At 43.3% G+C, this 117,787-nt stretch overlaps 4 protein-coding genes and 1 non-coding gene across 21 annotated transcripts; 3 read left to right on the forward strand and 2 right to left on the reverse strand.

The window, feature by feature from the left end:
* Positions 1 to 38,504: 38,504 nt before the first annotated feature.
* Positions 38,505 to 42,582, forward strand: LOC106608964 (E3 ubiquitin-protein ligase TRIM39). 2 transcript variants are annotated; one of them, XM_014207234.3, is made up of 8 exons: positions 38,505 to 38,594; positions 39,190 to 39,767; positions 39,924 to 40,019; positions 40,243 to 40,476; positions 40,668 to 40,815; positions 40,911 to 40,937; positions 41,208 to 41,395; positions 41,806 to 42,582. In XM_014207234.3, the coding sequence occupies exons 2-8, from the start codon at positions 39,192 to 39,194 to the stop codon at positions 42,202 to 42,204; spliced, it is 1,668 nt and encodes a 555-aa protein (XP_014062709.3). In that variant the 5' UTR covers positions 38,505 to 38,594; positions 39,190 to 39,191; the 3' UTR covers positions 42,205 to 42,582. The 2 variants fall into 2 exon arrangements, with proteins under 2 accessions (XP_014062709.3, XP_014062708.3); XM_014207233.3 differs by lacking the exon at positions 38,505 to 38,594 and having other exon boundaries at positions 38,619 to 39,767.
* A 208-nt stretch (positions 42,583 to 42,790) lies between these two features.
* On the forward strand, positions 42,791 to 57,354 carry rpgrip1 (RPGR interacting protein 1). Of its 3 annotated transcripts, XM_014207231.3 has the most exons (28): positions 42,791 to 45,445; positions 45,744 to 45,977; positions 46,210 to 46,263; positions 46,644 to 46,761; positions 46,892 to 47,103; positions 47,609 to 47,711; positions 48,213 to 48,359; positions 48,571 to 48,676; positions 48,802 to 48,825; positions 48,921 to 49,067; positions 49,176 to 49,249; positions 49,385 to 49,605; positions 49,910 to 50,016; positions 50,167 to 50,217; positions 50,335 to 50,514; positions 50,785 to 50,902; positions 51,814 to 52,326; positions 52,588 to 52,859; positions 53,116 to 53,467; positions 54,265 to 54,461; positions 54,567 to 54,626; positions 54,751 to 55,092; positions 55,591 to 55,660; positions 55,782 to 55,879; positions 56,013 to 56,202; positions 56,302 to 56,386; positions 56,681 to 56,814; positions 56,948 to 57,354. In XM_014207231.3, exons 2-28 carry the CDS (start codon positions 45,890 to 45,892, stop codon positions 57,196 to 57,198), a joined length of 4,314 nt encoding a protein of 1,437 aa, XP_014062706.3. In that variant the 5' UTR covers positions 42,791 to 45,445; positions 45,744 to 45,889; the 3' UTR covers positions 57,199 to 57,354. The 3 variants fall into 3 exon arrangements, with proteins under 3 accessions (XP_014062706.3, XP_045577786.2, XP_082833670.1); XM_045721830.2 differs by having other exon boundaries at positions 42,791 to 45,977; XM_082977544.1 differs by having other exon boundaries at positions 42,791 to 45,977; positions 48,216 to 48,359.
* A 416-nt stretch (positions 57,355 to 57,770) lies between these two features.
* Positions 57,771 to 74,989, forward strand: fam113 (family with sequence similarity 113). 6 transcript variants are annotated; one of them, XM_014207225.3, is made up of 13 exons: positions 57,771 to 58,370; positions 58,779 to 58,860; positions 59,219 to 59,298; positions 59,871 to 59,951; positions 60,113 to 60,264; positions 71,253 to 71,403; positions 71,628 to 71,874; positions 72,117 to 72,185; positions 72,665 to 72,763; positions 73,123 to 73,200; positions 73,441 to 73,580; positions 73,908 to 74,112; positions 74,402 to 74,989. In XM_014207225.3, the coding sequence occupies exons 1-13, from the start codon at positions 58,368 to 58,370 to the stop codon at positions 74,539 to 74,541; spliced, it is 1,527 nt and encodes a 508-aa protein (XP_014062700.1). In that variant the 5' UTR covers positions 57,771 to 58,367; the 3' UTR covers positions 74,542 to 74,989. The 6 variants fall into 6 exon arrangements, with proteins under 6 accessions (XP_014062700.1, XP_045577797.1, XP_045577793.2 ...); XM_045721841.2 differs by lacking the exon at positions 57,771 to 58,370 and having other exon boundaries at positions 58,377 to 58,860; positions 59,783 to 59,951; XM_045721837.2 differs by lacking the exon at positions 57,771 to 58,370 and having other exon boundaries at positions 58,377 to 58,860.
* Positions 64,636 to 64,711, reverse strand: trnaa-ugc (transfer RNA alanine (anticodon UGC)). The gene has a single exon. It is a non-coding gene; the product is annotated as a tRNA-Ala (tRNA).
* Positions 74,990 to 75,062: 73 nt separating the features above from the next.
* LOC106608960 (dynactin subunit 1) lies at positions 75,063 to 108,667 on the reverse strand. 9 transcript variants are annotated; one of them, XM_014207219.3, is made up of 32 exons: positions 108,461 to 108,667; positions 104,100 to 104,354; positions 102,172 to 102,256; positions 101,815 to 101,846; positions 101,616 to 101,633; positions 100,916 to 100,939; positions 100,428 to 100,481; positions 99,561 to 99,731; positions 99,203 to 99,226; positions 98,599 to 98,796; positions 98,165 to 98,369; positions 93,689 to 93,767; positions 93,392 to 93,551; positions 90,293 to 90,397; positions 89,738 to 89,929; positions 89,381 to 89,497; positions 89,025 to 89,177; positions 88,665 to 88,831; positions 87,309 to 87,477; positions 86,897 to 86,965; positions 86,580 to 86,701; positions 86,410 to 86,500; positions 86,052 to 86,213; positions 85,243 to 85,374; positions 84,913 to 85,038; positions 84,586 to 84,728; positions 84,040 to 84,206; positions 77,245 to 77,375; positions 76,726 to 76,924; positions 76,478 to 76,551; positions 76,272 to 76,361; positions 75,063 to 76,185 (listed from the first exon to the last, which is right to left on the reverse strand). In XM_014207219.3, exons 2-32 carry the CDS (start codon positions 104,325 to 104,327, stop codon positions 76,048 to 76,050), a joined length of 3,825 nt encoding a protein of 1,274 aa, XP_014062694.3. In that variant the 5' UTR covers positions 104,328 to 104,354; positions 108,461 to 108,667; the 3' UTR covers positions 75,063 to 76,047. The 9 variants fall into 9 exon arrangements, with proteins under 9 accessions (XP_014062694.3, XP_082833671.1, XP_014062695.3 ...); XM_082977545.1 differs by having other exon boundaries at positions 76,711 to 76,924; XM_014207220.3 differs by lacking the exon at positions 100,428 to 100,481 and having other exon boundaries at positions 76,711 to 76,924.
* Between the last annotated feature and the right edge of the window lie 9,120 nt (positions 108,668 to 117,787).

The following is a 117,787-nucleotide window of genomic DNA, read 5'->3' on the forward strand; positions in this document are numbered from 1 at the left end:
AGGTGGGGTTTCAGGTGTCTCCGGAAGGTGGTGATTGACTCCGCTGTCCTGGCGTCGTGAGGGAGCTTGTTCCACCATTGGGGTGCCAGAGCAGCGAACAGTTTTGACTGGGCTGAGCGGGAACTGTGCTTCCTCAGAGGTAGGGAGGCGAGCAGGCCAGAGGTGGATGAACGCAGTGCCCTTGTTTGGGTGTAGGGCCTGATCAGAGCCTGAAGGTACGGAGGTGCCGTTCCCCTCACAGCTCCGTAGGCAAGCACCATGGTCTTGTAGTGGATGCGAGCTTCGACTGGAAGCCAGTGGAGAGAGCGGAGGAGCGGGGTGACGTGAGAGAACTTGGGAAGGTTGAACACCAGACGGGCTGCGGCATTCTGGATGAGTTGTAGGGGTTTAATGGCACAGGCAGGGAGCCCAGCCAACAACGAGTTGCAGTAATCCAGACGGGAGATGACAAGTGCCTGGATTAGGACCTGCGCCGCTTCCTGTGTGAGGCAGGGTCGTACTCTGCGAATGTTGTAGAGCATGAACCTACAGGATCGGGTCACCGCCATGATGTTAGTGGAGAACGACAGGGTGTTGTCCAGGGTCACGCCGAGGCTCTTAGCACTCTGGGAGGAGGACACAAGGGAGTTGTCAACCGTGATGGCGAGATCATGGAACGGGCAGTCCTTCCCCGGGAGGAAGAGCAGCTCCGTCTTGCCGAGGTTCAGCTTGAGGTGGTGATCCGTCATCCACACTGATATGTCTGCCAGACATGCAGAGATGCGATTCGCCACCTGGTTGTCAGAAGGGGGAAAGGAGAAGATTAATTGTGTGTCATCTGCATAGCAATGATATGAGAGACCATGTGAGGATATGATAGAGCCAAGTGACTTGGTGTATAGCGAGAATAGGAGAGGGCCTAGAACAGAGCCCTGAGGGACACCAGTGGTGAGAGCACGTGGTGCGGAGACAGATTCTCGCCACGCCACCTGGTAGGAGCGACCTGTCAGGTAGGACGCAATCCAGGCGTGGGCCGCGCCGGAGATGCCCAGCTCGGAGAGGGTGGAGAGGAGGATCTGATGGTTCACAGTATCAAAGGCAGCAGATAGGTCTAGAAGGATGAGAGCAGAGGAGAGAGAGTTAGCTTTAGCAGTGCGGAGAGCCTCCGTGACACAGAGAAGAGCAGTCTCAGTTGAATGCCCAGTCTTGAAACCTGACTGATTAGGATCAAGAAGGTCATTCTGAGAGAGATAGCAAGAGAGCTGGCCAAGGACGGCACGTTCAAGAGTTTTGGAGAGAAAGGAAAGAAGGGATACTGGTCTGTAGTTGTTGACATCGGAGGGATCGAGTGTAGGTTTTTTCAGAAGGGGTGCAACTCTCGCTCTCTTGAAGACGGAAGGGACGTAGCCAGCGGTCAAGGATGAGTTGATGAGCGAGGTGAGGTAGGGGAGAAGGTCTCCGGAAATGGTCTGGAGAAGAGAGGAGGGGATAGGGTCAAGTGGGCAGGTTGTTGGGCGGCCGGCCGTCGCAAGACGCGAGATTTCATCTAGAGAGAGAGGGGAGAAAGAGGTCAAAGCACAGGGTAGGGCAGTGTGAGCAGGACCAGCGGTGTCGTTTGACTTAGCAAACGAGGATCGGATGTCGTCAACCTTCTTTTCAAAATGGTTGACGAAGTCATCCGCAGAGAGGGAGGAGGGGGGGGGGGAGGGGGAGGAGGATTCAGGAGGGAGGAGAAGGTAGCAAAGAGCTTCCTAGGGTTAGAGGCAGATGCTTGGAGTTTAGAGTGGTAAAAAGTGGCTTTAGCAGCAGAGACAGAAGAGGAAAATGTAGAGAGGAGGGAGTGAAAGGATGCCAGGTCCGCAGGGAGGCGAGTTTTCCTCCATTTCCGCTCGGCTGCCCGGAGCCCTGTATGTTACAGTCTCAGGTTCCAATTACAATATTTATATATGCTTCTATTCTAATAGTTTACTATAGGGTTCTCAAAGTTTTTGTGTCCGGGGACACCTTTCGTGTTGGCAAATTCGTCAGGGATCTCTTCATAATCAGAACACCACTCGAGTGCGATAAAAATAGCCTACAAGGAGTTTTACCATGACGTCTTCAGTACATGTCTGTATGAACCAAGTCTCTGGCCCGGAGAAAGAACATTTATAAGGCCCGCCTCTTGTCATCGGAGAGAACATTTCGCAGTTGTCAAGCTAATTTCCTGCAATTCAAGGGGAAGACATATTTTTTGTTACGGCAGCTTATTACATTATATTGTATTGTATTACACACTTTACACTTATTTAATGGATCCCTTGGCTTAAAGTCGTTTAATCTGTTGTTAGTAATATTGATTTAAAAAAAAATGAAATGCACTTTCTTTGTTATATATTTTTTGATCTAGCTGCGGACCCCCAGCAATAACTCAGCGGACCCCACTTTGAGCACCCCTGGGCTAGTAGACCCTACAACTCTAACGGCCCACAGAAAAAGAGATACCTATTGTATTTTGAAGGGCAGGTTCAACTTGTGGACTGGAGAATATGTCTTAGAAACAGCATGTTTACTCAACAAAGAAAAACGTGATTTGCTTGACATAGTGATAGTGATTTAGCCCTAACCCTAACCTTAACCCTTATTCTAAACCTTACCCTAACGTAACCTTAGCAAGCAGTTGCTTATCAACATATAGTTTGTTGATAGTATGACCATCTGTAGAGCATCTACAGATGAAAAATCAGGACTATCCAAATAAAGTGTGACCTGCATTTCCCTCACTAATGGTTAGGATTGAGGAAGGGGAAGCTGATTCTAGATCTGTGTCTAGGGGTAACTTCAAGGAGCCTAACACACATGCCCACATACAGGTGAGTGAGTAAAGGGGAAGGAGGCCATGTCACCTATATGTCTAATGTTTGCATCTTTCCATTTCATCCCAAATGGCACCCTATTCCATATGTAGTGCATTACTTATGACTAGGGCTCTGGTCAAAGGTAGTGCACCATGTAGGGAGCTAGGGTGCCATTTGGGATGAAATGGAAAGATGCAAACATTAGACATATAGGTGACATGGCCAGGTCAGATAGAGAAAAGACCCAACTGCAAAGGAGGAGGGACAGATACAGAAAGAGGGAGAGAGAGAGTGCGGCAGTATTTCTCTGGGGTTGTCTTTACATCATACACAGAATTGCATTACTCCACAGGGCTGTGTACCCTCTCCTCCTGCCTCACTCATGAGTACAACTATGTTAACGACCCTAAGAACTGGACTGAGGCACAGAGATACTGCAAAGAGAAGTACACTGACCCGGCCACCACAGAAAAGACATGAACCGGGTGATCAACACTGATAATGGATCAGTCTAGATACGCTGGAGAAGGGAGACACCATGGTGTGGCAGTGGTCTCTGGCAGACCAACATTACTATGTGGACGGATTAACCAGTATTTTCCATTAGCGCCGGTTGTAGGCCATGTAATTTAATTCTAATTAGCGCCATGTAATTTAATTCCGCATTTAGACGAGGTACGCAAAAACTGTCACACCAGTCGTTACAGAGGGCCAAGAAAGCAAGAAAAATGGTGGCGGCACAAGCAAGCTAGCACGACGGTATGCGTTGCTATGGTAATTTCAGTAAACAAACAGTACAAATCAACATCCGGTAGATAACAACGCTACAGCAAAGTATTTGAACTCAACAGCATTTACGGTCGTTCTCTCATTGAAAACAATGACATCCGGTTTGCTGTCTACCGTCTACCTGGTTCCATCTAAACACAGCATAAGTGGTAAAGAGTCGAAATCATTTAGCCTAATTATTGTTTTCTGGCACATTCATTTATTTTCTTTTGCGTATTTCACATAGTCAGCCAAGCGGAGTCTAGACGTATATAAGCTATTGACTGTGCTTTGATTGACAACTGAACAGCAAGTGTTTATTAATTGATAAAAGATGTCGAACTGACTGAATAAAGTCGATCTCCTATATCCCTTTGCCATGCAACGTGGTTATATGTCCATGGTATCACATCCCAAAAAGTAAAACAAATTATTTCCTAGGTTTCCTTTATTAGGATGTCGGGGCTTGCTAGACAGTGGCGCTAAAGTGAGTGACTCTTCTCTTGTCAGTCAATGTAGCCTACCGAATGAGAGCCGATCATTTAGCTCCTTAATTTGCATAGGCCACTGATAGTAGGCCCAGGCATTTTGGAGATTATCTGCAGATAAATTATGAAAACATTTGATGAAGATGGTGAATCATCACTGCAGGAACAATCGAGAGAGCCTCATTCTGGTCCAAATTATGTAAATCAGGGCCGTCACGAAATCCAGGCTTTGAAACAGAATTCAACAATATTCAAAAATGTATTGACCTTAGTAGAGAATTAACTAAATGTAACTATACCCACAAATCTACATTTCTCAGATTTTTCCCAGGCTGCAAAAGTGGTCTCCTGGTGTGATTTAAGAACTGTTGTGGACTTATTATTGTTATGTTTCTATTATAAAGTGTGATTTTGAGAGGGAAAACCTGAAACATTTTTAAAACAAAATATAGAAAAGAAGAAAACGGAATCAGGCAATCTGCTTTTTTTAATCATCTACCAATCAGTGCCCTTCTTTGCAAGGCATTTAAAAATCTCCATGGTCTTTGTGGTTAAATCTGTGTTTGAAATTCACTGCTCGACTGAGGGACCTTACAGATAATTGTATGTGTGGGGTTCAGAGGTGAGGTAGTTATTCAAAAATCATGTTAATATTGCACACAGAGTCCATGCAACTTATTACGTGACTTGCTAAGAACATTTTTACTCCTGAACTTATTTATTTAGGCTTGCCATAACAAACGGGTTGAATACTTATTGACTCAAGACATTTCAGCTTTTAATTTTTTGTTATCTGTATAATTTTCTAAAAACAGAATTCCACTTTTGGTGTATTGTGTTTAGGCCAGATACAAAATATCTCAATTGAATCCATTTTAAATTCAGGCTGTAACACAACAAAATGTGGAAAAAGTCAAGGTGTATGAATACTTTCTGAAGGCACTATATTTCTCTGAGAGTGAGGTGGATATATAGCATTTAGCAAAAAACATTATTATTTGTCTGTAATAGATTTTCACCAAATACATGTCTGTTAATATCTAATCATGCCATGATTAGATAGTAAAAAAAAATCCAATCTCTTCTATAATTTCTTTAAACAATAAAAGCTAATTTACCAACATTTCTGAAAATGGACATATAGCGTTTTGAAATGAAACTCTTCATATGTATGATCCATATAAATCATGTTTGAATATAATTATAAACGTGTTCGTAAAGCAGTAATTTGAGTTAAACCTTGTAACTCTGGGCAGTGAAATAATTTCCACTTCTTCTGTGTGATGATGTCATGGCCCCTGGCGGTGTGACTGTGAAGGTTTGGGCCTGATGCACCTTGACCTCTCACCTGCTGCATCCTCAGTCTCAGCTGGGAGGGACAGTGGAAACACTAAGCTTTTCCGGTCTGTCATTCAAAACCACATGTTGGCAGCCTAATGCCTAGGCTTTAGCTCAGTGGTTCTCAATCCTCTCCTTGGGGACCCTCAAGCATTTAAACATTTCTGAACTACCTTATAAAGGGCTTGATGATTAGTTGAAAAGTTGATTCAGGTGTGCTAGCTCTGGATAATATAAAAATCATGGAATGGCTGGGGGTCCCCGAGGAGAGGTTTGAGAATCATAGATTTAGCTCATAGGGCAAACAGTTGTCTGGCGAACACAAGGGACCCAGGTTCAATCCCAGTTGGTCACCTTGGTCACATTTATCACTGGCCATTGGTATTTGCTAGGCTAATGAAGGGAGTGCCTATTACCATGGTGAGCGAGGCTAGGGAAATGACTGATCATTAGGAGTCGCTAATGGATGACTTGGAGTTTCACCTGTGGAAGTGGAAAGATACTGCAAGGCTACACCACCATATTTTACAATACGTATGGGGTTATTTTCTGCTTATGGGCATTTTCACAGTAAAGGAATTATGCTTTGAATCTGATTTTTCACTTTAAAATGTATGCCAAACAAAAACCATTGATTTTAACTGCTTTGAACAATTTACACATTTATTGGGAGAACTGTGGATATGCAAAGTTTGTTAAGAGAATTAGGGTAAAATCTCCTTTTCTTTATTCGACCACGTTTTCCAAAAACTCCAACTTGAGATTCAAAGATGTTTGAAGAAAGAATGGGGTGTCAGTTATGACATGACATCTTGAGTTTGAAAATATTTGTTTTGGTTATTGAACAACAGTAGGTGAAGTGGATTTACATCCGGTAACCAAATTACATCATGGGTCCCTGATCTGTACTATACAGAAATGCATAATTATGTTTATGAATATCATTCTCTTCATGGTGATGTACATTTACATTTGAGTCATTAGCAGAGGGCCAAGAGTCCGGAGATGGCAGAGTGGAGTGGTTGGGTTGTAGGGTTTGAGCATAGTCTGAAGGAACGGAGGGGCAGTTCCTCTTGCTGCTCCATAGGCAAGCACCATGGTCTTGTAGTGGATGCGAGCTTTGACTGGAAGCCAGTGGAGTGTGCAGAGGAGTGGGGTGACATGGGAGAACTTGGGAAGGTTGAAAACCAGGTAGGCTGCAGCATTTTAGATAAATTGTAGGGGTTTGATGGCACAAGCAGGGAGCCCAGTCAACAGTGAGTTGCAGTAGTCCAGACGGGACTACTCCTGGATTTGGACCTACACCACTTCCTGTGTGAGGTAGGGTTGTACTCTACAGACGTTGTAGAGCATGAGCCTGCAGGAGCGAGTCAATGCTTTGATGTTTGCAGAGAACAGGGTGTTGTCCAGGGTCACACCAAGGATCTTTGCACTCTGGGAGGGTGTCACTGGCATTGTCAACCATGATGGTGAGGTCTTTGAGCGGACAGGCCTTCCTCGGGAGGAAGAGCAGCTCCGTCTTGTCGAGATTGAGCTTGAGGTGGTGGGCCGACACCCAAGCTGAGATATCTGCCATGCACGCAGAGATGCGTGTTGCCACCTGTGTGTCAGAAGGGGGGAAGGAGAAAAGTAGTTGAGTGTCATCCGCATAGCAATGACAGGAGAGACCATATGAGGATATAACGGAGCTGAGTGACTTGGTGTATAGAGATAAGAGAGCCTAGAACCAAGCCTTGAAGGACACCAGCGAGTACATGGTGCAGACAGATCCTCTCCACGTCACCTGGTAGGAGCGGCCTGCCAGGTAGGATGCAATTCAAGAGTGTGCAGAGCCTGAGACGCCCAGGCTTGAGAGGGTGAAGAGGAGGATCTGATGGTTCAAGGTGTCGAAGATAGATCTAGGAGGATGAGAACAGAGGGGAGACGAGTCAGATTTGGCAGTGAGGAGAGCCTATGTGACTCAGAAAAGAACAGTCTCTGTTGAGTGACCCATCTTGAAGCCTGTCTTGTTCAGGTCAAGAAGATCATTCTGGAGAGATAATGAGAGAGTTGATCAGAGACAGCACGCACAAGTGTATTGTGTACAGCCTTCCCTGTAGCTCAGTTGGTAGAGCATGGTGTTTGCGATGCGTTTGCAACGCCAGGGTTGTGGGTTCGATTCCCACGGGGGGCCAGCACAGGGAAAAAAATGTATGAAATGTATGCATTCACTACTGTAAGTCGCTCTGGATAAGAGCGTCTGCTAAAATGACTAAAATGTATTGGAAAGAAAAGAAAGGGATACAGGTCTATAGTTTGAAGTGTTGGTTTCTTGAAGAGGGGAGCAACTCGGGCCATTTTGAAGTCAGAGGGGACACAGCCAGTGGTCAGGAATGAGTTGATGAGGAAATTGAGAAATGGGAAAAGGTCTCCAGAGATGGTCTGGACAAGGGAGGAGGGGATGGGGTCGAGCGGGTAGGTTGTCGGGCGGCCTGACCTCACTAGTCACAGGATTTCATCTGGCGAGAGAGGAGAGAAAGAGGTCAAGGCGTAGTGTAGTTCTGTGTAAGTGGAACCAGTAGACTCAATCGGCTGAGTGAATGAGGAGTGGATGTCGTCAACCTTCTTTTCAAAGTGGTTGACAAAGTCATCTGCAGAGAGGGAAGAGGGAGGGGGTGGAGGATTAAGGAGGGAGGAGAAGGTGGAAAAGAGTTTCCTAGGGTTAGAGGCAGAAGCTTGACATTTAGAAAGTGACTTTGCAGTGGATACAGAGGAAGAGAAGGAAGAGAGGGGGCCGTGAAAGGACAATAGGTCTTCCAGAAGTTTAGTTTTCCACCATTTTCGCTCAGCTGCCCGCAGCCCAGTTTTGTAAGCTCGTAATGAGTCACTCAGCCACGGAGCAGGAGCGGAAGGCCAAGCCAGTCGGGAGGAAAGGGGACAGTACGAGTCATAGGATGCGGAAAGGGGAGAGTAGGGTCGAAGAGGCAGAATCAGGACACAGGAGGGAGAAGGATTTAGCAGAAGTGAGAAATTATAGGATAGAAGAGGAGAGAGAAGTGGAAGAGAGAGCAAAGATTGTGACACCGCATGACCATCTTGGTAGGGGCTGAGTGGCTAGGGTTGGAGGAAAGGGAGACAGAAAAGGAAACAAAGTAGTGGAGGGGGGTTGCAGTGAGATTAGTAGGCGAACAGCCTCGAGTAAAGATGCGTTCAAGTGTATTACCTGCCTTGTGAGTTAGAGGGGATTGGGAAAGGGTGAGGTCAAACGAGGCAAGGAGGGGAAAGAGAGATTTGGAAAGAAATTAATCAAAGTCTGACGTCGGGAGGTTGAAGTCGCCAAGTACGAAGAGCGGTGAGACATCGTCAGGAAATGAGCTTATCAAGGTGTCAAATTCCCCAAGGGCACCTGGTGGGCAATAGATGACAGGAATGTTAAGCTTGAGAGGATAAGTGACAGTGACAACATGGAATTCTAGTTAGCAGATGGACAGGTGAGAGAGGGAGAAAAGAGAAAATCTCCAGTTAGGAGAAATTAGTAGCCCTGTGGCACCACCACGATGACAAGATGCTCTTGGACTATGAGAGAAAACGTAGCCAGATGGAGAGAGCAGTTGGAGTAGCAGTGTTCTCTGGGGTCATCCAAGTCTCCGTCAGGGCCAAAAAGTCAAGGGACTGAAGGGCAGCATAGGCTGAGATGAACTCTGCATTCTTGACTGCAGATCGGCAGTTCCAAACGCTGCCAAAGACCTGGAATTCCACATGGGTTGTGGGTTCAGGGTACACAAAATTAGGAGGGTTGCAGCCAAGGGGTGGGGAGCGTCTGTAAAGCCTACAGGGAGAGTAAAACTAGGTAACTAGGTAACTAGGTAAAATACTCAAGTGAGAGTGTGGTGTGGAGACTCCCTCTCTTTTCTTCCTCAAAGAACTCGGCAGAACAACTCGGCAGAACCATCTTTGTTTTCGGCAACGAGATCACGACTGACATGACCACCACTAACAGCTGCCGCTGAGAGGCCAGGGGAGACTGAAGTACTAACACTAATTGTTAATTGCCTAGCAGAGGTGAAGAGAACACCTCCCTGTACTAATTGCCAAAACAAGTCACAAATTGCCCTGTCCCTTGATCCTGGTTGATGAGTCGACAATCATCTGCAAGTTATGAGCAGTCAGCAGTTCACACACCAAGTGGCTAATGGGAAGACAGGCAGCATTTAAAGTAGATGGCCCTAGCTAGCAAAAAGACAGTACTAGACAACAGATAAAGACTTGGAGATATCAGGAGTCTTCAAGCAAAAGATTACTTTTTATTTATCTAGGCAAGTCAGTTTAGAACAAATTATTATTTATAATGACAGCCTAGGAACAGTGGGTTAACTGCCTTGTTTGAGGGAGGAATGACAGATTTTTACCTTGGGGATTTGATCTAGCAACCTTTCGGTTACCAGCCCAACACTCTAACCACTAGGCTACCTGCCGCGCGGCAGATATATCCTGATGTATCCTGAATAGGTAAACAAGGTAAAAATATGCACTATAGTGCTTTTGCATATTTGGGTATTATTCTAAACAATGGCTATTATAATAAGGAGCTCTGCCTAGGGCTGTTACCATGACCGTATTACTGCCACACCGGCGGTCACGAGTCATGACGGCAGTCAAATTAGGCTTCTCCAAGCTCATTAGTAGCCTACCAAACTTGCTAACTGCCTTGTACTCAACACTCTATTGTCCCTCTAATCACTCTGACATCAATGAAAATCTAATCAAAAATCCAATCAAACACTTGTTGTCCAACTTTTTTATAGGCTATGCAATTACATGAGAAAACAGTGATGGCCCATATTAAAAAGAGGAGGATTCCACCAGCTTTCTATAGGCTAGGCCTACTATATTTATTTCTAAACTTTCCTAATATGTGAACGATCGGTTCGATTCGGTCTCATGTAGCAAAATTTTTTATTGTGTTTTTTGGATACATTGAATAAAAGTAGAGACTCAGAGCTAGAAAATGGTATATCATACACTACGCTTGAGGAACAATGGGAAAGTAATTATGTTTTGAAAGTTGATTAACTTGTAACCTCACTTTTGAGAAAATGGCCCTTGAATGTTTTGATACCTATTGGAGAGCTGTTCTTTGTCTACACCCATTCAGCATAGTTAACACCCTCTTAAGCTTTAGCCCCACCCATCTCTTTAAGGATTCACATGTGAGGCTATGTACTAAACAACCAAAGATTTCAAGACTAAAGGCTGGTTTATACTACGGGTGTATTCGTAAATGTAATCTGGAGTGCCAGAGTGGGCTCTGAGTGTTAGAGTGTTGTCAGATTGTCCGTTCGTAAATTCAGAGAGTTTCGCTCTCGGAGCTTTCAGAGCGTACACTGGATGCTCTGGACGAGGAGTAGTGGTTGATCCGAGTGTTCTGACCTAAAAACAACAGTAAAGCACCCAAGCTAACTGGCTAACGTTGGCTAGCTTGCTAGCTACTTCCAGACACAAATGAGAGAACAGCTCACTGACCATTGAATTTGCCCTTGCAGAGCTGGTTGGGCTGTTTTTATGTTATCCAGAGCGTTGGTGACTGCAACTGTGCTGCTGGCAACAATTTCATTGCACTTTTTTGCCAACGTTTACTGACACCGGCCATATTCAACTGGTGTTGACCGTTCATAAATTAATCAACTATTCTGTGATCTGGCACACTCAGATGAGAGTGCTCTGAAATCGGAGTAGATAGCCAGACCGAACATTCTATTGAAATAGGTACTTGCATAGTGGAGTCTTTTGTTTAGACATGTAGCTAGCCAGCTAGCTAAACAATTAACCATAATCCCAGCTCATAATGTTTCTACCCTGCATGAATCTGCAGGTAGCTAACCAACCAGGTTCAATGTTAGCTAGCTAACATTAGGGCATAACTAGCAATGCAAACAGATCATACACGTAACGTTAACTAGCTAGCCAGCCAGCTAACGATAGCTAGCTAGCTAACAGTACTCTTTAACTTGAAATGAAAATGAATTTCTGACAAAATTAGAAACATGTAATATCTGAAAATGTAGCTAGCTAGACTCTCTTACCTGTATACATGGATGGACGCTTCTCCCTCTCTGTCACGGATGCCGTGGTTTCACTTAGTTTGAAGATGTAATCCGGAGACAGGTCTTTTATACAACAGCCTTTTGTCTGTTCTCTTTTTGACTCCGTCTGCATAATTGCAATCAAAATAATTTTCTCCATCTCCTTAGCTATCATACACTAATTCCACTGATTTCAAAACTCTGTCCTCCAGAAAGTAGAGAGCAACACTTTTGCAGTTCTACTACGTGATATCTTTCAAAAAAGCTGCGTTAGAAAGGATTACCTACACGTACTGAACCGACTCATGTTATAGACAGAAGCATGCTACATGGCAGACCAATCCAAACTCATCTCTCAGCATGTCCAGCCCACTCATTATCTCAGCTAATCATGGCTAGCAGGAAGGTTGCTGACTTTTTCCGTGGCTAAAGCAAGTAGGCTCCTAATTTAACATTTTTATTCGTATTTACAGATGGCATACAAGTTTGTTATTAAAGCACATGAAAGTTCAAATGTTTCAGAAGGCATTTCTACCATATTGATAAAAAAAAGGTAACATTCAAATGGCGGTCCTGTGAAGTAGTGACGCGCGACATACGCCTAGTTTTCTGAAATGAGTCACATATTAAGCACATTGCTTTTCTTAACAACAGGAGAATAGCCTACCTGGGCTCCCGAGTGGAGCAGCGGTCTTAGGCACTCCATCTCAGTGCTGGAGGCGTCACTACAGACCCTGGTTTGATTCCAGGCTGTATCACAACCGGCCATGATTGGGAGTCCCATAGGGCGGTGCTCAATCGTCATCCGGGTTAGGGTTTGGCCGGGGTTCTTAACTGACTTGCCTAGTTAAATAAAAAAATGGTATACCTGGCTGGCATGAAAATGAACCACGGGAAAACCATCCTCCATTTGATATACATTTTTTTCTGCTGCCCCTGTTTCGAGACAGGTGCATGATAATGGTGCATTCTAAATCAAAACAAATTTCAAACATATATTATTTAGTATATGTAAAGACAAGATTAAATCAAGAATAGTGTGATGGGTGACAATACTAGCCTATCACTCGTGAATTATATATTATCACTTGTGGATGATGCCCAGTTTAAGGCAAGAAACAGTGCATGGTTTTTATTACGTTGTTTTCAAATCCTAGTCTCTGTTGCCAAATTATTGAGCTATTTCCTCACATTATAAGCGGAGCTATGCGCACATGGCAGTAGGCTATAAGCGCAAAACTTCCATTAGCAGGAAAACACCATTCTCAAAAGTGACCACAAATGTGATAATGCATGGAATGCTTTTATTATAAAGGTGCATTTTTATGGTGAAAATGATCTTCCCCAAACTTGAAACTCACACATACAGCCCAAAGGCGTATATGTTTTGATAAAGTTTGTATCACAACTAAAGTCGCTAAATAACTTCTTAAAATTAAGCATACATACGCATTGTGGCGTACATACGCATCGTGTGAGTTTCAAGTTTGGGGAAGATCATTTTCACCATAAAAATGCACCTTTATAATAAAAGCATTACATGCATAATCGCATTTGCAGTCACTTTTAAAAATAGTGTTTTCCGCTAATGGAACATTCGTGCTTATAGTCTACTGCCGTGTGCACATTGCTGCACTTATAATGTGAAGAAATCGCCTAATAGTTTATCAACATTTTAAGCTAAACGTTGTCATCTGTTGCGTCAAGCTCATTGCTTAAAACAGTTTTTTTTTATGCTAGTGGTTGTATTAATTTGGGATCTATCGCATCCCACAACTGTCCTAGACTATGTTTGGAATATTTCTTTTTGGCACAGAATAGAATAGGTCAACTTTGTACTATGGGGGATATTAGATTGTCATAGGCTAGACCTTTTGCTGTTTGTTAGGTCTACTCATTTTGTTGGCTGACGAAAAGTAAGTGTGTACAGTTCTTCCAATATCTTCAATATGAGCGAAGTTGAGTCCCCGATGTGTCTGTCTTCACTTGTAGCCTGTGAGAATGACCCGATTACGTGGCGGAGAGCCATGTGAGTGAGAGGTGCTTCGGCATTCAGCTGGGAGAAGTGAATTATAATTACTATATTCAGCCCAAGGGCACAATGGCCAGTGACTGCAAAAGGCCTGGATTTTTGGGGGGGCATTGCAGCCACACAAAGGGGATGCAGCTGGGAAATTCGAGGCATTATCAAGTGCTCGTCAAATTGGGAATGAGAGACTGATGAAGTGTGTGCAGCCTGCGCTAAAAAAACAAAGCAGAGCTGATGCCTTTCTTGCAACTTTTTTCAAATCATCATTGGAGTCGCATTATGCCGCCTTAGAATGTATAAAAAAATCTAAACATATAGCCCAACATTTGTATCACAACTAAAGTTACATAAACAACTCTAAATTAAGCATATAGGAGTACCTATATCTTTGTTAACTGCTCAACACAGAATAGTGCGCACTTGTCACGACTTCCGCCGAAGTCGGCTCCTTTCCTTGTTCGGGCGGCGGTCGACGTCACCGGCTTTCTAGCCATCGCCGCTCCACCTTTTCATTGTTCCATTTGTTTTGTCTTGTTCCCTGCACACCTGGTTTACATTCCCTAATCACACTGCATGTATTTATTCCTCTGTTCCCCCCCCATGTCTTTGTGTGAAATTGTTTTGTTACGTGTTTAGCGTGATGCGCCAGACTGGTTTTTCCCCCCGGGTATCGTATTTTGTATGTATTTGTCATACATTTGTATATTTGTGAGTGTTTTCGCGCTTATTTACTTTTACCTGTGGCTGGAGGATTTTGGACGCAGTTGTCTTTTGTGCTTCTGCCAAATAAAGTGCGCCTGATCACAACTCACTGCTCTCCTGCACCTGACTTCGTACCAGTAGCGCACAACCTTGACAGCACTCCCTCAAATCGTTTGGAGAAAATATCCTTTCTACTTTATTCAGCTATGTTAAATTGTATTCTTAATACTATAAAATAATATAAAATAATGCCACGAATTCTAAGCAAATCTTGTCTGCTAAATGAACAAGTGTAGCCCACAGCCATATGGCATAAAAAGATCAGGCCCTAACATTAGGACAACTCAGAGTATGCTATTCATTCTGTTCTTCTGAAATAGACTACATTTTCTTCATATCATGTTTCTTTAGACCTGTCTAAAATAAATAATGGATTTATTGTGATGGTGTAGGCTATATTACATGGATTTATTATACTTTTTAAAATGTAGATGTTCCAAAGGTCTGCATAAGTGGCTTGTAGGCTATGCGTGGAAGACAGGAGATGCTAAATGTGTTTATATTAATTAATGGTCAATTACCATGAGACTGGCAGTTATTTGCTTGACAATCACCAGCTGACAAAATTTCACGACCGCCACAGCCTTAGCTCCACCCCCAAACAAGACTACATTACGTTGGTCCGCCCAGACCAAATCTGAAACAATTATAGATGTCGGTGTTTCACAAGTTTGGACATCACAGTACAGCACAGTAGAGTACAGTACAGCACAGTAGAGTACAGTACAGCACAGTAGAGTTCAGTACAGTACAGTAGAGTACAGTACAATACAGTACATTATACTGTACTCTACTCTAGTGTGCTCTACTGCATGTACTGAACTCTACTGTACAGCAATCTACTGTACAATACTGTACTCTATTTGTCTCTACTGTACTCCATTGTGCTGTCCAAACTTGTAAAACATAGACATCTATGATTGGTTCAGATTTGGTCCGGACTGACCAAATCTCAACTACTTTTCAACGTCCATAGACGTCCGGTGTCGGTCGGTGCTCAGGCGTGAGGATGCTTGTTACAGTAAATGGAACGGTGGTAGGTGTCATGGTACAGTAGGTGTCAGTTAGAGCCGGGAGAGAATACATTAACTGGAAAGAGAGAAGATAGAGAGCGGCAGAGAGAGAGGGAGGTTGAAAGTGAGGGGTTGTCCAGACTGTTTTCAAAGTCTTGCATTGACCACCAGACAACAGAAAGATTAAAAAAAAAAAAAAACTGTTATGAACTGAACATAACACGATGGCAGTGGAAGGGAGGACAGTAACAGGTGACTGTGGTTTGTCACTACTATGATTTCCCATTGTAACCATTTCAATTGCCTTATTTCCGTTATACTGTATATGGTAACAAAATTACAAGTTTTAATCACTCAATAATTCATAATGTAAGGTTCTGAACAAATAGAGTAAAAACTCAAACGAATGAGTAGGAAAAAGATCCAACCAAGTTTATTCACCCCACTGGGTTATACAGCTGCAAAGACAACATACAAGTCACACAAGCACTTCTTTATACCTTCCAACTAGGTGGAGTCATCTCTCATGTCTAAGATAGACACTCCTTTTCTGTTGTTAGGCAGGAACACAATAGGTTCCTCTTACTGGTATTTTCATTGCCCTTCCTAAGTTTAGGACCCTCATGGGCGTGGAAATGTGTGTGTTAGATAGGACTGTAATCAGATGGTCTTTGAGGTGGGCCCCTGTGGCTCCCCTCCCAGCAGTCTTCTCTCTTCAACTGTTGACCTTATCTGGAGTTGAGTTCCACATCCCTCATGGTCCTGGTTCCGCACAAACTGGCCTGCCTTATCAGGAACTGAAACTAGACTGTGGCGCTTTGCATTCCTCCATAGGAACATTCATTTTCAACAGCAACATATTTGAACAGAATATGACCTTTCTGCACTTCCCCTTTTCTCACTCAGTAACCTTCCATATCACTCAGTAACTTTCCACACGCAAAGTTCTTATTTACCCTTCCTTGACCCTCAACATATACATTCCTTATACTTGTGAAGTAATTAATCATTTCTGGTATGGTAACATGAATAAGTATATTTCAAGCTAGAATCCAACAGTCCCTCCTTTTTGAATAGTAACTCCATACTTTTCAACATTATACAAACTTGAAATTACTTATAAATGAACAGAAAAGAAAACATGAATAATATTCTCACAATGAATTTGTAGGTTCACACCTCCGAGACTTCTGACTATGTAATCTGCTTCCATGGCATAAGGCCCTGGTCTCAACTTCTCATCACACTAAGCACACTCATACTCCCCCCTATCTGCAATTACTCCTCCTATTGTAGAACTGATAATGACATTTCAGCTGGAGCTTATGACTTTCTCATCCCTCTTCGGGCTCCTAAGAGAGTGATAGCAAAAGACTTGAAAAGAAAAAGAAAAACACAAAATATGACAAGTATTAGTAATGCGTTAACCTATGCATAGGTTTGATAATATGATGATTCTCCCTCTCCCTTACTGACTATATACCTTAGGGATACTATTCTACTGGGGTCCACAAAAATAAAGGCTCTATATACCTCCTCATGCTTATACCGACGTCCCCCTCAAGCTGCAGGTTTACAAGAGGTGTTCCCACGCGATGTCATCCTCACTTCGCCATCTATTCCCAGACAAGCCCTCCCCCCTCCTGAGTCTAGGATGTACAATGAATCTCTGTGGCTAGACAGGTGGTGTTTTCGTCCCATCCCGAGTCCAGAACCTTTGGTAATACTCCACACATCTACCAGTCTTCTTATCAGTAGGGAATACACATTCTTGCACCGTGTCCCAGTCCATTGTTAATTATCCAGACTTAACCACAAAGAGATATTTGGGAATAAGCAACCCATTCAAACTAAAGTGAATATCATGATACAAAACATAGAGAGAATGCAATAACATAAAACAGTGAAGCTATAAGAGTGTTATAGGGCTATAGTTCACTATCTATAGTATTTGCTCTATCATATGACTCCTATCTCACCCTTACGGAAACATTCTGTCTCAGAGACAGGCCCCCTTTGTACTTTGCCTCTGGCCACAAATACATTTGCACATAGAACGTTCCATTTAACCCATAACACATTAATCACTACTGCTAGGCCACTTACAGTGCCTTGCAAAAGTATTCAACACCATTGGCTTTTTTCCTATTTTGTTGAATAACAACCTGTAATATAAATAGATTTTTATTTGGATTTCATGTAATGGACATACACAAAATAGTCCAAATTGGTAAAGTGAAATGAAAAAAATAACTAGTTAAATTTTGTATTTTTTTTAAGAAACGGAAAAGTGGTGTGTGCATATGTATTCACCCCTTTTGCTATGAAGCCCCTAAAAAAGATCATCCTGCAGCAAAGCATCCCCACAAGATGATGCTGCCAACCTCGTGCTTCACGGTTGGGATGGTGTTATTCGGCTTGCAAGCCTCCCCCCTTTTCCTCCAAAGATAACGATGGTTATTATGGCCAAACAGTTCTATTTTTGTTTCATGAGACCAGAGGACATTTCTCCAAAAAGTACGATCTTTGTCCCCATGTGCAGTTGCAAACCGTAGCCTGGCTTTTTTATGTCGGTTTTTGAGCGGTCGCTTCTTCCTTGCTGAGCGGCCTTTCAGGTTGTCGATATAGGACTCGTTTTACTGTGGATATAGATACTTTTGTACCTGTTTCCTCCAGCATCTTCACAAGGTCCTTTGCTGTTGTTCTGGGATTGATTTGCACTTTTTGCACCAAAGTACGTTCATCTCCAGAAGACAGAATGCGTGTCCTTCTTGAGTGGTATGACGGCTTCGTGGTCCCATGGTGTTTATACTTACGTACTACTGTTTGTACAGATGAACGTGGTACCTTCAGGAGTTTGGAAATTGATCCCAAGGATGAACCAGACTTGTGGAGGTCTACAATTTTTTTCTGAAGTCTAGGCTGATTTCTTTTGATTTTCCCATGATGTCAAGCAAAGAGGCATTGAAGGTAGGCCTTGAAATACATCCACAGGTACTCCTCCAATTGACTCAAATGATGTCAATTAGCATATCAGAAGCTTCTAAAGCCATGACATCATTTTCTGGAATTTTCCAACTGTTTAAAGGCACAGTCAACTTAGTGTATTGTATGTAAACTTCTGACCCACTGGAATTGTGATGCAGTGAATTATAAGTGAAATATGTCTGTAAACAATTGTTGGAAAAATTACTTGTGTCATGCACAAAGTAGATTTCCTAACTGACTTGCCAAAACTATAGTTTGTTAATTAACCTGAAATTTGTGGAGTGGTTGAAAAAATTAGTTTTAATGACTCCAACATAAGTGTATGTAAACTTCCGACTTCAACTGTATACAGCTGTTCTGAAAGGGCCCAGAGTCTGCACACCACTAAGCAAGGGGCACCACCAAGCAAGCGGTACCATGAAGACCAAGGAGCTCTCCAAACAGGTCAGGGACAAAGTTGTGGAGAAGTACAGATCAAGGTTGGGTTATAAAAAAATATCAGAAACTTTGAACATCCCATGGAGCACCATTAAATCGATTATTAAAAAATGGAAAGAATATGGCACCACAACAAACCTGCCAAGAGAGGGTCGCCCACCAAAACTCACGGACCAGGCAAGAGAGGCAACAAAGAGACCAAAGGTAACCCTGAAGGAGCTGCAAAGCTCTACAGCGGATATTGGATCAGTCCATAAGACCACATTAAGCCGTACACTCCACAAAGCTGGGCTTTACGGAAGAGTGGCCAGAAAAAAAGCCATTGCTTAAAGAAAAATATACTGCTCAAAAAAATAAATGGAACACTTAAACAACACATCCTAGATCTGAATGAAAGAAATAATCTTATTAAATACTTTTTTCTTTACATAGTTGAATGTGCTGACAACAAAATCACACAAAAATAATCAATGGAAATCCAATTTATCAACCCATGGAGGTATGGATTTGGAGTCACACTCAAAATGAAAGTGGAAAACCACACTACAGGCTGATCCAACTTTGATGTAATGTCCTTAAAACAAGTCAAAATGAGGCTCAGTAGTGTGTGTGGCCTCCACGTGCCTGTATGACCTCCCTACAATGCCTGGGCATGCTCCTGATGAGGTGGCGGATGGTCTCCTGAGGGATCTCCTCCCAGACCTGGACTAAAGCATCCGCCAACTCCTGGACAGTCTGTGGTGCAACGTGGCGTTGGTGGATAGAGCGAGACATGATGTCCCAGATGTGCTCAATTGGATTCAGGTCTGGGGAACGGGCGGGCCAGTCCATAGCATCAATGCCTTCCTCTTGCAGGAACTGCTGACACACTCCAGCCACATGAGGTCTAGCATTGTCTTGCATTAGGAGGAACCCAGGGCCAACCGCACCAGCATATGGTCTCACAAGGGGTCTGAGGATCTCATCTCGGTACCTAATGGCAGTCAGGCTACCTCTGGCGAGCACATGGAGGGCTGTGCGGCCCCCCAAAGAAATGCCACCCCACACCATGACTGACCCACCGCCAAACCGGTCATGCTGGAGGATGTTGCAGGCAGCAGAACGTTCTCCACGGCGTCTCCAGACTGTCAAGTCTGTCACGTGCTCAGTGTGAACCTGCTTTCATCTGTGAAGAGCACAGGGCGCCAGTGGCGAATTTGCCAATCTTGGTGTTCTCTGGCAAATGCCAAACGTCCTGCACGGTGTTGGGCTGTAAGCACAAACCCCACCTGTGGACGTCGGGCCCTCATACCACCCTCATGGAGTCTGTTTCTGACCGTTTGAGCAGACACATGCACATTTGTGGCCTGCTGGAGGTCATTTTGCAGGGCTCTGGCAGTGCTTCTCCTGCTTCTCCTTGCACAAAGGCGGAGGTAGTGGTCCTGCTGCTGGGTTGTTGCCCTCCTACGGCCTCCTCCACGTCTCCTGATGTACTGGCCTGTCTCCTGGTAGCGCCTCCATGCTCTGGACACTACGCTGACAGACAAAGCAAACCTTCTTGCCACAGCTCGCATTGATGTGCCATCCTGGATGAGCTGCACTACCTGAGCCACGTGTGTGTGGGTTGTAGACTCCGTCTCATGCTACCACTAGAGTGAAAGCATCGCCAGCATTCAAAAGTGACCAAAACATCAGCCAGGAAGCATAGGAACTGAGAAGTGGTCTGTGGTCCCCACCTGCAGAACCACTCCTTTATTGGGGGTGTCTTGCTAATTGCCTATAATTTCCACCTGTTGTCTATTCCATTTGCACAACAGCATGTGAAATTTATTGTCAATCAGTGTTGCTTCCTAAGTGGACAGTTTGATTTCACAGAAGTGTGATTGACTTGGAGTTACATTGTGTTGTTTAATAAGTGTTCCCTTTATTTTTTTGAGCAGTGTATAAGCAAACACGTTTGGTGTTCGCCAAAAGGCATGTGGGAGACTCCCCAAACATATGGAAGAAGGTACTCTGGTCAGATGAGACTAAAATTGAGCTTTTTGGCCATCAAGGAAAACGCTATATCTGGCGCAAACCCAACACCTCTCATCACCCCGAGAATACCATCCTCACAGTGAAGCATGGTGGGGACAGCATCATGCTGTGGGGATATTTTTAATCAGCAGGGACTGGGAAATTGGTCAGAATTGAAGAAATGATGGATGGCGCTAAATACAGGGAAATTCTTGTGGGAAACCTGTTTCAGTCTTCCAGAGATTTGAGACTGGGATGGAGGTTCACCTTCCGGCAGGACAATGACCCTAAGCATACAACTTGAAGGAGCTGGAGCAATTTTGCCTTGAAGAATGGGCAAAAATCCCAGTGGCTAGATGTGCCAAGCTTATAGAGACATACCCCAAGAGACTTGCAGCTGTAATTGCTGCAAAAGGTGGCTCTACAAAGTATTGAGTTTGAGGGGTGAATAGTTATGCACGCTCCAGTTTTCAGTTTTTTGTCTTATTTCTTGTTTGTTTCACAATAAAAAATATTTTGCATCTTCAAAGTGGTAGTCATGTTGTGTAAATCAAATGAAACAAAATCCATATTAATTCCAGGTTGTAAGGTAACCAAATAGGAAAAATGCCAAGGGGGTGAATACTTTCGCACGCCACTGTATATAGTTATAGACATACTAAAATGTGCTCAAGTCAATTAGTCAGTTTCCAACAGTCCCTCATCTGGAACAGTGATCACTCACATGTTCCACGCCACCTAGAATACATATTGACTTGAACAGGGAAGCGAGAGAATACATGTTTAATAATTTCACACCTCCCTTGATGAGACTGAGATTGGGGCAAGGACCGTCCAGCCGATCTGTTATGTGCCAATGGGATGCTAGATTTTCACTGGGCTCCATAAAAATGTGTTCCCTGTTGGATATGCCCCTCACTTTTACCCAGTCACCCCCATCGGCTTCAGATCATCAGGGACAGCTGACTCACATCCTCTACTTCCTTTTCATCCTCTGGTATCAATGCAAGACGCAGACTACAAGCCCTGTAAGTAATTCATTTGACTATGTCGTCCAAAAATACAGTATTTTAATGCGCTTTAACAATAGGATTCTGATGGCATGGTAAGACAATACCCCTACTATCAATGTCCCAATTATGGTTAGCCCAAGCTACAATCTAGTGGATTTTATGACAACCTCCCTCTCGGATGACACAAAAAGATAAGGTTTCCTGGGACAAACCCTCTCTAAACTCAATGGATTCTTACAAATATTGAATTAGTTTCAGAAACCACTTGCAGGATCAGCAGTGCAACCTCCCCTCACTTTGTGCTCTCCTCACAGTTTAGGTGCAGCTCTCTCTCTCCTTCTCACCTTTCAGAATCATAGTTAGAACTATTGATAAATTATCCAACCCAAATTTAGAATGACAGTTCCTAGTGCTTCACGTTAAATCACTCAAATTTAAGAACCTCAACTTAGCACACACCGATATTGGCAGAATGTACATTTACAGACAGAAGAAATAAATATACAGTATGTACTACTAACGTTGACATACAGTATATTCATCTTATATTTCCAGCATAAATTTTTCTCAGCACGGCCCCCGTTTGTCCCTGTCTTACAATGTCGCGAGTGGCATGCTAATGACAGATCAGTATTTCTGTAACGGTTGTCCAAAGGAGTAGACCAAGGTGCAGCGTGGTAAGTGTTCATCTTGATATTTATTTTTACTCAGAACACTTAAACAAAATAATAAACAATGGTAAACGACCGTCATGTCTTGCAGGCTTTACTGATCGGTACAAAAATAAGATCCCACAACTCAAGGAGGGAAAAAGGGCTGCCTAAGTATGGTTCCCAATCAGAGACAACGATAGGCAGCTGCCTCTGATTGGAAACCATACCTGGCCAAAACATAGAAATATAAAACATAGAATGCCCACCCCACACCCTGACCTAACAAAATAGAGAAATAAACTGTCTCTCTCAGGTCAGAGCGTGACAGTACCCCCCCCCCCCCCCCCAAAGGTGCGGACTCCCGGCCGCAAACCTGAACCTATAGGGGAGGGTCCGTGTGGGCATCTATTCTTGTCAGCGGCTCTGGTTCGGGGCGTAGCCCCCCCACTCCGCCCGCTGATCCTCCCGCTTCTGTGTTGCCGGAGGAACCAGACCGTGGATCATCGCCAGAGGCTCTGCACTGCCGACCATCGCCGAAGACTCCGGGTTGCAGACCGTCGCAGAAGACTCCGGGCTGAGAGGCGTCGCCGGAGGCCCCGGGCTGAGAGGCGTCGCCGGAGGCCCCGGGCTGAGGGGCGTCGCCGGAGGCCCCGGGCTGAGGGGCGTCGCCGGAGGCCCCAGGCTGAAGGGCGTCGCTGGAGGCTCTGGGCTGAGGGGCGTCGCTGGAGGCTTCGTGCCATGGATCATCCCTACAGGCTCCGGGCCATGGATCATCACTGGAGGCTTCATGCCATGGATTATTGCTGGAGGCTTCAGACCGTTGATCATTACTGGAGGCTTCCTACTGGGAGCTGGAACCGGTCTCACCAGACTGGGGAGACGCACAGGAGATTGGGTGCGCAGAACAGGCACAAGGCACACTGGGCCGTGGAGGCGCACCGGAGGTCTGGAGCTCAGGGCTGGCACACCCCGTCCTGGCTGGATGGTCACTGTAGCCCGGCACGGGCGGAGCGCTGGCACAGGGCGAACTGGGCCATGCTGGGGAATGAGGGCTGCCGTGCGTAGAGCAGGTGCAGGATAAACTGGGCCGAGGAGACGCACTGGCGGCCAGATGCGTTGAGCCGGCACACTTCTTCCTGGGTGCCGGTCAACTCTCGCCTGGTAACGCTGCGGAGCCCGTACCGACCGCACCGGACTGTGAGTGTGGATGGGCGAGATAATGAGCGTCACCCCGTAATGCATTTCTCGCCCCTCTGCATGCCCGCTCCGCAGTGCCCTCTCCACCAGTACCATTTCCCGGAATCTCATGTCGAACTCAGCGCTTGACTCCTTTCTTGGCTCCGGTTTGCTTCACGGCTCTCTCCTGTACGCCCGGGAAGTTAGGTCAGGGCTCCCCCTGACCTAGCCAAACTACCTGTATGCCCCCCCCAAAAAAAATTTGGGGCTGCCTCTCAGCCTCCTCTTGCCGTTCCAGCCGTTCCTCCCAGTAACGCCGTTCCGCCTTCGCTGCCTCTATCTCCTCCGGCGGGCGGCGATACTCTCCCGGCCTTGTCCACGGTCCTGCCCCATCCAGGATTTCCTCCCAGGTCGATGACTCGACGTACCTCCTCCCACGCTGCTTGGTCTTCTTATGGTGGGTGGTTCTGTCACAGGCGTCGAAAGGATTAGACCAAGGGGCAGCGTGTATAGTGCTCATTCTTGATTTATTTGATGAGAACACTTTAAACAAAATAACCAACGACCAACAGTTCCGTCAGGTAAAACAACTAAACGGAAAATAACCACCCACAAAACCCAAAGGAAAACAGGCTGCCTAAGTATGGCTTCCAATCAGAGACAACGAAAGACACCTGCCTCTGATTGGAAACCGTACTCGAACAAACATGGAAAACGAAACATAGAAATAGAAAACTAGAACAAATTCCCCTAGAACCAAAAAATCCCCAAAACACACAAAACAACCCCCCTGCCACACCCTGACCATACTACTGTGGCAAATGACCCTTTTACTGGTCAGGACGTGACACTGTGCTATTATGATGCAACTTTTAAACAAGGACCCAATGTAGTATTTGAAATAAAGGTTTTAGTATATCTACCATACTGTAATGTGTGTTTATTCTTAGATAAGTTTTACTATAGGAACACTGTTTTTCTACTGTATGGGGGAGGGGAATAAAATAGAACACTGTTGTCATAGCATATTCTACCCCCATTGGACACTTGAAAACCATTTACTGTGTTATGCTTGGGATGCGTCCCAAATGGCACCCTAGTCCCGGCCTATATAGTGCATTACTTATACAAAAGTAGTGCACTATATAGGGAATAGGGTGACATTTGGGATGCATCTGTACCGGTCTTTATATGTACCATAGAAGAACCAAGAAATGAAAAGCGACACCACGGCTGTCTTTTTGGGCTTTTATGTAGATCTGCAATAATATTATGAAAAGACAGGACAGGAATACATCAGTCTCCAATGCACCATAAGACAAGTTGTTCTTTCTCTCAGTGTTTTCTCTGACTCCCACAATTACATTCATACATATAGCCATAATATATACAATATTTAATACAAGGACTATATAATAGTAATTATTTGACAATTGAACCATATCTGAAATAATATTATGAAAAGACAGGACAGGAGTACATCAGTCTCCAATGCACCATCTGACAAGTTGTTCTACAGAGGAGCATGAAGAAAGGTAAAACACATATCCTGTCTCACATCTCTAATACATTACTAGGTGCTTTCAGTGTTGACTGTATTAAAATACAACAACTCATGTACAAAAACACCGTAATACAAACAAGCTACAACGTGAAATCGCATTTCTAGGCCTTTGTAATCGACCTGGCCGGGGTATGATAGGAATGATAGAACAGGAGCAATGAGTAGTACCAGGTTGTTTGTAGGTGATGTAAGCACCCAGATGAAATAAAAAACATTTTATGAAATAAAAAACGAAGATGTTAATATCATCCAGCTACTGTAGCTGCATACGTAATATCAACAGGCAGTACTAGTAGTGCAACAATTGAAAATAGAAACCAAAAGTAAAGTTCCTGGCGATCATAGCGGTCTGACTCCCCCCTTCTGTCTGAACTTGGAATATTCCCTTTCGCGGGCTTTGGCCACTGATCCTTAACCTGGATATTCTGTTCTGCGTTGTGTACTATTCTAATAATTTCAAATTTGATGGAATAACCATTTTAACTCTCCTACACATTCTTGGTCCCAACAACTACAAGGAAACATTTGGTAAGAAACAGAAAGGGGAAGCCCTAAGTGAGGGGAAGCCCCAAAGGTTTTCTGAGATACTATCCAGGATGTCATTCTATCATTCCATTATGTAATGTTTTTATGACTGTGGCTCAGAGAATGACATGCAAAAACCTTAGTCTTGAACTCACAGTACAGGTTTTTCTCTATATGGTTGTTTAGCATACACTTTTATTCAAAGTGACTTACAATTTTCACCTACTGTATTGGAATGGTTCCTACTTATAAGTAGGTAGGAATGAAACCCACTTCATTGCTGTTGAAAAGACCAACTGAGCCATTATCAAAACACTGACATTTGTGATCATGATCATGAAACTAAGACACACACTACACCTACAGTACTGAAGACGACCAACAAGGAGTGTACTGCATTTACATGGAAAGGAGTCTCGAGTCAGCTCCAGAATTCATGCTCCCTTAATGTACAGCATGTGTCACATTACGACCTGTGACTGTAAATGGAAAAAACAGTAACACTTCACATTACAGTGCCCTTTTTGCTATGTAGATTTTCTCCAAGTGTTACCATAATTGGCTTACTGGCATGGTGAAACATGGCACTCATAAACATGTGACAGAATGTCTGTGGTCTGTCTGATGATAATGTTGTAATGTCGTTCCTTCATCCTTGTGGAAATACGTAGTTACTGTAGCTGCCAGAGACTAAGACTGTGTCCCAAATGTCACTCTATTCCCTATGGGTCCTGGTCAAAATTAGTGCAATAATAAAGTAGGCTTCCATTTGAGGCACAACCTGACAGAGAAAAAAAATATTTAGAAAAGAGACAGATTTTGATGAGGAGCTCGCAGAACCCTGAACACTGAGGAAATGCAAATAACCATTGCCATATATGGATCTGTGCCATTCACTTTGAACTGGACATGCTTAGGTTACAGTATGAGCGGTCGGAATGCGGTTGTTTTGAGATCAAAGCAAAGGCTCCAAGTAGCCACATGTGCACATTTGTTCATATTCTTTGCTAGTAAGTGAGTTATTAGCCCAGTTATAGCTAATTTCTAGTCAACAGTGGTTGCTTTCAACAAGAGCACAAAATGTGTGCATTTCTAGCCATCTTTGAAAAGCATTCAGGTAGAGAGCGTTTTTTTGTCTTAAAGGGGCAGTGTTGTATTTTGAGACATCTTGAAAAAGCTAAGTAGCCACTAGGCAGAGCTTAGCGTAATTTGTCTGATTGTCTGTAATAATGGTATGTGAATAATAATGCATTTTATTTTGTAAAAAGTGATTTCTTGCATCAAACACAACATTTTCAGTCACCTCCTTGTCTGAAAGACAGGTGGATAAACAGGTTAATGTCAAGCCCTGCATGTTTTTTTTCCAAAAGTCTCATGGAATGTTGGCCTCCATTGAACACCACACATTGGCTGCTACTGTAGGCTGAACGATAGAACAGCTATTTCCAAGTTAAAAGGTTATGGGATGCATTTTTCTCCACATTTTTGATGGTAGGTCACTCTGGTAGGCCTACATTATGATCAAATAGCCACAGTAACTTACTTTGCCACTGTTAAAACTAACTTTGAGCAGGTACAGCCTCAGTGTTCACAGTAAACGTGCACCGGAAGTTGCACATCATTTTTAGTTGGGGCTCAGCAGACCTGAAATCAGTGCTGAAAATTCTTTGAGGGAACATTGGTAGGGGTGCTTTCCTGGCCACAGAGTAAACCTAATCAATTGAGATTCGCCATTAGGCCTAGTAATAGACGTAATTTAACAGTAACAATGTATTACTGCCACGTTGTATAATGATAGGAGACAAGCGCAGGAATACGTTATAGGGTTTTTTATTTTATCCACCCAAACAAAGAGTGTGGTGTTACCCTGTAAATAATACACAGGACGAAACCCATAAAACAAGTGCACAATAACACGTAGCATGGATGCCGATACAACAGCACAGGTGCTCACAAGACCAACGTACATGGTAACAATAACCGACAAGGACAATGGGGAACACACATATACACATACTAATCAGGGGGAATGGGAACCAGGTGTGTGTAATGAGACAAGACAGTCCGGGGTTGCTGGTAATGAATCCAGTTCAGTGACGCCTAGAAGGCCGGTGACATAGACCTCTGGAGCTGGTGAACGGAATGAGCAGCAGTACAGGGGGATCCTTGACAATTACCTGATTGTTAAACAAATCACTTAAAAAAGATGACTACCTGTGCATGTTTGTCCACTCCAAAATAATTCCAGCATCCAAACAGTGCACTGCATGTACACTCGCGCCATTTGATGAATGGAAATAGACATCTGTTTACAAAACAACAAGAAGTGTGTGTCACGTCCTGACCATAGAGAGCTCGTATTTTCTATGGTAGAGTAGGTCAGGGCGTGACTGGGGGATTTTGTCTAGTTTATTTCTATGTTTGTGTTCTAGGTTCTTTTTTCTATGTTGGGTTTTTGTCTAGTTTACATTTTCTATGTTGTGTTCTAGGTTCTTTTTTCTAGGTTGGGGTTTTCATATGATTCCAGCTGGGGATCATATTTAAGTTGTTGTTTTTCCCACTGGTGTTTGTGGGAGATTATTTTGAGTTTATGCATGTAGCACCTCTTCGTCACGGTTTGTTGTTTTTTTGTTTATAGTTTATTGTCTGTCCTGTGTAGTTTCACATAGTAATAAAGATGTGGAACGATACGCACGCTGCGCCTTGGTCTCTTTCATATGACAGTGTGCCTTATGACATTCAGCGATTGCCATTGATTAGGCCTACATTAATAGATGCGTCTTGCTGGCAAATTGACTTTTGTTGTAGCCTGAAAAGTTGGGACACCTGAAATGGGGCTGAAACTGTCCAAGGAAAAATGGGATGGTCACCCTAACACACGGCCAGTTTACTAGACTAGACTACAATGTGTATTGCCATGAACATCAAATAGGCCTACCGGTAACAGTGACGTGGTGGTAAAGAAATACGTGGGTAAACTCTGATTGCCGGTCACGGTGAAAAAAGTACGCTCCCTATACTTTCAATGCATTTTGTTCGGAAAGAAGTGGGTAAACTGCGTTTACTTGCATTTAGTGGAGGGCCTGAGTAACAGGCAGTTTACTTTGAGCACGTCATTCCGAACAATAACCAGTATGCCAAAGAAGTTATTAAAGCAGCAGAGAGACAGGCTGAAGGGCTCGTCAATGAGCTGGAGCGGGAAATCACTTGGCGACAGAGAAATATATGTGTGTGTGTGTGTGTGTGTGTGTGTGTGTGTGTGTGTGTGTGTGTGTGTGTGTGTGTGTGTGTGTGTGTGTGTGTGTGTGTGTGTGTGTGTGTGTGTGTGTGTAGACAGGTTTTTGGACATCACGTCACAAGGAAGTCGAGTGCTTAATTAGTAGACAGGTACATATTGTTATTCCATGGTGTGGGACTGCCAAGTTATGATTCACACTCAGTGGAATATCACATCCTTGAAACAGTTCAATTCAATTCTTGTCTAGCTAAAGTGAAATCAACCCAGTTAAGCCATGGTTTATTTTTTACCTTTCACTAAATATGTCACAGGACTAACAAATCATTGTCTTCAGTAAGGTAGGGTTTAAGACATTATTTTGAAGATACTGTAGATAATGAATCATAAATAATTTGGCACCAAACAACTCACCTGAAGATAATTCAGGCTAAGATAATTCCAGGTGTTTTCCCCTACCTTTACCATGGGATCACTTACAAATGTCCTTGTTTTTTAAAGAAAAGCTACATTTTTTGTCCATTAAAATAACATCAAATTGATCAGAAATACAGTGTAGACATTGTTAATGTTGTAAATGACTATTGTAGCTGGAAATGGCTGATTTTTTATGGAATATCTACATAGGCGTACTTCTAAGCAGAGTTGCAAAGAAAAAGCCATAACTCAGACTTGCTAATAAAAAGAAAAGATTAAGATGGGCAAAAGAACACAGACACTGGACAGAGGAACTCTGCCTTGAAGGCCAGCATCCCGGAGTCGCCTCTTCACTGTTGATGTTGAGACTGGTGTTTTGCGGGTACTCTTTAATGAAGCTGCCAGTTGAGGACTTGTGAGGCAAACTAAAATGGTTCACCCACACAGACAGCATGGTGAAGAAGGCGCAACAGCGCCCCTTCAACCTCAGGAGGCTGAAGAAATTTGTCTTGTCACCGAAAACACTCACAAACCTTTACAGATGCACAATCAAGAGCATCCTGTCGGGCTGTATCAAGGCCTGGTACGCCAACTGTTCCACCCACAACCGTAAGGCTCTCCAGAGGGTGGTGCGGTCTGCACAACGCATCACCGGGGACAAACAACCTGCCCTCCAGGACACCTATATCACCCGATGTCACAGGAAGGCCAAAAAGATCATCAAGGACAACAACTACCCAAGCCACTGCCTGTTCACCCCGCTATCATCCAGAAGGCGAGGTCAGTACAGGTGCATCAAAGCTGGGACTGAGAGACTGAAAACAGCTTCTATCTCAAGGCTATCAGACTGGTAAACAGCCATCACTAACATTGAGTGGCTACTGCCAACATACAGACTCAAATCTCTAGCCACTTTAATAATTAATAATTGGATGTAAGAAATCTATCACTAGTCACTTTAAACAATGCCACTTTATATAATGTTTATATATCCTACATTACTCATCTCATATGTATATACTGTACTCTATACCATCTACCTGATCTTGCCTATGCCGCACGGCCATCGCTCATCCATATATTTATATGTACATATTCTTATTCTACCCTTTACACTTGTGTGTATAAGGTAGTTGTTGTGAAATTGTTAGATTACTTGTTAAATATTACTGCACTGTCGGAACTAGAAGCACAAGCATTTCACTACACTCGCATTAACATCTGCTAACCATGTGTATATGACCAATAAAATTTGATTTGATTTGTTGTTGTTGTGTTGCTACCATGCTGTGTTGTCTTAGGTCTCTCTTTATGTAGTGTTGTGTTGTCTCTCTTGTTGTGATGTGTGTTTTGTCCTATATTTATATTGTATTTATTTTATTTTTTTAATCCCAGGCCCCCATCCCCGCAGGAGGCATTTTGCCTTTTGGTAGGCCGTCATTGTAAATAAGAATTTGTTCTTAACTGACTTGCCTAGTTAAATAAAGGCTAAATAAAACATTTATAAAAAATGTAGTCCTGTTCCTCGAAAGCGACAGGTTTACCCTTTAGCTCAGTGCGGATGTTGCCTGTAATCCTTGGCTTCTGGTTGGGGTATGTACGTACAGTCACTGTGGGGACGACGTCATCGATGCACTTATTGATGAAGCCAGTGACTGATGTGATGTACTCCTTAATGCCATCGGAAGAATCCTGGAATATATTCCAGTCTGTGCTAGCAAAACAGTCCTGTAGCTTAGCATCTGCTTCATCTGACCACTTTTTTATTGACCGAGTCACTGGTGCTTCCTGCTTTCATTTTTGCTTGTAAGCAGGAATCAGGAGGATATAATTATGGTCAGATTTGCCAAATGGAGTGTGAGGGAGAGATTTGTACGCGTCTCTGTGTGTGGAGTAAAGGTGGTCTAGAGTTTTTTTCCTTCTGGTTGCACTTTCAACTTGCTGGTAGAAATGAGGTAAAACGGATTTAAGTTTCCCTGCATTAAAGTCCCGGGCCACTAGGAGCACCGCCTCTGGATGAGCATTTTCCTGTTTGCTTATGGCGGTATACAGCTCATTTAGTGCGGTCTTAGTGCCAGCATCGGTCAGTGGTGGTATGTAGACAGCTACAAAAATACAGATGAAAACTCTCTAGGTAGATAGTGTGGTCTATAGCATATCATGAGATACTCTACCTCAGGCGAGCAAAACCTTGAGACTTCCTTAGATATCGTGCACCAGCAGTTGTTTACAAATATACATAGACCATCACCCCTTGTCTTACCAGAGGCTGCTGTTCTTTCTTGCCAATACAGTGTGTAACCCGCCAGCTGTATGTTATTCATGTCGTTGTTCAGCCACGACTCGGTAAAACATAAGATATTACAGTTTTTAATGTCCTGTTGGTAGGATATACTTGCTTTTAGTTTGTCCAATTTATTATCCAGCGATTGTACGTTGGCCAATAGGACCGATAGCAAATGCAGATTAGCTACTCGTCGGCAGATCCTCACAAGGCACCCGATCTCCTTCCGCGATACCTCTTCGGTCTTTTTCTCCTGCAAATGACGGGGATGTATGCCTGTTCGGGTGTCTGGAGTAAATCCCTCTCGTCCGACTTATTAAAGAAAAATTATTCATCCAATTCAAGGTGAGTAATCGCTTTTCTGATGTCCAGAAGCTCTTTTCAGTCATACGAAACGGTAGCAGCAACATTATGTACAAAAAGGGTTACAAACAATGCAACAAAACAAACAAAATAGCACGGTTGGTTAAGAGCCAATAAAATGCCAGCCATCCTTTCCAGTACCATTACACCCAAGGCTACGTAGCTGAAATGCTTGCTAGCCTGACTTCCTCACATGGGCAACAATGAACCAGCTAAGTTAGTTAAGCTAGCTAACGTTAGTTAATGTAAGCCTACTAATCTACATCTAGGCTACACTTCGAACTTCAATCATCTCAGGCCAGTGGCACAACATATTAATTCATGGTTATATCAGAATTGACGTCACAATCATTGGCCTGGTCAGAGAATTAAGTCAAAACCACAAGTCCAAATCCCCATGTCCATCCATGGCTTAGGAAAGGGCCAATTTAGCAAGCTAGCTACTGCAGGACATCAACACAAGCCGACCAGAAAAAGACAAGTTTTTCTGAAAATGACGTTTTGCAAAGGAAGTGATTTGGTTGGTCTGATGGCAAATCTAAACTGGCCTCCCTTGGGGGACGTTTTGCTGCACCGGGACATTCCACAGTTGCGCTCAGTTCAATGCTGATTGGGACATTTTTTAATAATTGTTTTATCAAGGGAGGCCAAATGCTTGCTGGCATCAATCAATCAAATGCTACGTCGGCAACACGTTATACTCTTTTGGTCCAGACAGCATCAGATACATGGGCTACACATACTAAGACAGAGGGGCACTGTTTCCCTCTCATGATTTATCCAGTGAGATTCAGCCACTTGTGAATTCACAGACATTTATGAAAACACAGAGAGAGACGAAAGATACATTATTTTATCATTTTTATTTATTAATCAAATATTTGGGGAAGCCTGGCTTCCCTTGGCATCCATGAATACACACTACTTGTTGAAAGGTCAATTCATCTCCCAGTGTCTGGTGGAAAGCAGGATTTTGCCTGTGCTTAGCTCCATTCTGTTTATTTTTATCCTGTAAATCTCCCCAGTCCATAATGATTACATGCATACACATAACATGATACAGCCACCCCTATGCTTGAAAATATGGAGAGGGGTACTCAGTAATGTGTTGTATTGGATTTGTACCAAACATAAACCTTTGTAGGCTATTCAGGACATTTATTGCAGTTCTATTTTACTGCCTTGTTGCAAACAGAATGCATGTTTTTTTATACTTTTATTCTGTACAAGCTTCCTTCTTTTCATTCCGTAAATTAGGTTAGTATTGTGGAGTAACTACAATATTGTTGATCCATCCTCAGTTTGTTAAAACAGTCACAGACATTAAATTCTGTAACTCTATTAAAGACACCATTGGCCTCACGGTGAAATCCCTGAGCGGTTTCCTTCCACTCCAGCAACTGAGTTAGGAAGGACGCCTGTATCTTTGTAGTGACTGGGTGTATTGATATACCATCCAAAGTGTAATTCATAACTTCACCGTGCTCAAAGGGATATTCAATGTCTGGTTGTTTTTTTTAACCAATCTACCATTAGGTGGCATTTTTTGCAAGGCGCTGGAAAACCTCCCTTGTCTTTGTGGTTGAATCTGTGTTTGAAATTCACTGCTAGACTGAGGGACCTTAATAATAACTGATAATTGTATGTGTGGGTTACAGAGATGAGGTAGTCAAAAATCATGTTAAACACTATTATTGACATGATTTTAATTTCAGGCTGTAACACAACAACATTTGGAAAAAGTCAGAAGTTTTAAAATGTTTATTAATAGTATTGCTGTTTCCAATTAAAGCATTTGTATCCTTATCTTCAAACTAACGGGTTTGGCGTGTAAGTAAGCCGTCACGTCGGCATGAAGGATCGGGAGACATGCGCAGGAATGCGTAACAGGGTTTTTTATTAAGCCCACATTACGGTGTGCCGTGTAAAGTCACCGGGACTAAGAACCAACAAACACGTAACAAAAACACAGGGTTGAAACCCAAACAAAATAGCGAGGAGTACCTCGAATAAATAACACATGCGCACAATGACTAACACATGGGACGAGACCCGTAATCATCTGCACAATCCACAATGGCACGAAAGCCAAAACACACAGCACAGGTACTCACACATACCAACGGACATAGTAACAATAATCGACAGCCCAATGGTGACACAAAGGGCACATTTATACAAATACAATCAGTGGGAATGGGGACCAGGTGTGCGCAATGACAGTTCCGGAGGGATCCGTGACATAAGCATTTCACTGTAAGGTCTACACGTTGTATTTGGCGCATGTGACAAATAAAATATGATTTGATTTATTCATTTTGTGAGGGCTGCAGGGTGTTTACCGGGTTTATTTGCCAAAATGTTTCATATTTTATTTGTGTTTAACCGTAAGTTGTTGGATCTGAAAAAAAGTAAAATATCATATTCCTGTTTAAGTTCAGAAATGTTGTATTCTTTACCTTGTAAAGATTTTTCAAAGATTGAGATTTATTTTTATTTTTGGTGAATTTAAATTTCTAACTCAGATTTCACTTTTGCAGAGTATGATATTATCGTTCCCTAATGTAGGCCTTGAAAGCATCCCAAATTATGTCATGGGTCATCTTTTCTCTGTCTTCTATGTCCACATTTCTAATGGTAAAGGTTTACATTTTTTCCTTTACGTATTTAATACATTTCAAGGTCTTGAAGATGCTCTCTGTTCATTCTTCATATTCTGTCACTAAGTGTATTTTCTGTTGGTGTAATTAAGCATGATACAGGAGAATGATCTGATATCACCATGCCATGGATTTTTTTACCTAATAAATTGTTGAGTGCATGTTTGGAAATATAAATGCAGTCAATTCTTGAATAACTTTTCTTACCTTGAGAAAAATAGGAGTAAACTTTTGTAGTTGGGAATAGTAATCTTCAGGTGTCCTGTAGAATATATGTAGAGATGTCACATCCTGACCAGTAAAGGGGTTATTTGTTATTATAGTTTGGTCAGGACGTGGCAGGGGGTATTTGTTTTATATGGTTTTGAGTGTGTGTTTATGTAGAGGGGCGTTTGATTTATGTATTCCGGGGTTTTTGGTTTTGTTCTATGTTTGTATATTTCTATGTCTATTCTAGGGTGTTTAGATCTTTGTTTAGGTATTGGGATTGGGGCCTTCAATTGGAGGCAGCTGTTTATCGTTGCCTCTGATTGAAGGTCCTATAGTTAGGAGTATGTTTGTTTTGGGAATTGTGGGAGGTTGTTCTTAGCACTGCTGTATTTAGCCTGCAAGACTGTTAGTTAGGGCCGTTCTTGGTTTGTTTATTTAAGTGTTCACTAATAAAGTTAAGATGAGCACTCGACCTGCTGCGCCTTGGTCCATTCACTACGACGACCGTGACAAGAGATTACATTTTTATCTCTCTTTGGCAGTTCCTTGAATTTGCCCTTTTTAGTGCTGTGTCTGTCTATCTTGCCGAATGTGTGATTTAGGTTACCTGCTAAGATAATAGTTCATGTCTGGATTTGATCTAATATAGCTTGAATTCTATCTAAAAACCTAAGATTTGCCCCTGGGGAGATATACAATGAATCAATGTGTATTTACCACCATGTAAGGTACAGTTCAAAATGAGAAAACGGCCTTCTTGGATCATGTGCTGGGATATAAGGGAAAAGGGTGTATTCTTGTTTATTAGGTACACCTCTGCTCTTACTACAGTAGGTAGCATAGGCCTTTCCAATCCAGCTCCTCTTTCAATATTAAATGTTCAAGAACCTTATGCTTTTTCTTGCCTGTGTAGATTCCATGTAATACATTGGATTTTGTTGGCCAGTACTTGTATAGAATCAAAGTTAACCTTGTCTGTTCCATCTATCATTGAAGAACCAGATTAAACATTTTAGCAGACATGGCTACCTGGGCGGCAGGTAGCCTAGCTGTTAAGAGCTTTGGGCCAGTAACCGAAAGGTTGCTGGTTTGAATCCACGAGCCAGATAGGTGCAATGTCTGATGTGCTCTTGAACAAAACACTTAACCATAGTTGCTCTGGATAAGAGTGTCTGCTAAATGAATCATATGAGGGTGGTGGACATTCCATGGATATGGGAGAGTCATAGTTAGTGTATACATTATGTGTAGGTTGAACAAACATTTCAGAACACACAAAAAACATAAAGCAAAGTACTTCTTTGTACATTGAGGCGCTGTGCCTTTTTAGGGCTTTTAAGCTCCAACTCCTCTCCTAATGTACAAAAAGTCTGTGGAATATGTCCTTATAAGTACATTGGAGAAAGTCTGCCACTTAAGTGCTGTGGTTAGTTTGTAAGTGGCTAGTAGGGCAGTCTTTCATAAGTATTCAGACCCTTTACTCAGTACTTTGTTGAAGAACCTTTGGCAGCAATTACAGCCTTGAGTCTTCTTGGGTATAACATGACAAGCTTGGCACACCTGTATTTAGGGAGCTTCTCCCATTCTTCTCTGCAGATCCTCTCAAGCTCTGTCACGTCTGATGGGGAACGTCGCTGCACAGCTATTTTCAGGTCTCTCCAGAGATGTTCGATTGGGTTCAAGTCCGGGCTCTGGCTGGGCCACTCAAGGACATTCAGAGACTTGTCCCGAAGCCACTCCTGTGTTGTCTTGGCTATGTGCTTAGGGTTGTTGTCCTGTTGGAAGGTGAACCTTCGTCCCAGTCTGAGGTCCTGTGCACTCTGGAGCAGGTTTTCATCAAGGATCTCTCTGTACTTTGCGCCATTCATCTTTCCCTCGATCCATACTAGTCTCCTTGTCCCTGACGCTGAAACACATCCCCACAGCATACTGCCACCACCATGCTTCACCGAAGGGATAGTGCCAGGTTTCCTCCAGATGTGATGCTTGGCATTTAGGCCTAAGAGTTCAATATTGGTTTCATCAGACCAGATAATCTTGATTCTCATGGTCTGAGAGTCCTTTACGTGCCTTTTGTAAAACTCCATGCGGGCTGGCATGTTCCTTTTACTGAGGAGTGGTTTCCGTCTGACCACTCTACCATAAAGGCCTGATTGATGGAGTGCTGCAGATATAGTTGTCCTTCTGGAAGGTTCTCCACAGAGGAACTCTAGAGCTCTGTCAGAGTGATCACCGGGTTCTTGGTCACCTCCCTGACCAAGGCCCCTCTCCACTCTCTGCCTCGACACAATCCTGTCTCGGAGCTCTACGGACAATTCCTTCGACCTCATGGCTTGGTTTTTGCTCTGACATGCACTGTCAACTGTGGGACCTTATATAGATAGGTGCGTGCCTTTCCAAGTCATGTCCAATCAATTGAATTTACCACAGGTGGACTCCAATCAAGTTGTAGAAACATCTCAAGGATGATCAATTGTAACAGGATGCACCTGAGCACAATTTCGAGTCTCATAGCAAAGGGTCTGAATACTTATGTAAATAACGTATCTGTTTTTTTTATTTTTAATACATTTGCAAACAATTCTAAAAACATGTTCTCGCATTGTCATTATGGGGTATTGTGTGTAGATTTATGATATTTTTATTTGATTTAATCCATTTTAGAATAAGGCTGTAACGTAACAAAATGTGGAAAAAGTCAAGGGGTCTGAATACCCTCCGAATGCACTGTAATCTCAACTGCAATCTAGGTCATTTGGGTTGTGCTATTAGATGTAACACATTAAGTTATTTTATAAATACAAAATATCATGATATTGTATTCCCATTTGAGCTGTTAAATGATTGAAAGTGCAGTGATAACACATTTAGATGACAACTAAACCAAAAAATCTGATATTGTTTTGCTATATAATTTGGTTGTGCTTTTAGATGGTTGAAAGCATAGGTGATAATACATTGGGAATTCAACAAACGTTTTGAGTGTGTGAATAAAGGTTGACATCTCACTGATCAACATCTCAACCAAATATTACTCAGATTTCCACATTGAAATGACATGGTGTTCCCAGTGAGATATTTTGCTAGTTGATTGTGTTTTTGTTATGGATAGGAATGGGATATACAGTATTTGTGTGTTTATTATGGATATGAATGGAATATATTTGTTTTGACATATTGATATTTGATTTTGAGAAATCATGGAAATGTATTTTTTTGTCCTTCTGAATACCTGCCTGTTTTTTGTCCTTCTGAATACCTGTCTGTTTTTTGTCCTTCTGAATACCTGCCTGTTTTTTGTCCTTCTGAATACCTGTCTGTTTCTTGTCCTTCTGAATACCTGTCTGTTTTTTGTCCTTCTGAATACCTGCCTGTTTTTTGTACTTCTGAATACCTGTCTGTTTTTTGTCCTTCTGAATACCTGTCTGTTTTTTGTCCTTCTGAATACCTGTCTGTTTCTTGTCCTTCTGAATACCTGTCTGTTTCTTGTCCTTCAGAATAAAAGGAAAGGGAACACCAATACCTTCCTGTTTGACAGTTACTTTTTACATTGGAGTAGCACCAGGAAGAAATCTTTACTATTGTTTGTGTTTCTTCAAGTATTGTGATGCAATGTTATAATGTGTGTCAATGTAGCTCAGTGGTGAAATGGAGTGGAAAGAGTTAATACATCAGGAAGTTCCCATACATACAGTATCCCACTGTATAAAGGGGAGGGACTTGAGCAATTGATTGGAACACAGCAGAACCTAGATAACTCTACTCTGCCACCTGAGGTCAAACCCTTGCCTGCCAAGGTAAGTGACAACTTTTATGAGGATAAGTATAGTTTCAAGGAAGAAGTTATGACTTCACACCGAGAGAGAAACTCTTCAATACAGTTATTTCCTGTTGACTCTAACCTAAAACGCTGGGTTGGCTGTCACAGTACACTGGTTTACTGCTCTGAGTATGGGCCATGATGACTCTTTGTACTTTGACCGCTGATGTTTTTCACAGACAGCTGATAAGGCACTAGGGCTGTATTCACTAAGAATCAAACAGGTCGAAACGGGGAGGGACTAACCTGAACTTTTCCAATAAGAAACGCTAGATTTCATAGAAAAATGTTCTGCTATGGTGTGCACTAATGAATACACCCCAGGGCTGAGTTTTAAGGTCATGGTTTGTCGTAAAAGCAACCGCATGCAGGGAGCTACAGTATAAGTTTGAGTTAACTGTTTGATTTACTTTCTCTGAAGCATAGTGCTTTACATAGGATTATAATACTTTTGAGATCTTTTTTTATGGTCAAATTAGGGAGTATTTGATTCCATTTACAGCTGAAATACATTTGAAAGACTGCTTTATTTTGGGCTGCCTTTCTGAAACGGTGTTCGATCCTATCTGAAGACATGGCTTCTTCCGGCGATATATTATCTGAAGAGCAGTTCCAGTGCTCCATCTGTCTGGATGTCTTCACTGAGCCAGTCTCCATCCCATGTGGCCACAGTTTCTGCATAGCCTGTATAAAGAGACACTGGGATAGCAGTGATGTCTGCCATTGTCCCAAATGTAAGAGGGTGTTTGCAGGATGCCCTGATCTCCTCGAGAACTCATTCGCTAAAGACATTTCAGAAAAGATCAGGGCGAACAGACGGAACGGAATCAAGCAATCTGATGGCAAATCTGGAGGCGTGCACTGTGATGTCTGCGTGGGGAGAAAGCTCAAGGCCCTGAAGTCCTGCCTGCTGTGCCTGACTTCTTACTGCGAGACTCACCTGGAGCCTCATCAGAGAGTGGCAACTCTGAAGAGACACAAGCTGGTGGACCCTGTGGAAAACCTGGAGGACAGGATGTGTAAGAAGCACGAGAGACTCCTGGAGCTGTTCTGTAGGAGTGACCAGAGATATGTGTGCGTGCTCTGCACGGAGACGGACCACAGGGCTCATGACATCGTTCCAGCAGAGAGAGAGAGTATGGCCAAGAAGGTAATGCTCTGATTATTCTTTCATTTTGACAAAATCTCAAATTTATTTTTAGCCAAGACAAATTCCTACGTTCCTGATTTTCATTCGGAATCTGATTCCAATTCTGGTTCCATTTCTGGTTCCAATTCTGGTTCTTCTTCTGATTCTGATTGATAGGTTCAGATGAAGAAGACTGAAGCAGAGGTGCAGCAGATGATCCAGGCGAGATTGAAGAAGTTGGATGAAATCAAACACTCAGTCAAACTTAGCAGAGTGAGTCCTTATGATCAGCATCTTGTTATCTACTGTCGCTGATTCATTTCCATTGGCACAACAGAATGTGACTGTTTTCTACAGTATTTCCTTGTTGTCATCAGACAAGTTCCAAGAAAGAAATAGAGGGCAATGTGCATGACGTCAATGTTATTTTCCATGTGGGGTACCATAGGGTACAACTCTCGGCCTAACTGTTTTCAAATGTATGTCATTTGGTCAGATAAATTCAAAGAAAGAGATAGAGGATGGAGTGCAGGTCTTCACCGCTCTGGTGCGCTCCATCGAGAGAAGCCAGGCTGAGCTCATCGAGTTGATCGAGGAGAAGCAGAAAACAGCAGAGAGGCGAGCTGAAGGGCTCGTCAAAGAGCTGGAGCAGGAAATCACTGAGCTACAGAGGAGAAGCACTGAGCTGGAGCAGCTCTCACTCACTGAGGACCACCTCCACCTCCTAAAGGTCAGTGTCCCTCCACCAATATTGTCACAATAGGCAAATTCTAACTTCCACTTAAGTTTCATTTTCACCTACTCCCTCATTTCCAACAATTAATAACTAAATGAAAATCCGACTTAAGTGGAAGTTAGGATTACCTCACCGTCAACATCAGAGGATGTCGTCTGAAGTGTTTCTCCTGTTTCCCATGGTAGATTTTTCCATCCCTGTGCACCCCTCCACCCACCAAGGACTGGTCTGAGATCAGTGTTCACTCTGACCTGTGTTTGGGGAATGTGAGGAGAGCTGTATCTCTTCTGGAGGAGGTAGTGGAGACAGCAAAGAACAAACTGTCAATTAAAGGTCGTTGTCATCTTCTGTCTTCTCACTACAGTTATAAAATCCATTGTAAGACATCAATTTTTATGTTGTGTTTTCTGTGGTTCCTTACCTTGCAGAGCTAGAAAAAATACAGCTGTGTGCAGGTAAAGTTTTCTTTGGTGTTGATTCAAATCATTTGAATGAATCCTTTTTCTCTTCATTGTTCAGCTGTTGCTTCTATGATGGTGACTCCCTAGAAGAATGGCCATGCAGCACAAATATAACAGAATCATTTGAACGTTGACACATGTAAATGTTCAATGTGTTTAATGTTAAATGCCTTTTGTTACCTTTTGACCCTGTAAATTAGAGCACCAAAGAAAACAATGGACAATAACATTTTATTTTCTTATCTATTTTACGTCTCCTCAAAGTTGACGTATCCCTGGACCCGAGCACTGCCAACCCCTGGCTGGTCGTGTCTGAGGATGGTAAGCAGGTCTGGGACGGGGACGGGGACATGGAGCCGAGCCTCCTTAACGGTCCTCAACGATTCGACACGGCACCCTGTGTCCTTGCCAAGGACGGCTTTGCCACTGGGAGGCACTACTGGGAGGTCGAGGTGGGTTTGTACTGAAATTAAAAGGAAAAAACACGTTATATACGTAGGTTTAATTGATGTAGGTTTATCAGACTAAAACATTGGTTAAAATACATGAAATCTGTGTAGCATCATGATCACCAAAGGGCTGGAGATCCTTTTATTTTTCAGTGTACAGTTTTTCTCCATGCCCCTGGTAATACTGTAGGTATAGGTAAGCCTATAGACACCTTACCTTTAAGTATTGGTAAAGCTACTGGACTATAGGGGTGTGAGTTATACTTTTTTCAATTGGTTAAGGTCAGAGACAAGACCACCATGCCCCTGGTAATACTGTAGGTATAGGTAAGCCTATAGGCACCTTACCTTTAAGTATTGGTAAAGCTACTGGACTATAGGGATGTGAGTTATACTTTTTTCAATTGGTTAAGGTCGGAGACAAGACGGCTTGGGACCTGGGTGTGGCCAAGGAGTCCATCAACAGGAAGGGCATGGTCACACTGAGCCCTGAGGACGGCTATTGGACGATATGTTTGAGGAGAGGAAGTGAGTACAGAGCATGTGAGGGACAGTCGGTGTTGCTCCACTTCAGAGAGAAACCATGGAAGGTTGGGGTGTTTGTGGATTACGAGGAGGGGAAGGTGTCGTTTTATAATGTAACGGACAGGTCTCATATTTATTCGTTCACGGGCTACCAGTTCACTGAGAGGGTGTTACCTTTGCTCAACCCAGATATGCGTGACAGCGGGAACAACATATCACCACTCATTATATGTCCTGTTGGTGTTTTCACCAGAGGCGGTAGTTTGGATGATGACATAACAATATGAAATGTACTTTGCCATGGACAATACATTTCATTTTGAAAGTGTCCTAAAGAGGAAAACAGAAAACAAAATGGACTTAAATTGCCATGGACTTAAATTGATAAATGGGTTATAGAAAGATTCAGTAAGATTCACTCCATTTAATTTGGTTGAATTAAATTAAATTATGAATGCTCCTTTAAATGCAGATATGTTGTGTTTTATTTATTTATATTTTATGTAATTGTCTGAGAAGAAGACAGAAGTTAATGCAACTATCCAAACCAATCTTTATTAGCTCATGTCATCAAAATTGTTAAAAGGTTTTAAAAAAATTTTTTTTTATGAATGCAACAGTTGTACAACAGATGAAGATATTAAAAACTTTTCAAATCCATCATATACTGACTGAATAAAACATTGTTCTGGCACAGTGTTGTGAAAAATAAATCTATATGTGCCTCATTTTCATACAGTATATACACTAGATGTATTTTCATACATGAATAAACTAATATAAAGGGGCGGAACAGGGCTACAACCACCAAAAAATGTATCTGTCTCGGTCTACCTGAGCTGTCTAAACTGCCTCATTAATACTGTTGTCACATTTTATTACATAGTTCAACAAGTGTGTCAAAAGAAGGATGATGTAGTAACCAAAAAAGTGTTAAACAAATCAAAATTGGTAAAAGACCAAGTCCATATTACGGCGAGAGCAGCTCAAATAAGCAAAGAGAAACGACAGTCCATAATTTCTTCAAGACATGAAGGTCAGTCAATCCGGAAATTTTCAAGAACTTTGAAAGTTTCTTCAACTGCATTTTCAAAAACCATCAAGCGCTATGATAAAACTGGCTCTCGTGTGGACCGACACAGGAAAGGATGACCCAAAGTTACCTCTGCTGCAGAGGATAAGTTCATTAGAGTTACCAGCCTCAGAAATTGCATCCCAAATAAATGCTTCACAGAGTTCAAGTAACAGACACATTACAACATCAACTGTTCAGAGGAGACTGCGTGAATCAGGCCTTCATAGTCAAATTGCTGCAAAGAAACCACTACTAAAGGACACAAATAATAAGAAGAGACTTGCTTGGGCCAAGAAACACGAGCAATGGACATTAGACCGGTGGAAATCTGTCCTTTGGTCTGATGAGTCCAAATTTGAGATTTTTGGTTCCAACCGCTGTGTCTTTGTGAAAGGATGTTCTCCTTATGTGTGGTACACTACCGTGAAGAATGGAGGAGGATGTGTGATGGTGTGGGAGTGCTTTGCTGGTGACACTGTCAGTGATTTATTTAAAATTCAAGGCACACTTAACCAGCATGGCTACCACAGCATTTTGCAGGGAAACGCCATCCCATCTGGTTTGCGCTTAGTGGGACTATCATTTGTTTTTCAACAGGACAATGACCCAACACACCTCCAGGCTGTGTAAGGGCTATTTGACCAAGAAGGTGGAGTAGTGCATCAGAAGACCTGGCCTCCACAATCACCCGACCTCAAACCAATTGAGATGGTTTGGAATGAGTTGGACCGCAGAGTGAAGGAAAAGCAGCCAACAAGTGCTCAGCTTATGTGGGAACTCCTTCAAGACTGTTGGAAAAGCATTCCAGGTGAAGCTGGTTGAGAGAATGCCAAGCTTGTGCAAAGCTGTCATCAAGGCAAATGGTGGCTACTTTGAAGAATCTCAAATATTGTCACGACTTCCACCGAGGTCGGTTCCTCTCCTTGTTCGGGCGGCGTTCGGCGGTCAAGGTCACCGGTCTTCTAGCCATCGCCGCTCCACCTTTCATTTTTCTATTTGTTTTGTCTTGTTTTCCCGCACACCTGGTTCACATTCCCTCATCAGACTGAATGTATATTACCCTCTGTTCCCCCCATGTCTGTGTGTGGAATTGTTTGTTGTTACGTGTATGTGCACGTCAGACTGGTTTGCGCCAGGTTATGTCAACCCGTATTTGTTTAGTTTTCTTAGTGCCGTGTGTTTGTTCACCGTAATAAAGGGCTCCGTTTGCTACCCAATTCTGCTCTCCTGCGCCTGACTTCCCTGCAGCCAGTTACGCACTCGCTACAAATACTGTACATATAACGTGATTTGACATCATTTTAACTGTGGCCAAGGGCCTTCTAATGTAACTCTATGGCAGCTCCCAAAGAGCTAGAATTTTCAATATCTAGCCTTAGACTTTGCATTGACGTAGTGTCCCCAGTGACAGAACACTGAGCCAATCACGGTGCTACTCTCCGTATTTTATGCTGGCTTGCCCCACCACCACAGAAAGCACTGAGCTAGGCTGAAACACCTGCATTTTGGAGCTGCCTTACTCAACAAAACAAAAAAGAGACCATGTTTTGTATGCGGCTTTATTAACTCAATGAAATATATTTTTTTGTACTTTTTTTTGCGAACTGATATGTGACACGTATTAATATTTATACTTTTTTTGCTAAAAATGTGGGGCTCAAAACAGGTTCCGCCCCACCTGCCGTTAATGACGGGTTGCCACTGTTTAGGTGTCAAGTGGATTTTGCACCCCTCAAACACAGGAAATAGATTGCTGAAAAGGAAAGATCCTCAGGTGGGAAGGGGCATACATGTTGCTAATGTCATGTATCCCTCCTTCTTCCCTTCCTTCTCTCCTCCTCCTTCACCTAATAACCACAAGTGCCCCTGTCCACCTCTCTTCCTCTCCCCCTCCCCTCCTTGCCCGGTTGTCTGTACATATCTAGGATCAGTTTATCCTCTCCTAATCCTAACCTACAGCCAGTTAAGCCAAAACCTAAAAACTGACCACCCTAACTTCATCCTAGACCATTCCTCCAGCCTAGCTAATCAGATTACGACTGAGATAGGATTAGTATAGGAGCAGGTGGGACACTAAGACTGTGTCCAAAATGGCACCCTATTCTACATAGGGTCCATCGGGCTCTGGTCAAAAGTAGTGCACTAAATAGGGTGCCATTTGGGACAAAAACTGAGACAGGCTGGAGGCTGTACACCAAGGAATAGGGAGAGAGAGAGAGGGGGGAGGGATCCTAAGGATTAGTTCTATTGGGCTCTATCATAGTAGCTGAGTTAGAGACACTTATAGTGCCTGGAAGATTGTGACGGGACAAAATGTAACCCTCAACTACTTCATTTTCATAATTGATATCGTCATCATAACATTTAACAGCTTCGACTTTATCATCATCAACACTTCTTCTGTAACTTCCCATTTCGTTTCGGATTACCTGGATGCTACTGTGACGAAACAGGTAGGTGACAACACTGCTAGCTACCATACTGACACTGTGCTGAGCTCAATGAGCTGTACAATGAATTCAGCTTAATGTCTGGGCTTGAAATGTCAGTGAAGTAGAGGTAATATGCTCAAAGGTAAGGCCCTTACTATCGTTTATGTTAAAAGCACAGAGTAAATAGGCATATTTCTTAAGATCTATTGTCTGTCATGTATGAGTCATCTGTGTGTTTTCTCCTAGCTCAGAAAACATTATAACGAACAACAAACATAATATTTGGAAGTCTACTGCATCGTATTCTGTCGTTTATCAGGAAGCACCAAAAGAAAATGGATTCTGTGAGCATACCGACCCACTACGTGTGATGTCAGTCCCATCCTCTGTGATGACATCACCACCAGAGCCCCATCACCATAGAAAGAAGCATTGTGATTGGCTGAACCTTCATTAGGACCAATAATGTCTCTGACAGTGGACGAGACAGCTGGGGATCTACCAGTGAGGGACGTAGGGCTAATGAGAGGAGGGCTGATGCCCACCGTACCAGGTAAGAAGGATGGAGTGGGGAAGATTGAGATGGGAGGGGGTGGGGGGAGAAGTGTGAGGGGACAAGACAATAAAAGAATGCAGAAGAAATTAGTAACTGAACAAAACAGTGCATTTACATTTTACATTCATGTCGTATCAAATGTTAGTATCAGGAAATAAATAGATTTGATTGAAGCAATGTGGTTTAACACCCTGTCTCCTTCGCTTTCTGTCTGTCTCTCCTTTGCCAGACTCTGTGAGAGGCGGAAGATCATGGAAGAAACCACAGGTGCTCAAGTTAAAAGGTCAAACAAAACCAGGAACTCACAGATCAAAACCAGGAACTCACAGATCAAAATGACAATGTGTCTATTTCTGGGAGTTTTTCACCTCTAATCCCTTCTCTGTCTTTCTTCCTTCTCTATCTTTATTCCTTCTCTTGTCTTTCTTCTCTAGTCTCTTCCTCTCTTAATTCTTCCCTCTCTCTTTCATCCCTCTTAATTACATTTCTTTCTCTTCTTCTTCACGGTCAGTTTCTTCCACCTCTCCCTCTCTCTTTATTCCCTCTCTCTTTCCCCTCTTTCTCCCCTTTCTCTTTCGCTCCCCCCACATTTTTCCGCACCTCTGTTCCATTCCCTTATTTTCCCTCTCCTTCTTCCTTCTTTTTCTTCCTCCTCTCCATCAGACCGTCAGAGGGTGTTCCAGGTGCCCAGGGAGCAGCTGGAGGACCAGTGTTTCCGTCTGCAAGAGGAGAACAACCTACTGAGACAGCACACACGCACACAGGAACAGAGGCTACGCAGGTACTTGTCCAATGAGACACGCTTCTTTTTGTCCTGCATTACATAACATTTTGTTACGGTGTGCCCTAATGAACACAACCCAGCTGAACCAGACCACCCAATGTATATCCTCCATGTCCTCTCTCCTCAGGATGTCCACCAAGCTGATGCGTCTAAGGGAGGGGCGTCCGGGTGAGGCCGGTACCAGGGTCAGGGAGGGGGACATGGAGGAGATGATCCAGGAGCTGGAGGCGCGTGTGGCCACCCTGGAGAGCCAGAAGGGGGCACTGCAGAGCAAACTCAGCATGGCCAGGCAGCACATCATGGACCTGGGGCCTGGACGGAGTTACCACAGACTCAGAGGTACCTAGCTGTCTGTGTAACTATAGGGCGATATTTTGAGTCATGTATTTTGAGTCATCTATCTGAAAATAATTCTACACAATATTGTTTATGAAATTCTATTTATTGTCCTCCCTCCCTGTACGTCATCACTGATGTGACATGACTAAATCTCTACCTGGTACAGCCAAAAGAGGAGTGGCCACCCCTCAGAGCTTTGTTCCTCTCTAGGTTTCTTCCTAGATTCCAGCCTTCTAGGGAGTTTTTCCTGTAAAAGCAATGCAGATGCTTCTACATCTGCATTGCTTGGTCTTTGAGGTTTTAGACTGGGTTTCTGTATATCACTTTGTGACAACTGCTGATGTAAAAAGGGCTTTATAAAATACATTTGATTGATTGACTAAATTAGTGAAAGCTATCCAGTGGATCCTCTGTAGGCTTTCACTGATCCAATCATATTGGATAATGGAGGAATTAAGGAAATATGCATTTCAACACAGGACACCTTTCCCCTTTCCCCTTTCAGGGCGGGGAATGGATGGGCAGGGAGGAGTCAGACGAGCAGCACAGACAGCTCCGGCCCACTACGGCCTCAGCCTGGAGGACACCAGAGGAGAGATTGAGAAATTGTAAGGAAAGAGAGAGAGAGAGAGAGAGAGGAGAGAGGGAGAGAGAGGGAGAGAGTGGGGTGCGTGAGCAAAAAAACAGTTGAGTAGAGAAGCAAGTGTCCAACATTCGTTCAACGTTCTTCCCTCCCACCTTACCCCTCCACTACTGTACCACTACTAAACAGACATACGTTCCTCAGGTCCGTGAGTGAATGCCTGTCTGCATAAAAACAGACCATTATAATTGCAAATCACTCTGATGCAACCCATGAGGCAGATCATAGGCTATGTTCCAATATCCACACAGGCAAACCACTTAGAATACATGCGTCATTTAATACATTGCTTCATTCTAAGTGGTATTATTATGAAACCACATCAATTTCCTAACAGTACACTAACAGACCCATAGATGACAATGCTTTGCTCTGTGGCCTGTGTGATCTTACTTTACCAGACGCATAACTACTCCTCTTTCCTCTCCCTCCTATATTTCTCCGTCTTCTTTCCTCTTTGATCCAGCAGGTCCAGTGTGATCGAGACCCAGAAGATGAGGGTGACAGAGCTGGAGCAGGCTGCCCAGTCCCTGAGAGACACACTTGGGGAGAAGGAGAGAGAGATAGAGGACAGTATGAAAGAGATGAGGAGACAACAGGCCGGCGGACACAGGTGGGGGCAGCTCACACACACACACACACACACACACACACACACACACACACACACACACACACACACACACACACACACACACACACACACACACACACACACACACACACACACACACACACACACACACTTACCCATTCCTACTTCTTAGCACACCACTGCACTGTAGTATGTTGTGAATCTAAACGAGGACCTTTTCCTTCTCCAGGATCACTATAAAGGACAATGTGGACGTGATCCGCCTGCAGAAGAATCTGTCAGACAAGAGCGCTGCCCTGCGTGTCAGCCAGGAGAAGTTCAACGTGCTGCAAGAGGTGGGAGGCTCTCTCTACCTCGTTCATCCTTCTTTCACTTCATCATGATGAGAAACTGACAACCTCTACCCTGTTCTTTCTTTTTCTCTCCCTCTCTTCCCCCCCCCCCCCCCCCCCATTTCTAGGCTTATGAAGCTCAATTGGAAGAGGTAGTAAGAGAAACCTTCAGTATAACTATGAACAATCAGTCAATACCATGAAAGAACTTGTATTGACCGTCTAATATTTCATATGTCCGCTAAAGGGTCAGAGGTCACTGAAGGAGAGCCAGGGGGCATTGCTGGAGAAGGTAGAGGAGCTGAGTGAACAGCTGAAACAAGAGAGACAGAGAGCGCTGACACTGGAGGGACAGCTCACCGCTGCCACTCTTTCTATGCAAGCCCTCGAGGAGGTATTGCAACGAGTCTGCAAGTAGGGGTGGAGGAAGTAGGTAGAAGTTGTCCCTCCCTACCCATTGATACAAGGCCAAATACTTCTAACTTTATACTATTCTATTCAGTTCCAAGAGAGAGTGTCAGACCTGGAAGGTGAGAAGAATCTACTGAAGGACAGCTATGATACACTCCTGGAGAGGTGAGGAATTAATTAACTATAGTAAATGGACTGACACTCTTTCTGTCTTTCTCTTTCTTCACCTGCCCATCTCTCTCTCACTCTCTCTCTCTCTCTCTCTCTCTCTCTCTCTCTCTCTCTCTCTCTCCTTCTCAGCACTTTATCTGCCCACAGCCATGTGGAGGAGAAGGTGGATAGAGAGAGAGAGCTGGAAAAAGATAGGGAGAGAGAGAAAGAGGAGATCTGGAGGATGGACATAAAACGGCTTGAGGAGATTCTGCGAGTGGAGAGGGAGGAACGAGGGAGGCTGGAAGAGGAGAAAGAAAGGTTGCAACGGGACAAAGAGAGGATAGAGGAACAACAGGAGAGGGAGAGAGGTGAAGGAGAGAGAGATTAAGTTCAATACTACTTATTGGTAAAGCCAAGAGTTTCTTCTTGGCCATGTGACCTGACCTAGGCTGTGTCTCAAATGGTACACTGGCTAGTCCCAATTTTAGTGCACTACATGGGGAATAGGGTGCCGTTTGGACAAAGCCCTGGCATATAACTAGGACCTAGGATTTTTCCTGGTCAGGTCACGTGGTCTAGAAAAACTCATTACTTATTGGGTATCAATTGTGTTATAAATATCATAGGCAGTCTATTCTATTGTTTGAGAATTCTTTTTATATGAATTTTCAGAGTCCATTGAGTCGATTAGAGGAAAACATGATCGAATGGAACAGGAAGTTCTACAGTACAGACAGGAAGTGACATCACTGCAGGAGAGACTGGACTCAGTCACAAAGGTGGGAGGTTATTATTGACATGAATAACATGTTAACAATATGTTAATATCAACTTAATAATATACTGTATGTTATAAAACAGTTTTGCTCCGTTTTTCATGTCTCCCCATTCTCTCTTCTTTTTCTTCTTTCTCCCTCCGTTTCCCTCAGGAGTTTGACATGAGTGTTGAGGACCTCAGTGAAACCCTGATACAAATTAAGGTTAGTCCCTTCTCAGATTAGTTAAACAACGACAATATAACAAGGTAACAATATAAGAGGTCCTTTAAACCTTATTAACTTTCTCTATTACTGTGCATTTTGTAATGCCTTTCGTAGACATTTAGGCTACAGCAGGAGGGCCGTGAGGGTCTGCGGTTCCTAGGGATTGATGGGAAGGTGGAGGACTCATACAGAGAGCTAAGGGACCTACAGGCATCCCAAGCAGAGACTGTGTTAGAATTACAGAAGACCAGAGACTTACTGTTACTGCAGCACCGCATCAATAATGATTTGCAGGTAGGCAGATAAGCCTACTGGTTTACCTTTTTAATTTCTATAATTGTAAAGCAATTTTGGGTCCTTGAAAAGAGATATATAAATCCCATGTATTATTATTATTATTATTATTATTATTATTATTATTAACACACACACACACAGGCACGCATGGACGCTTGCATACACACAAAGGTAATTATGAAGGTTATCTTACATACTCTCCTCTTTCCTTCCTTCCATCTTAACCCCCTCTCCTCTGTTCTCCTTCCTATTCCTGTCCTGTCACAGGCTGAGTTGAACACAATGATAGAGAGAGCAGAAAGAGAGAGGGAGGAGACCAAGAGGAGGGTAGCGGAGAAAGATAAACTACTTGGAAGAAGAGCCTTGCAAATCAACACTTTACAAGGTAAGAAGAATGTGGTAACACTTTATTTGAAGGTACACATATTAGCCACAAATTTGTAGTTTATAAGTGTATAAATTAGTAGCTTATAAGGCCTTTATAATGTGTTATTAGCCATATATTAGGTCTTAATTAAGTGTTTTCTAATTCAAACATTATAAGTCATGTTTTACCGGCCAATCCATAATAACCTCATTGTAAGCCATAAGAGTAAGTTACACAAGAAACAGACTCTTAGTAAGCGGTCTCAATGTGGGACTCATAAGGGCATAGTACCTCAATATGTGATCCCTATAATAAAGTGTGACGACTTACAATGTTTGAATAAGATATTACTAATTCATTCAAATGGTATCTAAATAATTATTCTTTAAAGGAATAATCCACTCAAAAATGATCTTTCGTATTTCTTTCATTAGTCTACTGTTGATACAGTCCCAAAATGTTTTGCATGTCAGCAGTCAAGTTTTCAAGATATATGATTTACAAGAAGCAAAGTGTAATGTCGCGTTCACATGCCAGTCAGAACGAGCAAACTCTGAAATTTCCAACTTGCTGATTCATTGAACGCGGCAAGTGTATAACTACAATAGTTAGCAAGTTGGAAATGTCAGTTTCCTCGTTCTGACTAGCACGTGAACGCGGCATTACTTGCCACATCATCATGATGATGCATTTTGCATTATATGATTCATTTTCATGATGTGGCAAGTTATACAGTTTTCTTTTTAAAAGTCCAATATCTTGAAAACTTGACTGCTGACATGCAAAACATTTTGGTCAGAAATGAAAAAAATACATAAATATAGTTTTGAGTGAATTATTCCTTTAATATAAAAAATTAAATTGAGCGTTATCTACTAAAGCTCAGCTCAGTGAGTTTAAAATCACTTTTTTCTTCTTCTTCTTTAAAGCCCAGCTGAAGGAGTTAGCCTACAGCCCTAGGAACTACAAACGGAACATACCACTACAGTACACCTGGCCGGGGGGGGACCAGGAAGTGGTACAGCCCATTGAAGACGACACCACTTTCTCTCAACTACGAGCGGGGGAGTCCCTTTTGGAGATCCACCTCAAGGGGGCAGCTTTCACCCCTGGGGGGCTACGGACCATGGGGGACGCCCGGAAAGGGGGGGGGTCAAAAGGTGAAGCGGTTGTGACCTTTTGCACCTACGCCCTCCTGGACTTTGAAATGCACTCCACACCCCTGGTTTCGGGAGGGCAACCCAACTACGGATTCACATCGAAGTACCCCCTCTCTGCCCATGATTTGGGGAGGCTGGGGGGTCAGGGGGGAGGGGTGCTGGTGGAGCTGCACCAGGCATTGGGAGGGGTGCGTTTCGTGACCCGAGGGGGGGCGCAGGTGCCACTGGTTGGAGCGGTAGAGAGGAGAGGGGAGCGGGTGAGCGGACGAGTCAACATCGCAGGTAAGTCTTAGCATCACCTGGTGTCATTATATTGCAGCAACAACGGTTTCAGCTATCATGGATCAACCACTGTTATAGCCACAATTGTGGCTTTATTATGTGTTCTAATGTGCATCATTGTTAGCAGAAACTATGCGAGGCCATGCAAATGTGGCCCAGTAGAACTGAAACATTAGATATACAGTATACCAGTAATATGACATACTGTGTAAAAAAGTATGATTGCGCCCGTCACTGAGACTCACCTATTATCCCTTGAAGGCTCTGAGGGAGATGTCATAGGGATCCTGGACTTCTGGATGCGTCTCTTCCCTCCTGCGGAGCCCATGGACACAATGACAGAGAGAGGAACGGACAGAATGACAGAGAGAGGAGCAGACAGACGGATAGAGAGAGGAGCAGACAGACGGATAGAGAGAGGAGCAGACAGAATGACAGACAGACTGATGGACAGAAGGACCATCAGTCCACAGAGACAGTGGAGCCCCATCTGGGCCCAGAGAGGTCTAGGCTTGGAGGACAGTGTGTGTGAGGTAGGCTACTGAGACAATTTTACAACAGGTCTGTCATTTAAAATCCCCAGGTTTTATAGAAATCCTACTTGGAAGATTTCCTGATATCTAGCTTATTCCCTCCTGATTCCAGGAATCTTCCAACTGGGATTTCTGTAAATCCTGGTAATTTGGGGAAAGTTACCGGAATATTGCAAGCCTAGCTCTGCTCTTAAAAGACCAAAGATTCACTGGGTGGTTGAATTCATGCAGAGCACAATGTTATTTTCCACTACAGCAGGAACCATTTGACTATGGCGGAGGTATACCCAACGAGCTGGAGGTGGGGCTAGAGCATTGCGTGGGTCTAAGCGCCCGCTGGCCGGGACTACTTCCGGACTCCTACCTCGTGTACCGTCTCTACGACCTGCCGCCTCACTCTTCCACCACAATACCGTGCAGCGCCGACCCACTGTTCAACGACACGGTCAGCTACCCTCTGGCCGTGACCACTGACGTTCTGGAGTACCTAAGAGGGGGCAGTCTCTGGGTCTATGTGTTCGATGACAATGATGATCAGACTCCACCTGCTTACCTGGCCAAGACACCCATACCACTCCGCCCGCTGGCAGCAGGACGACCTATCAGAGGTGAGAAAAGGACAGTTGTCATCAACCCTAACCCTACCCTATCTATCACCAATTCTGTAGAGCTACAGGGTGCCCTTGATTAGATCCGTCAGGTGTCTTAGTGCTGAGTTGGAGTAAAACCCTGCAAACCCTTAAACTCTTCACATTGTTAAAGACAAAATAGATCATATTGATTCATAGAAATAAAAAGTACTCCTGAAAGTTGTAATAGTTGAATGCACAAGGTGCAATTTTAAAACTGGTTAGTGAATCAGCAGTTTTCCTCTTTTCATGTCAGTCATTGCAGACCTTAGAGAGCTATCTATATCAGAAATGTCAGAAATGTCCAGATCAACTAGCTCATGTCAGCTAACATTTTTAGCTAGCTTTTTTGCCAAATGATTGTGCTGTAATGTTTGAGTGACTCAAATATCACATGAACACACATAAGAGATGGCAAAATGTGTAGAACTGCAGGAAATCAGCTTTAAATCTGCAAAATTGTCTCTGCACACAATGTGTAGATTTGCACAAAATGTGTAGATTTGAAGGAAATTAGATTTAAAACGCACCAAAAAAGGTCTCCATCCTATGGCAAAATGTATATAATTCAGGATATAAGCTTTAAACCTGCAAAATGTTCTCTCCGTCAACAAGAGGGTTGTGAACAGTTTGTGTCATGAAGCTGATCCTAGATCTGTACCTAGGGGAAACTTTGGTCGCACCCTGAAGCCGTGCTTCCTGCTATACCTCGCTTCCTTCTGTACCTTGCTTCCTTCCTTCCTTCCTCCCTTCTTTAATTCCTTCCTTACTCTCAGGTGACTATGTTCTGAGGGACACGGGTGGCGGTCCGCGGGGGATGGTCCGCGTGTTCATACGATGGATTTACCCCTTCCAACCACCAGAGGGCAGCACCCAAAGACACAAGGAGATGGACAGGATGGAGAGAGCAATGGAGAGGAGGAGCGAGAGAGCAGAGGAACTGCCGAGGCCTATTGCCAAGCCTAGGGTGAAGGTATGGTTCACATTTCATTTTTACATAGACTGGTCACATTAATTGTTAGCATCTCCTTTCTCTTGCAACCTTTTTCTACCTCTCTTTATATTCTCCTTATTTCAGTCAAAGGCTGTTGAGCCTAGAGTGGACAGACCTGCTGCACAAAAAGAGACCAGCATTCAGGTATGGAACACACTTGCACACAAACAACCAACCATTATCATCTGAATATGCAACAAAGTATTTGCTCTATTATGAGATTTGAAAAACTCAGAGATACTGAGTTATCACTCTCTGTACCTGTTAGCCCAAGCCCCGTCCTCCACCAATCAAGCTGCGATTACCCCAACCCGACGCCCAATCAGAGCGAGCCACACCTGTGACATCCCCAGAACCCAGTGTCGCCACACCCCTCCAGTCTCCAGCGAGAAAACGGGCCACGCCTCTTAGATCACCTGCCACACTCCTTCTGACACCTGGGACGAGTCAAGCCACGCCCTCCCAGTCGCCCACCAGGAAGCAGGCGACCCCTCTGAGGCTACCTGAGGTCAGAGGTCAGAGTTCACCTGTGTCAGAGTTGACCCCATCTCGACCTGACTCAGCTCGTTCCACCAGGAGTTCCGCCAGCGATGATAAGAGTTATTTTAAGGTGAGTGGATATAGATAGTATAGCAAAAATTTGAATGCAGACAATGGCCATAAGCAATGCTAACATGTAGGAAAGACAATCGGGCTCCCGAGTGGCACAGCGGTCTAAGGCACTGCATCTCAGTGCTAGAAGCGTCACTACACACACCCTGGTTTGAATCCAGGCTGTATCACAACCAGCCGTGATTGGGAGTCCCATAAAGCGGCGCGCAATTGGCCTAGCGTTGTCCAGTTCTGGCCGTCGTTGTAAATAAGAATTTGTTCTTAACTGACTTGTCTAGTTAAATAAAGGTAAAAAAATATATATATAATTTATTTCTTTTTTTACTTTCAAAAATAATAATAACGAATTATAGGGAATAATTGCAAAAGCAGGATCACATTTAAAAGATGTGTATAAGACTAAAAGGACTGCAAGGAATAGAGACACAGTATAATGATTTGATCATCCTACGTTAAGAGTGAACTTTTGACATCTTTATCTCTTCCTCCCTCTCAGGACATCCCCTCACTGGAACAGGTGTCTATGGAAGAGGAGGAGGAGGAGCAGGAGGAGAAAAGTGACAAAGGTGATCATTCATTACAGCGCTATCTATATCTTATTTACGACCAATAAAGTACTCTTGTCCTGGAGTTGAATAAGAATATCCTGATGTCATGAACAGTCATTGGTTCTGCTTCCCTCTGTAGCCCAAGTGGATAGTGAGGTCATGGAATCCAGAGAATCAAGGACCTCCAACCGTAGTGACGTCATCATTATTCCTCCATCTTCAAGGAGAATCAGAAAGGTAAGAATCAATCAATCAATGTGTCAATCAATTAGGTCTGGTGACCGGCTGATTGATTGAGGTAAGAATGAGAAAAATAGACACCTTACATTTTTATCAAATCTTCAGTGAAATCTTTATTTCTGCGTTTCAGGGAGACAAGTTGAGAGTGGAGATTCTCTCTCTCTCTTTTGAGCCCACCTCCCGAGTGGCTCTCGATGAGTCAGTGCAGCGCGTCTATGTGGAGTACCGCCTCCTGGGAGTTCCCATGGAAACCACAGAGACACCCATGTCCCTCCGTAAACCATCGGACGGGGAGGAGATCCATTACAACTTCACACGAGGTGTGTGTGTGTGTGTGTGTGTGTGTTCGGAGGGGTGTAGGTGTTGATACTCAAATTCCCTGTCTCACCATATATTCTTTATTTCCCTCATTCTCCCAGTCATCTATGTGGACAGCTCTGAGGCAGCCCCACTAAGACAGTACCTGTACACCATGCTGGAGGGAACTGACCCAAACCAGGGCAGGTGAGTGACTGAGTGACTGAGTGAGTGAGTGAGTGAGTGAGTGAGTGAGTGAGTGAGTGAGTGAGTGAGTGAGTGAGTGAGTGAGTGAGTGAGTGAGTGAGTGAGTCTGGAATGTAATGAATGTAATGGTATCATACACGTGTGTTTGATACCGTTACATTCATTCCTTTACAGCCATTACTATGGCTCCGTCCCCAATTTAAAGTGCCACCAGCCATCACTGGATGATACTCATGAATGTGTATGTGCCATTTTCAATAGAGTCAATACATGCTATAATGAGTGTCTACCCAGGTTGAAGTTCACTGTGGTCAACGAGCCAATGGATGATGATGATGACGAGGAGTGTACCGACGTTGGCCACGCTTTCCTGGACTTACAGGAACTGCTGCTGACAGGAAATGACATCACTGAGCGGCAGATCGACAGTGAGATTCTATATTTCTATTGTTTTAAATATTTCTGTGACATATTCTATAATTTCTCCTCCCTTATGCACTGCATTTCTTACTCTACTCACCCATCTTTCTCTACCACTCCTCTCTCTCTCTCCCTAAATAGTTGTCAGTGTGGATGTAGAGAAAGAGGTGATGGGAAAACTCAAAGTCTCTCTGGAAGCAGCAAAGACTTTGACTGGGATATACTGGGACTATCGCCAGAAGAGAGATCAAGAGACCAAGAGTGATGAAGAGAATGACGAGAAGGAGGAAGATAAGGAGCAAGAGGAGGAAGAGAAGGAAACATTGAAGAAAGAAGATGAAATACAAGTGATAGATTATGACATTGATGATGATGACAGTGACTTTTACTAAAAGTGGAAATATGAAAAGGATATCATGAAACAGATAGGAATTGTGGTCCCCGTGAATAGATTGTGTGACTGACAAACTGACCACTCTTAAATAAAGAATATTGAATAACAGTAAACGTCTGACCTTGTATAATAAAACATATTATTGTCTGATCAAGTTATTATTTTTCGGTGTGTAAACTAACCAAATACTGTATAAATACTATCATTTACATTTTAGCAGACGCTCTTATCCAGAGCGACTTACAGTAGTGAATGCATACATTTCATACATTTTTTCTCTGTACTGGTCCCCCGTGGGAATTGAACAAACAACCCTGGCGTTGCACACACCACGCTCTATCAACTGAGCCACACGGGCTCAGTAGAACCTTGTAGAAATGGAGATCAAACTGCATCTATAAAAATAGCTGTTTGTTTGATCAATGAGTCCTATGGCAATGATACTGTTTATCATCTCGTTATGATCACAGTGGCTTTAATTTACTACCATCTGCTGGACAAATTTGGTCATTACGACCTGTCATAAACTCGACGCGCGCTCCGCCAAGTTCAAATTCACACATCACATTTCACGCGGTGAATGGTTTGCAGATGAAAGTCATCGGACCCAAAGATTAGCCACATTTCGATGCCTTTTCGATTTAAAAATTATTACAGTATTTTATCAAACCATAGAGAACTTATTGTCTAACGTTCGTCTAATGCTAATTGAAAATACATTTATGTTGGTTGATTTCTCGCAATGCAGGTGGAATTGGACTTCTCATTCCGTCTTGCTAGCTAGCTACTACTGGCTAGCAATACAGGTGCAAATTGGTGTTGTAATTAATTAGCATGCGAATGACTAGTCATATTTTCAATAAAACCAAAGACGAGGATTGTTGTGGCGAAAGAATCACGTACAAAAACTGCATATTTAATCAAACCGCTCTGGAAAATCAAGTTGCCAGCAATCTGCATTATTTTTTTCTCTCCAAAAACTGAAAAACGGGTTTGCTAACGTTACTAGCTAACTGTAGTAGCAGCCAACTAATAATTGGATCAATTGGACAATAACTCGATTATCCAGACCAGAGGCGTCCTGGTTAAGACAGGTTTGACTTCAACCACCTGCTTACATTTATTAATGGTAATAGCTAAATCAAGATAATTCAAGTTCAACCAACCATGGTAAGTATGGTGACCTGGTTGATAGCTCTGGTCCATTGCTTTAGTGTCCGTTCCTTCACTATCGGAGGAACGGGCACTAACGCCTTGAACCAGAGCTAACCTGAGACATTATCAAGTAGTTAACATCCTTGTTAATAAGTCTGAATGAGTTGCCAGATAGCCTTTTGGCCTGCCTAGCAATGTGTGTTAGCTTTATGTGGAATCTGCAACAATTGGACCCCATGCATTGGTGACTATTGAAGTGAGTAAGGCTACTTCCCAGCAATGTCTATGAACACACCACTAACTATAATTGCTATTCTGTCCTCTGAAACTCTGTTATCCAATCAGTGCTCACACAATTTTAAATCAACGTCTGATAGGCACTCCTATAAATATTGGGAACCTAATCTCTACTTTAATGAACAGAGGGGGAACATGAAGGCTGTGAGCCAGCAGCAAGCCAGGCAGCTCTTACACAACAAGTTTGTTGTCGTCCTGGGGGACTCGAGTAAGTGTACAAACCAATGTAGGTCAGTGGTTCAGTCTTTCATGTCTCCAGGCCCAAGAAGCCCTAGTCCAGGGGTATCAAATCGTACCCAATGAGGTCTGGATACGGCTGGTTTTCTGTTCAACCTGTTAATGAATTGCACCCACCTAGTGTCCCAGCCCTAAATCATTGCCTGATTAGAGGGAAACAAATAAATAATTAACAAACAAAGCAGTAGAACTGGCTTCCGGAGTCTAGATTTGAATTTGAGTGCTAGCCTGTGGTTATCAAATTGAATGTGCAGTGCACCCTTTTGGATGACAAATTGCCAACTGAACTTACGTTGTCAGTCAATGTCCATAATTTGTGTTCTCCACAGTTCAGCGCTCAGTGTATAAGGACATTGTGCTTCTGCTGCAAAAGGACAAATATCTCAGCTTGGCTCAGCTCAAGACTAAGGTAAACCTTGACTCACAGATTTAGAAGGTGAAAGTGAGATATCCCATGCAACATTTCTAGAAAGAGTCTGGGTGATATGTCTTTTAAGGTATAATGGTATGGATCCACATACCGGTATGGATTTTTACAATACTGTCTATAAAGGTATTATCATACAGTGCTAAATAAATGAAAACTTCACTGTCAGTTTTGTCATAGTTTGGTTTAGTATAATAAAAAAAAATTGATTGGAGAAAGCACATTAAAACCACTTAGAATTCATTAGTTGCCATCCTAGGGTCATGCACTACTCATGAAATAGATAACTTGTATTATTCAGAAACATAAAATACTATCATAACGCCATACTGTAAAAAATAAGAAAAACGTTGTGATATGATATTTTGACCATGTTGTCCAACCCTACTATAGATGCATTCTCTCTCTCTATTGTAATATTTTTGCAGCTTTGCTTTCAATGTGTCCTAAAAAAAACAAAATACAGATCCATGATTGATTTAATAATACCAGGACTAAAGTGGCTTCTAGCTTCTTCCCCCTCCCAATCTACCCCCTCTCCCCCTCCTCACCAGGGAGAGATGAGCTTCGAGCAGGACATCCTGGTGGAGGGCGGACGGCTGGGTCAAATGACCAATGGGACGGAATACCGTGAGGTGCGTCACTGGGATGAGAAAAAGGAGAAGACAGTGATTCTTTAGGAAGTATACCTGCACTGGGAATGAATGGTCCTATTTGACACAATTATAACTCTTGGCTTCTATGTGCACTTCCTGATCTCTTATGACATCGGTCTTCTCCTTTATCTCATCCTAAGGTGCGTCAGTTCCGCTCAGACCACCACCTGGTGCGGTTCTACTTCCTGACGAGGATCTACTCGCGCTACATGCAGAGTATCCTGAGGGACTTCGAAGACGGTCTCAAACCAGACGTCGTCATCGTTAACTCCTGTCTCTGGGACGTCTCCAGGTGACCAGTCTGTTAAGGATGTCTGCAGGTTTTACTTGTTTTTTTCATCAAGCATTCATGATACCTACTAGGTCTGTTTTATAGTGTTCACATTGTTAATCTTCTCAATCTGAAAAGTCCAACAAGAAAAGGCGGCAATCGACTAAAAGACAAGACGAGGGCGGTCTGCTTATGGATAATTCCTGTTTTCCTTTCATGTCTTCAAATCCGAAATAAGTTTAAGTTGTCATATTGCTGAAAACAAAAAAGCACTCATTATACAAGTAGATAATGATGAGCGAAGATAAAGAATCGGTTCCATTTCTCATTACTGGTGATGCGGGTGGGCTAAATCTCTAGTCCTGTATCATTGGTCAAACGCATATCCTTTCCAAACGAAGCCTTCAAAATACGAGTTTGGTGTGTTGTGTGACAAATCTTTGTTTTAGTTGCAGATGCCAATGCTGAATAAACCAATAAGCCATTAGAGACTGAATGGTTTTATTGGTTCTGTAGGGATGTGTAATGGACTCTAGTTTTCTTCTTATGGTAAAGTGTTTTATACATTTTTATTTTGTGGCGGTTGACTTTGCATTGTCTCCTTGAAGGCTGGCTGCTGCAGTCATAGCTTTAGGCTATTGCATTCGGAAGGTATTCAGACCCTTGAATTTTCACATTTTGTGACGTTACAGCCTTTTAAAATTGATTTAATAGCCCCCCCCCCCCCCCCCCCCCCAAATCTACCCCATAATGACAAAAACATTAAAAAAAAAAACATTTTTTGTTAATATCACATTTACATAAGTATTCAGACCCTTTACTCAGTACTTTGTTGAAGCACCTTTGGCAGCGATTACAGCCTCAAGTCTTCTTGGGTATGACGCTACAAGCTTGGCACACCTGTATTTGGGGAGTTTCTCCCATTTTTCTCTGCAGATCCTCAAACTCTGTCAGGTTGGATGGGGAGTGTCGCTGCACAGCTATTTTCAGGTCTCTCCAGAGATGTTCCATCGGGGTTCAAGTCCGGGCTCTGGCTGGGCTGCTCAAGGACATTCAGAGACTTGTCCCGAAGCCACTCCTGCGTTGTCTGGGCTGTGTGCTTAGGGTCGTTGTCCTGTTGGAAGGTGAACCTTCACCTGCGGGGGGGGGGATGTGTGTCGTCAATGTAAATAGTCTTATGGCTTGGGGTAAAAGCTGTTAAAGAGCCTTTTTAGTCCTAGACTTGGTGCTCCGGTACCGCTTGCCGTGTGGTAGCAGAGAAAACAGTCTATAACTTGGGTGATTGGACACCATCTAGTATATAGGTCCTGGATGGCATGAAGCTTGGCCCCAGTGATGTACTGGGCCGAACGCACTGTCCACTAGCGCCTTATGGTCAGATGCTGAGCAGTTGCCATACCAGGTGGTGATTCAACCGTTCAGGATGCACTCGATGGTGCAGCTGTAGAACCTTTTGAGGATCTGGGGACCCATGCCAAATCTTTTCAGTCTCCTGAGGGGGGAAAGGTGTTGTCGTGCCCTCTTAACGACTGTCTTTGTGTGTTTGGACCATGATAGTTCGTTGGTGATGTGGACACCAAGGAACTTAACTCTTGACCCGCTCCACTACAGCTCCGTCGATGTGAATGGGAACGTGTTCAGCTCACCTTTTCCTGTAGTCCATGATCAACTCCTTTGTCTTGCTCACATTGAGGGAGAGATTGTTGTCCTGGCACCACACTGCCAGGTCTCTGACCTCCCTATAGGCTGTCTCATCGTTTTCGGTGATCAGGCCTACCACTGTTGTCATCAGCAAACTTAATGATTGTGTTAGAGTCTTGTTTGGCCACGCAGTTGTGGGTTAACAGGGAGTACAGGAGGGGACTAAGTACACACCCCTGAGTGGCCCCAGTGTTGAGGATCAGCGTGGCAGACGTGTTGTTGCCTACCCTTACCACCTGGGGGTGGCCCGTCAGGAAGGCCAGGATCCAGTTGCAGAGGGAGGTGTTTAGTCCCAGGGTCCTTAGCTTTGTGATGAGCTTTGTTGGCACGCTGAGCTGTAGTCAGTGAACAACATTCACATAGGTGTTCCTTTTGTCCAGATGGGAAAGGGCAGTGTGGAGTGCAATAGAGATTGTGGATCTGTTGGGGCGGTATGCAAATTGGATTGGGTCTGGGTATCCGGGAGGATGCTGTTGATATGAGCCATGACCAGCCTTTCAAAGCACTTCATGGCTACCGACGTGAGTGCTATGGGGCGGTAATCGTTTAGGCAGGTTCCTTCGCACAGGGACAATGGTGGTCTGCTTGAAACATAGGAATTACAGACTCGGTCAGGGAGAGGTTGTAAATGTCAGTGAAGACACTTGCCAGTTGGTCCGTGCATGCTTTGAGTACACATCCTGGTAATCCGTCTGGCCCCGCGGCTTTGTGAATGGTGACCTGTTAAAGGTCTTTCTCACATTGGCTACTGAGAGTGTTATCACACAGTCGTCCAGAACAGCTGGTGCTCTCATGCATGTTTCAGTGTTGTTTACCTCGACGAGAGCGTAAAAGGCATTCAGCTCATCTGGTATGCTCGTGTCACTGAGGAGCTCGCGTCTGGGTTTCCCTTTGTAGCCCGTAATAATAGTTTTCAAGCCCTGCCACATCCGACGAGCATCAGTCGGTGTAGTAGGATTCAATCTTAATCCTCTATTGACGCTTTGCTTGTTCGTCTGAGGGCATAGTGGGATTTCTTGTAAGTGTCCGGATTAGTGTCCCGCTCCTTGAAAGCGGCAGCTCTAGCCTTTAGCTCTGTTAGTTTCTAATTATCAGAGTAAGAACTTGACGGACACCTTGAAAGCTTAAACTAGTGATGCACCTATATGACATTTTATGTCCGATACCGAAATCCAATATTTTCCTTGCCCCAAAAAAACGATACTGATAACCGATATTAAAATGTTTAGTGTCCTTTTAAGCATTCTAGTACAGTTAACTATTTAACACACACACGGACGCAGCGGTCTAAGGCACTGCATCTCGGTGCAAGAGTGGTAACTACAGTCTCGGGTTCGAATCAAGGCTGTATCACATCCGGCCATGATTGGGAGTCCCATAGGGCGGCGCACAATTGGCCCAGCGTCGTCCGGGCCGTCATTGTAAAACTGACTTGCCTAGATAAATGAAGGTTACACCCACACACTCACACACACACCACATTGACCAAAAAGTTATTTTGTTGCGATTTACTTTTTGTCCCCATTACCAGTAAAACATAATCAAAACCTATTTCTTTCACTTAATTGCTGTGCTATTTCGTTGTTCAGTCGTTTCATTCTCAACCAGGATTTCTATTGAATGCCGTTTGTTTTTGCGTGTCAAAAAAGATACACGTCAAATACCATTATTTGACCAATTAGGACCTGAATATGACTGCACGTCACATAATAATTTAACACGTTTGTTCATTTTTTACGTAGTTAGTACACATTCCCTCGTATTTCATATGTCACAATGATTCATCGATACATATGCTATGAAGCTGGTAAAGTTGTCTTGGGCACCTGCAATGCTGGTCATACATTTTTTTTTAAAGCTAGCTAGCTTATGGATGCAAACAATGTTCTTCCCCAAAAACATTGCAAAATGACATCTGTTTCAGTAGCTATATAGTTAGCTAACTATATAGCTAGGTGTCATCTAAAATAACCCTAATTTATAAGACAGTTATTTGATTAATGGTGGTCTGGCCCATCTATGTGAAGCTAGCCACAATAAGGATTAGCCACAATAGTGGACTTTGCGGTTAGCCTTCAAAATCAAAGTTTGGCATAATTCTATTTGTATTCATTTGACAGTGATGCAATGACATACTTTTATTTTGAAGGCAAATTTCAAATTCCACTTTTGTGCCTAATCCTTGTTGTGGCTAGCTTCACAACACATTACTCGGTCGGGTCGAGCTCACTAGCCAGATGAGTTCAATTTCAATAGGCGAACAACAGGTGGCAACCTAGCTAATACTTACTCACAAGGATTCCTAAATCATTGCTAAGAATAATGAAAATGACTGCAGTTTCAATTGGTCATTGTTTTCAGGCTGGTTGTATTGGTGCTTGCTAGGTACCAAGCTAAAGCTAGCTATCCCAGAAGTTGCGGTATTGTAAACACATCATTCGTGGTCTGTGTTTGCTTGTTTGCATACTTTTTTGTACAGCTTTGACACGCAAAGACCCAAACGGCATTCCATAGTATGTATGTATGTATGTATGTATGTATGTTGTGAAGCTAATAGCAGTGACGCTATTACTGTGTAACTGTGGTAGAGCAACTTTACATTTACATTTGTCATTTAGCAGATGCTCTTATCCAGAGCGACTTACAGTAGTGAATGCATACATTTTCATACATTTTGTTTTTCCTCCGTACTGGCCCCCCGTGGGAATCGAACCCACAACCCTGGCGTTGCAAACACCATGCTCTACCAACTGAGCCACAGGGAGCCAACATCTGAAAAATAGCACACTTAGTGTGTACCGGTGCTCGACCAGTCGGCAAAAGCCAACATCCACGACAGAGAACGGTTGATTGTCAAGGGCAATAAATTCCATTATCATGGCTTTAATGAATTTCACCTTTGAGTTGTCTCACTGAAATGTTCTTACTCTTTCAAATGACTGCTCGACTTGTTGACTGCTCGATCCGCACAGCAGTCATTGTGTGGGCTAGGTTAGGAATGCTGTGTTGCCACGTAAAATTTAGCGCTACACATGCGTCATTAAGCCATGTACCTACGTTATATGGGTATGCACTGTAGCTTTGACATCGGTTTTTAACATAGGCGTTAAACTAGACATCGGGCCAATACCGATGTTGGCATTTTTAGCTAATATCGACCGATTCCGATATGTTCACCCCATATCGTGCATCCCTATCTTAAACCAAGTTTAGTCTTCCCAGAGGGTCAATACAGCTGCATCAGACAGACATGGTTCCACCCGTGGTAGTATACATACCCCAATTTGGGTGGAATCTCCTCCTTATCGCTGAACATTGCATCTTTATTGCTTGGCAGGAAACTAAGTGATACAGGCAATAAACGGTTCCCTTGACGTGACCTGACCTTGACCCCCTTATCCACGGCTCTCTCCCCTTACCAGTACTGCCACATGTGACCGTTTTCCCTGCACTCAGCCCATTCCAAGCTTAATTGCTCCCACCATAACCCTTCCTCCTACAGATAACCATTAACTCCTGGTGTAGACCCTCGGCTATGGCACCCCTCATGTCTCTATTACAACTAATGATTAATAATGGTTAAAGCTCGGTGCAGTTCAAACCCATCAGCTCGATGCAGATGTTGCCTGTAATCCATGGCTTCTGGTTGGGATACAGTGAGGGGGGAAAAAGTATTTGATCCCCTGCTGATTTTGTATGTTTGCCCACTGACAAAGAAATGATCAGTCTATAATTTTAATGGTAGGTTTATTTGAACAGTGAGAGACAGAATAACAACAAATAAATCCAGAAAAACGCATGTCAAAAATGTTATAAAATGATTTGCAATTTAATGAGGGAAATAAGTATTTGACTCTTCTGCAAAACATGACTTAGTACTTGGTGGCAAAACCCTTGTTGGCAATCACAGAGGTCAGACGTTTCTTGTAGTTGGCCACCAGGTTTGCACACATCTCAGGAGAGATTTTGTCCCACTCCTCTTTACAGATCTTCTCCAAGTCATTAAGGTTTTGAGGCTGACGTTTGGCAACTCGAACCTTCAGCTCCCTCCACAGATTTTCTATTGGATTAAGGTCTGGAGACAGGCTAGGCCCCTCCAGGACCTTAATGTGCTTCTTCTTGAGCCACTCCTTTTTTGCCTTGGTCGTGTGTTTTGGGTCATTGTCATGCTGGAATACCCATCCACGACCCATTTTCAATGCCCTGGCTGAGGGAAGGAGGTTCTCACCCAGGATTTGACGGTACATGGCCCCGTCCATCGTCCCTTTGATGCGGTGAAGTTGTCCTGTCCCCTTAGCAGAAAAACACCCCAAAGCATAATGTTTCCACCTCCATGTTTGACGGTGGGGATGGTGTTCTTGGGGTCATAGGCAGCATTCCTCCTCCAAACACGGCGAGTTGAGTTGATGCCAAAGAGCTCCATTTTGGTCTCATCTGATCACATCACTTTCACCCAGTTGTCCTCTGAATCATTCAGATGTACATTTGGCAACCTTCAGACGGGCATGTATATGTGCTTTCTTGAGCAGGGGGACCTTGCGGGCGCTGCAGGATTTCAGTCCTTCACGGTGTAGTGTGTTACCAATTGTTTTCTTGGTGACTATGGTCCCAGCTGCCTTGAGATCATTGACAAGATCCTCCCGTGTAGTTCTGGGCTGATTCCTCACCATTCTCATGATCATTGCAACCCCACGAGGTGAGATCTTGCATGGAGCCCCAGGCCGAGGGAGATTGACAGTTCTTTTGTGTTTCTTCCATTTGCGAATAATTGCACCAACTGTTATCACCTTCTCACCAAGCTGCTTGGCGATGGTCTTGTAGCCCATTCCAGCCTTGTGTAGGTCTACAATCTTGTCCCTGACATCCTTGGAGAGCTCTTTGGTCTTGGCCATGGTGGAGAGTTTGGAATCTGATTGATTGATTGCTTCTGTGGACAGGCGTCTTTTATACAGGTAACAAACTGAGATTAGGAGCACTCCCTTTTAAGAGTGTGCTCCTAATCTCAGCTCGTTACCTGTATAAAAGACACCTGGGAGCCAGAAATCTTTCTGAATGAGAGGGGGTCAAATATTTATTTCCTTCATTAAAATGCAAATCAATTTATAACATTTTTGACATGCGTTGTTCTGGATTTTTTTTTTGTTATTCTGTCTCACTGTTCAAATAAACCTACCATTAAAATTATAGACTGATAATTTCTTTGTCAGTGGACAAATACTTTTTTCCCCTCACTATGTATGTACGTACGGTCACTGTGGGGACGACAATGTCGATGCACTTATTGATGAAGCCGGTGACTGAGGTGGTATATATAATTTTTAACAGTTAAAACGGCCAAGAAGTAGCCTATTCTAATGGAGGCCTATTCATTTTCTAGAGTACAAACACAATTAAAACATTGACACATGAAATTATTGTTTCTGTAGGGCCTATAAGCAAACCATAAATAAATGGGCACATTTGAAAACAGGCATAGAGCCACTTGGACCATGAGACCAAATCTTTCCCCAAAATTGCTTTTCTGGCCATCCCTTCCCATTTTCAACTCCCCATTCGCAGCTTTTCTCTTATTGAATTGCACATGTTAATGCCACTGAATAGTGGCTACAAAGCACAATAAGACCGACATCAAACGCCTTAACGGCTACTCAACGAAAGCAAATGCAGGACAAAAGTGGTCAAAACTACATAATGCATTGAAATAAAAGGCATAAATCAAAGGATTGGTTACACTAATCAAGCGAAAAAACTCGACTGGACAAATGGCGAAATCAGGAAGTAGGCCTAGACTACAAAGGAAAACCCCACGTTTTTAAAAGGAGCTGAGGCCACGCCTGTTCTTATTCAGCACAGCTTAATGGACAGCGCTTCTCCTGCATCTCCACTCTTTGTCACTGGTACGCCTATAGCGGAGCTCTGTGGTGCTGAAATGGACAACTCCTCTGTTCAGTTGGCAATATACTGTATATCCCCTTTTGGGGAATTTTTGACAGGTTATAGGCATTGTCCCTTTTTCCTCAGTGGATTAACGTGAACTTTTTCTGACCAAAAAGGTGACGCAATTGAGTGGCTGCAAGGGGAAAGTATTTGGCCCACTAACCGAAATGGAATAGAATGCTTAAAACCTTGGTATTATATCTATGGCTTAAAACACATAACTGCCTTTAGGGTCATACACTGTAGCCTAAGCTTGCCAAATCATGATCCTTTGCTTTCACAACAAACGCTCAACTCTTATTTTGAAAGCTAGGTTGGATATGCATATGGCAAATGATGGGACTACAGATATAGCCCCACCCACATAACAAGTGATGAGAAAAATAACCAAATCCTTATTTTGTCATATTATTTTGAAAAACAGTGCTTTTTAATTTTTGGCAGTTTTTAGGCTAGTTCCAACTAAAAACAACGTGTTTTTTGATATTATGGATTTAAAGACAAGAAAATATAATCAAATTTTGAATTATGTGGAAAAGCATTTAGCGTCTGACAATTTTGGGCTTAAAAATGGGCCTTTTATGTTTTTCTTGTTTTGACCGATGACATAAGCACATTTTCACTGTTGTTACATTTTGTTTAATTATTGGAGTGGCTCGCAACGCAAATGAAGTGGATACGTAGATACTTTTTCATTTCGCCTGTAAGAACAAGTTCTCCAGTCTGACTAGTCTTCGCTGTCAGTCATGCTTGCGCCTTAATATCTAGCCCAAACCCCATTCTACTGCGAATTTGCGCATACGTTATATAATTTTATAAACCATGTCGCGGGCCGTTTTAAATTACTCATGGTCTGTGAGGTTTGATAACACACGACCATGTTTAGTCATGTTGCCTGGCTTGCTAGCTAATATGGTACCCCTTGGCGATGCACACATTTGGATGGCAAAGGGATAGTTAGCCTACTCATAGTAGTACTTCAAAAGTAGGAAGCGTATGCCTAATCAATGTATTTCTAAGCTAAATCTGAATCCAAAATCCATATTTTTCTGGCGTTCCTTATTCTGTTTGGTGCCTAACTTTTGGGAGCAGTGTGTGTGTGTGTGAGAGAGGGAGAGTGTGTAGGCTGTGTGTAAAGTTGTCTGAAGAGTAGGCTGAAGATGTGGGGTCCCCCCCTTCCTTAATGAAAAGGCAGATCATTATGTGTTTATATTCCTTACTACATTCCTCCTGCCCACATGTAGGCATTTGGAAATGAGCAAATCAGCTATTTTCTACAATAGCCTTTTCTATTATACAGTGAAAAGTGCAGTTTCTCCCCTATATTAATTTAGCAGCGGCATACCACTGCTGCAAAATAAACTCAGCAAAAAAAGAAGGGTCCTTTTTTCAGGACCCTGTCATTCAAAGATAATTTGTAAAAATCCAAATAACTTAACTGTAAAGGGTTTTAACACTGTTTCCCATGCTTCTTCAATGAACCATAAACAATTAATGAACATGCACCTGTGGAACGGTCGTTAAGACACTAACAGCTTACAGACGGTAGGCAATTAATAAGGTCACAGTTATGAAAACTTAGGACACTAAAGAGGCCTTTCTACTGACTCTTAACACCAAAAGAAAGATACCCAGGGTCCCTGCTCATCTGCATGAACGTGCCTTAGGCATGCTGCAAGGAGGCATGAGGACAGGGCAATAAATTGCAATGTCCGTACTGTGAGACGCCTAAGACGGCGCTACAGGGAGACAGAACGGACAGCTGATCGTCCTGGCAGTGGCAGATCACGTGTAACAACACCTGCACAGGATCGGTACATCTGAACATCACACCTGCGGGACAGGTACAGGATGGCAACAACAACTGCCCGAGTTGGAACGCACAATCCCTCCATCAGTGCTGACTGTCCACAACAGGCTGAACTGAGGGCTTGTAGGCCTGTTGTAAGGTAGGTCCTCACTAGACTTCACTGTCAACAACGTTGCCTATGGGCACAAACCCACCGTCGCTGGACCAGACAGGACTGGCAAAAAGTGCTCATCGCTGACGAGTCGCGGTTTTGTCTCACCAGGGGTGATGGTTGGATTCGCGTTTATCGTCGAAGGAATGAGCGTTACACCAAGGCCTGTACTCTGGAGCGGGATCGATGTGGAGGGTCCGTCATGGTCTGGGGTGGTGTGTCACAGCATCATCGGACTGAGCTTGTCATTGCAGGCAATGTCAACGCTGTGTGTTACAGGGAAGGCATCCTCCTCCCTCGTGGTACACTTCCTGCAGGCTCATCCTGACATGACCCTCCAGCATGACAATGCTACCAGCCATACTGCTCGTTCCGTGTGTGATTTCCTGCAAGGCAGGAATGTCAGTGTTCTGCCATGGCCAGCTAAGAGCCCGGATCTCAATCCCATTGAGCATGTCTGGGACCTGTTGGATCGGAGGGTGAGGGATAGGGCCATTCCCCACAGAAATGTCAGAGAACTTGCAGGTGCCTTGATGGAAGAGTGGAGTAACATCTCACAGTAAGAACTGGCAAATCTGGTGCAGTCCATGTGGATGAGATGCACTGCAGTACTTAGTATCTGGTGTGGCCACCAGCTGCATTGACTGTTACTTTTGATTTTGTCCCCCCCCCCCTTGTTCAGGGGCACATTATTCAATTTCTGTTAGTGACATGTCTGTGGAACTTCTTCAGTTTATGACTCAGTTGTTGAATCTTGTTATGTTCATACAAATATTTACACATGTTAAGTTTGCTGAAAATAAACGCAGTTGACAGTGAGGACGTTTCTTTTTTTGCTGAGTTTATATGTGTGTCTATCTTTATTTATATTTACGAGTCACTCTGATGGCATAACAACATGGCAAAATGTGTAGAATTGCAGGAAATTAGCTTTAAAACAGCAAAACTTTCTCTGCGGCCAAGAGGGCCTATAAAATCTGCGGTCCGAGACCGCTCCATTGTCCACAGCCACTACTACGCCCCGCCACTCCCCCATGCCAACTTTGCCGCTGATTAAAAATATCCTAGGGGAACACTGAACTGTGAAGTTAAATTCAATTCGTTGTATTGTGTAGAGGTGTGACTATCGGGGACAAGTTTTTGTTCAGAACGTATCCAAAACGGGAACATGCATTCTGGGAGAGCAGGGCTAACCCCTTGGGTATCCCGATACTACTCTGTATTGCGATACTTGGCCTGGTATCACAATCTAGAGCAAATTGATGGTATTGTGAGAGCTTCGTCCCAAAAATAGGCACATTTTCTTGCATTATACAACCATTTTTTTGTGTGCACGTTTAAAAATAAATTACAAGTTTTACTTTTTTGGGGCCCTCACGAGTTTGTCCCTGGTCTTGTCTTGTCACCCAGGTATAACCCTAAATGGCATGTTGAGTACCAGGAGAACCTTCATAAGCTCTTTGACAAGATGAACTCCATCCTGCCTCCTGAATGTCTGGTCATGTGGAACATGACCATGCCCCTGGGGAAGAGGATCGTAGGGGGCTTCTTCGTTCCTGAGGTAGGTAGATGACGAGGCAGGGTCGTGTTCAATAGGCACGGATTTGGAATCATCTTGATTTACTACCCAAACTTTAATGTTTATTTTTGGCTTTCCGCTTTAAGGATGTTTTGCTCCTATTTAATGTGACCCAGTAATTGCTCAATTATAGTAAATGATGTGCATTGTACAACAATAATGGCTAAAGAACTATTATACCTCACCCTTTAATTTCTCCCAACCAGATAGAGCACAGGGGCCCAACGCTGTGCTACGACGTGATCCAGGCCAACTTCTACAGCAGCAAGATGGCCGTCGCCTACGGCCTTGACGTCCTGGACCTCCACTTCCAGTTCCGCTTCTCGCTTGAGCACCGCATGAAGGATGGGGTCCACTGGAACTCTGTGGCCCACCGACGTATCACCACCTTACTGCTGCAACATGCTGCAGAGGCCTGGGGAGTGGTGCTGCACTGTCCTGCCACTACTGTTGGTTAGTACACACGCACACACACACACTGTAAATACATACACACTTGTACTCTCTAGCTCACTGATGCATCACATCCTTACTACTGCTGCACAGGTCTGGGGGTTTGTGCTACACTGTCCTCTCACCACCGCTAGTTAGTAGAACACCACACGCATACAGTATAATAAATATACATACACACATCACCTGTCTGGTTTTGAATTTGACTGTCAGTTGAAAGACTGGTATTCTTCTCCCTGTAGGGCACATTGATCATTCAGAGCAGCAGCAGCAGCTCAAAGCCTACACAAAAACCATGACCAAGAACACAGGTAAGTGGTGGCTTCCTCCTCACTGTATTGGTCAGTACAGTAGTACCATGCCGGGTTATCGTGACGTTGAGGTTATAAGAATATTTTGAGGGTAAATACACAACACAGCGGATGAGAAGAGTAAAGACTAGAGTACTAATGGTCAATAGGGAATTGTAAATAGGAGTTGGGTTTCAGTTCAACATCTGTTTAGAATCTGGAATGTCACTCCTGAACTCAGAGCTACGTGTGCTACGGTCTGTACATTGAGTCAGGAGCAGGATACTTATTTGGCCATTGGCCCAGTTGTACTGCAAGGACTTCTGATTGGTCAACTCCAGGCTAGGGTGGGGGGGGGGGGTTATAAATGGCATCCTGTTCCTTTGTTCTGTGGAGAAAAACTGAGGACAGGGGAGACTGAACATCTACCTCCCAGCATAACATCTATGATTTGTCCTTCTCAAATAAACCTGTTTTTCTCCCCCTGATTTGCTTTGGAGTTTGTGTTATTCCCTCATTGCTAGACACCTGGCACTATCCACCAGAGCCTCATTTCAGGAGACCAGACCCCAGGATGATGAACCCAGGTCACTGCAGTGGTAAAATGATTGACTGACTGCCTTGTTCACTTGACTGCCTTGTTCACTTGACTGCCTTGTTCACTTGACTGCCTGGTTCACTTGACTGCCTGGTTCACTTGACTACTGTGGAGTTTAACCTGCATCTTCACCTAATGCCACTTTTAAAAGGCTGCTGTCATTCACACCCACTTGACTTGCCTCCTTCACACCTGTCCCTCTGTGCACAGCACCTGAGTAACCAATTCATTCACAAGTCCCACAACTGTGTAATGATTCATGACCACAGGTAATGGGAGGTTTGAATCCTAAGGAATCTTTCAGTGAGTGGAGATAAATGTATGTATAATGTGTAGTGACCCTGCCATGTAATTCACCAGTTGCCTGGGCAACAGAGGGGTTTGGACACTATGACGGATACGAGCCTCAGGCAAACTATTTCACTCCCAATTCAGCAGGTATGAATCAGATATTTGTATAATGACAACTTCCTAATACAGCTCTTGAGAAACCTTTTTGGGAAGAACAATTCTGTATTCATTAATTCAACTCACTCAACTGCAACATCCGTCTCTCCTCGTGTCCTGTATCTCTAAGGTGGCAGCCTGCATTGGACTCCGTCCTTCAGCCCTACAGATCTATGGAAGGATAGCTTACGTACATTAAACTGAACAACATTTCTCTTTTATTTTTTTTAGCTCTAGGATGGCATCCTGCTGAGGACTCAGGCCTTGAGCCCTACAGGCCAGCTTCAGATGAACCCTACAGGCCAGCTTCGGATGAACCCTACAGGCCTCTGGAAGGGAAATACAGCAGCTGCGGAGAACAGTTCTACGGGGTAAGGGGCAAACACCATTGAGGGTTTTAAAGGGACACCACTACTATTTCCCGTTTTGTCATGTAGATACTGGTATGTTGCTTGAAATTATGACCGATTTTAAAAGTGGTGAGGTTGAAATTGCACTTAACTCCACCGTTTTAGCTTGGCCTTTAATCTGTGATTTGACTGTTTTAGACATCCTTTGTTTCTCTATTTATTGCCTTTTTGTTTGCTTTTATTTCTTCCATTTTTTTTATTGTGAGGTTTTGCGATTTCTAAATGCACTTTTAAATTGTCATGTCACATTTGAAAATGAATAGATACAATTTGATTTGATTCTATGAGGACGACCTCCCCGTCCACCCCAAGTTCGGCGCTGGCTACTTCAGCTTCAAGGAGAACCAAGCCAACAGACCAAGCCTGGTCAACAGACAGCCGACTGCCCCGGTGCATCACAGACACACCCAAGTGGTCTACAGACATCCCCCAGTCAACAGACACTCACTGGACAACGGATGTAGGGAAAATAACGGGATGGTCCGGAACACTAGTAAGTTGACAAACACGTGCGCACAGTAGCCTAATCATGGGACCTCTGACACTGGCCATAGTAGGCAAGACAGATTTTGGACACGGCCATTAAGTGTAGTTCTGTATACCTATCCCTCCAGATTCCATTGTGTGAAGCAGAACATTTAGCCATTGAAGTCTCTCCTCCCTTGCTTGATGCAAAAGGGATTTACAAGTAGAGCCTCTGCTCTGTAGTAAAGAATTGTATCAATCCTGGGGTGATTGGGCTTTAAATGACTGTTTAGCACTCTCCCTTTAATCTCTTCCAGCTGGACACTACAGGCCGGTGCAGCATAATAAGGCCTACCACCCCAGACCCTCCGTCCCTCTCCGTCCTGAGAACCAGTATGTGATGAGGAAGAAACAACCGAAGAAGCACTACGCCCCGTACACATGCCAGAGATACTGACTGGAAAGCTCTTGTACTTTAGTTCGGGGTAGCCCTTATACAGGCTGTGCAAACTAGGACAGAGCTTTTCCTGGACCATGTGACCAGGAGAAACTCCGGGCCCTGTATATAGTGTTCAAACTAATGGTACTTGCTCATCTCATCACGTGATTATGTATGGGCAGCGCTTAAAGGTATTTCATAATTCTGTAACTTGCTTGTGTATCCCAAACATGGGTGGTGCCTCAAACTACAGTTCTAGAGGGCTGTGTATTGTCTTCTGCTCAAGAAATCACAGTTTTCTTTTTAAATTGTTTATTTTTACTGTTGAGGCTTTTTAAGTTGAAAAGCTGTGGCATTATATTCTGTCAGTCTATATCTTAGTATTTTCTTGCCATGGTGGGGGTTGGTTGTATGTTTAGGCATACTGGGAAAATTTTACAATAAAATTGCACTGATTTAGTTCCCATTGAGTCTCCTCATCCTCTCCTTGTGTTTTAGTCCAGGTCTAGGCATGGAAAGAATTTCATGTTACCAAGCAATCAATTTTGTTAGGTAAGAACTTTATTGGTCCGTTTTTGGATAGTCATACAGCTTCCCGTCAGTCCACTGTGTTGTCTTACATGGTCTTCAACGAACACTGTTGGAGAGTAGGTACCTCTTGCTGTATGTATGGTTGAAATGTTCTGCACTGAACACTGGAGTAGGAACATGTTAAACAGTATAATGGCTTGAGGTTAACTTTCAGCACTAGCCACATCCTAGACTATTCAGCATTTACCACCCCGACATACTTGCATTCATCTACCATAATGACTAAGGTCTCGACACATATGGTCTAACTTAACTTGTGAATAATACCAACTTGATTTATAAATCAGTGAAACCTGGTTGCTGTAGGCATGTCAAACACCCTACATTTATCAAATTAGCTTCCCATCTCAGCCAAATGAACAGAAGTTAAAGGTGTATGAATTGTTACGTTATAGGGTGCCTTTTGACAGAATACATTAGTCAATATCTCACAACGTGGTGAATTTGCTTGGTCCTGACTGCTGGTTTACACAGGTAGGTGTAGATTTAAATAATCAACACAGTACAAAAAAAAGTGCAATGCATGAATAATTGTGTCATTTCCCTATGGTTAAAAGTATGGAGAAACAAAATGTACACACACCAAGCGAGTTGACGATGGAGCAGAAATTGGTTAAATCAATTCTAGAGATGCAACATTCACGAGTTGAGCCACTCAAAAGCTGCTTTAAAAAGACTGACAATCATGTAGAACGTGTTGGTAAAGAGTAACAATTACTGTATGAAGTATTAGAACTAGACGAGAACACTTGTCTCTTTGGCATAGATGTGTAATACCTTTGACCAGGTGGTGTAGTGTAACAACGTGTCCTGAGAGAATCTGATGAATAGGAAATGGGCTGGAACTGAAAAGAAAAACATTTTTTGCATCTGCTGTGCTCTGATTGGAGGAGCTTGCTATCACTTGTGGACGCAGGCCAATGGGATGGCATCTTAGGTCATGAGGAGGCGGTGCACTTGCTGCAGGTGCTGCTGTGATAAGACGAGACGGTGCACCTGCTCCTGGCCCTTGGCACATGGGATGGCCACGCGCCCTATGAACACCGTACCCCCCTGCTTCTCCTCCTTGGCCTGAAAGGAGAAGAACAGGTCAAAGGACAACAAATACAGTCTTATGCCTAAACCAGATATCTTGTATTTATGTGTGTGTGTGTTACCTTGACGAAGGAGGAAATGGGGAAGGTGGCAAAGTCAGAGGAGACCTTCGCCCCAGGCTGCTGAGAAACCACATGCTCTGACACTTCACCCTGAGAGAGAGAGATGTGTCCATTTCCATGATAGAGAGATTAGTGGACAAAATCTGTCTGTGGTGTAGAGAAATACTATGATTATTACTAGGGGTGATCATATAAATTCAGGTCACCTTCAGTTTGTCCAGAGCGTCACTCAGAGACTGCAGACGAGCTGTCTGGTCCAGGAGCTGAGCACTCGCACTCACTGTAGGAGAAAGAGACGGTACATATTAGATTTTATTATCTAACTCAAATACACACGTACTGAAAAACAATATAAACTACGCTACACACTCACAAAACCCTTTAGACACACACACACACACAGACCTGGTGTCTTCCTGTCACACAAAAACAAACACACCCACATCCCTCCCACCTGGAGTCTTCCCGGTGATGTCGACCACCTTAACGGCGGCGCTCATCTTGAGCAGGGTCCCCAGGAGCTGGTCTGTCTTCCTGTAGAGAGCCCCGTGGAGAGGCCCCTCAGCAGGGGGAGAGGTGGAGGCCTCTCTCAGAGGAAGCTTGGGGACGTGGAGGGGAGGGAGGGAGGCTAACTGGGCTCTCATCTTCTCTGCCTGGAGGAGAGCGATATACAGAGAGTTATCAATAGAGACAGCGACACAGAGCTAACTACAGTCAGAAACATACATGTATACATTAAAAGGAATGGACTACTTTCAATTAACTACTAGTGAACATACGTTCCATGATAAATAGACTGTTCAATGAACTACATCAAGAAAAGCATACAACACAGACAGACTTCAATGATCTTCAAAAATACAGTTCTCGTTACTGGTAAAAAGAGAAATAATGAATCCATATTTTGATTAGGACAGAATAGAGATGGCACTAAAAGTGACACACACAAGTCAGTTCCCTGCAGTGTTCTGACCTTCAGTCTGTTGTTCTCGTTCTTCAGGTGTTTGATGCCCAGTCTCTGGGTCTCCACCTGCTGACGGAGGAGAGGGGAGTCCACCACCTGCATCGGCCCAGACAGGCCCCCTGCTCCTGGGGCAACACCCGCTGGAGAGGAGGTAGGGAGGGGGTGGGAGGAGGAGAGAAGGGGGGATAGGGAGGGGTAAGACATTAGTAAATTAAAACAGTCAGAACATATTTAGCAGATTATAAACCCTAATCACAACATGGCTTTAGGATTGGATGATATTATGTTAGTATCGTCTATCGAGGATGATTGACAGCCATCATCGATGGTGATGTGACAGACGATACCAAGCCTATTTCAGCTTGACTGTGGCCACACAGTAAAAAGCAGAGTCAAGCAAAGCCAGCAGAAAATTGCATGGGTGACATTGAGAAAATGGCCTATATATTTCTATTGGCTATAGTCAATTTCTAAAAATATGTTATATTTGCAGAATGCAAGAGTACAACTTAGGCAGAGCTAAGAGTTTCACCAAAGCAGCGCAAAATGTCCGTTCGGGAAAATGTTTTGGTTTTTTTCTCTCTCTCAAATGTCAGATGATCTGGGCCAATAACCAAAGTACATTTTTATAGTGGACACACTGGTATCTTATTGATTTAAAAGACACATTTTCTCTCCATTTGATATGAATATGACTTGGACTATTAAGGCACTCTTTCAGTTTAATGCATACTGGATTTCTCCCACCGCGCTATTTCATGATCTATCGCAGAAAGTAACGTTTTATTTGAATAACCTGAATTTCCTAAAAACATGGTATGCCTGAGGTAATAATGAGAGAACAAATTTGAAAAATACCTTAGGCTACAGTTGAGCAAAGCACTATAAGACAGACATTATGCATGAGAGACCCTTATCCTACTAATTGAAATATCATATAAGCAGTATCCCTTTCCACTCACAGCCCGTCATGCGTTATACGGGTTGAAATGGCAGATTGTCATTCGCCTAAATTGGAATGCAGTGGCTGTACAGTAACACGCATACATAACGTCAGAGCTCAGGTTCTCCGCTTCACAGCGCTGTGGATTTTGACAGACAGCCGTTATAAACTTGAGCACCGCGCGTGATTAGACACCCCCCCACTCCCTCCCGCTAATTGGGATACTTTTGCACATTTGCTGTCTGAGTGAGGGAAATGCTGTAAATCGAGAAGAGTTTATGTGTTCTGAAAGATGAGACGTTAACAATGACAATAAATACCGCTTTGATGTCACACAAGCAAACCACACACCCATGAGTCCAAATGTGCACTTTTACATTCCCATATTTGAAAGTCATTTACACTATCAACGATTGTGATCGCTACGTTCGATCAACATTTGAATGCACTCGTGACTCCATTCTATGCACACCAAAAATTACAATCCGTTTGTCTGAAGTGTCTTTTGAAAACCTAACACTAAGATCATATTGTAATGAAACAGCAGGGAGCAGGCCTCGAACCCTCGACCTTCAAGCCCGAGGTCCGGCGCGCTATCGACTATGCCGCAAAAGCATGCTCAAGCGACAGAGTCGATTTCCGCGCTTATAAACCCAGGGTCGTCACAATATTTTAGAACTTAGCTAGCCATGTTGGCAATAGAACCAGCTTTCAAATGATGCCACCTGACCCAGATTGCGATTTATAAATGGACCGTTTTTTTGGATAGCGTAACCAACAACAGTAATGTGTGTGATGATGGTGGGGACGCAGGGCTGTGTTCCAGACAAGTGTGCTTGCTTCAGTTCCTAAATGGCAAAGCTACGAGCTCAACAAAAAAAAAGCACCTGATAGCTGAAGGCTCTTTCCTGGAGTCATAAAAGTGCATGGAAATTACTTAGTAACTGTGCACAGTCTGGGAGAGGTGTATGGCCACTGGAAGACACCAATTAGACCGCTCGATCAAAACCTTGCAATCGTTTTTTTCTTATCTTGCACCTACTTCAAAAATGTCAATGAATATTCGTATTGTTACTGGATGTAACACGAGTATTTTCAGATTTCGTCATTTACAAAATGTTGTGGAAAGTACAGTAAATGTAAAATGCACATACAATCAACAAGTCTTGTATCAGGTTGAACTATTGCGTCCTCACCTTTGGTCTGATAATTTCCTCATCTCCAGTGTTCCCTGTCAATTGCTACCATGGTCATGCATATGCTTTTTATAGTTCTTCTATTAGGAATATGTAAAAAATGTGGCCCTATCCATATGGATAAATTCCAGTTATGAAGTGCATTTCCCAAATATTCTAATAAAGGTGTTTGTCCTAAAGTTGCAGCTTTTAAATCGGAACAATTATGAAAGTCGGATTCTATGCTATTCTTAATCACAGCTTTATTTTGAATGGCAAATATTTTAGGCCACAAGAAGTGAAATTGAGCAAACAAGATATAAAAATAGAACAATAAAAAATTAAAACTTAGGCTACAGCTGAGCAAAGCTTATGAAAGAAACGATGCGTAGCCTATAGTTGGCCTACGCCCATTTCCATATTATTCCAAAAAATGTGCACCCTTACCTACAACGTATAGTCTAGTAGCCTAGGCCTAATAAGAGAGGACGAGGCAAAAATGCAAATCAGTTTATAATATTAACCAGTTGAGGACAGCAGAGTTGCTTGCTCTGCAGCCCATGATGATTTACAACCCATTGAGACTGTTGACTGTGTGTCACTCGCTACATTTGCATGCTTCGGCACACACAGACCGGCAGGGATGTAATGATTAATTGATACACATCGGTATGAGTGGACCCGTCGTTCCACAGGACCCATTTGGTCAGAAATGTATTCAAACGTCATGAAAATCGGCGGTTCACAAAATGTTTTCTGCTAAAATGTCTTTAAAAAAAAAATAAAAAAATTGCTGCAGGGACTTGCTTCCATTCAGCCACAAGAGCATTAGTGAGGTCTGACACTGATGTTGGGTGATTAGACCTGGCTCGCAGTCAGCGTTCCAATTCATCCCAAAGGTGTTCGATGGGGTTGAGGTCAGGGCTCTGTGCAGGCCAGTCAAGTTCTTCCACACCGATCTCAACAAACCATTTCTGTATGGACCTCGCTTTGTGCACAGGGGCATTGTCATGCTGAAACAGTAAAAGGGCCTTCCCCAAACTGTTGCCACAAAGTTGGAAGCACAGAATCGTCTAGAATGTCATTGTATGTTGTGGCGTTAAGATTTCCCTTCGTTGAAACTAAGGGGCTTAGCCCGTACCTTGAAAAACAGCCAAACTATTATGCCTCCAACAAACTTTACAGTTGGCACTATGTATTCGGGCAGGTAGTGTTCTCCTGGAATCCGCCAAACCCAGATTCGTCGGACTGCCAGATGGTGAAGCGTGAAGGACAGACAATTTTTACACACTATGCGCTCCAGCACTCGATGGTCTTGTTCTGTGAGCTTGTGTAGCCTACTACTTAGCGGCTGAGCCGTTATTGTTCCTAGACGTTTCCACTTCACAATAACAGCACATATAGTTGACCGGGGCAGTTCTAGCAGAGCAGAAATTTGACGAACTGACTTGTTGGAAAGGTGGCATCCTATGACGGTGCCACATTGAAAGTCACTGAGCTCTTCAGTAGGGGCCATTCTTCTGCCAATGTTTGTCTATGGAGATTGCATGGCGGTGTGCTCGATTTTACACACCTGTCAGCAACGAGTGTGGCTAAAAGAGCCGAATCCACTAATTTGAAGGGGTGTCCTCATACTTTTGTATATATAGTGTACCTCTCATCTTATACCTCTCACCTTCAGTGTCCAAATAAGAAAATACCTCTCACCTTCAGTGTCGAACTAAGCATGTTAATTGTTCTGACAGTCATTGATTTAAAAGTAATTTTGCATCAACCTCAGGCAGGCAATATCAGTAGCCTAGTCAAACTCTGCGATGTGTGCAGCTTTTCACGCTGACCAACAAAAAGGTAGACCTATTCCTGATCTTGCACAAGTGCACATCACCTTCAGCATTCAAATGTTTGTAAAATAGCTTTCGCAAAATGACGCTTCATTAGTTGAGCGACAACCAATGTAATATCGTAGGTTATTTTTATCAAATGTGCTTTTGAAAATTGTGTTTTACCGGAATAAAAGTAGCATAAACTACCGCCAGAGATAACTCATCTGGCTCACATGCTGATCAGGGGCGCTTACATTCAATTTCATTTTATTGCTGAGGGTGAACCTGAACAATTAGTTTTGGTAGTTTTGCTTGAAACAAAAATCTGTATATTTTAGATATACATGGTAAAGTTGATCATTTCACAACGAGGACAGCAATCACCAAGTCTTGTCCAAATGTAAACTGTCTAAACCATTCAATTATGAGACGGGGTGAAATCCAAAGTTGTGCTCTATATTCATTGGCTATGTTATACCAAATGTTTCAATTCAATCTAGCTCCAACACTTTTTATCTGCTAAAATTACAAATTAATTAGTGGGTGATGGTGATTTCAGATCAAACGTGTGGGGGGCGGGGGGGGGGGGGGTTGGATGACAAAAAGCGAGCGTTGAAAAATACATTTAGAAATCAATATTATTCAATTATTGCACCCACAGTGCTTCCGCACGCCAACGAACGTCTGCGTTGCCAATGGCTAAAATAGAAGTCAGTTCTATTTGTGACGCAGATCACGGTGCATGTCCTGCCTCTCCCATCTCCTCATTGGTTTATAGAAGCAGGTACCCACGTGTCATCTCCTCATTGGTTATACCCACGTGGGTGACTGAAAGACGAACGAGGTCGGTGGCGGTAATGCACCTAATTTATGAAAGTTGCCAATCGCAATATAAAATCAAGAGAAGAAAAAGCCTAGAAGGAAGAGAGATGACTAGAAACTATTTTTGTGATCGCGTTTGGTGTGGGGGGACAAAATAAATGTATGCACGATGGCGCAGCCGGTTTGGGTTCCGTGTGATAGTGGGGTGGTAAGTTTCCCTTATGGCTTAGCTCAGGTGCCCTACATACAGTGGGGGAAAAAAGTATTTGATCCCCTGCTGATTTTGTACGTTTGCCCACTTACAAAGAAACGATCAGTCTATAATTTTAATGGTAGGTTTATATGAACAGTGAGAGACAGAATAACAACAAAAAAATCCAGAAAAATGCATGTCAAAAATTTTATAAATTGATTTACATTTTAATGAGGGAAATAAGTATTTAACCCCTCTGCAAAACATGACTTACTAATTGGTGGCAAAACCCTTGTTGGCAATCACAGAGGTCAGACTTTTCTTGTAGTTAGCCACCAAGTTTGCACACATCTCAGGAGGGATTTTGTCCCACTCCTCTTTGCAGATCTTCTCCAAGTCATTAAGGTTTTGAGGCTGACGTTTGGCAAGTCGAACCTTCAGCTCCCTCCACAGATTTTCTATGGGATTAAGGTCTGGCCACTCCAGAACCTTAATGTGCTTCTTCTTGATCCACTCCTTTGTTGCCTTGGCTGTGTGTTTTGGGTCATTGTCATGCTGGAATACCCATCCACGACCCATTTTCAATGCCCTGGCTGAGGGAAGGAGGTTCTCACCCAAGATTTGACAGTACATGGCCCCGTCAAATGATGCGGTGAAGTTGTGCTGTCCCCTTAGCAGAAAAACACCCCCAAAGCATAATGTTTCCACCTCCATGTTTGACGGTGGGGATGGTGTTCTTGGGGTCATAGGCAGCATTCCTCCTCCTCCAAACACGGCGAGTTGAGTTGATGCCAAAGAGCTCCATTTTGGTCTCATCTGACCACAACATTTTCACCAGTTGTCCTCTGAATCATTCAGATGTTCATTGGCAAACTTCAGACGTGCATGTATATGTATTCTTGAGCAGGGGGATCTTGCGGGCGCTGCAGGATTTCAGTCCTTCACGGCGTAGTGTTACCAATTGTTTTCTTGGTGACTATGGTCCCAGCTGCCTTGAGATCATTGACAAGATCCTCCCGTGTAGTTCTGGGCTGATTCCTCACCGTTCTCATGATCATTGCAACTCCACGAGGTGAGATCTTGCATGGAGCCCCAGGCTGAGTGAGATAGACAGTTCTTTTGTGTTTCTTCCATTTGCGAATAATCGCACCAAATGTTGTCACCTTCTCACCAAGCTGCTTGGCGATGGTCTTGTAGCCCATTCCAGCCTTGTGTAGGTCTACAATCTTATCCCTGACATATCACCTCAGACAGATCCAGCTCATGTTCCCCATCAGCAGCAGATTTTCATTTAGAATGGAAAGCTTGGGTGTACGCAACAAATGTCAGTGCACCGAATGGTACCGCATCGAACCGTTCCTCTAATCAAACCAATCGTTTCAAACTAAAACATGTATCGTAGCCAATGTATCTAGATAGGTATCGAATCGTCTTGAAAATGGAAAGATGCACATCCCTACAGACAAGCCTACAAACCTCTTTCGTGCCACAGCGCCACCAGAATGGAATAGGGCAAGATTTAGCTCCAATAATTTGCTTTTGTCAATGTCATGATAACCCTGTCCCTCCTGTAGCATGCGAGCTCGCAGTCTTTTTTTAAAACATTTTACATTAGTATTTGACATTTTTGGGATGGCCGCTAGGAGGCGATAACATTGTCTATCGGGCGATTTCCTAAGTACAAATTCACGACTAAAGTTGATTTCGGCCTAACCCTACATGGCTTTTTACACGTCAATCTTCTGAACCAGCTTCATCAGAATATGAGTGATGGTATAACGTGAGGTATAAGGTGCGTTATATAGGTATAAAAGGCGTGCGAGGTATCAAAAGACTCATGAGATTCACCTCCGGCGGTTCCTGAGATGATGGATGCGATGCCAGAGGCAGGCGGGGCCCTGAGGCCCTCGATGGTCACCTTTGACTGGTTGGAGAGACGCTGCTTCAGCTCCGCTTTCTCTGCCTCCAGCTGGTCGATGTCTGCCTGCAGGGCGTCCATGGTCTCCTCAAACTCCCTGGGTTGGGGAGGGAGATATGGATGGAGGGATGTAGAACGGGGGGGGGGGGGTGAAAAAAAACCCCATAGGTTATACACAAATACTTGGTCAATGTAATACATTTACTACGTGAATTAAAGTAATGTCCTCTCCTGGCTCTACAACAGGCAACACTTATATTAGGTGAAAATATGCCATCTCTCCACCAAACAGACTATCTACCATCTTCACCCATACTCCTCTCTTACGTCTCCCATATGTTGATCTGAAAGGCACTGGGATAGGAGAATGCAAAATTCATTGCACACAACTATACACAGACGGAAGTGTCCTGATTCTACAACATCCTCATTCCTTCCTTAATTAGTCCCGCAGCCACCGTGTTCCCCAGTCCTACTTCTCTTTCTTCTTGAGCAGGGCGAGGGTCTCATCCAGTTTGGTCTGGATCTTCTCCACGCGTTCGTCTGCATCTTTAGTGGACGTATCCAGCTTCTTCTCTAGCAGGCTGAGACGGACGTGGGCCTCACTCAACTCCTCTCCCTGGGTTAGAGAGACAGGAAGGTGGGAGAGAGACGGAGAGTGAGTGAGAGTGTGCGAGTGTTAATGTGAGGGATGGTGAGCGCATGCGAGGGAAAAATGTGGGTGTATAAGAAAAAGTGCAAGGGTGAGAATAACCGTGTGCAACTTTGTGTGTGCGAGAGAGAAAGGAGAGACATGTCCGTACCTTGATCTTGAGGGACTTCTTGAGCTCCTTGATGACGGTGTCTCTGTCCTCCAGTTTGACTCCCAGACCCTCTGCGTCAGTGATCTCTGCCCTGAGGGCCACTGCACGAGCCTCTACCGGGGGAGTCTATGCAGGGAGGGGGGGGGGGGGAGAGAGTGACGGGGGAGAAACAGGAAGGGGATGAACTGTGAATGTCAATTAAATGGGGCAAAAGTGCTACAGAAGTAACATTCTTAGTTTTCAAAATGTTAGAAAATGTGAAGAAATTCAGTCTCCAGCCATACCTCCCACCTAGAGTCATACTCCCCCCAGCCCTAGTCCCGTACATACCTTTCCCTGTGGTCGCTCGGCGTCATACTCTCCCTCCTGCATGGCGGTAGCCATCTTGTTCATGGTGGAGATGACAGAGCTGCAGGACTGACGTAGACACTCATGGGGGTTCAGGCCATGGGACCCATACACCTGGAGAGGAGGGAGAGAGAGACTGTCAGAGTGTTTGAAGGGGTCAGTTTGAGCAAGACAGAATCACTACTCTTGATCACAAAGTAGTTATTTGGGACGTAAGGTGATATTGTTTATTATTGTTATTCTTTTTATTGTAATTTCACCCCATTTTTCTCCCCAATTTCGTGATACCAAATTGGTAGTTACGATCTTGTCTCATCGCTGCAACTCGCCAACCAGCTCGGGAAAGGCGAAGGTCGAGACATGAGTCCTCCAAAACATGACCCGCCGAGCCACGCTGCTTCTTCACACAATGCTCCCTTAACCAGGAAGACAGCCGCACCAATGTGTCAGAGGAAACACCTTTCGACTGACGACTGAAGTCAGGTTGCAGGAGCCCGGACCGCCACAAGGAGTCGCTAGAGCGCAATGAGACAAGGAAAGTCCCCCGGCCAAACTCTCTCCTAATCTGGACGGCGCTGGGCCAATTGTGCGCCGCCCTATGGGGCTCCAGGTCACGGATCGAACCCCAGACTGTAGTGGCGCCTCAGATCTGCAATGCATTGCCTTAGACCGCTGCGCCACTTTTTAATATTAGATCAATGATTCCGTGCAATCCAACTGCAATGTAGTCAATAGCAAACATGCAATGATCAGTCTATGTTCAATTTATATTCAGTATATGGTCACAGTACCTGTTCAACAGCCTTGAAGGCCACGTCCTCCAGTTGGAGGGAGTTGAGCCCCTCCTGTTCCCCTAGAGGGGCGACCATCTGCGCCCCCGCCGCAGCTACCTCCTGTAGCACGGCAACCACCCGCGTCAGCTGACGCCTGCTCTCCGTTAGAGTCTCTGACACCTGCCATTGGTCCACAGAACTGTCAGTCAAATTCTCATGTAGTAGTCCCGGTTCCACAAATGCAAAGTTGAGTTGCATTACTGTACTTTATGAGCTACTGTAAACACTTGGCCCTGCGCTCCAAACGCCAGCACAGTGGGTTTGGGTTAGGCGCAAGACCTAAGAAATGTTTGATGTCGCTGCACTAGGCACATACCGGTGCGCCAAAGGCCAGAGCGGCGGGCACCCCTGGTACGTCGGTCCCTGGCATCCTGCGTCTGATCTTCTTGCAGAACTGTTTGATGTCGCTGCAGGAGGTAAATAACAAAAATATAAATTGAGATAAATTGATCTACATAGAAATGATATATTAGTATTGTATTAGACCTGCAGGATGTGTCTAGGTCCTTCAGCAGGATGTTCAGGTCAGCCCCCTCCTGCCCCGGCTGCAGGAAGGCCCTGAGACGCACCACCTCAGCACCCATACAGTCCAACGCACTCTGGATGAACTGGAGGTCAGAGTTCAAAGGTCAGAGGTCAAATTCGGTTCAGTGTTATAACTGAATTTAGGGAAGATATGTTTGTATTAGGCTACAAGGGTATTTTCTTTTTTTAAATATAGTCTTTCTAGTAATTGTATAAGAAAATTATGTTTTTCTTAATAAAAATGTAATAGTGCTTTTGTTGATGAAGGATGGTTGTACCTTGATGTGATCAGCCAGCTGCACGGTGCAATCTTCAGTCTGCTCAGCCAGGTGGATGTTGTACAGTTGCTGCAAAATAAAACAGATTAGTCAATGAGTGGCTTACAAGGCCTTACTCATAGCATTGATTAACTTAATAGTATGTCAGTGCTGAGGTGTGTGTAGAGTTGAGAGAATGAGCACAATTGAGTGGACAGAGCGTGTGGAGTGTTCTGTCAAAAGTGGTCAAGTAACTAGCCAAATAATGGTATGGTGAAGCAATAGTACGTCTTGGTCCTAGTTCTTTCTCAAGAGTGTACAGCATGTGCGGTCAATTGTGTGTTGTATATTGAGTGTCAACGAGAGTTTGTGTGTGAAGTGTGTGTTCTCTGTCGCGAGTGTTCAGGGTGTGTATGAAGTGTGTATCGCCTACCTGGTAGTACTTGATGGCCTTGGTGAGAGGCTCCACGTGTACAGTCTCATCCAGCTGGTCTTTGTGCAGCAGGTCTATAAAGAAGTCTAGGGAACGCTCATGGACACTCATCTCTGAGTAGAGAGTCCCCATCCGCTTATACACCTCCACACTGCAGCAGTTCAGAGATCTGAGGGAGAGGGGAGAGAGAAGGAAATGTGCGTCTCTCGTGTGTGTTCGCACGTGGCAAGCGTTTGTCCATTCACTCATCCAAAACAGTACAAAGTTAGTCACTCACCCATATAGATAACTTACCAGGTCTTGAAGTCGCCTAGGCTAGCTAGTGCTGGTCAACTTTTCTCACCAATTAGTTTCAGCTGGCTGGTGTGCAACCGTGGTAAAGTTGGTTTGACATTGGATAGCCTATCTCTGGGGCTAGTTATGGATCGGAAATAAATTAACACAATGTAAATGTTGCACATCTTTTAGTTCTCATTAAATGCTATTAATATTTGTATATGCATTTCTACAATTTATAGTTGGTTTGAGGTTTTTAAGTCATTGAAATTTGGAGCTATTAACCTTTTAATATATTGTCCAATATTGTGTAATTTACTGACGGTCCCCAACTACCCCCATAGGGATATCGAATGTCAAACCAAATTGACCATGGGCATTAAGATCGGGCCGTGTGCAGCTGCACTCCAAATTGATGCTTACTTGTGTGCTGCCAGCTGTGTGCAGGATTGAAATAAACCCAACCCAAGAAAAACTGTTACATTACCCTTCATTCCGTGACATGCCATTTTTTCCTATCATCTTGCAAATCTGTTTTGGACGAGACCAACTTCATGACCAAAACGATCCTATTTACACGTTGTAGTCCATTTTTACACTAGAATAAAATGTTTCTGACTCATATCGATGCTACATAGGCCATTTTCAAAATGAGAAGTTGCTTTTTAGGGGCATTCGCTCTTTAAAGAACATGGCACTCCTTGATTACCCCTTCCTCGATAATCATTAGATGTACTCTATAGGAAAACAAGTGTGATCAGGAAGGCGAGAGAGAAAGCAGCCACTTCAATATGCTGTTACTATCTTAGAAGTATAAGTGAGATTATAAACTGGGTGGTTCGAGTGCTGAATGCTGATTGGCTGACAGCCATGGTATATCAGACCGTATACCACAGGTATGACCCAAAAAATATTTGTACTGCTCTAATTACGTTGGTAACCAGTTTATAATAGCAATAAGGCACCTCTGGGGTTTGTGGCATGTGACCAATATACTGTGGCTAAGGGCTGTATCCAGGCACTCCGTTTTGCCCTTAGCCGTGGTATATTGACCATATTGCTTAATTCCATCCTCCTTACTGTTCATATTTGTGCAGCATGGCCTGTAGCAGGGTTAGAGAATACACCAGTCCAGAGGCAAAGCTGAGTTGTTCTCCAGGTGGTCCTCTCATCTTCATCCCAGTCCTCTCCACTGGGTTACCATTCAGATCAAACTTCTCTTGGGCCTGCTTGCTGATCAACTCAGCCTACAGAGAGGGAGGAACACACACATTATGCACACTCGCACACAGTAAGAATCTTAAATACTCACACACATTCCTCGTCAAATTCTGAGCTTGTAATACTAATCAACTGGACACACACACACACACACACACACACACACACACACACACACACACACACACACACACACACACACACACACACACACAATACCTTGCAAATGAGTCTTGGTATGAGCAAGAGAACCAGAATACAGTCGTGGTCTCCTCCATGACGCAGGAAGGAGTCGGGCATGAAGGAGGTGAGGAGAGACACATGTCTGTTGGCCTGGCCCACCTCCATCTTCCTCAGCTCCATCTCGATGGCCTGGGGAGACACGTTAATAGGATAAACATGTAATTTGTTGTTGTAATGGTATAATCTCACACATCCTGCAATAACAGGCCTTTAAACTACTACATTCACTGATAAATATTTGATGTAAAAAAAATGAATCAAAAACGGTGATCTGGTGGTCCCTGTAAAGGAACCACTGCACTAAACTGTATGTATGTGGGACACTTTCTTACCTTGGCGTAGGCCTTGGTCTCAGCAAACTTGATCTTGAAGTCAAACAGCTCAGCAGGAGGCTGTTGGACCTGCTCTGCATTGGCATTCTGAGCAATGGTCAGCTCCCTGTTGGTATCCTAAACACACAATTCATATACAAATAACCAAAATAAACCAGTCAGCTAACAAGACCTTTCCCATTTTGCCTAAAGGCTGATGTATTCAGGACGTCAGTAAAACCCTGACTGAGACAAACAAAGTACACAGAATCTTTTTTTTTTTTTTTAACTATTAACAACGATAGTGTTTTTAAGTGTCCTTCTTCCGATTGCATGTTGTATGACACTACACTGAAACAATGAATTCAAACTCTATACCTGTAGGCTGGTGGTGAGCTCGCGATACTTGTTAATGGTCTGCTGATAGTCAGCCACGGTCTCCTGAGCGGCCTCCACCCTCTTCTGGGCCTCTCTCACCCTGGCCCCGTTCAGGTCCAACTGCTCCCTCAGCTCCATCTCCGTCTCCCTGCTGTTCTCCTGCAGCTCGTCATTCATCTCGTTGATCGCTTCCTGGTATAGGTCAGAGGTGGTAAGGGTGTCTTACGTGGTGGTGTGGTGAGTATTGAGTGGACAGGGTTCAAACACAAAGGGGTGTATCTCCGTCTCTAAAACAGTGTCCTTACCAATATAGTGTGCGCACATCAGGGGTATAGCGTTGACACACAGTTGGTTATTTAAAACATACCAACTGGTATGGGTGTGTGAACTCAACAAATCACTGACAACTCAAACCATACAAAGTAACAGGGTTGACATTGATATTAAGGTAACAGGGTTGACATTGATATTAAGGTAACGGGGTTACATTGATATTAAGGTAACAGCGTTGACATGAAGGTAACAGGGTTGACAGGAGTATTGAGTTGAACTCACCAGGTCTGTGACAGTCTCTCTGAGTTCTCGGACTTTCTCCTCCAGGTCCAGATTCCTCTCAGTCAGAGTCTCCACCATCTCCTCTGCTCCGAGAGCAGCATCAACCTAGGACACACAACAACATCTCAATTATATAGAACTTTTTACAAATACGTATGTTGCAAAGCTCTTAAAAGCAAACTAGGGATATACAACAACAAAAAATACACATACAGATAAGAGTAATCCGTAGTGACACTAGCATAGAAAAACTTCCTAGGTTGTTCTTGGAGATCATTAGGTAACCTCAAATTGCATCATCACCTCATGTAGTATACAGTGCATTCGGAAAGTATTTGACTTTGACTTTTCCCTTATTTTTTTTATGTTATATCCTTATTTTCAAATTGATTAAATAACAAAAATGTTCCTCAATCGACACACAATACCACATAATGACAAGGTGAAAATAGGTTTTTAGAAATTTTGGCAAATGTATAAAAAATAAATAAATAAAGAGAAATACCTTATTTACATAAGTATTCAAAACCTTTGCTATGAGACTAGAAATGTAGCTCAGGTGCATCCTGTTTCCATTGATCATCCTTGAAATGTTTCTACAACTTGATTGGTCAATTCAATTGATTGGGTAAATTCAATTGATTGGACATGATTTGGAAAAGCACACACCTGTCTATATAAGGTCCTACAGTTGACAGTGCATGTCAGAGAAAAAACCAAGCCATAAGGTCAAAGGAATTGTCCATAGAGCTCCGAGACAGGATTGTGTCGAGGCACAGATCTGGGGAAGGGTACCAAAACAATTCTGCAGCATTGAAGGTCCAAGAACACAGTGGCTGCCAACATTCTAAAATGGAAGATGTTTGAAAACACCAAACTCTTCCTAGAGCTGGCCACCTGGCCAAACTGAGCAATCAGGGAAGAAGGGCCTTCGTCAGGGAGGTGACCAAGAACCCGATGGTCACTGACAGAGCTCTAGAATTCCTCTGTGGAGATGGGAGAACCTTCCAGAAGGACAACCATCTCTGCAGCACTTCGCAAATCAGACCTTCATGGTAGAGTGGCCAGACGGAATCCACTCCTCGATAAAAGGCACATGACAGCCCGGTTGGAGTTTGCCAAAAGGAACCGAAAGGACTCAGACCATGAGAAACAAGATTCTCTGGTCGGATGAAACCAAGATTGAACACTTTGGCCTGAATACCAAGCGTCATGTCTGGAGGAAACCTGGCACCATCTGTACGGTGAAGCATAGTGGTGGCAACATCATGCTGTGTGGATGTTTTTCAGCGGCAAGGACTGGGAGACTTGTCTGGATCGAGGGAAAGATGAACGGAGCAAAGTACAGAAAGATCCTTGATGAAAACCTGCTCCAGAGTGTTCAGGACCTCAGACTGGGGCGAAGGTTCACCTTCCAACAGGACAACAACCCTAAGCACACAGTCAAGACAACACAGGATTGTCTTCGGGACAAGTCTCTGAATGAACTTCAGTGGCCCAGCCAGAGCCCGGACTTGAACCCTATCAAAAATCTCGAGAGACCTGAAAATAGCTGTGCAGCGACACTCCCCATCCAACCTGACAGAGCTTGAGAGGATCTGCAGAGAAGAATGGGAGAAACTCCCCAAATACAGGTGTGTCAAGCTTGTAGCGTCATACCCGAGAAGACTCGAGGCTGTAATGGCTGCCAAAAATGCTTCAACAAAGTACTGAGTAAAGGATACTTATTTAAATGTGATATTTCAGTTAATTTTTTATACATTTGCAAAAATGTCAAAACCTGTTTTTGCTTTGTCATTATGGGGTATTGTGTGTAGATTGAGGGAAAAAACAATTTAATCAATTTTAAGGCTGTGACATAATAAAATGGGGAAAAGGTATAGGGGTCTGAATACTTTCCGAATGCTCACGCGTGCGCACACGCACACACATTTTTTATGGAATATCTACATAGGCGTAAAGAGGCCCATCACCAGCAACCATCACCCCTGTATTCGAATGGCACGTTGTGTAGCTAATCCAAGTTTATCATTTTAAAAGGCTAATTGATCATAAGAAAACCATTTTGCAATTATGTTAGCACAGCTGAAAACTGTTATTTTGATTAAAGAAGCAATAAAACTGGCCTTCTTTAGACTAGTTGAGTATCTGGAGCGTCAGCATTTGTGGGTTTGATTACAGGCTCAAAATGGCCAGAAACAAAGAACTTTCTTAGGAAACTCGTCAGTCTATTCTTGTTCTGAGAAATTAAGGCTATTCCATGCAAGAAATTGCCAACAAACTGAAGATCTCGTACAACGCTGTGTACTACTCCCTTCACAGAACAGCGCAAACTGGCTCTAACATGAATAGAAAGAGTGGGAGGCCCCGGTGCACAACTGAGCAAGAGAACAAGTGCATTAGTGTCTAGTTTGAGAAACAGACGCCTCACAAGTCCTCAACTGGCAGCTTCATTAAATAGCCCCCGCAAAACAGCTCTGGGTCTTCCATTCCTGTGGCGGTCCTCATGAGAGCCAGTTTCATCATAGCACTTCGTGGTTTTTGCGACTGCACTTGAAGAAACTTTCAAAGTTCTTGAAATTTTACGGATCGACTGACCTTCCTGTCTTAAAGTAATGATGAACTGTCCTTTCTCTTTGCTTATTTCACCTGTTCCTGCCATAATATGGACTTGGTCTTTTACCAAATAGGGCTATCTTCTGTATACCACCTCTACCTTGTCACAACACAACTGATTGGCTCAAACGCATTGAGGAAAGAAATTCCACAAATTAACCTTTTACAAGGCACACCTGTTAATTGAAATGCATTCCAGGAGACTACCTCATGAAGCTGGTTGAGAGAATACCAAGATTGTGCAAAGCCGTCATCAAGGCAAACGGTGGCTACTTTGAGAATCTCAAATATAAAATACATTTTGATTTGTATATCACTTTTTTGGTTACTACATGATTCCATGTGTTATTTCATAGTTTTGATGTCTTCACTATTATTCTACAATGTGGACAATAGTAAAAATAAAGAAAAACCCTTGAATGAGTAGGTGTCCAAATGTTTGACTGGTACTAATACATAAATAAATTAAACTTGCTGACTAACCTGCTCCTTCAGCTCATCAACGGTGGCCTCAGCCTGCTTCATCTCCTCCTGTAGCTTCTCCTTCTGGGTCCTCAGAGTCTCCATCTCTACATTCTTCTTCTCCATTTGCTTCTGGAGCTTCACATGCTCCTGCTTCTCAGAGGAAGACAGGTCACGCATCCTGGGAGGAGAGATAGTTATGTTAAAGCTCAAACCAAAGGGAAACATTATGGGTTGGTTTTCTGGACACAGATTAAAACGAATCCTTGAGTAAAATGCATCTTCATCGGAGTTGGGTGTTTTTTAAAACACACTCACCTGACCAGAGCCTCTTTCAGTCTGCTGTTCTGCTCCTCCAGCTGCTTGACATGGTAACTGGAGGCAGCTCCATCAGAACCTGGTGAAGAAATGCAGTTAGGTTACATCTCAACTTGCCAAGCAATACTGATAAATCCTTTTAAATTATAGCTACTATATTTGTTTGTCTGTCTAAGGAAGTCTCAAGGTTTTGCTCACCTGAGGTAGAGTATCTCATGATAAGCTGTAGACCACACTATCTGTATTCGTAGCTGTCTACATACCACCACAGACCGATGCTGGCACTAAAACCGCACTCAATCAACTGTATACTGCCATAAGCAAACAGGAAAACGCTCATCCAGAGGCGGCGCTCCTAGTGGCCGGGGACTTTAATGCAGGGAAACTTAAATCCCTTTTACCTAATTTCTATCAGCATGTTAAATGTGCAACCAGAGGGAAAAATATTCAAGACCACCTTTACTCCACACACAAAGACACGTACAAAGCTCTCCCTGCCCTCCATTTGGCAAATCTGACCATAATTCTATACTCCCGATTCCTGCTTACAAGCAAAAATTTAATCAGGAAGCACCAGTGACTTGGTCAATAAAAAAGTGGTCAGATGAAGCAGATGCTAAACTACAGGACTGTTTTGCTAACACAGAATGGAATATGTTCCGGGATTCTTCCGATGGCATTGAGGAGTACACAACATCAGTCACTGGCTTTATCAATAAGTGCATCGAGGACGTCGTCCCTACAGTGACTCTAAATACATACACCAACCAGAAGCCATCGATTACAGGCAACATTCGCACTGAGCTAAAGGGTAGAGCTACCACATTCAGGAGTGGGACTTATAAGAAATCCCACTATGCCCTCAGACGAACCATCAAACAGGCAAATCATCAATACAGGACTAAGATCGAATCGTTCTACCCCTGGTCCGATGCTCGTTGGATGTGGCAGGGCTTGCAAACCATTACAGACTACAAAAGGGAGGCACAGCCGAGAGCTGCCCAGTGACACCAGCCGACCAGACGAGCTAAATAACTTCTATGCTCGCTTCGAGGCAAGTAACACTGAAACATGCATGAGAGCATCAGCTGTTCCGGACGACTGTGTGATCACACTCTCCGCAGCCGATGTGAGTAAGACCTTTAAACAGGTCAACATCCACAAGGCCGCAGGGCCAGATGGATTACCAGGACATGTACTCCGAGCATGCGCTGACCAACTGGCAAGTGTCTTCACTGACATTTTCAACCTCTACCTGTCTGAGTCTGTAATACCAACATGTTTCAAGCAGACCACCATAGTCCCTGTGCCCAAGAACACTAAGGTAACCTGCCTAAATGAGTACCGACCCGTAGCACTCACGTCTGTAGCCATGAAACGCTTTGAAAGGCTGGTCATGGCTCACATCAACACTATTATCCCAGAAATCCTAGACCCACTACAATTTGCATACCACACCAACAGATCCACAGATGAAGCAATCTCTATTGTACTCCACACTGCCCTTTCACACCTGGACAAAAAGGAACACCTATGTGAGAATACTATTCATTGACAGCTCAGCGTTCAACACCATAGTGCCCTCAAAGCTCATCACTATGCTAAGGACCCTGGGACTAAACACCTCCCTCTGCAATTGGATCCTGGATTTCCTGACGGGCCGCCCCCAGGTGGTAAGGGTAGGTAACAACACATCCGCCACACTGATCCTCAACACGGGGGCCCCTCAGGGGTGCGTGCTCAGTCCCCTCCTGTAGTCCTTGTTCACTCATGACTGCACAGCCAGGCACGAATCCAACACCATCATTAAGTTTGCTGATGACAACAGTGGTAGGCCTGATCACCGACAACGATGAGAAAGCCTATAGGGAGGAGGTCAGAGACCTGACCATGTGGTGCAAGGACAACAACCTCTCCCTCAACGTGACCAAGACAAAGGAGATGATTGTGGACTACAGGAAAAGGAGGACCGAGCACGCCCCCATTCTCAACAACAGGGCTGTAAGTGGAGTAGGTTGAGAGCTTCAAGCTCCTTGCCGTCCACGTCACCAACAAAATAACATGGTCCAAGCACACTAAGACAGTCGTGAAGAGGGCACAAAAAAACCTATTTCCCCTCAGGAGACTGAAAAGATTTGGCATGGGTCCTCAAAAAGGTTTTACAGCTGCACCATCGAGAGCATCCGGACAGGTTGCATCACTCCCTGATATGGCAACTGCTCGGCCTCCAATCGCAAGGCACTACAGAGGGTAGTTCGAACGGCCCAGTACATCACTGGGCCAACCTTCCTGCCATCCAGGACCTCTATACCAGGCGGTGTCAGAGGAAGGCCCTAAAAATTGTCAAAAAGACTCCAGCCACCCTAGTCATAGACTGTTCTCTCTGCTACCACACGGCAAGCGGTACCGAATCGCCAAGTCTAGGTCCAAGAAGCTTCTAAACAGCTTCTACCCCCAAGCCATAAGACTCCTGAACAGCTAAATCAAATGGATACCCAGACTATTTGCACTGCCCCCCCCCCCCCCCACACTGCTGCTACTCTGTTATTATCTATGCCCCAGCACATTGACTCTGTACCGGTACCCCCTGTATATATCCCCACCATTGTTATTTACTGCTGCTCTTTAATTATTTGTTTTTCTTATCTCTTACTTTTTTGGGGGGGTATTTTCTTAAAACTGCATTGTTGGTTAACCTGTTGGGTCTAGGGGGCAGCATTTGCACGTCTGGATAAAAAAAATGTACCCGATTTAATCTGGTTACTAATCCTACCCAGTAACTAGAATATGCATATACTTATTATATATGGATAGAAAACACTCTAAAGTTTCCAAAACTGTTTGAATGGTGTCTGTGAGTATAACAGAACTCATTTGGCAGGCAAAACCCTGAGACATTTTCTGACAGGAAGTGGATACCTGATGTGTTGTATTGATTTTAAACCTATCCCATTGAAAAACACAGGGGTTTAGGAATATTTTGGCACTTCCTATTGCTTCCACTAGATGTCACCAGCCTTTACAAAGTGTTTTGAGTCTTCTGGAGGGAGATCTGACCGAACAAGAGCCATGGAACGGTGATGTCCCATTAGACACCTGGCGCGCTACTTCATGTTGGGTACCCTCGTTCCAATACGTTATAAAAGGCTATGCATTCGTCCACCTTGAATATTATTCATGTTCTGGTTAAAAAAGGCCCTAATGATTTATGCTATACAACGTTTGACATGTTTGAACGAACGGAAATATATTTTTTCCCCTCGTTCATGACGAGAAGTCCGGCTGGCTTACATCATGTGCTAACGAGACGGAGATTTTTGGACATAAATGATGAGCTTTTTTGAACAAAACTACATTCGTTATGGACCTGTGATACCTGGAAGTGACATCTGATGAAGAGAATCAAAGGTAATGGATTATTTACATAGTATTTTCGATTTTAGATCTCCCCAACATGACGTCTAGTCTGTATCGCAACGCGTATTTTTCTGGGCACAGTGCTCAGATTATTGCAAAGTGTGATTTCCCAGTAAGGTTATTTTTAAATCTGGCAAGTTGATTGCGTTCAAAAGATGTAAATCTATAATTCTTTAAATGACAATATAATATTTTACCAATGTTTTCTAATTTTAATTATTTAATTTGTGACGCTGACTTGACTGCCGGTTATTGGAGGGAAACGATTTCCTCAACATCAATGCCATAGTAAAACGCTGTTTTTGTATATAAATATGAACTTGATAGAACTAAAAATGCATGCATTGTCTAACATAATGTCCTAGGAGTGTCATCTGATGGAGATTGTAAAAGGTTAGTGTATCATTTTAGCTGGTTTTATGGTTTTGGTGACCCTGTCTTTGACTTGACAAAACATTACACACAACTCTTGTAAATGTACTGTCCTAACATACTCTAAATTTATGCTTTCGCCGTAAAACCTTTTTGAAATCGTAAAACGTGGTTAGATTAAGGAGATGTTTATCTTTCAAATGGTGTAACATAGTTGTATTTTTGAAAAATTTGAATTTTGACATTTATTTGGATTCAAATTTGCCGCTCTTGAAATGCACCTGCTGTTGATGGAGTGCACCACAGGTGGCACGCTAGCGTCCCACCTAGCCCCAAGAGGTTTTAAGGGCCACAGCTGTTGTATTCAGTGCATGTGACAAATTCTTAGGAAAAAAAATAAAAATACATTTGAGTAGCTACTCAATAATCCCTGTAGTAAAAAGGGATTGACATTAAGCTCCAGGAAGGATGAGACACCATAGATTTAGACATTTTTTACACCAACACACTACTAATGACCTCTGACCTTTCTCCTCAACCTCACAATCAAAATTGTGTTACTTCCAAATTTGGTAACAGGTCAATTCAAGGTCAATTCAATCCAATCAACATTATTTCCCCCCCATAAGAGTGGGTCAACACGCTACCAATCAATTAACACTACCACCCTGTAGAGTGAACTCTGACCTTTCTCCTCGACCTCGTGTTTGATGATCTCCAGGTCCATGGTGAGCTCCTCCACCTTCTCCTTCAGTGACTCCACCTCCACCTGCAAGCTCTCCGACCGCTCCTCGGCCATCTCCTTGTCCAGTGTGGCCATCTCGATGGCGTCCGCCGTGTCTGACATCTCCTCCATGTAGCGGTCCTTCGACTCCAGGGCCTCCCGAGCATCCTGAATGACGAGAGTTGACATCAGTAATCTCACTTCACATACAAGACAATTACATCAGTTACCCTCATCAGTTACCCTGTAAGAAAAATAAGAACTTTTGCCAAATAGAATATCATGTTTTACCGTTCATTGAAAATGTTTCTTATCTAATAGGGAAAGTGGACACGTACCCATAAAGAGACATCAATGTGATTTATTCGTTTCTATGGTGGGTACTAGTACTTGTTACCTTCTTGGCCTCTTTGAGTTGTTTCTGCAGGTCGGCCTGCTGCTCCTGCATCTTGGTCTTCCATTCCTGCAGCTGCTCCAGCTGGATCTTGTATTTCTCCAGCTCCTTCAGCTTGACCTTGTCCTCTGCCCGCTTCATCTTCAGGGTCTCCAGCTTCTCCTCTAGATCCTTCACCTGACCTCGCAGAGACTCCTCCTCCTGGGGGAAGAACGGAATAAAGAAGTGGAAAGAGAGAGCGACAAGAGGGAGGTGCACACAGAGAATCACCTCATGTTGATGTGTGGTCAATTGGGAAAGGCATTTTTAACCACGAGAGAGGGGATAGTTGACATCTCAGAGAGTGACTGGAGTCTAAAGCACCCGCATATAAAACCCGCACACAGCTCAAATACATGCCTCCACCAACAAGGACCATTGTTACAGTGACACAGTTCCACTGACATGAAACCAAAGATGGAAACTCTGCCCTCTGTGGGCACATTGGGGAAGTGCAGTAGTAGTGAGGTTGAGGAGAAGCACTCTTCCGAAACACCCTGTGAACTCAGTTAGTCAAACAACATGCCCAGGCCAGATCTACGCATGCGTCCAGATAATGTTACCCTACCTGCTTCGATACGGGAGGCTCAGCCTGTTTACAATGACAACATGAATAGAACAGTCAACAGATGATATGACAAATGAGGAAACATTGGATTGAGGTGATACCTTGGGCTTAGATTAGTGGTCCCCAACTCTGGTTCTGGAGAGCTTCAGGTTAGGCAGGCTTTTGTTCCAGCCCAGCACTAAAAACATCCATCAACTTATCAAAGTCATAATGACTATGGTGTTTTCTTGCTGTGCTAGAACAAAGCCTACACACAAAAGCCTACACACAGTACACACACTGTAACTCTCAACAACCAGAATTGGTGTACACTACCTTAGCTAATGATCTGATTGGGCAGGGTGTGTTGTGGACTGACCTTGCTAGGGGTGGCAGGGGGAGGAGCTCCAGGCGTGGCGGGGGTGCCGCTGGGCAGGGGGACGACGGGAGCCCCCAGTGCACCCTTGGAAGACAGGCTGCCCTCACTGACATCCTCCCTGGACAGAGAGCTGGACAGACCAGAGGCCGGGGTGGCTAAGACTCGGGGGGTCTGGGGAGGGGAAGAGAAGGGGGGCAGGGAGAGATGGAGAAAAGATAGAAAGAGAAAGGGGAGAGAACAGGAAGGAATCGAGAAATAAAAGTAAAACGCATGTAAAAGAGAAAACTACATCCGTGAGACAGTACCATTACCTGTTAATCCCAGTGATCATAGTGAAACAGACAGCCACCCAGAACACAGGTATATAGCCTGGTCCTACATCCATTTGCTGTCATTTACCCATAAGGAGTTGGCAAGCGAGCAGAAACAGACTGGCACTCAGGCTAAGAACAGACGAACAAACCCAGGTCAACCCATGGTAAAGTGAACCTGTCATAGTGAGTCAACACACCTGGCGCACAGGTGATAAAACGCCACACCCAGTGCCATATAAGTCTCCCCTTACTGTGCTGATCTGGCCTACACTAAAAAGTATCAACTGTCCTTGAAGGAACTGGCACAGGTTAACTGAACTATATGGAAAAAGGTGAACTCTAGTCGTAGATGGTTGCTAAACTACAGCAGCAAGTTACTGTTTCCCTTTTGTGGGGACTTGGTTGAAAAACAAACTATATACGCTGTAGTCATTCCAGTTATTGTAAGGATTTTGACCTTTGACCAATGACCAGAAGGACCAGAGTTCACCCCTCCAGGACGTGAGTTGGTCTCTCCCTGGGGGGAGGGGGTGTTTTGAGGTCTGGAACGTACCATGAGGAGGGAGGGGAGGGAGCTGGAGGAGGAGAGGCGACCAGGAGTGTTCAACTGTTGTTGTGTGTGATAAAGTAGACTCTGTTAGGGCTCAAAGAACTGTCTGCTGCTGCGATCTCTCTTCCTGTGGGCATTCTCTATATCAACTTTATACACTCTACTACACCCACATTCTATAGTTAGGCCGATGCAGATACACTACACTCCATGTAGTGTGTGTGAAATACTGCATGTTAAATATTGGCTACTATCGGAGTAGACCTATATGATGTACACTGTAGCAGGAATATCGTACTCTAAACATAATTTCTAGACTGTAGATAACCTTCTGCATTCCTAATCTGTTCCATTCCTACAACATCCATATCTAAGAGCTATAACTCATGTTTCATTTCATATGATATACAAAATGACAGACAGGTAAACTCTTCCCTCTTAGTACCCCTGTTACCTCACTGAATGCCTCTGTCTGATGTTCAAAGGCTCACCTTGGTACTACGGCGGGTTACGAACTGGAGGAGGGTGGGTAGAGGATAGAGGACACATACACAGATAGACATACATAGGCCCGGCAGAGAACGCGAGGGCAGCAATTAGCAGTACGAGAGGAGCAGAAATACACAGGGTTAAGATTAGTCTACACACACAGATATCACACTACAGGCAGGATTACTACTGTGTGTTACTCGATTAACCACTTAAGTCCTTATGCAAGCATGTACTGACCATAACTATTGTGTTCAAAATCTGAAGACATACTGTAATAGATTAGTGGGTGAAGTTGATTTTTAAAAAGTATATCAAATTAGTTCAAATTCAAAAACCCAAGTGATGTGCAGGCACAAACACGGCGCATCACAATGCAAGCAAGCATATACTTGTCTCAGAAAGGTTAACCAAAAAATACAACTCTAAAAAAAATGTGCGTAACAGCCCAAAAATGTGAAATCATGCTCCCAAATGTCTCATGAAATCAAAGAAGAAAAAATGAGCACACAAAATGTCCATGTAAAACAGTTGAGGTATAAACTGCGAAAGACAAACTACAGAAAACATATTACTGTTGAGCAAAAAATATAACCCAGAATAGCCAAATTCTAAATAAAAGAAATGCTGATGTGTTGGAAAAGAAAACGTGACAAGCAAGCACCATGGCAAGGCAGATGAGCACAGTTTAAATATCTATACCTTCTTGGGAATGGGCATCTGTAACGGTATTCGGGGGGAAAGGAGAGAGGGAGAGAGAGAAGTAGGGGAAAGGGAGGACAATCACTTGAAAAAGGAGAAATGGGAGGGAGGGGGAAGAAGAGAGGGACGGGGTATAAATCAGCACAAGGGTACAAATCATTCTAAAACAAACCATATATTGTCTGTATTGTTACTGCACCTGTTTGACTGATTTCGGAGTCTCAGGAATGTCTGGGGGGGAAAAAAGATTGTTATCTCAAACTCATTGTAGTTTATAAACTACTTATACATTTTTTTTTGATATCATCAATGTAAAGTTTTACAGTGTAGTCTTATGAGTGGAGCATACGATGAGCACCAGGGTCAGTATTCACAGTCTATGTATGAGTGCTGATCTAGGATCAGGTCCCCTCTGTCCATGTAATCTAATTAATAATGATTTGAAAGGCAAAACTGATTCTAGATCACACTCCTGCTCTGAGACGCTTTATGAGCATGGGTCCAGACCCTGTAGGAGGCCTAAATTACGGTATAAAAGCTTTGTTATCCAGCTCACCTTTCTGCTTGGGCAGGAACTTGGCAGTGACCGCCTCTGGGGTGTCTGGAGAGGTGGCACTGGATCCATCTTCCACTAGCTGGATCTGACAAAGATAAAGAGGGAGATAGATGCTCAATACATCAGTCCACCACAGAATACTATTGTTCCTATGCATGTAGTTCACGCCCACTAAAATTAATGTCTCATCATCAAATATCTTCTCTTCCCCTTTATGCGTGAGTGCGTGCATCTGCATTGGAGTGCATACAGTGCATTTGGAAAGTATTCAGAACCCTGCTGTTTAATTATTTGTTACTTTTATTTTTCTATTTTTTTTACTTAACTTCTTAAAGAATCGTTGGTAAAGGGCTTGTAAGTAAGCATTTCACTGTAAGGTCTACACCTGTGACAAATGTGACAAATAAAATTCGATTTTTTTTCCCACATTTTGTTAACTTTGCAACCTTATTCTAAAATGGATAAAATAACCCCCCATCTACACACAATACCGCATAATGACAAAGCAAAAACAGTTTTTTTTAAATAACTGAAATATCACATTTACATAAGTATTCAGACTTTACTCAGTACTTTGATGAAGCACCTTTAGCAGCAATTACAGCCACAAGTCTTCTTGGGAATGACGCTTCAAGCTTGGCACACCTATATTTGGGTAGTTTCTCCCATTCTTCTCTGCAAATTCTCTCAAGCCCTGTCAGGTTGGATGGGGAGCGTAGCAGCACAGCTATTTTCAGGTCTCTCCAGAGATGTTTGATCGGGTTCAAGTCCGGGCTCTGGCTGGGCCACTCAAGGACATTTAGAGACTTGTCCCGAAGCAACTCCTGCATCATCTTGGCTGTGAACCTTTGCCCCAGTCGGAGGTCCTGAGCACTCTGGAGAAGGTTTTCATCTGTACTGGATCTCTGACTAGTCTCCCAGTCCCTGCCGCTAAAAAACATCCCCACAGCATGATGCTGCCACCACCATGTTTCACTTAGGGGTGGTGCCAGGTCTCCTCCAGACGTGACACTTGGCATTCAGGCCAAAAAGTTCAATCTTGGTTTCATCAGCAGAGAATCTTGTTACTCATGGTCTGAGAGTCCTTTAGGTGCCTTTTGGCAAACTCCAAGCGGGCTGTAAAGTGCCTTTTCCTGAGGAGTGGCTTCCGTCTGGCCACGTTACCATAAAGGCCTGATTGGTGGAGTGCCGTAGAGATGGTGTCCTTCTGAAAGGTTCTCCCATCGCCACAGAGGAACTCTGGAGCTCTCTCAGAGTGACCATGGGGATCTTGGTCACCTCCCTGACGAAGCCCCTTCTCCCTCGATTGCTCAGTTTGGCCGGGAGGCCAGCTCTAGGAAGAGTCTTGGTGGTTCCAAACTTCTTCCATTTAAGAATGATGGAGGCCACTGTTTTCTTGGGGACCTTCAACGCTGCAGAAATGTTTTGGTACCCTTCCCCAGATCTGTGCCTCGACACAATCCTGTCTCGGAGCTCTACAGACAATTCCTTCTACCTCATGGCTTGGTTTTTGCTATGAAATGCACTGTCAAGGGTGGGACCATATTGACAGGTGTATGCCTCAATGTCCAATCAATTGAATATACTACAGCTGGACTCTATCAAGTTGTAGAAACATATCAAGGATGGCCAATGGAAACAGGATGCTCCTGAGCTCAATTTCGAGTCTCATAGCAAAGGGTCTGAATACTTATGTAAATAAGGGATTTCTGTTTTTTAATTGTAATAAATTTGCTGACAGTTCAAAAAAAAAAATTTGCTTTGTCATTATTGGGTATTATGTGTAGATTGATAAGGACAAACAATCTAAATCAATTTTAGAATAACACTATAACGTAACAAAATGTGGAAAAAGTCAAGGGGACTGAATAATTTCCGAATGCACTGTATGAAGTGTCTATATCGTGTGACGTGTAAGCTTGCCTTACCTGGGACTGGCGCACGAAGATACCACAGTTCTCATCACACTGAAAGTATCTCTTCCCCTGGACCGTGCCGTCGTTCTTGCCCTTGGGCTCGTCCAGGATCACGCCCACCCACTTGCCAGTGGCAAAGAGCGTGGCGCCCACGTAAGCCACCGTGCCACGCTGACCCTTACCGATCACCTCCACCACCGAGCCCACCTTGGCAGGCTTGCCGCCCCCGTCCGCACTCATCTTGCTCAGGAGGGGGCTGCTGAAGAGCTGGAGAGGGGGGAGAAAGAGGGGGACACAGCGGGTCATAAGAGGGTGGAGCAGAGTCCACTAATGGTTGCTGGAGGGACAGAGAGCAAGGACTGTTGTTGTACACTGAGCCACTGTAAGTGGTCAGTAAGGATTTTGTTATCATTAAGACTTTAAACCATTTAATTTAATGTGTCATTTAAGTGAATAATAGTTGTTGAGGGGGAATGGATATGCCATCAACTCGATGCCCCATTAGTTGCCTGGCTACCCAGACTCACTGCACCACACCCGTTAGTTTCTTCTCTGCAAGGAGTCTGGATCAGATTACCTCCCCGACCCTTTACCGAATGTGAACACATTTGGGCCCATCTGATTGGTCCAGAAACGGATGGGTTGGGCCGGAACACGTGGGTAAAGCGGCGGTTTGTAAAGTCGTCATTGGCTTTGATACTCTGAATGGTTAGAGCCAATCCAATCGCTGATGACTTTGTTTTGCACAATGCCTCTCGTCACCACAAACAACTTCAATGTTGGCAGTCTCAGACTCAAGTGAAGAAGTGGGCTCCCGAGTGGCACAACGGGCTGAGGCACTGCATCTCAGTGCTAGAGGCATCACTACAGACACCCCACAGTTGGCCCAGTGTCATCTGGGTTTGGCCGGTGTAGGCCGTCAATGTAAATAAGAATTTGTTCTTAACTGACTTGCCTAGTTAAAAATATATATTTTTTTAGAGTGAGTCGTCAGGCTACCCCATTAGGCATAGTTCCCTGTGAATATCAGACAGCTGACTCCTGTCTACTAGCTAGGCCATATAGACAGCTAGGAAGAAGCTGAGAGGGAAAATATATGATAAAAGGCCTATTCCACAACAAGAACTAGATTAAAAAAACATTGTTGATGACATATCATTAGGCCTTTGTCTGAATGTCAACCAGCTGACTCGTCGATAGCTAGGCCACAGACAGCTGACTGCTAGGACACAGACAGCCTGAGGACACAGTCACACACCCAGTCATATGGTTCAGCACCCTGTAACCATTACAGCCAGCAGACACAGAGACAGCACCACTCACTATCTAGACACAGAGGAACTCATTCATAAAAATGGTCAAATGGAGGCAGTGGAGGATCTTGAAACATATTTCGGTCTTCGGCGAGGCAATGCCATGTGAGATGAGACCAGATTCACGGTAGCTGGCCTTATGGATATCGTCCGAAGGGCAGACAACTGGGAGGACTTGCCAGGATCCAACCATGGCAGGAATGGTGTTAGAAACAAAAGAAGGGAGAAACTGAGCTCCCATGTATGCCATTGGTAATAACATTGGAATAAAATGAACCACCAGGAAATAGCCTTCAAAACTGGAATAGTCCACCCATCCTAACCGTGACTTCTTCAGATGAAGAGGTGAACAGATCATGGAGCCACAACATGTTAGATCATCATCACCAACATCATCATCATCTACAGGACCTTGCTGTATCGCCTGCACTGTGAGTAAAACCATTATTTATTATTAATTTCTTTGCCAGCAGTATCAACAGGAAAACGCCTCTCGATACAGTTCTGTTTTCAAAAGGTGGCACAATAACAACAACAAAAATGTAAATAGCCAATTACTAGTCATAGGCAAAATAGCTGACTGTTGCTGTTTGTTCAATCAAATAAATGTAGCTATAGCCTAAAGACAAGCACTAGCCTAGTCTTAGGCAGAATATCAGATAGGACTCACCAAGCTGCCCCGGCCAATACCCAGGCCCATCGCCGGGACAGCCACAGAATGCCGCCTGCGCATTCCAGCCATATTGACTTGTCTTATTTATCACCAAAAACAATTGTATAAATCAAAGAGTGAAAGCTTCTCTCTCTCTCTCTCCTCTTAACTTCTCTATATATGTCCTTGCAAGAGGAGACAGGAGAGGAGTGCAAAAGAGGAGGGCCTAACCGGATGCTATAGAGTGGTGAGGAGGAGTCGTCGACTGTGTCCGGAAGAGACTTCACCATTAATTTTCTGGATTCAGGGTTCACTCAAACATGATTTAAATCTTTCCTTTAGCATTAACAGTTAAAACGGATTTTGGGACCGTAAATCAATTCGCTCTCTTTAAATATTTGTCATCTGATGTAGCCTATTGTTTCAGTCTCTGAATTGTTTCATCGAACTTTCGCTGCCAGCTCCTGATATTAGGGCCTAAAAAAAACAACAATCTGTCTCCTGAATTAGACTAGTGTGAATGTGCGCCCAGCTAAATCCTGTCCCAAGCTTGTTTTTCCCAGTTTTCCTTTGCTAAACTATTCCAGTTTTCATCATCATTGCCCAACTTCATAAATACTGGACCCTCAACTTCAAAACTCCTTTGCTAGTTATACAATCATGTCACTAAGAAACTTAAAGCATTTATTGTTTGTAGAATAGTCATGACTGGTTCAAACCATCTGTAAGACATTTTACATTTACATTTTAGTCATTTAGCAGACGCTCTTATCCAGAGCGACTTACAGTAGTGAATGCATACATTTCATGCATTTTTTATTTTTTTTTGGTACTGGCCCCCCGTGGGAATCGAACCCACAACCCTGGCGTTGCAAACACCATGCTCTACCAACTGAGCCACAGGGAAGGCCCACTGGCGAAGGATATCTGGCGAAGGATATCATTGCTACTTAACGCAGATCCATGTTCAATTTTGAGATCCACCGGCGTCATTGGCTTTTATTTAACTAGGCAAGTCAGTTAAAAACAAAATCTTATTTACAATGACGGCCTACCCCGGCCAAACCCTAACCCGGACGACAGTGGGCCAATTCTGCACCGCCCTATGGGACTCCCAATCACGGCCAGTTGTGATGCAGCCTGGAATCGAACCAGGGTCTATAGTGATGCATCAAGCACTGAGATGCAGTGCCTTAGACCGCTGCACCACCCGGGAGCCCCCAAGGCTTAAGGTTAGCCTCTCCCTGCTTGGCTCAATGGGATATGTAGTGATTTTTTCCAACACAGACAGAACACAGTCTGGTACCTTTAACGTTTTTTTAAACTGACTATCGTATTTCTTGATTAAATCAGACTTTATTAATATAATGAGTAATCCAAGACTAGAGAAAAAACTAGAGAAAATAGCAACTCTACAGAGCGCAAAGGAGTACAATGAATGCCTAAATTACTTCCGGACACAGAGTCTGCAAAGCTCCTCCTCACCACTATTATTGATGCTTCAGCATTCAACAAACGTCACAATTCTTTGAAGTGAGCCGGTGTACTTCTGCCCAATCCCAGTAAGTAAACAATAACATTGTAGTCTCCCTGTAGTAGACTGATAAGGATCTCTGTAGCTACTAAAAAAAGAACATCACTCAGTCAGTGTGAAAGAATGCGTTTCTGATTATGCTCACGCCAGCACTGTCATTGTCACCAATGGAAATGCTCATCCTCAGTAGTATCTATTTCAGAGGTTGTTAGTTCATCCTGCCCTGTGAGGTCAGGTGAAAGTATCTTTGTCATTTAAATTTGAAAAAAAAAATACTTTTAATGTTACAGATACATGATACTATTGTCACATTAAAAGTAACAATCGAGATGTAACTGCTAGTTGCGGGACCAAGCTAAGTGAAAGCGTCATCAAACACAAACATTATGACAGATGGCAAGCTAAGATAGCCAGCTAGGTTCAGTGGTTCAAGTTAAGGGAACGTCAGTTTGAGGAACATAACCAGCGCATGCGCGATTAGCTAGATAGTTAGGGTGTGTTTCGCGGAGGACTAGGCAGTTAACGTTACACCAAAGATTATGGTAACGTTTGCTAACCAGCTAGTTAACGTTAGTCAGTCAAAATATGATTGTAACGTTAGCTCGAGCAAACACATCAGCTAACGTTAGCTAGTTAGTCTGTCAGTGCTGTTAGCTACTCTACTAAATATCTCTTCATAGCTTCAGTTTTCCAACAAAAAGTAGCACTAACGTTAGTGAGTTATCAACTAAATTCATTTGCTGCTAGCTACAGTAGCTAAATCAACAATAAATGCAATTTCGTTAGCTATCTAGTGAACGTTAGCTAAATGCTAACGTTAAATGGTAGTCTAAACGTCAATCATCTTGAGAAGATAGCTAGCTAAGCCACTTACTTGCAAATAGACAAAGTTATGTTCGTTGAAAAAAATCAACTGAATTCCCAACGAACTTGTTGGTATAACACTAGAAAAAGATCTACAGGTAGGGTTAGTTAGCAAAATGCAATGTCCACCTAGCTAACGTTACACCAATTTACAGTGTTCATTGCACATTTCTGTCAGAATAAAAGTCGTCTACTTCCGCTTCTTTGGAATTCAGTATAAAAGTCCGTCTGACAAACGTGACATTTGAACTGTTTTCATTGGAATTTTATTACAGTAGTTTCAATAACAAGGCCCAATACATAACACATTTCAAAACATCTGAGCCCTATACTACGAATCAGGTTTAAGTCAGCAAGGTCAAATTAGTTCAACTCGGGTTAACCTTTACCACGAAAGTGGCTCACCTTTTAGCTAGATACATTTCTATGGCAATGAATCGTTCAGAACTAACCTGCTCTGGGGCAGGTTAACTCAGGACTAACTCCATTTATCCTGAATTAAGTGTCTGAGCCACAACCCAGCTAACAGCAAATGTTCCCACAACTTTTGGGGCGGCGGGTAGCATAGTGGTTAGAGCATTGGACTAGTAACCGAAAGCTTGTCGTTCTGCCCCTGAACAAGGCAGTTAACCCACTGTTCCTAGGCCATCATTAAAAATAAGAATTTGTTCTTAACTGACTTGCCTAGTCAAGTAAAGATAAAATAAAAAACGTATAAAAAATAAAGAACTTACCCAGAATGCGTTTGTCATGTTCTCAGAATATAAGATTTTAAGGTATGTAAGGCCCAGATTGTACAAAAATGTAAATACATTTTTTGAAGCTCTGAGGGGTCTTAAAATTCATAATCAAATAGCCAAAGGATCCTCGATAAGACCTTCTTAAAACAATTCCATATAGCTTAGTTTTTTCTGGGACACATAAATGTTTTTTGAAACATTCCTTTAAAATGCGTCTAGAACATGAATATCTTATGTTCTGAGAACAAGGCATCCATGTTTTGTATATGTTTGGTGGGACGTTGATGGACTATTCTCCTAACCCACAGAAAAATGGACATGAATGTTCTTGCAAAGTTCTCATTTAACATGTCTAGAACATTAAAACCTCTTAAGGATTAGCCCCTTTTTTTCCATTTTCGCCTAAAATGACATAACCAAATCTAACTGCCTGTAGCTCAGGCCCTGAAGCAAGGATATGCATATTATTTGTACCATGTGAAAGGAACCACTTTGAAGTTTATGGAAATGTGAAAGGAATGTAGTAGAATATAACACAATAGATCTGGTAAAAGATAATTCAAAGAAAAAACCAACTGTTCTTTTGTATTTTTTTTTTGTACCATCTTTGAAATGCAAGAGAAAGGCCATAAAGTATTATTCCAGCCCAGGTGCAATTTAGATTTCGGCCACTAGATGGCATCAAGGTGTGTGCAAAGTTTAAGACTGATCCAATGAACCACTGTATTGCTGTTCAAAATGTTGTATCAAGACTGCCCAAATGTGCCTAATTTGTTTATTAATAACTTTTCATGTTCATTGTGCACTCTCCTCAAACAATAGCATGGTATTCTTTCAGTGTAATAGCTACTGTAAATCGGACAGTGCAGTTAAATTCTTGTTAATCTAAGCTTTCTGCCAATATCAGATATGTCTATGTCCTGGGAAATGTTCTTGTTACTTACAACCTCATGCTAATCACATTAGCTTACGTTAGCTTAACCGTCCCGTGGAAGGGACACCGATCCCGAAGAAGTTTAAGGGCACTCTTCAGCATTTCCCGTATGATCGATGAGGATCTCCATGTTGGAAATGTACGGTTCCTTACTAGACGTCAGCAAGTGTTATTAAAATAGGCCAATGGCCTCGGGTCGTCACCCAGGGCCCGGTCTTCCGGGAAGTCATCAAATAAAGTCTCTCGGACATTTGGTTTCTGTGTTATAAAATGGTACATTTTTGGACATTTTTACCAGAAAATTCCACCAGATTGCGACTGGCTGCTTATGGCAAATGAATAAAACATCACTAAATGGACATGGCCGTTTCTCGTAAATGGAAAAGACTTTGAAGACGAAACTCAGTGAGCACAGGTTTGGCCAAATGTACTTTGAGCCCAGAAACAAGATGGCATCGAGGCCTCAACGCTCTTTGAGTTAATGCCCATTTTCTGGGATTAAAGGTTGAAATCGGTAATACAGCGCTAATTTGACCACTTCACGTCAAAGTACATAAATCTACGGTGTAAGGAAAAATAGAACCAGCCATTTATCGTAATTTACGAGAAATTGTACAAACGTCCGTTTGATGATGGTTAAACAAATATGTTTTTTTCCCAAAAAGTTATAGATCCAGTTGCAGCATGTTAAGGCAAATCCATTAAGGCGGGTTTCAGAGCTTTATGTGATTTCTGTGATTTTCTGTGAGGGCTTACAGACGCACAGAGCCTGCAATAGTTTCCTGCATTCGAACAATCAAAGAACCGTCAGACTTAGAGTTCTGAAACTTTATAAACCTGTTCTGAGCTTAAGTCGGTAGTACACTGTGAGTTATGTCGCTCTAGAAGGTTCTTAGACCGAGAAACAGCCTCGTCCATTTGCAATAACTTCAATTCATTTTATACATTGCGGAAATGGCAACACTTCAAAAAGTCCCAGAATCACAAGACTAGCTGCATTGAAACCCTCGGGCCATAGAGACGGACCTTAAAGTTCCTGTCTGATAGCTCTTCCAGGGACACTGTGAGTTATGTTGCTCTTGAAGGTTCTCAGGCCGAGAAACAGCCTCGTCCATTTGCAATAACTTCAATTCATTTTATATGTTGCGGAAATGGCGACACTTCAAAAAGTCCCAGAATCACAAGACTAGGTGCATTGAAACCGTCTCGGGCCATAGAGACAGACCCTAAAGTTCCTGTCTGATAGCTCTTCCAGGGACTCGCCCGGAAAAAGGTGAATTTTCATCACTAATTAACCTGTTGGGGATAGGGGGCAGTATTTGCACGTCCGGATAAAAAACTTACCCGATTTCATCTGGTTACTACTCCTGCCCAGTAACTAGAATATGCATATAATTGTTTGATTTGGATAGAAAACACCCTAAAGTTTCTAAAACTGTTTGAATGGTGTCTGTGAGTATAACATAACTCATATGGCAGGCAAAAACCTGAGAAGATTTCATGCAGGAAGTGGCCTGTCTGACAAGGTGTCGTTCTTCTTGTCTCTGTTTATTGAAGAGTGAGGATCTTAGCTGTCCCGTGACACTTCCTACGGCTGCCATAGGCTCTCAGAAGGCGGCAAAACGCTGAATCGTGGCTTTGCAGGCTCTGGCTGAAACAAAGTAGCGCATTTGGGTAGTGGCTGGTTACAGTACTGTGAGACTCAGGCTCGTGCCCGCGTCGACCGAAAGCTTTGTTTTCTTTCCTCTGTTTAGCTAAATGGACATTCCCGGTCGGAATATTATCGCTTTTTTACGAGAAAAATGGCATAAAAATTGATTTTAAACAGCGGTTGACATGCTTCGAAGTACGGTAATGGAATATTTAGATTTTTTTTGTCACGAATTGCGCCATGCGCACGACCCTGATTTACCATTTCGGATAGTGTCTGGGACGCACGAACAAAACGCCGCTATTCGGATATAACGATGGATTATTTTGGACCAAACCAACATTTGTTATTGAAGTAGCAGTCCTGGGAGTGCATTCTGACGAAGACAACAAAAGGTAATCAAACTTTTATAATAGTAAATCTGATATTGGTGAGTGCTAAACTTGCCGGGTGTCTAAATAGCTAGCCCGTGATGGCTGGGCTATGTACTTAGAATATTGCAAAATGTGCTTTCACCAAAAAGCTATTTTAAAATATCGAGTGCATAGAGGAGTTCTGTATCTATAATTCTTAAAATAATTGTTATGCTTTAGGTGAACGTTTATCGTGAGTAATTTAGTAAATTGTTAGTGAATTCGCCGGAAGTTTGCGGGGGGTATGCTAGTTCTGAACGTCACATGCTAATGTAAAAAGCTGGTTTTTGATATAAATATGAACTTGATTGAACAAAACATGCATGTATTGTATAACATAATGTCCTAGGGTTGTCATCTGATGAAGATCATCAAAGGTTAGTGCTGCATTTAGCTGTCTTCTGGGTTTTTGTGACATTATATGCTAGCTTGAAAAATGGGTGTCTGATTATTTCTGGCTTGGTACTCTGCTGACATAATCTAATGTTTTGCTTTCGTTGTAAAGCCTTTTTGAAATCGGACAGTGTGGTTAGATTAATGAGAGTCTTGTCTTTAAATAGCTGTAAAATAGTCATATGTTTGAGAAATTGAAGTAATAGCATTTCAAAGGTTTTGAAAATCGCGCCACAGGATTCAACTGGCTGTTACGTAGGTCGGACGAATTCGTCCCTCCTGCCCCAGAGAGGTTAATGAGGGATTTTCCATCACCAAATGGACAGACTGAAATCAACACCAACGAGCGATGGAGAGGAACCACAATCACTGCTCGGCCATCCCGAATTCAACGAGCCTGTCAATTGGGCATTTCTGCAGTATGTTAGAGCATGTCCAATTTGTGAATATAAATGCCCATTGTAATACATTGCAAATGGATAGCCGTGCACCTGGTTATTGAACGGGTTACCAGGAGCGATTTTTAATATGGCTCTAAATGGCTTCAGGGGGGTACTAGGGGTCCATGGCCGGGTAGGGCGCACTCCCTACCCGGGTCCTGCCAATGGGGGGCATCCCTGGTCATTTTAGACGTTTTTCAATTTCTCTCATTGCACCACCGAGCGATGAAGAGGAACCACTATCACTGCTCGTCCATCCTGAGTTCAACGAGCCAGTCTATTGGGCATTTCTGCAGTATATTAGAGCATGGCCAATTCAGGATGGTAAATGCCCATTGTAAGACATTGCAAATGGACAGTGTACAATTGTACATTTCCAATGTATTTAATGAGGGATTTTCCATCACCAAATGGACAGGCTGAAATCAACACCAACACCAACGAACAATTGGACAGTGTCCATCACACATATGCTATATTGTCAGTGTGAATATGCTCTTCTGCAAATTGACAGTGTCCATTGCCAATGTATATCCATAAGGACTCCCCATCACGAAATGGACCTGCTGAATCAACATCAACGAGAAATTCTTACTTCCTATGACTTCCTATGATCAAACATGACAAATAGACATTCTAGGTTGATTCAGGGCTTAACATATGGATATATATAATTTGGTCAGTATATATGCCATTTGGACATTTCTTATGCCATTTGGACATGGTTCACTGATATTTGGGTTTGGAGGCTGACTTCCTATGATCATATATGGCAGTTGGACATAACATCCTGATTTGGTACTTTCAATACTTATATATGCCATTTGGACATTTCTTATGCCATTTGGACATGGTTCACTGACTTTTGGGTTCGAAAGCCGACTGCCTATGATCATATATGGCAAATGGACAAAACATAGGCCTTATGGACAAACTCAATAAAATAAGACAAATGTATGTCCATACAGTTACTACATATATATAATCGGCAAAACATTGTCCAAAAATTCAAAATTTCACCCTTGGGACCCGACTCTGTGACCATTTCCAATTTGAAAATCTACGGTGGAGCGCGCTCTTACACTTGGCATTTGTAATGTTCCGGTTGCAATATGGTTTTGATGAACTGCCGCCCATTTGAGTGGTATTTGCGATTGTGTATATGGTTCGACCAATGCCAATAAGTTGCCATTAATTTTTGTCCATTTCATGGGGGTCTTCCCTTACTAGGCCTTACTGCCTAGTATCTAGCCCTTACTGCTATTTAACCCATATTGAAAAACATATTGAATATATAACAGATTCCCTACATGGAAAAACAGTCTCAAAAATCAAAAGAAAGTTTGTTCTAAAGTGTCTGTCCTATATCTGAGAGCTATATGAAAGATCAGGAAATATATATATATATATATATATTTACATGTATTTAAACCCTTATTTTTGGCACTAAACAGTCTCAATATAGTGTACTACCATTTATTTTTTCAACTGATATTGGGGACCTTCAGACGAATCTCGTAAGGCCTGTGTGAGTCCTAGAGCAAAACAACCAACATGTACGTGTTCATAAGAGTGTCACCTCTTTTATGGATAGCCAGGTGCGCGCTCCAACACTCAGACATAATTTACTAACAAAGCATGTGTTTAGTGAGTCCATCAGATCAGGCAGTAGGGATGACCAGGGATGTTCTCTGTGTGAATTTGGCCATTTTCTTGTCCTGCTAAGCATACAAAATGTAATGAGTACTTTTGGGTGTCAGGGAAAAGTTATGGAGTAAAAAGTAAAAGTTGATAAAAAATAGTAAAGTGCAGATACTGAAAAAAAAATACTTAAGTAGTACTTTCAAGTATTTTTAATGAAGTACTTTACACCCCTGTCTATGGGAGTATTTATATGCCAACTCACCCCTTCTGTCTCTCACTTGCTGTTTTGCAGCAACAGTCTTTGAATTACCTTCCACCTCCCCACCACCACCAACTAAAGGACCATCTTCAGATCCCCGTTCTCCCAGCGGGGGAGGGTTTCGATGCCAGCTGCCCAGCAGAGTGCAACATGTCATCAGCATCTGGCTCTGAGGAGCATTCCTCTGAGACGAGGCCTACCCCAAACTATTCAATGGCAACCATATTCTGTGTATGTTTGGTGGGACCCTCAGAAAACCGGACACGAATGTTCTTGCAACGTCCCATGATACGCGTCTAGCACATTAATATATTTTATTCTGAGAACATGGTAACCATGTTGTGTGTATGTTTGGTGGGACGTTGATGGAATATTCTCCTAACCCTCAGAAAACTGGACACATTAATGTTATTGCAAGGTCCCATTAAATGCGTCTAGAACATTAACGTTCTATATTCTGAGAACATTGTAAACAGGTTCTAGATAAGTTCTGTTTGACATTAAGGGAATGTTCTAACTTTAACACCAAACCATGCGAAAAAGGTTCTCACTAACATAGATAGAATGTTCCCCTAACTAACGGAAAACTGGACACTCAAACATTAGAGGAACATTACGGGTAAGATTACAAAAACGTTCTCTCTCAATAGAATTGCTAGCTGGGAAGTTGAGGACCAATGAAATCAGATGCCCTCCCTCTCACAAAGATTGTGTCATCATCACCTTTATTTGAGGAAGACTACTGATTCACTATTTCATTCATCAAATGTTTTTGGGGTGTTTTATGTTAAAGGGATACTTCAGGATATTGGCAATCAAATCCTTTATCTACTTCCCCAGAGTCAGATGAACTCATGGATACCATTTTTATGTCTCTGCATCCAGTATGAAGAAAGTTATAGCACAATGACTGGAAGTCTATGGTTTCAACTAGCATGCTAGCAGTTACCATAGACTTCCAGTCATTGCACTAATGACATTGCGCAGAGACATAAAAATGGTATCCACAAGTTCATCTGACTCTGGGGAAATACATAAAGGGCTTCATTGCCAAAATCCTGAAGTATCCCTTTAAAATGCCTATCACATTACACATTTAGTAATGACAGCATTTGCTTACCAAACTGTACATTTTTCACGTGATTGTATTTTGAAATTTGCAAAAGGCAAACTGACAGCCGCAACCAAACATAGACATATGGGCCTAATCCATAGATTGCAGTTCGCAATCAAGTCAAGACTGGTAGCCATTCTTCAGTCAAATTGCCAGGGTTAGAGGTTCCAAATCCCTTCTACGGATTCTATGTATATGGCCACAACGCAACAAGAAAGAGTGAAAGGAGTGGGAAAAAGTGGTCATGATTTGATAAGCACACCAAAGCACATCAAAGACTGCATTAACAATTGCAGAGGCGTCATCCCCATTGGGGGCACAGGGGCACGTGCCCCCTCAGATTGATCCTGTTAAAAATATTTAATAAACAGTAATCATATTTTTGGTTGATGTTTCTCTGTAATACTACTAGCCACCTAGACATTTTATGAAGTTAGCCATTTCAGGCTATCAATCAAGTCAGAGTAGCTAGATTGTCAAACTATTTTAGCTGGCATGCATGTGGCAAGGTTGGTAGACTAGAAAAGCAAGCAATAACTAAATGTACTGGATAAGACTCACATTCCTTTCAATCTTTTACACTGTTTTTAGCAGCAATGCAGAGAAGCATATTTCGTTTCTTTAAAAAAAAAACACCAGTGCAAAATGATCCAACCCCCAGCCATCCTCACGTACTTTGTGCCTGTTATATCTAGCCTAGCTGTAGAAGAACGCACATCTGCACAGTTTCACATTGTACATCACTCTGTCGTTTAATGACATGTGCCAAGATTTGCCTGAGTAGATCTAGCTTGCTTCGTAGAATACCACTATGGACATGATATCACATAATGTAAACATAAAACATAAAACATAAAAAACAAGTAGACCTACCATTCTAATCACGCACACCTGCTGGATGGATAACTATGTGCACGTGACAAAACCACGGTGGAGTACCAGAGACAGAAGAGGAAGTGAGACATCTCACCCGCTCCTTTTTTCTGGTTCATATACAGAATATAATACAAGTGCCTTCCCTGTAGCTCAGTTGGTAGAGCATGGTATTTGCAATGCCAGGGTTGTGGATTCGATTGACATGGGGGGCCAGCACAGAAAAAAAATGTATGAAATGTATGAAATTGTATGAAATGTATGCATTCACTACTGTAAGTCGTTCTGGATAAGAGCGTCTGCTAAATGACTAAAATGTAAATGTAAATCTACCAACAGAGGTACAAAGGACCATATGCAGCGCCTTCAGAAAGTATTCACAGCTCTTGCCTTGTCACTGACCTACACACAATACCCCATAATGTCAAAGTGGAATTATAAAAATAAAAAAATCTTTACAAATTAATAAAAATGAAAAGCTGAAATGTCTTTTATCAATTAGTATTCAATCCCTTTGTTATGGAAAGCCTAAATAAGTTCAGGAGTAAAAATGTGCTTAACAAGTCATTTAATTTGCATGGACTCACTCTGTGCAATAATAGAGTTTAACACAATTTTTTATTGACTCTGTACCCCACACATACACTTATCTGTAAGGTCCCTCAGTCGAGCAGTGAATTTCAAACACAGATTCAACCACAAAGACCAGGGAGGTTTTCCAATGCCTCACAAAGAAGGGAACCGATAGGTAGATGGGTAACAATAAAAAAAGCAGACATTGAATATCCCTTTGAGCATCAGGTTTTTTGTATGGGCTGCATCTCAATCCACCACATTCGCCTATGCAGTGGTGGAAAAGTACCCAATTTTCATACT

The sequence above is a fragment of the Salmo salar genome, chromosome 07 (genome assembly GCF_965601325.2).
Source record: "Salmo salar chromosome 07, fSalSal1, whole genome shotgun sequence".
NCBI classification, from domain to species: Eukaryota; Metazoa; Chordata; class Actinopteri; order Salmoniformes; family Salmonidae; genus Salmo; species Salmo salar.

Excerpts from the sequence above, each read along its gene's own strand:
- fam113 (XM_045721837.2), top strand. The coding sequence starts at position 58,635 with ATGTCTATGAACACACCACTAACTATAATTGCTATTCTGTCCTCTGAA. Across the intron at positions 72,186-72,664 it reads AACCATGACCAAGAACACAG|TTTGTGTTATTCCCTCATTG; the intron begins GTAAGTGGTGGC and ends TTTGCTTTGGAG. Across the intron at positions 74,113-74,401 it reads CGGGATGGTCCGGAACACTA|CTGGACACTACAGGCCGGTG; the intron begins GTAAGTTGACAA and ends AATCTCTTCCAG.
- LOC106608960 (XM_082977545.1), bottom strand. The coding sequence starts at position 104,327 with ATGAGTGCGGACGGGGGCGGCAAGCCTGCCAAGGTGGGCTCGGTGGTG. Across the intron at positions 98,797-99,202 it reads AGCCTCCCGTATCGAAGCAG|GAGGAGGAGTCTCTGCGAGG; the intron begins GTAGGGTAACAT and ends TTCTTCCCCCAG. Across the intron at positions 93,552-93,688 it reads CTGAAAGAGGCTCTGGTCAG|GATGCGTGACCTGTCTTCCT; the intron begins GTGAGTGTGTTT and ends CTCTCCTCCCAG.
- LOC106608964 (XM_014207234.3), top strand. The coding sequence starts at position 39,192 with ATGGCTTCTTCCGGCGATATATTATCTGAAGAGCAGTTCCAGTGCTCC. Across the intron at positions 39,768-39,923 it reads GAGAGAGTATGGCCAAGAAG|GTTCAGATGAAGAAGACTGA; the intron begins GTAATGCTCTGA and ends TCTGATTGATAG. Across the intron at positions 40,938-41,207 it reads AAAAATACAGCTGTGTGCAG|TTGACGTATCCCTGGACCCG; the intron begins GTAAAGTTTTCT and ends GTCTCCTCAAAG.
- rpgrip1 (XM_045721830.2), top strand. The coding sequence starts at position 45,890 with ATGTCTCTGACAGTGGACGAGACAGCTGGGGATCTACCAGTGAGGGAC. Across the intron at positions 47,104-47,608 it reads GAGTTACCACAGACTCAGAG|GGCGGGGAATGGATGGGCAG; the intron begins GTACCTAGCTGT and ends TTCCCCTTTCAG. Across the intron at positions 53,468-54,264 it reads AGCAGGACGACCTATCAGAG|GTGACTATGTTCTGAGGGAC; the intron begins GTGAGAAAAGGA and ends CCTTACTCTCAG.